The following is a 144,179-nucleotide window of genomic DNA, read 5'->3' as shown; positions in this document are numbered from 1 at the left end:
ATGTGACAGAGCAGAGATGCCAGTCTGTGAAGGGGATTTACCTCCCAGCCAGGTTCTGCTGATTACCAGGCTTCTGGGCCACCCTGCCTTCAGACACAAGAAAACAAAATCACAGTAGAAACTTCAAATCACACCAGCTCATTGGCAGAGATTGAGGGATCAAGTTTTCTTACTGCCCAAGTCCTGAGCTTTACTCCAGTTTCCCCCTTTGCACCAGTGCCTGGGGCTGTCCATCCCCTCAGGATGAAGGGCCTTACAATCCAAAATTAAGGTCATAATGTACCATTTAAAATTATGTTCTTTGTACAGACATATCCGCTGCCAATTCACCTGGGGGGAAGAGAGCATCTTTTCATTTGCTATTAAGTTCACTATTAAGTACTTTGAGACTACTAAACTAAAACTGAGTAAATTGATACAAGTTCTAAGAATCAAAAATAAAACTACCCTACTGATAAGTTGAGAATAAATTTTTATAAAGACCTCATAAAAATCATTCTTATGTCTGTTTTATAAACATTTTGAAGAAGCATTACGAAAACTCATCCAAGAATACTGTTTCAAAGCAAAGTAATATTTTAACTGTGAAAAAAGCCTTCCTTACCTAATTTGTGTGACCAGATGAACATCTAAAATGTCTATCACCAAGCTAGTCTTTATAGGCTTGGAAAAAAAACTGAAACAAAATTTAAAAAAAAAAAAAAAAGGCAAAAAACAAATTTTTAAAAGCAACACAGGTAAAAAACCAGAAGACATTACAGAAATGGTGACGGTTAGAGGAACACACCACTATACTGTTGAATGTAAATCTGGTCAAAACTCAGCTTACAGAAAACATTCTGATTCTCTCAGTCTGATCCTCTCTATGAAGGACAACATTCTCCAGCCCTACATATGAGTCCTTCTCCTCTTTCCAACTCTTCTGTCCAGCAGGCCTGGTGAAGGAGTTACTAAAGGATTTTTGGCACCCTTCTTGAAAGGGAACTATGAGAACAACGGAGGCCTGCAATTAATGTCATGGATGAACTAAAGCACAATTTGCTCTCATCCTACACCTCTGCCAAAGAAACCTTCCACCCCAACAAACATTTTGGCTCAGTCAGATAATGTTCCTCCTGAATTATCCCATGCTGGTTTTACAGCAACAGAGGAAGCTGAGGTGTGACATTGCTCATAGAGACACAGAGAGGCTTGGGGTGGGAGAGACCTTTAATGCAACCCCCTGCAATGAGCAGGGACATCTGCAGCAAGGTCAGCTTGGTCAGAGACAAGTGACCCATCCCCAGCTGAAGTCACAGATTCTGACATTTCACCCCTATCACACTGGTAAAGATTTGCGAGGGAGATTTGTGCTGTTCCTCTAAGCAGACCTAGAGAAATCTAAATCTACCCCTCCAGCTGCCTGATGAATCCATGTGGCAGGTCACAACATTTAAATAAAGGCTTGGTGGTTTAATCTGGGCTTTACAGTGAACTTATAGAGATGCAGTAACCAAGGGATAACCCCAAGCATTCACAAACCCTTGGATAGTTTACCATTCTACTTAAATTAAATATTCATTTATTCAAGTCTTAAGCTTTAGGAAAGTTCTTATTAACAAGAACAAACAGTGCAAGTACAAAATTGTACTAAGTACTGATAAGATGGGGGCATTTACAGCTCTGTATCCCATTTAAATATGACCATTTCATGACCAAACTCCGTGGTTTAGCTCTGTCTTGGAAAACAGGTTCAGTATTACACCTAGGTAAGGCAAATGTCTGCCAATAAAAAAATGTGAGTTTTCAGGAATACATTCATTTTACTGATGTGTATGGAATTACAGCTCTGTAAGAATGCTTGAATTCCAGACTGATATAATTACAGGATGGGAGGGAATATCTTATAAATACTGTAAAAACTATATATTGTTTATTTAAAAGTTTTACTAATTCAGAAAATATGGACAATATTGTACACCTCAATTGATCAGACACACCACATCCTACAGCAAAAGACAAATGAGGAATTGCTGAGGGCTTTAATACCTTGCAGTGGCACACAGAGCCTGGCTCAGTTCCTGCAATACAACAGACCTCTGACAGGTTACTGAATCCCACAGCAGGAGAGTAATTGGGGAATTGGCTAGCTAGAAAACAATTCCATTGCAGGGGAGGCAGGTGGAATAGTGATAATTTAGCCTTTCTTTTGCTCTGTCAAGACAGAACTGGGTTCATTGCAAAAATTGTGCAAAGGCCAGAATGACACACCCATGTGCCCCTCAATAGCCCAAGGCTTTGGCACATGGGCTCGTGTGGAAGATGGAAGTTTAAGTAATGTCTGATTTGAGCCTTGAAACTTGAGCTTGTGTCACATCTTAATTACTGAATTCTGGCTTCTTCTGGCTCCCCCTTTCCCAACCTGGATAGTGAGACAGATTTGTTTCAACAAAGCAATGAGAAAACACCAAGAGAAACCTTCTGTGATCAGTCACTGAGCCTTTGCCTGGTTTGTACTCTCAGATGCCACAAGAGTACAAACAGAAAAAGATGCTCAACTTCTTAGTAGCACTATAAAATTTTAATTCTAAAGAACACTGTAAATATAGACACAGTAGTTGTAATTAGGATGAGCCTATGTAGGATTTTCCAACTGAACAAGTCAAATCCTTTAGTTCTTTTACAAAATACATACAATTTAATGACAGCTATGCTGGGCCACATTAATTACCAGAAAGTACAAAACATGATACAAGAAGGTTTGCTACATAATTTTTAAGCGACAACATCTGAGACTTCTCAAAAACATAAGGCCTCCCATTGAGTTCTTTTACAACTGTTTATTCAACAGCAACAGTCTTTTGGGATTCAAAAACTGGTTTCAGGACTGGGTTTTAAATTTTTGCCCCTTTACAAGATTGTTTCCCACAATGTCACTTCATCTCTGAGAACCATAGTGCTCAGTGAGGAAATCAAAATTTAACTCAGAATCTTTCTCTAATTCTTTGTCAAATACTGGTTAAAGTATTCTTGATCCTCATACTTCTCACATTTAGGATTATGCTGCTCTTACCCATAAATAGACAGAGGTTGACCAAATCATGCTTCCTAAAGCTCCCCAGACCTCTTCAGGGAGAAACCCTGATACAAAACAGGCCAGTCACAAATGGTAGGAGGGACATTGGCTTTAAAACTCAGTGTGTCCTGAGGGAATATAGAGACTCCTAAATGCCCAGACCTTCAATTAGTGGCTACCCAACATCACATACAGTTATTGTAAGCAGTGGATAAGCAGCATAAAATACAGTAATCAAATATATCTTATGCCCCAATACAATTTCAAGGTCAAGCCTAGCAAAGGACATACAAATGTGACATGTAAAAGTTCTTCCTTGGAAAGTAATGTCCTGGAAGAAAAACTGCACAGAAAGCTATTGTGTGGCTTATTTGGGGGCTAGTTTAGGGTTTGGAGGTTTAAGTTCTCTTAGAAAATTTCTAAGGCATGCTGTATTGAGCATGCTGGAAAGTGCACCTTACAGGGAAATTTTCTCCTTTTTCTTGATAAAGAAAAATAGAAAGCTGGTTCATCCTTTTGAGGAAGCCTCATATCTTGGCAAGTAATGAATTTATGCTTGGAGAAACCCAAACAATTTCCCAGAAAACAAAAGCCAAATGTGCACATGCGACACTGGCTCATCTCTTCTAATATTTTCTTTATTTCCATAATTACACACCATTTTCCAAACAGCACAACATGCTATGAGACTTTCTATATCCTTAGATAAGAGCATAGTGTCTACTGCTGGGTACTGTGCTGCTTATTCCAGACAAACAGAATTCATTAGAGCTGTTTGAACAAAAAGAACATGGAGATCAGTTTTCACCTACACAAAACAAAAAGAATGAAAATTTGCAGCCTTTTGTCACCTACCTAATTTTGAAGCCAAGTTAACTGCATTTTAAATGAAGGTAGCTCTGCTGCTAGCTGAAAAAAACTCACTCTGTGATTCTTAATTAAATTATTAAAATAAATAGCTTAAAGAAAAATCATATCATACAAAGAATTTAACTTATTAAAAATATGCTGGACTATTATAATGTAAATGATATAAAAATACAGGATTTGGAAAAAGATTACAAGATGTCGCATCTTAATTTCTATAAAAATAATATAATGTTATTTTTAATAACATTAAAAATAATTGTTTAATTTTGCCTAGTCTAGTCTTAGTGTTTATTAGTGGAATATGCAACTTGAAATTTTCACGGCAAGCGAAATTAGTGGAATTTTCTTTTTGTCCATTTGAGGCCAAGCCTGACACCTGTGCACTGGAAGGCTTTTGGGAAGCAGGCAATGGCCCAGGACTGCAGTGCCAAGGACATGGTAGGGAGAATTCAGACAGAACAGAGAGGCTGTGCCCATCAGGGATGCTTGGCAGGGCTGCCCACAGTTCCATGATCATCATGTTCTGCAGCAGCCCCCCAGCACCTTTAGCCTGCAGCCCTGGTTGTTAAACAAAGGCCCTGAAGCAAATGCTAACCGTGATTCTTAACATTTCCCCGTTCCAGGAGCACTCAACTGAGGCATTCAAGAGCCTCAATACAAGCACAAGCCATTTCACCTCAGCACCCCTGGGCTTCTGCAAGGCCTGGTGCTTCTCTCCCTTTCTTCCTCCCCTTGTTTCCTTCTAATGCTCCACAGCCACTGCTCCTCATTCCCACCACAACATTCAATGGCCCCCTTTCCCCAGCTCTTTTGTTTTTGTTCTCATAACCCTGACAAAGACCAGAGCCTTCAGGGGCATCTGCCTCCCACTCTAAAGGACAGGACAGAAGGAAATACATTATACATAATAAAACGCTCACATTTACTTTTCATAACTGCCCCTTTGTTAGTCTTGTTTCAATCCATTTGCAATTGATATATGTGAAATATTTACATCAAGATGTTTATGGAAACAAATACAAAAGCAAGATCCTTCCATAACAAAAATCAGTGTGACAATAATTTCTGCAAATAAACTTAGCATGTGGCCTCCTCACATTACAACATGTGGAAAAAAAACCCCTCTTTTCTAAGCTCTTTCTGAATTCCTGATCATTATTAAATATGTCCCTTCCTCCCACCATGCCCCTCTTGCCAGTCCTTAAAGATTCTATTTGCTAAACTTTCCTTTTCTATGGTCTGACAAACATTAGTCAAGGTGGATTATAGATTACTTTATTCCCTTCTTTTTTAAGTGACTTTTCTGCTGGCACTTGACTGATGTAATAATGTTGTTAGTCTTAAAGCTTTAAGCCTCTGGAAAATACTGTAAAAAGAAACATCAACTTTCAAAAAGTTGTATTAAATAAAAAATAAAAAAAAGTAAAGAAAGGACTATCTGAAGGGCTAAAGTGAATGCTGAGATACAACCCGTCCTCTGAGAAGCTACAAAGCTGGTGTCAATCAAACAAGAAAAGGCAGAATGGGAAAAAATCCATCTAGAATGTTAATGAAAACACATCTACTGCAATGAGAAAATATGGCAACCACAATTATGGTCCAGCTCTGGCAGGAACAAGTTTTCTCATGCTCACACTCCTGAGGATTAAGGTGCTGATGGGCCTATCTGTGAAGTGCAGTCACTGCTGTGCCCTGCTAAAGTGGCAGTGCCTTTCTGCTGGATTTGCAGTTATTAGCACTTAGCAGTAAATGGCCCAGGTGCTTAATCTTTGCTTTCATTATGGTCTGTGTGATGTGACAAGAAGGAATGTTATCATAATTTAAAGACAACAAGGATTATGTGAATGATAGGGTCTTTGAAGGGCCTTGGGAAATCTCTTGATAATGAAAAAACTTCCAAAGGCTCCTAAAATCTGCCCCACCTGCAGAGCCATCACTCAAGATGCTAAGATATGGCATCCTGGACTTATAAGTAACAGAAAAAAAATACATTGATTATCCTTCAGTTTATATGTTATGAAGGATGATTTTGTGTGTCAGTCCAAGAAATTCAGCCAGCTGTAAGAAACAGTGAAATCCAAATATTTAGTTCTCACTCTTTATAGCTTTAAACTCTTATTAAAAATAGACACATAGAGATTAGAAATTAACTCAAATTTCTTCAAACCACCCATTGTTGTGTGCTAGTCAATTGAATTAGGCTCAGTTTTGAGTTCACTTTTGCTATTTTACCCTGGAACAATATTATTGCCAATGGGGTTGGTTCTGGTCTGCAGGTTGGGAAACCAGTCACTTACAGAAGCACACACTGGGATGACTTGCAAAAGTATTCTTGGCTTCTGAATTGGTGATGTCCCTCATTTTCACTGAGAGCCCTCAAAAGTACAGATCCAAATTGGCAAAAAGTAACTCAGTGTTCTTAACTCTACCAAATCAGGCAATTTCCCCCACTGAAGAAAAACATAATAGCAGTAATGCTTTTGACTTCTAGTGGCTAAGTCTGGCAATTTTTGAAACATGAGTAATTCCAGAGAACAAGGAAGAAAACAGGAGAGGAAGAAAAGCAACCAAAAAAGTTTTGGAAGGCAAACAAATGGAACATGAACAAATAAAAATTTGATGCAGGCTAACATGATCCCTTAGCAAAATAATGGAAAACCTTTTAACAGATACATATTAAAAATAAATGAAGATTAATAATGACCGCCAACACAGCTTTATAGCCTCCTTTCTTGGTCAGACCTACCTTTTCTTCATGAGAACACAACATGAACATTAATTTAACTATATATAAAAGCATTGTAGCTACCCTAAAGTGCTTCATAACTTTCAGATAAAATTGGTGGGACATGTAATGGTAATTTCTACTAAACTTCCAATAAAATCAAATTCACTTCTTTCTGAGAGCATGTTGGGGATTAGGGGGAGGTGAACCTAATAAAGATAACACAACTAATTGCTAATACACCATCCCATAAGAGCATTCAGTCAGTTAGTTAAATCTGAGTCCTTCACTAATACATTGTTCACTAATCTGAACAATGCCCCCACTATTGTACATTCAGTACTTGACTCATTTCTTTCCTTTCCCAAGGAAAATTTGTCAAAAATTTGTCAAAATTTGTCAACTTGGTCTTATTACTGGGAGGCCTTTCAGTAGTGTCTGAGAGTCCTTTTTCATTTTTTACTTTAGCAACTTTCTTTTCACATTTTATCATGCTGAGATTGATCTATGACTGATGAAAAATAAAGTCTTTTGAAATTTCAGTGATTTTTTCTTTATTCTATTTAAAAGGCATCACCCCACATCAAGTATGTGTGTAACATAGTATTCCAAAGTCTCCCATATGGTTTTATAATTAGCCTACTCTACCAGAATGAGCAAAATATATTGCAGGTTTTCAGTTGCTTAAGAATCTGCTGTCATCAGAAGTTAGGCTAAACTCTGATTATCTCCTCTTTGCTGGCCAATAGTGCTTATAAATTAAAATTGAAGCTGCATTTAAGATTGGATGAGACTTCTGACTATTTGGTTCTTCCACTGAGAGTTTTATTTTCTAAATTTTCTTTACTCTTTTTAGCACATCATTCAGGGATTAATCAAAGAAATTTGGTTGGCAGGGTGGAAGAAAAAGATGGGGATCAAATTAACTGGTCAAAATATTTCTTGCTGTAGAGTCCTGAAAATATTTTTCGGGTAATTGCAGTTATGTAAGTCATGACAAAACAGCATTTTTTAGCAGTTCTCAAAGTTCAGCACAGATGTATCTTCTGCACTTAAGACTAACAAACATTAAACAGCACCAGGTCCAACACCATTGGGTTCTGACATTTCTGACATGCAGATGTGTGTGACTGTGGCTCAAATCCTGCACCAAGAACCTGCTAGACCACCACAACGCTAACAGGACAAATATGGAAATAACAACCCAAATATTTGAAGATGTGGGAAAAACAAATCTAAGCTCATTGGTAGAATAAATGTTTGTCTTTATAGAGATATGCAGCAGAACACCCTTATCATTAAACCTGTTATTCTATCACATAACAAGTTTACCCTAATTGAGAACTCCTTTGATACCAGGAATTGTTCTATATGGAAGCAATTAAGCTACTAGCTGGAGTAATTTAATACAATCCTGAGACTAATCTCAGCAGCATCAAGGACTACAAGACTGTTCTTGCTCAAAAGTACATTAAGGTCTATTTGACATATTTGCAAGTTTAGCCCACAAATGACTTTTATATGCACCAACAATCTCCAAGAAGAAAAGAGTTGATTATTTTCGCCCAGGTCACTATACTGATAACTGTGTTTTATTAGTAGTAATAGACCACAATCATTTGTGATCTGTCCAAACAGCTTTTTAACTCAGAGGAGGAATGTTAGATGGGACACAAGGCTGCTCTATTGGCTTCTGAATCTTTGCTTTCCTCTTACAGCTTCCAGCATCTATAGAAATGCACGGAATGAACTGGCGAAAAGACCATTGTAATGACTACCATATTTAATTTTTTTCCCCCAGTTCTTAAACAGATAAATTATGAGAGTTCTCACAGACAAGAAGGTATTTTACCCATAAAAGCATCAAAATTCCTCATATTTTATCTCAAAAACAGACAGCTCAGCATGAGTTAAAATATAATTTGGAATTAGTTGAGCCTTTTACTAACTTTGAAAACTGCCTAAATAATTAGATACCATCTAGTAAGTAAATAATGGATTAAAAGTACTGCTTGTTTCCAGCTTTTATGAAAGCACAATTGTGATGGATCCACTTCTATCAGCTTTCTCACTCTCACCTCTAACACTCAAATATTTATTATGCCAGCTCACGTTTCCAGCAGCACAGCTCCCTTCAGGCTGTCTCTAATGCTCAGCCTCAAGCTCATGGTCTCAGAGAAGGCAGGAATGAGCAACTCAGAACTGAGAATTGCAGTGCAGTTAATTCTCACACCAGCCTCTCTGTGTTTGTGCTTCAAGGGTCGGATGAACTCCTGGGCCTGTAAATGCTTTGGCATCTCCAGATACGACTGAACTTTGGTCCAAAAATAACATCCTTCCCAAGCATTTGGACACTAATCTGTGAAGTCAAGTTGCCATCTCCTAAATAAATACTTTGGCAATCCAAAGCTACCAAGAGAAAGAAGAGAAGAAACAGCATTTCAGTCTTGAGGAGGGAGCTGGGCTTTAATTGCCACCCAGCTATTAAGTGATCTTGGTGCCAGATCATATGGTATCCATATGTTTTCCCACAGTCAATACAGTAATGCCAAACTTCTTTCCAAAAAGGGCTTTGAGAACTACTGATGAAAAAGGCGATATAAAAGCAAAATGTTTATTATTATTATTACAATTATATGAAAGTAAATATGGTCCCTTAAGACATATTTGTTTCCTGTTCAGGAATTGTAAATTCTTACTGTCTACTGCCAAATCTGTGCCACCTGGGTTTTGCTTTGTTTGTTACGGAAGACTAGATATAAGATACACAATAAATGACAGGCACAGTATAGTGCCCAATTTATAAAGACCTAAATTTCTGACACTTCCAGGTAACATTAAGGAGGCTTGGCACAAGAAGGAACTATTTTTAACAAAGAGAAACTATTGCTCAGAAGAGTGTTTGCTTTCATTGCTGGAAGTCACGCTCACAGCTCTCCTTCCACTGAAGTCCTATTGCAGCAGAACACACTCCCCCAAAACACCAACACCCCACTGGAGGGCTGGGAACTCCTCCCAGTGGCTCCAAAGAGGCAGCCAGCAATCACTTGTATGAGTTAAGCAGTGAGTGTTTTTAATGGGAAGATTAGCCCCCTTGTACCAATTATTAGCACCATCTCACACAAGAACCCATTTACAAACCCTTCTGCCTCTCCCAGAGAGCTGCCAAAAACAGCCACTGAGTCTGGGGGCCTAAATCAAGATGGGGGGCCTGGTACACAAATGTGTTCAAAGCTTCCAAAACAAAGATTATTTGACAGTTTCTCTTTAGAGATTTTGATAATGTGTGAACATTTCTGCAATAAAAAGAGCTGTTTTAAATATATGCCACCAGTCATGTTCTTTTTCTTCACCATTCTGCTGTGGCTTAACACAAGTTGATTTGGAAGTCGAGTTCCAATCACCTTTGCTTTAGAGAAATCTAGAAAAAATACTAATTTTTCAAAGTCAAGAGTGCTATACAGATTTGAAATTACTAAGACAAGAATCCAGACAGTTTGTTTATTTCTATCAGATCAAAGAGGATGAAGTGAACACAATTCCAGTATGGAAATACAGAGAAAGTCTGAAAGGAAATAAAGAAACAGCAACAAAACTGATGATTCCAAACTTCAGGAAGTAAGATTTAAGGAAGGACTGAAAACAATCTAAAAGCTGAAGTGAAGAAAACCAACAGCTCTGTTCAACAATACTTTGCAAAATAACCAGAGAATTTAACACAGCTGGATTGTTTAGACAGCAAATCTATTGTTCAGTGCTAAAGTCAGGGTAATTTAATTCCCAAACTAAACATGACTCTATTGTGGCAGCTGATGCATTTCAATTAACTCATTCATTTTTCTCCCTGAACAATAGTTTACAGGAAAGTGAAGATGTTGTATCCTCCCAGCTCACCTCTGCTTCATGCAGTAAAAAATGTGGCTGAATTATTCATAGACGATCCTCAAATCTCATGTCTAGAAAACCTCTTTATTCTCTAAGTTATGATTTCTTAGAATATATCAAAAGCATAGCCACTAATTCTAGATCTTCTTAAACCATAGAAGCATATAAGGTGATGAACATGAAAATTTTAATTTAATCATCTCAGCAGGAAAATAATCTTAATTCCAAATGAGATTCCAAAAAGTCTTTCATTCATTTTCACAAGTGTTTTCCTGTTAAGGGAAGAAACTGTGTTCCTGGAGAATTTTCATCTAAATGCCCCCCCTCCTACCTTCTCCTCACAGATTAGTAATTATTAAAAGGAACAAAAAATTGGGGCATTTAGTAAAACAGCAGCTAATGCTGCCCAGACAAAGCAAAGTCATATAAAACTTAACAGAATGGGGATGGAGATACTGCCCCAAGACAATAAAATGACTGTTCCACTCTGAGGCAAATCTTAAGGTTCCCATTACGCAAGGAAACTTTGTCCAAACAAGAACGTGTGTGGCCCCATGAACACAGAAGGCTGTGAGTCTGCTCTGCCCAATTCTTGGCAAGGTCTCTGTGCACAGGACTGAGTGATTGAGCTACTCTGGCTGTCCCACATGCAGGGACAGTCCCCTACCAACCAGCTGTAAAGTATGAGTCAGTGTCTCCTACAAAACTCAGTCAAAGGGAACTAAGCTGAAATGGAAATATCTCCATAAGATTTCCTCTGCTGTAAGAACCTTGATTGGATCTTAGTTCTTTACACAGAACACAAGGAAATTTCTGTAGTTTTTACATCCAAAAAAAAAAAAAGACAAACCCATGTTAAGATGGCAGCACACTCAAAACGGTCCACAAGTTTATGGACTCCCTTGGGATTGGTAAAACATTAATGCTTTGAACAGGAAGAACACACAGGGTGTGATGTCCTCAGGGATCAGTGCTTGCTTATACCGTGCTAACAGGAAACATCTTGCTTACGCACAAGGACTGTAGTGGTGAATTAAGGAGTTTATTTTTTACTTAATTTAAAGGAAAGTCTTCAGAGCTGTGCCTCAACCAAGACTCACATGTGTTTCTGTCTTGTTAGGAGGAGGGAGAACAAGAAAAGAAGCAAGCAAGCACTGAGATGACAGTCAGGCAACAAAAGATAAAGCCTGCATTTTTGTACTGATGCCATTTTTTCAAGGGTTAATCTCAGCAGCTCACAGGATAACTGTCTCATTTTTGTGGTCTGAACAACCCTCTAGCTACCACAACAATGACATTCAATCCCTTATGAAAGCAAAAACATTGGATCAGAAACTGCATTTGTAAAATGGATTATCACAGACAATTGTAGGGGAAAATGCCAAATAAAGGCCCTTATAATTGTTGCAGGCAACTACTTTTCATTCTTTGTACCATTATGTGAATCCCTTATCTCTGTAAAGACACTGACTACCTATGGCTGTTGCATCTCCAACTTTCTTAAAAAGACACCCCAAACCTTTCAAAATCAGTTCAAAAGGAATGAGATTCTGGACACACCTAGTGATCCAGGTCAAGGTGATATAAAAGTGAGGAGTCTCCACATTCTGTAATGTGAGCTTTCTTAGCGGGTGATTCTTTCAAGTGCTGTTAAGACTTCAGAGTTACCAGAAGAACCTGGGCTGAAGAACTGGCTGCAGGTTCACCTTCCTGCCACAGTGCCCTGTGAAGAGGGCACAGCACACTAAGTGAACTTTCCTTTATAATCCTGCCACACAAAATGCTTAAAAGACATCTCATCCCTTTGACAGGAAGGCCTTCCATAAGAGTGCACAAGCATACACAAAATTGTGGCTGAAGGAATAATACCTAAATTCCTACTGCTTCTCACCTTCTCTAACAGAAGTCCTAAGCTGATATTCCCTAGGCAAAGCTATGGATAACCCATATGACCTTTGGACCTTGGCACAAGACCTTACAGCAGTGAAACTGGCTGTTTCACAGTCCCACTTCCAGTACAGAGATAGGTGACACATCTCATAGGTGGTACTTTGTCCCACACACTCATCCCTCCATCATTCCTCTCATGCCTGAGGCAGAACTACAGCTCTCCTACACAGGGCTCATGTATGTGTCCCATCTTTTCAGAACACTTTTGTTTCCATTAAACTTCAAGGAACTTAGCAAGTCTTTGAACTCCTCCCACTGCTTTTCCACCCCTTCAGCAGAGCAGAAGAAACACCCTGTGTTCCACAAGTTATAAACAGATTCATAACAGAACTCTTGACTTGATGTGGTAGAAGTGCTCAGGCTTAGTAACATTTTTTTCTTGCAGAAGAAACACACCCTTTGCTAAGCTACCTCAGTGAGACTCTGCCTAATGTACAATCATTTTTCAGGAAAAAAAAAAATGTGTTGTCATTTAAAATGTTACCTTATGGTTCTTAGCAGCTCACTTAACTTCTGAATTGCAAAAACATGACTTCTTTCACAGGAGAAGTTTCTCTGAGCTGTTTTGTCATGACTTTTGTGAGCAATCAGCAGCACAACATGCTGCTGTAAATCCAGGGCTAGAGCTTTGAGTTCATCTAAAATAACAAATAAAACAGAACTAGAGGATACAGCAATAACAAAATCCAGAGATATGATTACTCTATGTTACCAGTTTGCAGGACAGAAGATACAGAACTCAGCACAAGCACAGCTATGGCTGTTTCTATCCCATAGCTGAGCTCTCTTCCCATGCTAAAGCTTTACTCATATCCACACAGAAATTAAAAAAAATAAGTCTGTGTCTCCACATCTAAGGATTTAACCTAGCTATGGCACAATCTACTACTGCATTTCAGCTGAGGACAAACAATGCTGTCATTGAGGTAGAAATAACACCTCAGTCCTACAACCTGAAAATGTGCATTCCAAAGCTGCTATTGCACTCCAAGAGATGGGGAGGGGAGCAGATATAACAGTGGAAATGAGCACATTCATGAAGCTTCTGCTGCTTTCCCTAGGAAAAGCTGGAATTCCAGCCACAGTAGTTGAGCAATTTTCTCCTACCGAAAGGACTTGTTTTGTTGTTGTGGAGTTTGGGTTGAATGGGTCATTTTCAGTTTGGGGTCTTGGGATTTTTTATTTCAGAAAGCAATATTGTCGTGGTTGTTTCATATTCTGTTTTCTGAGTAATAATCTCATAAAAACATACTGGATATCTGGTTAAAACAGTGCACTCAGCCATTTGCAAACACAAATTCATTACTGAAAAAGTCCAAGTGACAATACTATTGATGGCACAAAGATTCATCAGAGTTCCCATTTCTCCAATGATTAGAGGCAGATCTTGACTGTGGATGTGGAGGGTTTTGATCTCTGAATACAAATACAGAGGTTTTTTCTAAACAACACAGAATGAAATGAAAACTAAGGAGATGAAGGGCTGAAATCTACAGAGCAGTAATTCTAGCTTTAGTCACTGACTTGTGACTTGCAATCACAGCAGTTATTGGGAATAAAACCATATTTTTGGATTCAAATGTTTTCCAATCCTGCTATAGCTACATTGACCTCTGTAGAAAGGGATGTGTAAGCACAGGGGAAAGAGGAGTCCCAATTTCTGAGACAGCTGCCTTATAAATCAGAATGACTTTTGAAGTGCTGTATGAATGCACATAAAACTGACAGTCATGTGAAAACAAGGGCACATTGTTATTAGAGAGGAAACACTAGCACAGAGAAAAAGACAAAATCACAGGAAAAAAACACAACTACTTTTTTCATTAGCCTAAGACTTTAATTGAGGGGCTAGTAAATTGCAATTAACTTTTTTGCCATAATCTTTTTTTTGCTTTTGGTACCTGTTTCTTTTCTAAGTTCTAAATAGGAACAGAAGACCTAAAATAGCAGAGTATTCCCACCCCATTTAAGAGCAGTTCCATCCACTTCTGGAAAACGAAGCAATTTGAAGTTACAGAAAGGGTGACTAATGCTAAACACCTAAGAGCTCAGTGCCTCAGGGAGCTGTCCATCTCTAATTGCTACCAAAACACATTCCTCCATGGGTAAGGCCATGAGAAACAGCCACAATTCCCTTTAAGTATTATACAACCAGAAAATAGCTGTATTTTTTAAATAGTTACATTTTATTAAAATGCATGTTCTTACTTTATTTTATAGGGCTTAGATTGTAAAAAGGGTTGCTCAGAAATAAATCCTGTGGCTTGCATTTATAGAATCTCTAAACAAGCAGAATCTCTAAAGCAGAATTATAGTCTTTTTTTTTTTTAATAACTAAGAACCAGGTTTCAGAGACCTTATGGGTAGATCCTAATGCCTAATGACAGCAATTGATGTCTTGAAGGGGTATCTAACTTAAGTGAGATATCCACAGTCAGGAGTGTGAAACACTGTACTATTATAAAGCCTGTTTCTCAGCTTTTTTTTCAGGTAACTACATATTTTGAAAATCTGTCCCCAAATTACTGAAACTCCAGGTCCATTTAGAAACAAATGGAGTGTGATTCTTAGGAAGATAAGCAGGCTTTTCATTCAATTGTTAAACCAAGGCCTGAACCATTATTCCTGCTCTTCCAATCCTGTGGGCATTCATGCACTATTTCTTCATGGGTCTGCTTCCACAGTACAAGCATTTTGAAGTGCAAGCATTCTTTCATATCTAAAATCTCATGCAGGACTAAATAACTGAAAATCTGCATTTAAACACAGTAAGTGAAGTGTTTCTTTTAAGCTCAAAAACCTAAATATCTTTCAGTAAGTGTTGTTTAGTCCCTTTAACTGGAGGGTCAAGTATAAACCTGGAACAATTCACTGGTATAGACTAATTTTGCATCTACTGTGTCATAGCATACTTTGCTGGCTAAATTGTAGTAATAAATTGCAATAAACCAATAAACTGTTCCTTTCTGATACTGACAATCCTAAACATGAGTTAGCTGAAATCTTACTACACATGTACATTCACCTTCCACAGTTTAGTTTTTTAAAATGTATGATAAGCAGAAAAATATAAGTTATGTTTCACATCATTCAAAATGCAGGAGGGAGGGAAGGAAAGAAGAAAACACATTATTTATTCTACCTTTGGATAATTACTTTGAAAACACTGAAATCCTAAATGTGAAATACCTCTCCTGATACTCAGTTTGGTCACTAGGAGGAGAGTGAAGGGGCACCACACCTTCCCCAGTAAATTCCCTATATCACTGGACTCTCAGCTAGCTCATCCCTAGGAAAGGTAGTTCTTGGCTGTGCTGCTGCCACGAGGCTACACATCATTGTGTTAAGCTCTTTAATACAATTTCTGGCAACAGGACTCAAGGAGATCAATAGTGCTGCTTCCTAGCCTCTAAATCTGCTTTTAGTGATTTACTGCATCATCAATGGCCAATAAACCAAAATGCTGACGTGTCATCTCTTCCACACGAGATTTGTCTCTATGTTTTCCTTTCACCCTATTGAGGAAAAATTTTTATGAATGGAAAACATGGATTGTAAGTAATTCAACCTGTTAATCTCAAAGCAGGTAAGGAACAAAAAGGACGATCATTCCATATGAAATGTATGCCCCTTACATTAAGGACTTTAAAACTAAACAGGCATGGGTGTAACTCAGCACTCCACTGCCCATCCCATCAGTACCACCTTCTGACCCAATGGTGCTCATGGGCCATATTATTATTATGAGAAATAAAACAAAAAAAATTAATAATACAAAAAATACATACACTACACTGCCTTAGAATTTATTCTCACTTTAGCATTTGTACCATAGCATAAATATTTTTTTTTAGATATTAATTTTAGGAAGCACAAAACATTACATGATGTAATTTGTAAAAAACTAAAGTTTTCTATGTAGTCATATATTTCTGGACTATTTTAACAGAATTTTGTTGAGAGAATATAAAGCCTATGTGACATCAAAATACTTTTGGAACATAAAGTTCCCTGCAGAATTTAAGCTAATCAACTATCCATGCAAGAATCTCACAAACAGGTCTGATTTTAAAAAGCAATGATGGGAAATGTGGAAAAAAGGGTCATTTTCTACCATTCTTGTTTAACCTACAGTGCTATTCTGCAGAGAGGGGAGTGACAAGTCTGATGACACTTGACATGACAGCACTTAAACCCAGTGAAGACTTCAGAACCCTTGTATGACCTGTTTGTTCTTCACATTTATCCAATAATAGGTGAGTAGCTTTTAACAGTGTGGTAATAACACATCCACTTCTTCTAATAAGGAGGCACTTGGTTCTGACAAGGGGAACTGTAAAGCTTGTTTTGGGGCCTGTGGCAGCTGCCAGGTATTAACTATCTTTCAGCATGTCTTATTTTGATTATTACAAAATCACTTCGGAAAAGGTTTATATATAACAAAAACAAACAAAAAAAAAGTTCTGGCAGAAAAATAAGTATCACTACAGAAACATGAGTGGGTATAATGGAATCACTCCATGAACACAAGGTAGATGAGGTCTGCATTTCTTGTATTTTTTTTTCATAAGGCTGGAGTTTTGCTTCGATAAATGACACAGGAAGGGAAGAGAAACAGAATATCACACTGAAAGATAATAAAAGTAACCCAAATGTCCTGACTGTACCTGCAGCTGCTGGAGGATTTCACTCAGAGAAGCTGAGATTATGTGTTGTACCTTGGACAAGCCTGCACCAGTTGGCTTTGTGTCTACTAAAAAAGATTTTTCATTCCTACAGCATATTTCTGCCTTTCCTTTCTGTCTTTGCAGGCTCTTCTGCAGAGACTGCAAGAAATAATGAATGCTCCCCCCCATTTTTCTGGAAATGAGGAAGTTACTTATCCCTACTTACAGAATAAGTTAAACACTTTCCCTTAATCTTAAACAAAAACTAAGGATTGAATTTTTCCACAATAGTAAACTCCGACTTTATTCTGCTCCCACTGGAGAAGTCTATTTTCATTGTATTTACACAAGGCTCAGTATAAATAAATACCTTTCAAATCCAGCCCCCTGATTAGGATAGACATGAAAAGAAATGTGGGAAATGGAAGTAATCTACGGAAGCAATACATGTGAATCAATAATGCCAACCAGTATTTATGGATCTCATTATCTCAACAGGTGCTTTTTAGGATCATTTTAAATTACTATTAAAAATAGCCATAGGTACATTTAAAATTAATATTTTAGCGTTCAAATGGTCTGCATTTGCCAGGGCAGATATGCATTTGTTCCGCAGCTCTATTAACTAAAGGAACAAAAGGTATTGCAGAATATAATAGCGTTCTGCGGAAGAAGAGATTTCTACAGGAAAATGATTCAATTATTCTAAATCAATTATTACAGGAACAGCTACATAGCTCTATATCAATCTCCTTATGTGTTTCTAATTCTTTTGTCTGCTACCTGTGGATATTTAATTGGAATTAATGTAGAAAAATATATCCCACTAGGAACAAGAATCAGATCGTTTGGATCATTTATCTTGCTCTAACTTCTCTTTGTGAGACACATGAGGGACAAGTCAAAGCCATCATTTTGTGCAAGCAGCAGCAGTCAGCAACAAGTTTTAAACATAGCTCCAGGCTCCTCTGTGTGGGACAGCTGGATTGGCCACAGATACCACCCTCTGGAAGAAACCTGCACTAAGCACAGCAGCAGAGCTCTGTGCCCAACAAATTTGACAGCCATTATTTGATCAAGAGTCTTCAAAAAAATAACAAAGCCCTTTCCAAAAGGAAAGCAGACTGTTCAACCCTGTCAGCATGAGAAGTAAGGGCATTTTTCTTCAGCAGAAAAGATGCAGACCATATGATTAAGAGGCATAAGGGACACCCCAGACATTAGAGTATTTCTGCCTCTGAAGCCAGCTTTGCAGGTTCCTGTCAGCCTCACCAGCCACAGGGACATAACATGTCAATACAAAGTCTGTACTGAGAGAAATGAGAGCCTACTGTATCCGATAAGCATCTGCTAACAGAGCACAAGAAGAGCACAACAGTAAGCACTTCCTCTTTCTTTTATCAGAAGAGATTGTCTCCATGCCTCTCCCTGACCCTCCACTTCTCTGGAAGCATCAAAGGAGTTATGAAACTAATTACAGAGACAGCTGCTTCTTGGCTAAGAACATACCAAGGTTCTGCTCTTCCTACCAGCCACATACAGCATGTGGGATGGGGAAAAGAAAAAGAAGGGAAAAAAACTTCATAGAGCAACAGCTCATCCACTTCCATTTCTCTAAAGAGATCAAATTTTATTCCTGTGGGTCCTTTTGTCAGTCTCAAGGAGTGAAAAAGATGTCTAATATATGTCCAGCAGGCCTCATGATGAAAAGGCTCTGTGAAATCCCTCTCAGATTTAGGGCATTCCCAGAGGGCTGTGCAGCAGAAGTTACAAGGGCTCAAGAAAGGAAGCAGGGAAACAAAGAGGAAAAGGGAGACTAGGAAAAGGAAGCACTAAGGAGATAAACAAACAGTTGAAACAAAGAATCTTATTCATTTGCATGCCATGCTTGAAAATCTCAATCTTACTCTGATGTCCTGAGGTAAGAACAAAAAAAAACCAAAAAAAGGAAGGTCTTAGGTTGCATCGTTAACATAACTGGTAACACTGAAAAAAGCTTGTGAGGAGGGAGAGAACTACACGTCAATATGTCTCAGTCAAGCTGTGTCAACGCAAAAAATATTAGATAGGACTAGTTATCCATAACAGAGTATTTCTAGTGGTCTCATTTGCCTTCTAAAGGGGCAGCTGACACTTCCAAACTAGCATCACCAATGGAATCAACAGGGTTGCAATGAAAGAGACAGGTTTTGGATGGAGATTATGATAAAAGGAGAGCCTGGCTCTCCTTCTGATACCAACAGAGCCTTGATATTTTCCAGCCTGTAGCCCCCAGTGCCCTGGTGAGCTTAACACTGAGCCATTGCCACATGTTTGCTGGCACTGATGGCTACATCCAGTACACACTTCCAGTCTATTTATTTTAATTTATGCTACAACACTTATTCTCAGAAGAACAAACTTAACAACTTCATACGCACCACACTGAAGCAAACTTCCGTGAAACTAAAAAATACCATGCTGCTGTTCATATTAATGAAGTTATGAAATATTTCATTAGCACATCCTGGAGTATGAATAATTTCTCACCGAATTTCACTTGGCAGCCTCATCCTCTCATGCGGCCCACCAAGATAGTGCTTTATCTTTTAGCTTCTAGAAAATGGGACTTGCAAAGGATGATTGAAATGCCAGAGCTGTTTATTCTAGAGAGGGTGAAGGGGCTGTGTGATGATAACCTCCAAGTGTGCAAAGGGCTGGTGAACAGACGGGAATGTGCTGCTTCCCATGTGGTTTGTGTATGAAACAGTAAGGAAAAGGATTAGACAGAAGGCAAAGATTTCTAAACACAAGGACAGAACACCACACTGCTTCAGAAGTTTCTGTAGTCTCCACCATGGGTAGTCTTTAAAGATGGCTTAGACAAACAACTGAAACAGTACACAGTTCAGTGGGAGTCTCCTTGGACTGCATTGTTTCCTAAGTTATCTTTTTATCAATATTCCTGTAGAATTCATACTAGTTCGTTATCTATGGCAAAAAGGAGCACTAATGGATTTATAGATAATGATTACACACCATGAAGAAGTTGGATATGCAAAAAGCAGAGAAATGCAGTCTTGTAAAGATACAGAACCCCTCTGTCCCAGCAAGATCAGGGACTGCATTTCTGGGTACACACACACACTCTTCAAAGTGTATGATTGCAGTGTTGTTCTCCCCTTCTAGGCCATCACTAAAACAGGAATTGCAGTCACTTCTCTTTCAGACCAGTGGGTTAACATGTCTGGTATTTAGTCGGGGCAGAGAAAACGCCACAAAGGCTGCCTCTGAGAGAGGCATGAAGTGTAGGGGGGACGCAGCATTCACCCACAGCCCATGAGAAGAAGGTATTCATGGCTGGAGCATTTGGATGCTGAAAAGCTGTGATCTGGTGAGAGGTTTGAAGAGACAGAAAGAGAACCCCAACTTTCAGAGATAGTGGAAGATAACCCTTGCTTTTATACTAGAACAGCTCACCCTTAAAAACAAAACCCCATGAACTAATGGCACACAAAAAAACAGTTGTGGGAAAACTGCTTTGCCCGTGGGAGGGACTTGAACATTGCAGCAGGTTCTGGGCAGATTGCTGCTTGTGAGAATTAGAACCACATTGGAAAAGTGAACAGAAAACTGTCTCCCATGGAAGAGACTCCATGACATAGCAAAAGAGACTCTTTTACGTCAGTGAACTGGAAAAAGATTCTTAGAATGGCAAACCGCCTAAAAACCCCATGTTTTGTCCCCCTAGGTTGTGAGTGGGAAGGAAAGAAGGGCTGAGGGGAGGAGAAGGAAGGTGTTCTAAAGGCTTATTTTAGTTCTCATTATTCTTTTTTTAACTCTGTTAACAAAGTTTTCTTTATACCTTTTAAGTTTTGAGCCTGTTTTGCCCTTAATGTGTTTCTTTCCAATCCTTACCTCAACTCATGAATCCCAATAAAATATTTTCTTTCCCCCTCCTCTGGTTAACTACAGCAGAAGAGAATGAGTGAATGATTTTTGTGAGTGCACTGGCATTTTCCCAGCATCAACCCTCTGACAACTTCCCATGAATATCACACATCCACCATCAGCTTCTCCTCTGGCTTATCATGGCCTGATTCAGGCAGTGGACGAAAACCCTTTAGTGTTACTCTACTGATACCCAAAACATAGTACCGCACAGGAGGTGATAGTATGGCTCATTTTTCTTCAAAGTATCTGTTATTGCAGAGTTACAAAACTCTTTGGTATGCGTGCATAACCACAGTCCTTATTTCCCTTTGAACCAATCAAGGTTTGCATTCATTCTCCAAAAAAACTTTATTTGACAAGAGGTGGGGGGAGGAAAGTTTGTATGCAAATTAAAATATTTTTAAGTCTTTCTTCTCTTCAGCACAACAGTGAGTGGAAAATCCAGTCAGTTTCAGTCCACATCTTTATTGGATCCTACCATCTTGTTTAACCTGAGTTACTGGAAAGAAATCAAAATTGGCGCATAAAGGCTAACCAGGGATGTGTTCATGATCTCACAACTAAACTGTCCAAATAACTGAAACTGGTACCACATTTCTTACCCATTAGAAGCAGAAAAATTATCTTCATACTCTTTGGAGTCCACAATAAAGCAAAATACCAGAAGCCAGCAACATCCAATGGGACAGACAGGCATCGTCCTGCTGTGTCCTTTTTTTCTCTCCTCTGGCTACAAAGTTTTAATGTGTAACCTCAATTTAATTATCACCTTTGTCTCCTCTCTATAAGGCAATCTCAAGAACAGCTTTTAATGCTGGGAGTTTACTTCCCCCTTGATAAGCTCTCAGTCAAGAGGCAAAGCAACAATCAGAGTTTGACTTCCCCTCTTCACCCCAGACTAATAGTACAATAACTACAGCTAGGTCCAACCCTCTGTTAAAATTAAATCTGCCCCTGTGCCCAATAAGTGCCTCCAGCAGGACAAAATAAATCTAGCTAACTATGAGTAATGAAATCATGCTGCAAGAAAATTGAAAATACCTGTCAGTCCTCAAGATCAAGTGGTCTCTCTTTTGAACTAAATTCATACATAATCTATAGCCACAAGGATTTTTTTGGCTCCCCTTCAAACCTACCTCAGCAGCAAAACAGACTACAGTATTTCTGCACCCACAAAAGCATTTTAAATTCTTCTTTTAACCTTCAAACCACAGTTCAGAGATGTGTCTGACCTAACTCATTTCCTACAGCTTGGCAAGTCTGAGATGCCCCTTTCACTGAGCCCAACCAACACTCAGAGCTGCTGTGGCACCCATCCATGCACCCTCCCTGCTGTCAGAAGCAGCACCCCCTTGTATGGGCAGGGGAGAATCCTGACCACATCCACCCTGCTCTCACTGATTGCTGGTTACCAGTCAGGAATATCTCAGCTGCACAGGGAAACCGCTACAAGTGAGAGGAAAAACACTGAGCTTTCTAACATCACCCAACAGCTCCTGAATCAAACAAAATCTTTTCCACTGCTACAAAAGAGTTGATGTGAAATGGCTCAAATGCCTCCCATAATTGCAGAGTTTATTCTAACTAGAAAATTCACTATAAAGCCACTCATGATGTATAGGATATTTTATGTTGTGTCATTGCAATAATTTCTGCTATGCTGTTCATATAAATATATATGGAGAGAAAGTTCAACTCATTTTTTTACTTTTAAAATATGCCGTACTAGTAAGTTTCCACCCCAAGATGTGGAATGTTTATTTTCCTGGAAAACATGAGGTTAATCCAGCTCTAGAACAGAACACAAAAAGAGGAGAAAACAGAAGAGGAAAACAGCCCTCTGTGACATGCAACTACATGATGTGAATAAGTGAGATCTGGGTTACTTAAAACAGCACAGCACTGCCACTTTGACGCATTCACAAATCACGAGCCAGATCCCCAGGAATTCCAAACACGGCTTAAGAACCATGAATTTTACAAAATTAAAATAGTGTGGATTTCCTGTTATTTCCCTCTGTGTACTTAAGCCATCATGATCACATTTCAAGCTACATTTCCCTTATGGCACTCTTGGCTAAAAAAAAAGATTTCTCCTTTTTTTTACTTTCACACTGAACGTGAGATGTTTCTGCACTCATCCTAAGGGCTGGCACCATGGCACAGGTGTGTTTGAGAAGTGGAGGCTTGGGAGAAGACACCTCTTAGGCCTGGACCATGTGACTCACCTCTGCTGTTTGCAAAAAACCCAAAATAATGAATGAAACAAGACAGGAGTGTTGAAGGAGTAAATCCTTACAAGAATAATCAAGGGTTTTGTTCCTCTGTCAGTCATTGTGTTCGAGCATAAGTTTTAATTGTGTGAAATCACTGCAGTATTAAGATAGAAACTGGTGAAATAAATAACTGTGCCAGAGATACCAGCTGAGGTTTTTTGGAGTCCTCAGATGACTAGTACCAGCTATAAAACTCACTCTATCTTGCATCATAATAGGTTTCCTGGGAAAGATGTTACAAAGATCCCCAGAGGAAATATGTGTGCATCTGCTCTGCTGATACCGCTTTGTTCCATGCACTCACACACAAGTAGTTTAATGGCAAAGAAGAGGTTAAAAAACAGCATAACTAAACCCCAAAAATTCTTTCCATGAAACTCAATTTTTCTTAGTTAGCAAGAAAATAAACTCTTAATCAAAATCAGCATGCCTGTGCTTTTAATTACATCCCCTAACTGTGAGAAGAGCAATTTAGCATCATGCAATACAATATTAGACTGACCTTCAGAATCAAAATTATATTAAAACATTATCAATTTTCAAAGACTAATTAAGGAGCACCAAGAAGGTGCTCCTTGGTGTGTAAATAAATCTTCTTGTCTCTCAAAGCAGGCCAGTGACTCCCAAGGTGCACAGGCTTCATCCCCTCACTCACCTCTGAGTCTCGGCATTTGTCCCCTGCCCTTGCCTTGGCCCTGCCTGCTCCACTGCCACTGATGGGCCCCAGTCTGAGCTCAGCAGGTGCCTTTGCTCACCATGCCCAGCAGCAGCTCCAGAGAAACCCACACAGGACAAGGCAGCCAGCCCTTCTCCTCCTGCCCCAGAGCAGCGGACACAGAACATCCACAGAAGATCCCCTGTGAGCCACCAGACCCCGTGTGCTCCTGTCACTTTCTATCAATCCATGTCACAGCACAAAGCTGATGGGAATTGAACAGCCAGTTCACAGCAGCTCTGTGGTCCCTTAGGGACAGGGAACTGTGTCACCCTACCTGTTCCATTTAGGCCAGTGCGCATTGTAATACTTAGGAATCATGAGCATGGGACAGAGCGCCTTATTGCCACAAAGGAAGGAAGGGGTATTGTAGCTTTATTATACAGGAAAAACCAATGTATAAGAGCTAAACCTGAGAACCTACACGTTTCATGTACCTAAATCCAAAAGCCTATGCATTTCATGTACCTAAAGCTCACCAGTAACTCAAAGTTGCACAAGAACCAGCCTGAATCAGGATTGGGGCTGATACTTGCATTAAGAGCCCAAACCCACTTCTGAATCTGTTTTTAACATCTCCCAAATAATGACATCAGCTGTGTGGGACATCACACTTGGCTCAACATCTTGAAATCTCATTTCTATAATGAAACATCAAGAAATGACATATTTACTGAGATAGTGCCTTCTTCATCAGCAAAGTGCTGACTAGAATTTTTAAGTGATTAAATACTTGCAGTTGACTACCATACTTCCATCCAGCCTTCAGACATGATTCTTGGTTAAATCAGATATACTCTACATGCTTTCAAAATACCACCAGGTGTAACGTGTTCCCTGACATCTCAAAAGAAACAAATGCAGTTACTAAGTAATGGCTAGAACAGACAGGTAGCTAAAATATTTTGTGATTGAGAAAATGGTTGGATTTCTCCAGGGCAGTTCCATCCCCTGAAGTCATTATCACATATGGACATTCTTGTTACATTGAGTGCCTGCTGTTTTCATATTCTGTGAGCACTTTATTCAACTGGCAACTACAAAAATAAACTATATCATCACCAACCTGGACCCATGGCTTTGAATTCTCTGTCCTTTTCCCAGACCTGTTACAAGAGACTCTGAATGAGTTATCAACAGGCATGATGAGATGGCACAGCTTGCAAAAAGTACCTCTTGAAGAGGTGATGGCATTTCTGCTGTCCCAGACCATACCAAATTAAACCCATCATCCCTTCAAAGCTGTACCCCAAGGCACCTTGCAACTCCAGCAGATGGGCCAGGACTGCACACAGCCTAGAGACATTGTTATGTGCTTTAAATGTTTGTTGAGGGCAAGGCTCCCAACCTGGGATAATGAATTAGCTATAAAGGGCTCTCTGTCCAAATCCAAAATATCTTTTGCATGATATGGGCCTGTAACAGCTGAGCTTCTAAAAACCAAACCTCATATAGGAAGCTAGGGTCAAACACTGATGGCCTGACTTTGTACCCAGACAACAGCAACTGCTTTAACCCATGTAAACTGCTCCACAAACCAAGCAAGTCAGACATTTCCCCATTTCTCATCTTTTTTTTTCCCCTCTCTCTCTCTCTCGGGAAGACTTCAGGTGTTTGTTTTCCTCTTCCTTGACTTTCCATTTGTTTAATTCCTCTAATTCTTTCACTTTGATTATAGAAACTGTACTATATTAAGAGAGCCCAAGTACAAGGCTCAAAAGACCATTCCTCTTGTATGGACTTGATGTCTGCACACCTGAATCCTCTCCAGCTACTGAATTGTTCAAAGGATTTGTGACAGTAGATATGGTTCTGCATGTGCCTACAACCATTAGGAAAAACCAAATATATTATCTACAGACAAAGCATCCATGTTTTTCCTCAGAACTATAAGGATTCTTCTAATGGAAGTGCTGAGGTTGACTAAGGTAGCACAATCAAATGGGAGTGTCACAAACATGAAAGCTCTCCAGGCACTGTATTTAGGCTCAACATGTATCAGACTGCAAAAAGTCACCAAACCCCATCACAGTGGAAACATTGAGTGTACCCCATTCCAGATGTTATTAATGTTTCTGTTGCCAGTCAAGCCAAAGATGTTCTCTGCAGAGGCTCAATCAGCTGACATGATATGGCTGCAGATGTTCCAAAACATCTGTTGTTTTCAAAAAAAAAGTAAATTTGAGGAAACTACAGATGTTTTTCACCTTACTTTTAAACAGCTTGGCTGCAGAGTCCACTGTGTGTTCTTGTGGTCAGTGACCAGTTATGCTGCATGGGAAATTAATCCAATAATAATTGCAGGATTTGCAGCAAATAAAACAGATAGTCACAAATCTACCTATCCAGCCTATTCCATTCCTAGATATAATAGCAAAAGGGGTGGCCAAGGAACCAGAAAATACATTTGCTGAATCTTTGGAACTCCCAAAGGCCAGAAAAGGAGAGCCAAGGCAGCTTTCTTTACTGCACGATTACTGACTGAAATCTGTGCTCAGACTTCAGTGCTCCCTTTTACAAAAAAAACTTGTAGCTTTCATCTGGCAGGGCTGAAATCCCTTGTTTGGACTCAACATGCTGACCTGCTTAGCATGGTCTCCAAAGTCTCCAATGCCTTAGGGTTTGCCCTGAGAACTTCAGGAGTAGACTTTCCAACCAGGATCTGCAGTCTGACAGAAACTCTGTTCAGACTGTCCTGACTTCCCCATATCACTTGATAGGAAGAAATCATGGAACAACCACATATGGAACAGATTACTTGGATTATTAAAAAAAAAAAAAAACCAACACAGCAGAGTTGCATCTTTGGCTGGTAGAAACAAATGTAATTCCATTAACTGGATATTTTACCCTCCAGGAGATCTATAACTGTAAAAACTTTCACCAAATAATATCTCACCACAGACAGTGACGTTGTTCACAGATGTGTCACTGTCTTTTAATAAGAAGGCAGTAAAAGGAGAAAAGCTGACAATGCTGAGGGTCTGAATCTGAAGGAAACAGAATGGGTTTTTTCTTTAAACAATGAAAAATATTGAGCTCTTACTTCAAAAAAATCTTTTTATTGAAAAAGTTGGAAGATAGAATGTAGGCTGAATTTTATCCCTATCCTAGAACTATATGGGATAGTGGTATTTGCCTGGGTGCTTTCAGGTATGTGATTTAAGAATCCAGCTTAGGCACCCTGCTTCACTTCAGTCAAGGGGGAAAGGCAGGTGCTCCTGGAGACCAAGTCAGAACACTGAATTGTAATCTCTGAAGGGACAGGGGCTCCCCCTTCCTTTGCATTCTGAGAGCACAACTTCCACAGGTAAGGAGCAAAACCACCCATCATCCTCTCCCTCTTATTCCAGGACTCCTGAAGGAAGAAACCCAACTGACTGGCTGTGCCAAGCACCCTGTCACTTGTAAGCACTCTAAGGAGCCTCTCAAGGGGAACTGACACTGGGATATTGAAAAATGACTCACTGCAATTGGCAAAGGCATAAGTATCTCTACCTATCTCTACGGCAGCTTTTGCCAAGCCTCATCTCTATGGTGCTTCCCCATCGTTTGGAGATGTGCTTTGATATCAACAGCAGAGAGATAAAACACAAAATGTTATCACTAATCACTATTAATTATTTCTTCTAGGCAGTAATTTGAGAAAAGCTGCTAACATGCAATTATTACATGCAGTTTTTAGACTTGAATACAGAATTGTAGTTCAGCCTAGGAGTTTAATTCATGAAAGATAACAGGATCCAGGAAGGAAGAACTTAGAGAACAAGTGATTGTGTACAGGTGGAAGAAAAAGTATCAAAATACCCTCTCACTTCAGGCAAAACAGACAGACAGACTTCCTCACCACTTTGGCAGAGCACAATGGAAGAACAGAGGCATAAAATGAATTGGAGTTTCTTTGTAAGGTTAAAAGTACAAGAATTCACAAACATAGAATTTTAACTGTGATGGTAAAACAGGGTTTGGTTGAAAGTCTACCAATAATTAAGACTGTTGGCCACCCATCTATACCCATTTTCGGCTTAGTACACTCTTCCCAATCCTTTTGGTCACATTGGTCAGGCAGTACATGTTTGAACACCGGCAATATTTTCCTCTCAATGAAGCCATGAAGACACAGCAGAATTCATGTTGGACATGAGCCAGAGAAATTATCAGGATGAGGTACTAGTGTTTTGTGAAATGAAGACAAGAGGTATCTTATTTCCCTCCAAGATTATTGCATATCAGTCTAAAAACTTCTAGAATTAGGGCTTAGCAGTAGAGCAATCCAAATGAAACACATGATGCAGCTGGCTTTGTGATTTCAGTTCTTGGCCAGAAGCTTTTTTATTTTTTTTTTTGCAAAATCAGCCATTTCTTGATAATTAAAAACCTTTAGCCAGTCATAGCAACAGATTACATAATCCAGGTGCTTGACATTCCTACAGGACTTCTTCTAAATCTTAGCAAAAGACAATAAACATTTTTTTTCTACCAGAACCCATTGTAGATCTGTCTTCCAAAAGGAACTTACTGTTACTAGAGCTTAAGTTTGTCAGCAGCTGCATATTAAAAAATGCCTGTGTTAGAGACAAAATGTTTTTCATTTCTTATTCCCATCTGCACTAAGAGAGGAGGCTGTGCCAGTGGAGCAGAAGTCAGTGATTGGATATGGTCTCCTCAGTCTTTGTGGCTAGACCAGGGGAATGCACAAGCTGTTCTGACAAGTTCCATACTAAAAGAAGGATTTAGCTTGTATATATTAAGTATTTTATTTGTAGATGGAGGTGATGGGTAACAAGCTGCACTCTTTTTCCAGTACTTTTCTGATTTAAGCTTTTTGTGTGAAGGAACCAACATATGCATTGTACACATTCCCTATATTTTTACACAGCAGGTAGAAAGATATGCTGTGAACCAAAAGGAGTTTTCTTGAAAAATAAAGAAGCATTTCCTAGGAACTTGCAGGTTACATACTTTTATCTATATCTCTCTTTTTTTCTTCCTTTCTCCTCTAGCCCACTCCCCCTCTTTTTCCCCCCCATCCTGTTTACCTTTGTGTTGGCATGAGCAAGTTTAAGAAGGAGGAGTTCACTTGCACCCTTAGAGCAAACCAGCCATAATCAGACACTGTTGCAAGAGCAACAGAAATCCTCAGAAGCCAGAACCGGCCCAGCTCAGCCCCCAGAGCGCCCACCACAGCCAGGAGTGACTGACAGTCTGTGCCAGCTGCAGCACCGGGCAGGCAGCAGAGCTGGGCTGGAAGGAGCCCACACATTCCCACAAGAAAAGGTGACCAAAAGGCTGCCACGCTCACTCTGGTGACACCAGCCCCTGCCAGTCTTGCACCCTGCCCACCCACATCCTCAGATCGCTCCCAAAAGTACTTCTGCCAAAACACTGCCGAGTACATACACTCTGCACCTCCTTCTGTCACAAATCTGGGCTTCAAAATTAAACAGATTTAGTCCTGCTCCAAGAATTAAAACCCTCCCAGGGGGGTTCTCCCAATTTTGTTTGACTTTACACTACCACGCACACTTCCGAATTGTCTGCAATGTAACAAGGGGAAATTAATGCTAGACTGCCAAGTTCTCACGTCTTTAACAGAAAATATGTATTGCTTAAAGCAAAAGAGTGGGGGGGCAAGGGTGGGAGCACAGACTGACATACCTACTCTGAAAAATCCTTTGTCTCCTTTTGCTTACCTGCCAGAGCTGAACTGTTGGGGCTCTGTGTTTCCTGTTGTGTTTGATGACTTCCCTAACACCAAAAACATTCAGAGGAATGCAACTCAGGGCTGTTTCAGGTGTTATTTACGCCACCAGCTATTTAAAGGAAATCAGAGGAACATGAGGCCCTGAACTCAGGTCTTGCAAGGTAACAAATTTTCAGTTCTCTCTTAAGTAACAGTAACCTCAAAGGACTTAGAACTCGTATTATTCAACTCAGTGCGAGTTTCAACATTGAATTTTTTGCAAACATGCCAAGGTCCTAGGAAGTAGTTAATTAACATCTCCCCAGGAAATCCGAAAATTTCCTCTCATGAATTTCAGCAGAAGTTTCTTGAACAATTCTCAGATTTCATGACTGCATATCCAGTCTTTGGCAACACTAGATCTCCATTGCCATTGCTTTTCATTTTTGGCCAGACATCTCTCTTTGTAAGCCTGGGAAAACTGTATTTAGGGACTAAATATTGTGAGACCAGCAAATTCTCTGAAGATAAAGCTTCATTGAATAACTAGAAACAGCATTTTGTGCTGTAGCCTTGTTTTCATAAATTAAGAATTAGGGTTTGGAAACCTGAATCAGAAATGTTTAAACTTGTATTTTCCCACCTCTCCTTCAGTCCCAGGCAATATTCTTGCTTGGTTTGTGTTTTCTTTGGGTAAAATACCGGCCCCACTGAACTCAGTGGGAACACTACCATTTATTTCAGCAAGGCCAGCACTTCCTTTCCAGGCTCTTGGAAGCTTCTGTGGGGTACGTGCAAGCTTGCCTCAAACAACAATTATCTGTACTTCTCTCTGTAAATCATTGTGACTTCCCAGCAGTATTGAAACTGAAAATGTTTCTGCTTTGTGTCTCTCCTTAAGCTGTATTAATTAATTACCAACTGATAGAAGGTTGCAGGAAACTCTCGTGAACTTCTGATGATATAGAAGGTATTCCTTTAAACAGCACTAAACAAAACACTGAGACCTTCCAACAGCCATGACAACTTACAAACCTCCTTTTTTCCAGACCACATGAGAAACTGAGAAGATTCCTTCCCACCCATGGTCAGCTGCTGTCTCTCACAGCAGCAAAGGTTTATCAAAGGGAGCACCTGGGTCAGAGGCTCCAAGGTCACAGAGTGCAAGCAGCCACACCAAACCTCCTCACTTTGGGAGGGAGGCTCCACTCACACAAACCCATGGAACCAGCCCCCACTTCCAGGGAAATAAAAGCCTGTTTTGCTGATCAAACCCAGAAAATAGAACAGCTTGAGACTGAAATGGATTAAAGTCGAGAACACGGCCGGCTCAGTACAGCTAACTAGGCACAAAGTTGATGCTGTTACAATCCACCACAAAGGTGACTCACAGTGGAAAATAATTGTTCTATCCAAGTATCCAAAGCATTGGGATAGCTGTGTCACATCTCACTTATTTCAGTAGCAGGGGGAAAAAAAAAAAGCCTACAGTCACTGTTTTGAGTTCTGGTATCTACTGTGCCATCACCAAAAAACACTTATCAGAAGTCATCCTTCAATTCAAAACCAGGGTAAGCGCTGAGCCTCCAGTTTTCTTAGTCTCATCCTCAACCACAGTGACCATCTATTCTCACTTCCAAATTACAGTATTTTTGTAGCAAGTGCTTTCTCCCCACTGAAAAGGGGGATACACAGCTCCTTATTTTTAAAAGCAATTACCTTATTCAGTGGCATTTTCATAGGGCTCAGTGCAATTAAATTCACAATCCAGGGTGATCTCTGAACTGTCAGGTTTAGTTTAGTTCCTGCTTTTTGACTAGGTACACAAGATGCAAGAGGATGTTAAAACTTCTCAGAACTTCTCCTCTCCCCTCTGCAAAATATTTTACCTGCTTAAATTATTTCTACACTAAGAAGACAGGCTTGAAGTCTGAAACTCAGTCACAAAGTTGAAAAATCAGACATCATTGTGAAAAAATAAAAAGAATACATACATATCGGGCAAAAAAAAAAAAAATTGCAGGTCGTCTTTTATGGCAGAGGAACAATATTTTCTATGTGAACAAAGCTCCTGGTCTTTGTACCAAAAGCAAAATCAGTGAATTGGACACTATCAAGTTCAGAACCATCAATGACAGAAAATGTTAAATCCAAGTTACAATTTAGGCATAAAAACCTGCAGAGATTGATGGGATTCAAACAAAATTACAGGTGCAATTCCTCTGAAATTTTATTCCTACTCCAAAGAAGTAGCTTTCATAAAACATCCACTTCTCCTGTACCACAGGCACTTCTACCACCCAGGCAAAGGCTGCAAAAGATAACCAGAGCTCTCTCCCCCATCCACACATATCTTCTATGAGTTTCTAGTTCTTAAGTTTACAATATATTGCAAAGAAAAAAAAGGTGAGATGCTTACAAGTTCAAATTCTGAAATACAGACTTTTAAATACTCTAGGAAAAATATCATTTTAGTGTTCATAGACTCCAAAGCCCTCATTCCCAAATATCATTTAAATTCCAAGCAACAGTAGTGGCTGTGAGAGAAGTTGTTCAGTACTGGAAAGCAGTTATTTTTTCTGAAAAGCCATGGGAAATGACACATCCATATGATACATACATGTGTGATGTGAATACATGCTTTTTCACAGGTTTGAAGCAGTATGCACTGAAATGTCACAGAGTGTAACATTCCCTAGCAGTGACTGTGAATATCATATAACAGCTTTTCAAAATCTGTCTGGACAAAACTCTGGAGGATTAACTGCACAAAACAATCCTGCTTTGGCACATGTGTTCAAATGAGCCTTCACAGTCCCTTTCCATCTGTAATTTCTAGGATTTTGCAACTGTTTAGGGATTCTAGATTCATAAATTCCTTGGCCAAATTGGCAACAGGCTGCAACAATTTCCCACCCTTAAATCAACTGCAGACCACAGACCCCTCTGGGAGAGGTACAGGGGAATTAGTGTACCTGAGAACTAACCCTATAAGAGGACAAGGTGCAGAGTCCTGGTCTTCAGACACCTCCCATATCCCTCCAGTGATGCCAGCATAGGAACTTGGGTGTGACAGCAAGGCTTGGGTTCAGCATGTCTGTCAGTGCTGCAACACAAATGTTTTGACTTTCCAAGAACAAAAGCATTTTACAAAGAAGGAAAATGGTGTTTCTGCAATATAAACTCACAGTTATTGTGCTGCACTGATACATTAATTGACCATTATTAATGAAATACTTATCTAACATAACTGAAGGATCCAATTTGTTTTATGACAACTTTTATGCCAATAAAAGCTGTGCTTTCAGAGGTGCAAAGGAAATTAGAACATTCAACAGAAGTCATTACAGAATTATGATCATCCTTAAGGTTAACTCTTGACTATGCAGACTTCTGCTCATCCTTAAGGTTAACTCTTTGCTGTGCAGACTTCTGCTCAACTGACAAAAGGGACATTAGAAAGGAAAACTCAGCACCTTTATGCAGAAGGTTTTCCCCAGCCCTAATGCCCAAGGAGGGGTAGTTAGACATTGCTTACAGGTTATAGGGGATTGTTAACATCCTTATTTTGCCCCATTCTCTCTCTAAAATCCTCACAACAGGTCCCACATTAACACATGCTGTATGTCAGGGACAAAGAGCACTTCTGTGGGGTTCACATTTGCAGCAGCCTCTCCCCAAATCCTCTCCTGGGGTTCTGTGCCTAACTCCACTCACATTAATATCATTTCATGAGCAGAAACTTCACCCCAAAGCACTTCACTCAATCTCCTCAGGGCTTCATTACTTCAGGGTGCAGAGCACATTTCATCAGTTATATTGGAGTAAGCAAGCACCAACCACAACTTTTAAGTAACTTCTCTTCACAGCTGCTTGCACAATGGCCTCTGGAACCAGAGTAAGCAAAGCCTGTACCAGGTTTTAGAGGGCCTTTCAACTAGGAAGCAGAAGAACTATCAGAACTATCAGTTTCATTAATCAACAGTAGTAAGTTTGGTTCATTTTGGCTTAAATACATCTCATACATTCCCTCTTCAGTCTAGCTACATAATAAAGAAATGTAAGACTATAGAGACTGATAGATCAATACCAAACACAGTAGATGCCCACAAAACAGTACAGAAAAAGGGAAAACATGCATTGAAATATCCTCTAACACTCACAGAAAATTGTGCAGTAAGGACTCTCCAGTCTGAGGCATTTCCTTTGCATTTGGTTTTTCCTTCATGAATGATGTCAAACTCCTTTTTAGAGTATAAGTTTTTTCATAGTCACTTAATCTTTCCATAGGGAAGGCCACAGTTTAACATCACATTATGGGAATAACTCACACTGTTTGCTTTGAACTTCTCACTTCAGTTACATAAGTTCCTGTTAGTATCAGCTACTCAATTTAAGTCATAGCACAGAAACTAATCTATTCAGGCATACTGAAGTTATAGAAAAGTGACTTCTGTTCCTTAGAGAAAAAAACCAAAACAAAACCATACATACAAATCGGGTGCCTACACAAAATCAAACAGGCAGGAGGCACTTGTGATATGGAAAATCACAGTATGGAAATAAAATTAAATTATATCACACAGTACAGTACATGTCCTTGGCACATGGGAGTAGGCAGTAAAACACTAAAGTGTAAAGGTGCAGACAAGTTATTTCCTTTCCCTACTACATTTTGATGCCATAAAATAAAATTAAAGGTACTTTTCCATTGCTATAAATACCAAGAAGAGAAACAAAGAGTAAGATTAGTATAAGAACCATCTTCATAACTAATGTATCACTTAAATACAGCTGTAATATTGTGTACGCCAAACATTAAGAGGGAACAGAACTTGAATCAAAATTAAATCCATTCAGATGACAAAAAACACTGCCTCTAGAGAGCCCACAGTTTGTTGCTTAGAATGGGGACATAAAGGTGTCCTACACATTTGTCCATCAGAACTTAGTGTTTTTTCTGGAACTTAAATAAAAAAGTTGAGACAGTGAACAAAATTAGAACACAACCAGAAAAACATGTAAATGCAGGATCTCTTAGCTAGCCCACCATGCAATGCAGCCCACCTCATAAATTTCAGCTTAATAATACTTTTGTATATGATGATATGGGTTATTGGTCATGGGGTATTAACACAATGATGCCTGCAAATGGGAATTTTACGATCTCTTAAAATGCACTTGTCACTTCACTTGGTCCAATTCATTGTTCCTTGCTGTTATGGATAATTATGGGTGCTGACTTATATTAGCAAATTTACAATTTATGTGAGCAGGGATTTTGATCAAAATGAGCCCTGTTCTGTTGTTCTGTTTTATTTCATATAAATTGGTGATAGACTTATTTAAAAGGAAAAAGTAGCCCAAGCAACAAACAAACCCAAAACCTAAACACCTGTTCCCATTCCTGGTCCCAAAGAATTCACATCAGCAGCAATGCTTTCAGTCACTGTCAGTGAATTCTGGGTTCAGCCCTGCACTTGCTAGTGAGCAATGCTAACAGACAAAAGCAAAGGAGCCAGTTTTTCTATTCAAGGATGTTCTCCTGAAATCTGAGGTCACTGCTTACTTAAGATATCTATTGGGATGAAGCCATTACACAAATACTGTGAGATCGCAGTACTCTGCATCAGCCTGAGTTTGAGCCTAGGTATTCTAATACTTCCTGTTCAGTGTGGAAAACTCTGCTTGAGCCCAATTTGCCACTTTGCCAATTTGGCTTTGGAGCTGAGAGCACATGTCCCCCACCATCCCACCCCCTTTGTAACCCAAGCAGCCTGTGTTGGAGGTAACACATGCTCTGCATGTGGCTCAAGCTGCTAGCCAGCAGGAGGATAAATGTATTTACTTACACTCCCTCAAAAGTTATCTTCTAGAATCTGGTTTTTATGTGGCTTGGTAGTCTTCCAAGTGCAAAGGATTAAATCACCAGGAAGTGCTATCTTCCCATTTTCAATTCCTTTTTAAAACATGTTTTTTTGAGATGCCATCGGATATCAGTAGTGATGCTTGGCAACATTACATATTGCTGTTTAATTGCCTTAAAAACTATTTCCCTGGTAGCATCATTAATAATACTAAGTCTAAATTGGATTAAGCACTACACTGCTATAAAGTTAATTCACTGTGATACTAATGAAATGTCATGTGAGGCTTCCTGTAAATCCAGCTAAACAGTCACTGCCAAGGGTCATTAAATCAATGGCACATTCAGCTATTCTGCTTAGAAAGTATTGTTTTAATTGCTAGCAGGTGATTTTCATTAATGCAAGCATCTTCCATTTTACTGACTTTTTAGGTCTGATGGTAATAGAGCCTTTTGTAGTTCAATAATGACAATACTTTTCCACTTCTAGGAAAGAAATCAAGTTCACTCAAGAAAGTGGTTGAGCAGGAATGGCAAAATTCAATCAGACTATTCTACTACATATTTATAAAACACCCAAGTAAAAGACCTGCTCTGCTGCTCAAGCAGGTCAGCAGGTTTTGGCATGAACATCATTAGAAGCAATGTGAAATGTTACAGATCTGCAGCTCCCACGGGAGATTTCCCATCGGGCAGCCAAGTTTGAAAACTCTCAACACCAGCTTACTCAGGTAGAAAACAGTAATAACACTTCCCTGCCTTTGTGAAATATTTCTAATTCACTGGGGGAAGGAGTGCAACTGACGCTGGAAGTGCTGGACTCAAACACTGCTAAAAATGTTTGCCAAGTGGTTAAAAGTATGCCATGATCTTCACCTGCATATACAGGTTTTTATACAGCTGTTTTCAGCTTATGTTTTATATTCTGAGAGGGGACTGTCTTTAAATTCAGTTTTGTCTGTGATTCCCATTGGGGTTTTGCTGCTTTCTTATTTTTCCAAAATTATAAGCATGTGAAAAACAGCCTTTCCAGAGTATCCTCTGGCTCTGAGCTTTGTTCATAGCAACAATTCAGAATCTGAAGATCTTGGCTCCAATCTTGAACAGATTCTCAGATTGCTGAGAGATTTCAGATTGCTCAGATTTCCTTCTCACCCCTGCCCCAAACTATTGGGGCAGGGGTGAGAAGGAAAACTGCTTACTTAAACAGAGAGAAGAGGTAAACAGGAATGCCCAGAGAAACTCAAGGCACACACACACCTACACAGCAGCCGTTACACTTCTCAGATACATAAGAGATGATACAGGACAATTTCCTGCACAGAAGATAAGTGAGGAAAGGTAGGTTTAAACACAAAGGTGAGCTGATTTCACCCATTTCTGAGACTGCTGGACATTACACAACTCCCACTACTAAAGCTATCTCTCAGCAGCTTCCAATTACCTTAATAGCAGGCACAGGATGATGTAGTTAAAGGGCAAGGGTACTCTTGACAGAGTAACCTTGCATCTGTCCTGAGGAGATTGCGCACACCTGTAAATCAGCATTGGTTGGTCCAGAAGCTGGTGAGACTCTGGTAGCCTACAGTTCCAGCAGTCTCTTTTGAATGTCCAGGAATGGAGCATTTCCCAGAATCTCAGCGCTGCTTACTCCTGTGCTAGTTAGAACTACAAGACCTGCTCTCTCTCTCTGCACAGTAGTCTGGTCAAGGCAAAACAGCTTTTGGAACACAGTCAGGCTCTGCTCTGCAGCATGTGCATGAACTTGGGCAGGTCTGAGGTTTATAGAGCCCCTCTTTCCAACCAGCTATAACAGAAACAGCCAAGGCTTGCTGTGGTACAAGGAAAACCATTGCCCACTTACTGCACACAAAAATCTGAGTTCTGATCTGTGTTCACCACATACACCTTCAGATCTAAGGGAAGCAATAAATAATGGAGTAGAATTTAAGAATGTACTCATCACTGCTGCAGCACATGTGGCAGTTGAGAGGGCCACAACACACAGAGTATCACCACACAATTTCAGAAAGCTCCAACCCATACATAGTAACACCTTACCTCTTCAGAAGGCTTGAGGTGTCTGCCCATACAGAGTAACATCATGGCACTTCAGAAGGCTGCAAGTAACTGCCCTTCTTGTTCTTTAGCCCAGCCTTTTATCCCCTGCTGTTGATGCACTGCACCTGTGTGCCCCTCACTGTTAATGCACTGCACCTGTGTGTCCCTCATGGTTCATGCCCTGCCCCTGTGTGCCCTCTGCTCCCTGTGGTGGTTGGTCAGTGCCCCCGGGCACCCCATGGCTCCTTACCTCCAATGCTGCTCACCTGCTGCTCACAGCTGTAGCTCAGTGGGGATGAGGCTTGGCCACAGCCCCACTCCCAATTACCACAACCTGTGTGCCTACACATCACCACTTACTTTTTTTGATCCATGTATTCTATATTTTTGGTTCTACATTAGATAAAAGGATGAGTCTGAGTAGCTTATGAGGATTGGTAGAAGAAAGCAGAATTTCACCCCATTTCAGTGAAACTACAAAATCCACATTTCTATCAGGGAGGCCAACAGGGCAGAAGTCCTACTACCACTAAATTTCAGCTGTAAATGCTCCTTTCTTCTTAACAGCTCTTCTGTATAATAATTTTCATCCAACTCAAGGCAAGAATACAATCTCATTTCAAAGAAACTCAATTCAGGGTCATTTTCAGTAATAACATCACTTTAAATCTTGCTAATCTGACACATAAAATCATGGCTAAAAATCTCCCTTTTGTCTCCAAGATATTCTTCAGCAATACTTATTCCACCTGGCAGCATTCTTTCTCTTCTCTATGACCCTGCCTGCCCAAAGTACAAGTAATGCAAACAAGCTGTAAATCAGAAATATTTACCAGTCAGATCTCATTCTACCTCTCTCTGGTTTGTAGACAGATTTCCCAGTGGGAGATCAGAACCACTGGGCAATTCTTAGGACCAGGTAAAATATCCTAGAACCACCTGTGGAGGATTTACAATTAAGAACCAATATCTTCTCCAGTGAAAATCTAACTCTTCTATTAAGCAACAGGACACAGACCTCACTTCCTAGCCTCACATCCGTCAGCTTTCAGGGATATTTCAATTTTATGCAGAATACTTGATTTTTAATATTTTTAGGGATTTCCCTACAAAGATGTGAATTAGCCCAGAACACCATAGTCTGAAATCCTCTCCTACCTTTTTTTTTTTATAATAGAAGTCCTTCTGTTTAAACACCTGCCCTCTAATTTTATAAACCAACTGATGGAGGTCACAGGTTTCCTACAGCTGAAGTCCAGTTTTTGTCAAGTACAGCAAAAGTGTCTCAGGGGCTGCTGTGGCTGTTTTTACAATTACTGCAAGCTCTCTGCTGGCCTGTGGATGTTTAGCTTGTCTCCTGAGCAGTCAGCACAGCCTCTTGTTATAAAGAGGGCAAACTGAATGACAAGGAAGTCAAGGACACTATAAAGGAGACTGAAAACAAGCTGCTTGGCACTGATTTTGACACCAATACTCCTGGAAGCAGAGGGTGGCTGTAGTGCAAATGTAACATCTTTGCCTTGGCTTTCACTTTATGGAGCTGTTAGGTTTAGCTCATGTTTATAGAGGACAATGCACAAACTGATTCTCTTTATTGATTTGTATACACATATATATGCCTGCTCACACTAGAAAAGTTAATTCATAAGATTCTAACCACTCAATTTCAGCACGGTGCTTTAATCTAAAAATCCAGATGAGCTGAGCTTCCTTCTGATGAAACCTATACAATGTCAGTGATGTTCCCATTCTCTCATTCTTTTCACAATGTACATTTAGACCAGACTTTAAAAGCAGTTATAGCACTCAGAATAAACACATCTATTTGTGTCCTGTGCTGCCTCTTCTTCATTTCTCTATAGTAGTTATTCTTTTATCATGAATGGCTTATCAAACATCAACTCCACATCTCTCCAGAAAATTAAAGGCTGTATATCATATAATAAACTACTCCACTGTCATCATAAACTACAAGGAGGCAGTTGTTCAGGATGTCATCCAGCCTCTGACCAGAGGCAAGAAGAAAGCTGAACTCTGACCTGAAGGAGTGATTGAGAATATACTGTTTGTCACTGTCCAAGGAAAACGTGAAACGCCTCCACTGGCATCCAGACTTGCTAAATTTAGTTCCATGCTGAAGTCCTGAGATTAGTGAAACCTTTCAAAGAGGAGATGAGAGTGCTTTGTGTTTTATCCAAGGACAAACCTTAATCATGTTCCTCCCTAGGGGACCTTACAGCACATTTCTAAAATAATAAAATTCTGGCTGTGTAAATTTGGACAGGAGACAGTCATTTAGATTTTTTGCTCATATAAATGGGATCAGCAGCCTAAGTGTGTCAGTTCAGGAATTCAGCCTGCTAAAACACTCCATCACAATATCTGGCAGTTTACCTTCAGATAATTATGGTGCTCTCTGTATGTGTTTTCAAACACTGACCTTCCACACATTTCACACATTTCTTATGACGCAGGAGGAGTTGAAGTTATGAAAACATTTGAGTCAGAACTGAAAGGTGCTGCTGCTGCAAATGACTGGCAATACCTGTCAGCCCATGCTGGGCTTGGACATAATTTCCAAATGCTCTACCAAGAAAATGAAAATGCAGCACCTCCTCTAAAACAGCAATCTTGGCAGTCTCTTCCCTGACCTTCTTCATTTTCCCTCCCCAGCACAGCTAGGAACGAGGCAGTGTGGTGCTCTCCACCCCAGATTTCATTCCCATTTCAGAGAGGAGCCTGCAATCACTCCACACCAAAGCTTGTCCTCTTAGCACCTGCCTCTGATCTGTTTCTTGCACCTCCATCTCTGAAATGACTGGTGTCAACTTTTAGCTTGGGATCCACTGCTGTAAAATGTGAAGTTCAAGTCAGAGATGAAAGATTAATCTATTTGTTGTTTTTCCTCCCACACAGACAAGGTCTAAGTCAACGGTGAAACAGCAAGACTTAGGGATTCAGGAGCGTGATATTTATTCATCTGCCCCATCCCAGCTTGGATATGGGGCTTCAGCCCTCATCACTGAATGTAAAGAGAAGCCTGAACTCTCTTCAAAAATCCTGGACACACAGCTTTAGAGGGCATCTTCTCTGTGGGGCAGTCTATGTGAAGCTTCTCAAAGAGAAATTTCATTTACTTTTTTTCTTCCTAATAGAGCCCAGTGTTTTCAGCTCAACCCAGAAACTAGGAAACATGTATATTTAAAAAAAAAAATAAATCTAAACTATGTAGATTAGGGCATTAAGCCCATTATAACTGAGTATTAATCTTTTCTCCCCCTTCTCTCTCACTGCCTGCTTATTTGAGTGCATACTGCTGACACTGCAATGTCAGCATGGGCAGCACTGACTCACAGCAGCGTCACAGTAAGAAACCCTACAAAATACAAAAAACCCTTCTGCACATTCATGGCACAAGGACTAACACTGTGTGGCCCTGTGACACTGCAGGGGTCAGTCAATAAGCATGAACTTGAAGGACTAGATATCTCCAAATAACTAATGTTATGAACCAAACAAATGGCCCAAGGACAGAGACAAAGTCACTTCACTGTGAAATGGAGGTTAAAGAGTACTGACGAAATTCTTTGAGCTGACCACCCAACCATGCTTCATTTCACATTCTTCTCAGGAGTCATTATATATTTCTTCAAGAGCAGCATAAAATTTGCTGCATTCAGTGCCTAGTTTTATTCTCAGACCATATTTATCAAGTCTGTAAATCAAGTTTCATTAGCACTCCCCTCTCCCACAAAAGAAACAAAAAAAAGGAAAGGATATCTTTTTCACCATAAGATATTAAGTACTTATATACATTACTAATTTAAAACAGATTTTTTTTCATTAACCAATAAAAGACGATTGCCAGATTTGTGTTTGGAACTCCAAAATCAGTTTGGTGAACTCTTTAAAGATATTTCTGATAGAAAAAGCCATTGCAGTGGTATCACACTGTATGTAGGAAACTACTTCATACCCTAGCAATTCCCAGCTGCTTCACCATTAAGGTTTTAAATGTCATTTCTCTCTGTTTGACAAGCTCAGCAAAATCCACAAGCAACAAAACTGAGTCAGTTCAAAGTGACTTACACTGTGAAATGTTTCTAGCTTTCCACATATCTGCAGAATTACAATATTTTTCTTTCTCTCCTTGCAGTTTTAATTACAACACTACACTATTTTTTAAAAAAAAGAATGACAACAAATAAACAAAAAATTTAGATTATGAAATTCACAGTTTATTGTAATGCAATTGCGCCTAGATGGCAGGAGTTGATATTCCCTCTGGCATTAGTTTAACCATAACAGGGAAAGAATGAGTGCATATTTACTTTAATAATTTGGAGGCTACTGACTAAATCAGAGCCTCAGTATTGACCAGGTGCTATGTGCTAATTCCAGGTTTCAGCAGTGAGACCCCAACCCTGGACATCACAGAGCTGACTGCTCTAAAAGGCAACAGAGTCTAAGTTGCTGGGGTACCAAACCTCACAGATCACAGCACACACCTCCAGTGCAAGCCTAAAAGACCAATACCTTCCCATCTCCCTGTTTTCACCCTGATGTGCTATTCCTCATACCAACACCATTCTATTATTTCATGGCACAGCTTGTATCCAGTGCAAATTCCATATCCACCACTCTTCACTTCCCCATGTGGCTCAAAAGAGCAGTAGATGTTGCATAAAGCCACAAAGGAAAAGAAAAATATTAATATAGTCAGAGTTTGGAATCCAAGTTGCTGTTTCTCATCAATAAAGTAACACCATTAGCAGTCCATTTTAGTTTCCTCCTTTTTGCCCTCTGCGTGGGGTGACAGGGCTGTACCAGAACAGAATGTGCAGATGGATAAATAAAGGAATGAGAAGAATTTCATCTTATGAAGAGAGGTGCTCAGAGCTAACTGTCTGAAACTGAGGGATGACTTCCTGATGAAAGATACAACCCCCCAGTTCAAGCAGTATCTTTATTTATAAATGTGCACTAAGTGTCCATAAAAATTCATTAATGGGAGCTACTCGATCAAGAAAATAAGGTTAGAGCAGGGCAAATATTTGCAGTGATCAATTTATCTGGCATTGTTAGCTACTTCTATGTAAGCAGTCTCCCATTTTAAAGACAGACTGACCCAATTCATGTTAAAACAGCATTTTAGTTTTTTGAGCTCTCACGCATGGGTTGCTGTGTTACCACATGTACTACTTTTTTGTACATGACATGCAACTGGTTAGATAATTTGTTATCTGGATCCGTATGACATTTGGGCATAGGACCAAAAAAAAAAAATCATCCAAGGAAAGAAGTGATCCTCATGCAAGCACATATTCACAAATACATCCCTGAAGAAAAAACATCAAAAAGCAGGATGCACCTTCCAATAAGGAATCATCTTCCTCTTACATGCCCATGTCAGAGGAAAACACTGTTCTGCAGCCACAGCCCAACACCACAGAAGCTCTACAGCTGCAGTGACAGTGACTGAAAGTCCATGGAGTAGCACCCAAATCAAATCCATGATATTTACAAGCAGCCCACAAAACTTATACAGTAGTCCAAAAGGCAATATTGCTCTGAAATCAGTCTTTACCATGCCAGACAGGAAGCAAGAGGAAGGAGTTTTGAGCAAGAGATCTCAAACTCCTGAAATCCCTTAAAACGAACAATTAGAATGTTTTTGTCACCTTCAAGTTTCCATTCCCTTTAAAAAGTTAACTAACCCAAACAAATGGAGACCAAGGCTATACTGGCATCATGCATTCAATTGGAAAATAAGTATTTTTAATTAAGAGGAAATTGCTTTCAGACAAAATTAAGGGGGAATGACAAATGCAGAGAAGGAGAAAGAAGAGGCATGAGGAAAGATGCCCTAATAGCTCTCCTGTATTGGGAACATATATCCTCACAAAAGGATTTCCTGCTCTTCAAGAAAGAGCTCTTTTGATTCATTTAATTAGTTACAAAGCATGAACATGACCAAAATATTTTTACTCCTACATGTCCCTGCCATAATTACAAACCCACCAGGTTTACTGACCTTAGCAAGAAGGATATTGAAAGGATGCGACAAAAGCCTTCACATTTTATTGCTTTCACCCTAGCACATTATAGTAAATTACAGCAAGGTACTATTTGTAAAAACTTCACAGCGGAAACCAAGAATATCAGTTGATGCCTCAGTTTATCTTTACAGCCATGAAATAATTTCTATTTAGGATGTCGCTACAAAGTCCAACAATTGTTTGTCCTAGGCGTCATATCACATCACTTACAGGTCTGGTACCAAGCTCCTGACCCTTCTGTGCTAACTCCAACTGTGCTGCTAACCATACAAATCTCTAATGTTTAGCTGTACTATTCACAACTTTTAAAGAAATTATTGACTTCGGGGAAATAGGACAGCAAACAAAAGTTTGGTCTTACCAGTAGAGAAAATAAGAAAGTCTAATAAAAAAGCACTGGGGCTCCCCATTAGCTGTGCAATATGCAAGGTACCAAACTGCATCCCATTTATCTTGTAACTCATCTGTTTTTGTGGGCTTTGCCCACAGAAAGACTCATGGCTGGTCTACAAAGTGTATTTGAGCCCTGAGGGTCTGAGCTACTCCTGACCTTTCATAGCTGACATAAGAAAGCAGAGTTGTCTCTCCTCTCTTAGTCACACACAAACTCTCCTACAGAAGCATACACATATATTATACTTCTTTTCTCAGCATGAAAGCATTCCTAAAAAGAATTATTTTCTTACTCTGGTAGGTAAGCATTCCATATTTTGCTAGCAAAACCAGGATCACCAAAATTTTATAGAGACAGAGCTCTCCTGTGGAAGTGGAAAAGACCTGCCATACTTCTGTATCCTTTACTACAGCTTTTTATGCTGTAACCAGACTTAGACCATTCCTATATCTTCTGTCACCAGAAACAGAGACTATGCATAAATGCCCTGTCCTAGCCTTCAGCCTATTGACAAAGAGCTAGAAAACCACTCCAAGTAACCCAAAACACCTTCCAGAAAGCTTCATGCCACGTCTGGAAAACAGAAAAATACCATTCAACAGTATTAAAAAAGAAACAGCTGACATTTCTTTTGCTTCTGGTTTGAGTCATCCCAGACTGTGCCCTAGAGTAGCAGGTCACAATAAGAGGTTCATTCATTGGTATTCAAAAGCCACCTAGGAAGACCCTTTTTTCCCTAGCCTTTATTAACACACAACAGGAAGGGAAAGAGAGATCAATGCTGGGAACCTGCTTACCAGCAGGGGCGAAACAGACTTATTCTACTATTTTCTTTACCTTTGTTCCAGAGGTATCACAGCAGCTCCAACACTGCTCTTGAAATTCCCCCCTCTTGGTGTTCCCCTGGTATCCTGTGGCTAACAGAAAGAAGGGACCATTAATGGGTGGGGCAGGGTGGGTGAGAACAATCTCATTAAATGCAAAGCCAGCAGTTAGAGATAATAAGGCACCAAACAGTAGTAATTAGCAATAATAGCAAGCACCTTGTTTCTACCCTTGCTGTTTCTTTAGCCACAACCACCTCCTGTGGGGAGAATTGAGGACAAGCAGCTGAGGGGCTGGGATTGAGGATTTAACAGTAAGGCCAGTAAAGCAAATGCTTTAAGTCTTATGGTCCTCTTCCCTCACACTTGTAGGAAGCAACCAAAGGATCTATTTATTGATAAATCAGACCAGGATGTGGGAAGACCCCTGGCAGCCAGAAACCCACTGCTTGCTTTTGCAGAGATTCCAGGGTCACCTCTCAACCCCGCTAAGATCTAAATTTTGTTTCAGCTGGTTCCTTAAGGCCAGGTCCTCAGCACACATAAATCATTCCAAGCTCCACTGAATTCCTTGTAAAACCACTATCAACAGAGAAACTTGGCCTCTTTTACCTCTCCTTGCAATCCCAAGTGTTTGTTTCCCTTTCATCCAGCAGTTGTGCTGCTGAATGCTAATGAGACGAGAGGTGATTCATTCCCAATCAACCATCACCAGAATAATTAGCGTGAGCATCTAACCTTCACTCCCCCTGCTTTTTCAGGTACTACACATCCTCTGCTATCCACAGATACTGGGATACTGTGTGGAGTATTTCAGCTGTGTCCCAGCTGTAATTATTTCCTCAAGTATTCAAGGCATTTTGAAGAATCACAACCACCCCTAAGTGTTCTGATGGAAATGAAGTTGTTATTTTTCTATGTAATTATTTCATCATATTTATTACTTAAACCATCTCTAAGAACAAAAGCTACACAGCAGAAGCAAAGCTTCATTTCACCAGGTGCTCTCCTGACAGTTTGAGGAAAGCTATTTAGGGAAAAAAAAAAAAAGGACAGAAAAAAAACCCTTTTCTTTTAACATCACTGCTCTGACAACCACAAAGGCTGCCTGACATTCTTGATAGCTCTATTTATGATGTTACATTATCCTGCAACTGTGAGGAATGCTGTTTCTACTAACCAGGCTTAGGTCTAAATAGAGCTGTGAGACAAACTCTCTTTCCAGCCATGCAGCCTCCTGGAGAGTGAACAAAAACAGCATCAGAAACTACTGAATGCTGGCAAAGATGGAAAGAGTTAGTGTCCCCCTTGGTCCCCCACCTGGGGCCCAGTGTGTCTCAGGGAGCCTCAGACTGAGGGGTTTCCCTGGTGGGGAAACAGCAAATCTATCACCCAGCTGTGAGCAGCTGCAACATGCACCACATGAGGAAAGCCATTTCAGCAGCTTGGATCCTTTCTTTTATATTACCTCAAGTAGAGGAGACATCCTTGGACATCCATGATGGATTGTGGCCTCTTGGAACTTTAAGACAGAAAAAGTAAGGCAGTAGATTCCAGAACAAGAGAATCAGAGCCTGTAAAACCCCAGGTGGCTCGCTATCTGCAGTTACCAGATTTGCTCTCTCTTTCAGGCTTTTTTACACCCTCACACCCCTATCAAATCACAAAATCATGCACAGAAACTTTAGAAGGAGGTTCATATTTTCTCGGTGCCCACAATGTTTCTTAACTTCTCAAAAAATACAGATAAGGCTGGATGGAGTTTCATCCAACAAACAGTACAATAATATTTAGTGTTTATTAAGGACTTGTCATAAATAAAATACTTACCAACAACATCACAACTATTTTCACCATTTTACAAATGGAAAAAATGAGCTAAGGGACTTCATAGCAGGGGGAGCTGTAACCAGATATTTACCATGTTCCTGCTTGATCATGTTGCCAAATGAATCCCAGCAGAAATAACTTTTTGTTAGTCTCTGGGGTATAAGAAGTTCTGTTAGGAAATAGGATGGATAAATAGAGCAAGTGAAAAGGATTATTATTTTAAATTCTCTAACTTTTTTTGGCCACATTTTTGTGAATTGATTTTTTTGGTCACATTTTTTAACTGGTTTAAATCAATTTGCTAGGGTTTTAGCCCAATTTCTTAATAGAAAATGTACAGGATAGAACTGGTGTGATTGTGCTCTCTCTTGCCTAAAATATGCTTTGAGTTTGCTAGTTAGTTTAATCCAAATAGAAAACGTGTGGAAGTTTCAAAGGTAACTATATTCCCATAGATCTTAAGACTGGTCCCAGACAGGGCAGAGCTGGAACCAGATTAGTCCTGTCACTCAAAGACCCTAAAATATGACAGCAGGCAGAAACCAGAAATTACAGAAGAAAGATGACAAAACCATTTTAAAATCTATTTTTGTTGTTCATTTGTTAATTTATTGTCAATTTCTTGTTGTCACTGTATGCATGAGTTTACATTTCAGAGCACTGGACAATTTGACCACTGAGAGCCTGTCTAAAAGCACAGCAGGTTCTCAGTTCAGAGCTATGTTTCCAAGCACATTAAAATCCATGTAGATGTGTAGCAGTAAAAATAACAGCTTTTAACAGCTATTAACTGAGTTTCTGGATGATGATGATGATGATAATTATTAAACAACTAGTTCATCAAATTAAAATAATTAATTTATCAGGTCGGAAATTTCCAAATAAGAGAACTTTTAAAACCTTTACTGTTTGGTAGTTACAAGACAACTTACTGCCAAATTTTCACAATTTTTATTCCATTACATTCAGAACTTCAGTAACTAAACCTGCAGTGTATTATAAAAACCTTCCCTGTGAGGGTGCTGAAGCCCTGCCACAGGGTGCCCAGAGAAGCGGTGGCTGCCCCATCCCTGGAAGTGTCCAAGGCCAGGTTGGATGGGGCTTTGAACAACCTGGGACAGTGGAAGATGACACTGTACATGAAAAGGGGGTTGGAACAAAATAATCTTTAAGGGCCCTTCCAACCCAAACCATTTTACAGATGGTTTCTGTCATTTCTGTGGAAATCTTGTGAAGCAGTAAATTTTTCAGTTCCAAAAGCTGAAGAAACTCAGTCTAATACCATCATCTGAGGATGAGGTTGTGCTCTGGTATATTTTGCAGTACTGGTACAGGTAAGCTATTTGCTGTTTAGACAGTTGAGATCTCTCAGCAGTTCTGTAACAAGGTGAAAAGTGGAATACAAATGCAATGGTGTGTTCACACACTGAGAGGTAAAAACATGGTTTGTAGAAAGCACATTTGGCTGGTTTTTCTTCTGGAGGGAAGTCACAGACACTCTCTTTGTCTGGTGACTACTAATTCCAGAGGAAGTGCCAGAAAATGAGTTGTTCAGCTAAATATGCCAGCTAAACAGCTTGAAAATTCACTCCAGGAATTGATCTTCTATTGACAAGGGAATTAACTGTATTACATAATGGGGTAGATTCTGCTCACTCTGACTTTGGATTAACACCAGTGTTGCTGAGATAAAAATGTGACCCCAAGAGCCATTTCCAGCTCTCCTTCTCATGATCCATTTTCTTACAACAGAGCCACAAGGTTATGAATACAGGTTATGACATATCTGAAAGAGGAGCTCCTAGAGACAATGAGGAAAGTTTTTATTCAAACACATGGGTCTTCATTAGAAACAGACAAGGAGAAATTACTGTCAAGCTATTTGCTTTATAATGTGCTCCATTGTCTCTCAGAAATAAAGACTCCACTTTTCCACACTTGCATGTGCAATTTAGCCATTATCATATTGTACTTGTTGGAATGTCAATTTAAGAATCTAAAATTCTTATTTTTCAATTTTATTTTTTTAATCACGGAGAAACAAATTTTCTCTCTCTTGTTCAGTTTCTATTTCCTTTTTATTTCCAATTGTTCAATTTCACCCTAACTCCAGTTTTTTTGTCTCAGTCCCTGGAAATTCCTTGTTCCTGAAGATTATCTTGTCCTGCCATCTAGCGAGCCCTGAGCAGGATAACACTCCTCACTGAGCCTAGAGACAGTTGAAAAGCCAAAACACAGGGTGGGGGGCTTGAAAATCTTTTTCTCCTATATACATTTGTTCTTTCACTAAATCTACAGATATAAGTTGTAGATTGATCTATCTTTTCCCTACACAGCAGAACCTATTATTGTAATTGAATGTTTGATTTTGAAGAGGTTTAACAGGTTCCATCTCATGACAGGCAGTAGTTTAAGTGTTACCCACCAATGTAATATAGGAGATGTTTTGTTGCAGGCACAAGTGCCCCCTTTCAATAGAAATGTTCCTGGGATGAGGACTTGGGGAGAAGGACTCTGTTGTGCCACTGTAATGAAACTGCCAGGATGATGTTTTGGTAGGTACCAGGCTGCATCAATAATAACAAGAAAAGCTTTTGCTGTTTGAAGATAAAAAATTTTTCTTGCAACCAGCTGAGTTTCTCTTTGGTTAATAAAACAGATTTCAGTCTCATTTGGACTGGGTGTCCACTGGTTTTACTGCATTAGATGACTGTGCTATACACACAATCCACCAATAACTATTTCTTAATATGCCTAGTGTAGATCCAAAGCCCATTGCAGTCAATGAAAAGACTTATGATGGCTTCAAACTGGCTTTAGTCCAAATCCTTATTCACTAAGGAATTCTTAATTGAAAATTAAAAGGTGCAAGTAAAAAAAAAAGAAATGAAGGCTGAAAAGGGGAGAGCATTTTTCACCCAAAGTGCTACTCAGGTATGTGTTAGGATTAGATTGGAATTATAACCCTATGAATAAGATTGTCACTCACAGGAAGCAGGGTCAGCACACAGCTTAAAACAAATACTAACAGGGTAAAATACCCAGTTAGTGCTACTATTGTAGAAATCTTCTTTAAACAACACAAAGTACCTAAGAAAACACCACAGGGAAAAAAAAATAAAAACCAGCAAACTCATCACTCCAATCTTTCATTATTACCATTTGTTTGGATGAAAATTGAAAAACAAAAAATACTCTCAAATCAAAAGATGTGGTCATTTCAGAGTTGCATTGCCAAGTTAGCATAATGCCTTTGGGGTCTGCCATAAAAAATTTGTTCACTTTGAAGTATTTTCTGCCTTGAAAAAGATTTTATAAGCAAAATCTGATTTTCACTTACTACAAATGGCATAAAGGTTTTTATCCACAGGGATATATATTTTCCTGAGTCCTAAGAGACATGATGTAAAAATGTATACTTGAAATGTACTTCTAAGCTACTCCCATAAATGTAATATCCTTAAAGTGCCTGACACAGTTCAGTGCAGTGTAAAACATAAAGCAGAAGTAAACATCCATTTACATGGCAGAAAAGTGTCTTATATTACACCTATTGCAAGCCATTCAAAAAAGTTTAATCTCAAATCACCTTCCATGTAATCATGCTCTTTGTAATACTGCAACATACAGCCAGGAATGAAAATTATTCTGTGGAAATGACAGCTACAGCTAGTAATAAATGGGGCTCTTTTCTTTCTTCAGTTTGAGTTTATAAATTTCAACATCATGTTCTTTCATAATGACATCCAAGACAGACGCCAGTGAAAATTTTCCTGCATTGAGAAGCTCTGGTTCATGATGCTCTAAAATACCTGAGCTTCCTGTGATCATGATATAGATATAGATATAGATATAGATATAGACATAGACATAGACATAGATATAGATATAGATATAGATATAGATTTACCCTAGCTTCCTATGATCATATTCTACCTGTCTCTCCACTAGGAAGTGCTGAACTTATTGCTTAGTTTACAATTTGACAAAAAGGTTGGAATCCAAATGATGTTCATTTCTTAAAATTACACCAAACACAGCTGGAATGAGGAGAGAGAGAGGTTCAGCATTCTGGAGAAAAAGACTGCAAAAAGAATCTCAGCCTGCTATTAGATATCAGCTACTCCAGCCCAGGCAGGGTGTAATCCTGCCATGCAAGTCATAAATCTCAAGAAAATCAAGTCTCATCAGCTCAGCTGTTGACATGAATTGTTTTGCCTGCATTCCTGTTGGTTGTGTTAACAAGTCTGCCACACTTTGGACATGCCAGCTTATTCCATGGCAACACTTGGGTGCAGCTGCCTGCAGCACAGGCACTGGGGCAGGCTCAGCACCTGGGATGTGTGGGCAAAGCCCAGCCAAGATCTGAATCAAGCACTAACTACTGCTATTACCACTGCTGCTACTGCTTCAGGAGCAATTACTTGTAGTAGATTGCACATCTATCCACAGAAATTCTCTGAGCCCCATCAGCCAACAGCTGTGCTTTAAGACATTGCATCTGACTCTGGGGAGTAGATGGAGCACAGTGGGAACAGCTGCAGGAAGGATCTTTCCAGAAACAAATTTCTGCTTGCTCCAAGTGGAAAGTATTAAGCCCAAAACTTTGCAGAAAAACTAAACCAAGACTTTCCTGAACTTCCAAAACACAAGGATTTTTTCTCAAAGTTTATTAACTGCTACAGAGGTTGGACATGGGTGTCAAAGAGATCACCTCAAACACAGACAGACAGATAGTGCTTTGCCTATCAAGATTCATCTTAAATGTGGTATTGCATCATTTAAATAATAATTTTAGTATTCAGGTATTTATTAATGTACTGGAGATTTGCTTTGTTTCCATGCATTTGCTGAAGTCTCAGATCTAGTCAGAGAGATGTATATTTTCAAGCTGTTTAATTTCTAGGATTTAGCCATTTATTTCTTCAAGAGAAATCCCAGTTTTACTGAATTTCCTGAGGAAACGGAATACTCATACTTCATCATACTTCATACATCCTCATACTTCAAACTATCAAATAAACAAAAAAGAGAAGTGTCCTGATAGGAAAAATAAATCTGGCTGAAAAAGATTTTGCATATAGGCAAATTTCCAAGCATATTTTATATATAGGAAATCAATAAATGTGAAAAAGTCTATTTTGGAAAAGAATTCCCCCATCAGGTAGAAATAAAGATGTATTTATTTTACCACTCTGCCTTCACTTTCTTGCAGAGGGCAAGAGAGAAACACTTGTCTCCTGTCTCCTTTGAAGTTTAACATCATGTAATGTCAGGACCATGCCAAGGTGAAATTTGGCATAAATAGTGCAACATATCAATCATTTTCTCAAAATCACATTACATTTTCTCTGGTTTTTTCTCTATTGCAGTATTAATTTCAAGAATTCTAAATACATGGAGGCTATGCTTAAGAGCACTATTACAAATTACATAAATTCTGTTGCAAACAAATTTTTATTGATTTTATACTTCCTTTTATGTGTGTATGTATATATATATATACATGTATATTCTTTCAATTAAGCTAGAAAATATTCAGTAATTCTGTAGCTGAGACCAGAACAGCATGATTACATAGGCTTAAAAATTCTGTTGCAACTTCTGAGTTTGTTTTCTACATTGTCAACATTATCAACAACAGCAAAAGACCTTCTGAAACTGCCTGGTCCACACTCACCTCTTCATACCTGTCTGCTGACAAGTGGCACAGGGCATATAAAACTCAGCCAGGGATTCTTGGCAGGTTAAGTCCTATGAGAAGCATCCCAGATCGATTTCAGGACAGCATGACAGAAATCAAGGCATGTACAGAGGTATCAGAAATGACTGTGTCTGGCATACCTGGTGAATAAAGAAAAATCAGTGTAAATCACGATATTTCTAGGAGGGAGGAACAGGAAAAACAAAACCATCTGAATTTTAATCAAGCACAAATGCTGGGGTTTATTTCTTCCCACATGCAGAACACAAGACTGGTCAGAGGTGATACCAGAGAGCAAAGAAGGAATCTTCTTCCTCACAAGCCCTGCAGCAGGGGGGCACAGCTCCAGCCCTGGTATCCTTCTGGAAGAGCTGCCAGAAATCCTGCCCTGACCCAGCTGATCCACGCTGAGTGTGGCTGTGCTCTTCAGATGAGCACCAGACTTGTGCTGAACAACATTTTAGCCTGAGGATTGCATTGTGCATTCACAATCTGCCCCAAAGATGAGAGGACACTTCTAAGAGATGTTTGGATGTTTTGCTGCCAGATTGTTCAGATAAAAGAGCTCCTTTGTGCAGTGCTGGAGCTGCTGTGGGTATTAACATTTTCTGAACATACTGTTGTAATAATTCCAACTTGCTGGTACCAGGAACTTGTGCCTTGTAGAGATCAAGGCACTGCTGACTGGTGATGCCATGTCTTTAAAGACAACCCACTTCACTGAGCTCAGAATCAAGTCTTCACTGTCCAGGCAGTCCCAGTTCTACGCTTCAGATACGGGATACTCCGTACCCTGCATCTGGCAAATTATTGAAACTTTTGGATTTTTTGCCAAAAGGTTAAAACACCTCAAAACAAAACAAAATCAACAATGAAAAAAGCACACAACATTAAAAAAATCCCTGTATATTTCAATCCAGTAAGTGGCTGAAAAACCCTGCATCACCTGACAAAAGCACAAGACAGAGTGTGGAATGCATGCTCAAAGCAGAAAGAGCTGCTGACACAGCACATGAAGTCATTGCTGCCTGAAGAGATCCTGGCCAGACTCCCACTGAGAAGCTGGGAGAGCTCCAGTTTCATTCTGATTGCTCATAGCAGGAATATAATCAGGGTGGTTCAAGAAAGGTAAATGGAGTCACCTGTATATCAGACCAACATAGAGATCACACTCAACACTTGCTCTCCTGTATTCAGCCAGTGCTGTGAAACACTCCACAATATTGTGCTCTCAGGTCTCCTGGCTGCACTTCCTCCCAGGCAGGCAATTTGGCAGTACAAAAGTGTGAACTTTACCTAGGAACTGGAATTTAAATAAGATACAACCATACTGTAAGTAAGTCCAGTGAAGAATCATGATGGACCTGAGCCTGTAGCTCTCCTAGGATTACATTAGGTCAGTGTATTTGCAGGTGTTTCAATGCACAATCAAAGCAGGGAAAGGAGTGCAGTGAATTGTAAAATAATTTTTTACAAGTCAACATAGTGATACCTCAAATCAGTCCCATGCAGTAACAGATTTCACCCAACCAGCTGCACATATCAGGAAACATAAACACTGAGCACTTATCCTTTCTATTCCACAACATACTACAGCTCCTGTGCCATTACTCTGCATTCCTGAAAATGCAGTCTAATCCTGAGCAGCCTGTAACAGATTCCTAACCTCACTGCCTGGAAGCTGGACAGCAGCACAAGGGAGGAGATTCTTCCCTTTCTCTCTGCCCTCATGAGACCTTGCCCTGCAGCATCAGTTCTGGTGTCCTCAGCACAGGAAATACATGGACCTGTTGGAGCAGGTCAGAGGAGGCCACAAATGTGATCAGAGGGCTGGAGCACCTCTCCTGTGAGAACAGGCTGAGAGTGTTGGGGCTGTTCAGCCTCCAGAAGAGAAGGCTCGGGAGAGACCTCCTTGCAGATTTCAGGGGGCTTATAAGAAAGATGAGGGAACCGCTTTTAGTAGTGTCTGTTGCAACAGGACAAATAAAAGAGGAGGATTCAGACTAAGTATAAGGAAATTTTTTACAATGAGGATGGAACATTGGAACACACAGAGAAGTGCCAGATGCCCCATTCTGGAAACATTCAAGGCCAGGCTGAATGAAGCTCTGAGCCATCTGACCTGGCTGAAGATGTCCCTGCTCATTGCAGGACCACTGGACTAAATAGCCTTTAAAGAACCCTTCCAATCCAAACCATTCTATGATTCTAGTTTAGGATTCTATTAGGCTTTTCATGTTTCATGTGTTCTTGATTATGCTCTAACATATAATCTGCAAAACCAGTTTGAACGCTGGCAAGCAGGCACAAAAATGTTCCTTGGGTAGAGACAGAGAAGGTCTAAGGGGGCAGAAGGGAACAGCAGGAGTGTTCCTACAATTTTCACTCAGAACATGTCATAACAGATGGTTGTCAAGATGTTTCTTGATAAACAAAACAAACATCTTCATCAGACTGGCCTGACATGTGATTTCACATAGGTTTTCACATTTCTTTCCTTTTACTTTTTCTCAACAGTAAAGCTTAACAAGAGAACAAAATCCCTTTGACTTCACAACAAAGTGAAGTCCACCAGAGCTTGAAGTGGGGAACCAGACTAGTGTATACTGCAACTGAACAAAATAGCTGAGTATTACACTAAAATGCAAACTACAATGTCTCTGCTGCCCCATAAAGCACTGAAATGACTTCTGAACCATGTCCATGTTCAAATGTGTTTTCAAAAATGTGAGTTTGCAACTCCTACTTCAGGAAGTTGCCTCCTAAAGCCACAGTCAAGAGCTCTGAGTCAGCAGTTTGATCAGCAGCCTGCAAGAACAATGAGCAGAGAGAGAGCCCTGCACAGCCATGACTCTCATACAGGGAAATCGATGGGGTTTAGGCTGAACCAAACAGCTGGCAGCTTCTCCACTAAACAGTTTGGCTTCAGGGAAAACAATCAAAACCAGAGTCCCAAAAGAAAACAGAACTGTGCAAGTTCTGCTTTACTGTGTTATTTTAGAAGCCAACATTATAATTTTAATAGTTTTGTTGAGGAAAGAAGGTAAGAAATCTTGAAGCTATAAAATATCGTATTTCTCATATTTGTTGCAGTGCAACACCTGCTCAAATGGGACACTGTTGGTAAGGTTTTTAAAAAGATTGGGACATCAGGCCCTCCTGAGCTCATCAGTTACAAGCCACTATGTACACTACACATTCTCCACTGGTTGTATCTTTAGCTCTGTTTTGTTTGAAATTCTTATGTTACCACATTATCTATAGCCTTAGACAGCTTCTTGGCCCAGGCTCTGAGACTTTTGGAGGGTCAGGGCAGAGCAGTAGAGCTCTCTATGATTTCATGACAGACCACAATAAACACTGCATGGCTCCCTGCTGGTTCTGTTTACACACTCTTTTAAAAATGCATAACAGCTCCCGTCTGCTCTGCTGCCTGTGCTGCCAAAGGTGTGGCTGGTGTCATCCCACAGAGGCCAGGAATCCCAGCTGGGACCTCTGAAGTTCTCTTTCCCATGCTGGCAGAGACGGTCACAACTGGAACTGCAGCAGAACAATATAGGATTACAAAATACGTGTTTTGTGGTTGATTATGCTAATATAATTCCAAATTAAAAACAGGGTGAAAGCCTGGATCCATTGAGATGATTGCTAAAGGTTTTTTGTCAGACTCTAAGGGCCAGGCTTTCACAGACAGCATTACTTTAATTCACCAATGCAAAAAGATACCTATTATTATAAAGGGAATCAATACCATGGAAGATTTAAGACAGCAGTAGATTTGAAAATTCAGTATAGCAGGGTCTCATGTCCTTCCCGCTCTGAAAACATGTTGCTGGTTGGTTATTGGATTGCAGCATGGATGAGAAAGTGTAGCAATTGTCATTCAGAGTCATTCAGATGAGCAACAGGAATGAGAAATAAGTCACACCTGAGAGTGCTCAGGAGCTGCGCTGCTATAGCAACTCTGCTGACAGGAACTGGGAGGGAAGCAGCTGCTCCCTGCTCCTCTGCTGATGGATGGGCAGCTCCACTGACAGACATTCCCAAAAGGAGCGTGGTGTCCATTGTCCCCACCCTACACACTCAGCAAGGCTTTCCACTAAGGCACTTCTGGCAGAGGATTGTGCTGGTCTGGACAATTGTCCAGCAGGGAGCAGAGTGAGGAGGATCAATCAGCATGGAGAAAGGAAGAATCAGGGCAAAGATTAATAAAAATTAGCTGCTGAAAGAGAGAGCTGCAGCCAGATAAAACTAGACCAAAGGCACACATTGCTGAAAAAGCACAAGGAGGCTTGGCTGTGCCAGAAAGGGCTCTGTGTGGGAACAGCCAGGACACCACACTGTGCCAGGGGCGAGGGAACCACCATGGAACAAGATATTTCAGTTGTAACACTAAATAACCACTTGCCATGAAACGTTTATTTGATAGTTCATAGACACAGAGTGCAGCTCAGCTAATATCACACAGGTTTGCAGTTCTTGCACTGCCACAGCTGTTAAAGGCAGAACTAATCAAAATATGAAAAAAGACATTCTTGTGACAGGTTTTGGTTCTTTAAATTTTTGTGAAGTTCACTTGTGACCAGAAAAAAGAAAAGCCCATTTAAACATGAAAACTTGGCTGTTTGATTCAGAAAACATGAAGATGTAGCATGCATGTCTTACTGCAAGAATGAAATCAGAAAGACAACAGAATTCAATGACACCTGGGATAATAGCAATTTTTATGGAAGATCAGACCTTAATAACCTGCAGATGGTGACTTGAGGAGGGGGAAATCAATGCAACTGGGATGCTATTGTAGGGATGAAAGACATCTAGAGATCCCCAAAGTGATGGGCACCCATTCTGCTGCATCAATGTACCAACAAATGCAAACCCCAGGTGAAAGAGACCCAGCTCAGGTTGGCTGGAGCAGTGCGGGGGGGGGAAGAAAATTTAAAGCCCAAAGTAATGGCAAGAAAATGGGATTTGCTTGAGGTTGTAGGATTAAGCAAAATTCCTATTCTCTTTTCCACACACATGCTTGCAGGAAGCTGGTTGAATATACCTAGAATCAACTCCTGGTAAAAACAAAAATAATAATAAAAATTATACTTTTTCACCTTTGAGCCTTCAAAGGGATACAAAACCAGGCAACATGTTAAGTATTCTCAGATATTGTTATATTACCTCTCTGCCCTTTGGAACAACATACTAAAATATTTCACAATTTTTAATGTCATGCAAGGTGCTCAAATTCTAACAGCTTTCTCTGAGAGACCATATTAATGACTGAAAAGCATGGAAGATTTACTACTTACTGCCTTTCTTTACGTTCTAAGAATTAATTGGGTGGGGGTGTCTTGCCCATTTTCAAATGCTCCTTTTCTGATTTATGCTATTTGCCTCCCTTGTTTCTGGAGATCTTTTGAATATGGGATCTCATCAACTTTGTGTGCTCAAAGCTGTAATTCTAATTTAACTTTTGTAAAGGTAGATGTTAACTTTTACACTGGCTATAAACCAGAACATGAGAAAAAATACATTTCAAAAAAAAAAACTATAAGGAGAAAGAGTACCTCAAGCATTTCTGGAGGATGTGGCCATTCCCACACCTTGCTTCTCTTCATTTGACACCTTTCTTCATGCAGTAAGAGCAACTGTTGATTCCAGTCAGTTCTCCTTTGTGCAGTTTCATGGAACAAGGCTACCCAGCATCAGATGTCTCTTCCGTTTTATCTGGGTTTTTTTCTACAAACTTGGAGCTGATTTCTGGGCGGGCTTTTTGGTTTTGTTTTGTTGGGGGTTTTTTTTGGGGTTGGATTGGTTTTGGGTTTTTTTGTTCTTTTGTGGCTGACAGCTCAGAATTCAAAGCAGAGCCATTCCTGAGTGGTAAAGGGTAAAGTGGAACTCACACTTGAAAGGAAGAATCACCAAAAGATTACAACCTGGTCAAGCAGTGGAGCTATCAGAAATCTTCTGTAGACTTGAAAGATGCTTACAGGCCACAGACAGCTCCTGTTTAGAAACAAACAAACAAAAAACCAAACAGCATTTTCTGCAAAACAGAATAAAAGGTAAAGAACACAGGAAGGGGTTTCCTTAGCCACTGGGTCTCCTGAAGCAATACTGTCATCTGTGGGTCTGGTAACTTCACTGATGAAAATTAATCACTCTTTAGCTTTCAGACTTCTTTCTTTGTTTTGTTGTGGGGTTATTTGTTTGGAGTGGGGGTGTTTTCGTTAGCAGAAATTATGTCAATACTTACAGTTAGGGCCTCCAACCCTTATTTGGTTTGGAGTGGGGGTGTTTTCGTTAGCAGAAATTATGTCAATACTTACAGTTAGGGCCTCCAACCACTTCACATACTTCAATTTCATTTTCACATCAGTCTATGAACCTCACTGAGGAATATTTTCTGCTCTTGTTCTGACACATTTACTTTGTTTAAAGTATCCAGATTGAGTTCAGTGCTTACTGCATCATTTAGAAACTCCTCCCTGGATGCTGACAGACAACACTGACTTGCTTTTGCACTCCTCTCATCCAGTGGCTTCATATCTAGGACCTGTGAATCTTGTCAGTTTATCCCCAAAGCTTGAAAAAGATGGGAAGAAAAGAAACTCAAACTCATTTATGGAAGAGTCTTACTTCTTTTTCAGAGCTTATTTAAAGTACAATAGTTACACACATCACTCTCAAGCCTCACTCTAGAATCAAAGTATATTTTTTCATCTCCTTTCTTTCCAACAAGATATTCACATCAACATATTATGATGCTACTTTTAAATGTGAGATCCAACAAAAAAGCAGAAATTGCCATCAGAAACATTCCTCAGGAACATTTCTTTTCTGGGTACTTTCACCAAATGTGTATTTCTTCACATAAGCCTCACAAAGGAATTCCATTAAATATTGTCTACAGATGTATGGGAAACTCCCAAAAATGCTGCATGAATGGACCATAGATCCCCTGCATGAATCACAGATGGAATTTGTCTGAAAGGCCAAATTTTTACTCTTACAATTCAGTCTCACAATGCTGCAGAAACCCCAACATAATTTCCCTGTCTGAATCAAGCTCATTGTGACTGGTACTTGTTAAGCTTCTGTAAAACTGAGTTACAAACAACCAGATGAGCCAACTGGTCTATGAGTAATGTCCAGTTTTTCAACCCACCTGAGCAAACTGAGGCACTCAGAGAAGCCTTCACTAACCAAAGACCCCTGCTCTTGTGTCACCCAACAGCTGAAAGACATGACAATGGAGTCATAAAGGAAAATAAAAAATAAAAAAAAAGGTTGGAAAAATCCTTGAAAGGAAATAAAACATCAACATCCTTCATTTCTTTGGTTGTTGTATTTCACTTGAAAGCATGCCTGCATGGAGTCCACCTCCTCAGTACACAAGGAACAGCAGGCCTGAGGTTAAAAAGAGGAAAATAATTGATTCTACTGCATACTGGGGTAGCACTTCCACTTAGGATGATAGTAAGTCATCTGCTCTCTAGATGACTGTGCATATCCTGTTGTGTTGAAAACTTTAATCAGAATACTTTATTTTTTAATATTATTTGCATTTATTTTCAGCAATATTTCCTCTTCTTTTGTGCACTTCTGTGGGCCCTAAAGAAAGTGTTACTAGGCATGATATACCCTTGAGATTTGTGTTTAGATATGACCAGCCACCTTTTTCATGGCCAAGGGACTGCAGAAAGGCCACTTGGGGAATTGAGGTGCATTAGACAGACTTGCAGCATCTGCAGTCACCAACTTCCAGGTCAGCCTCCAGCAGACAGTGTTGAGCCAGCAGGGAGCAGAGCCAGAATAACCAGACCATGCTCCCCACAGAAATCTCCAGGTGCCTCTAATTCCTATGGTACTACATCTGGATTTCCAAGCTCTTTCCTCCTCAGAGTAGGAAAGAAAGAAGATATTCTTGTCCAGTAACCTGCCCATTTGCAGGGGTAGGAGAGGTGAGAACAGCCCAACTTTCACAACTGATATTCAGGTGCAGTCAAGCACTGGTAGGAACAGCTACAGAATCCTGAAAACACTCTATTAAATGGGAACAACACAGAGAGAAACAAGGAAATAGAAGTTTTTAAACATTATTTGCTTTCCCAAGGACCACAGAGGTTTGTAATAAGGCAGATCTACCAGTTCTCTTGAAACATGCTACCCCAGAGGCAGGTTACAACTCAAAGTATCAATCTTGACAGGGTGACTAAAACTCACTTGTGTTTAGAGGCTACTTTGGCAAGGAAAAAAAATGTCAACTTAGTCTCCTAAACCCTGCAAGAAAGGTCTCAGATGTAAACAATATTTTTTCCTGAGGGAGGCCTGGAAAAACATTGCTCTTATAGTAGAAAGTTTTTCCATTTCAGCTTCAGAATGGTTCTTGGGTTCATAATTTTTCTAAATTCCTTCCAGGGATGGACATTTACAGAGCAGAAGGATTGGATGTAATTAGTGCTGATGCAACACCTTGGTTATTAAAGGATTCAGCAGTTGACTGTGCTGCTATTTCTTGACAAGTATGGATTAACTCCAGCACACAGCATTTTGTCCCCTATGTCACATATGAATTTTAGACTCCCACAAGTTATGTCTGAAGCTGTAGAAAAATCCATCATGAAACTCATCCATCAGATACAAATTGTTGCTCATCTCCAGTAAAATAAATTTGCTTTAAAACAAGCATTTTCTTTTTTGCCTGCATCAGTCTTTGTGCAGAAAAGACAATGTGAGAGTAATTGCAAGCCTTGGAAGATCAAACAAATCTATTTTACACTAACTTCCAGAACATATAACTTTGATGGAATGAAGAATCAGCCTAGGCCCTGTCTAAAAGCACAAGCCCAGTCATTATTGTCCCCCGGTGTACTCCTGAAGTCAGGTTTATTAGCTGAAGTTTGGAATTTTAAAGGCTGCATGAGAAGTCCCTCACAGTGACCCTCCAGAAGACAGATGCACTGAGGCTTTTGAACATCCTACTGGTACTCTGGTGTGAAGGCATTTTTAAGATGCTTCTTCTGACGGACAGTACAAGTGGGCCAGCTCAAAAGTCCATTGTCCACTAGGGGAAAACTCTTTGAGTTTACTTCAGTAGAATTAAGAAACCTAGCTTGGTTTTTGGATTTTTTCCTTTTCTTTTTAAATATCCACACAGACAACTATGAGTTGTTTCACTATTTACAGGAATGTGCATGTAAACTGAAGAAATCTGTTCACCAAAACTCTCAGTAGCCCCTCAGAAAGCCAGATCCCCCTCGGAAAATCAGTTTTCATCAGGGGAGAGCAATGACCAAAAAAAAAATCACCACCTGAAAACTTTCCACACTTTAGAAAATACTCTTTAAGAAATAATCTTCTTCCTTCTGCAATTTTCTCAACAGGCATCCAATTGTTTTTTAAGAAATTACTGTGCTCTGTGACACAGCAGGCAGGACTTTCAGATGAGTTCCAATCCTCCTTGTTTTTAATGACTCTCTAGCAATCTGCATTCCTCCACATCAGCTTGTCCCTGTGGCCACTAAGGCAAAATGTAAATGTTAAGGTCGGTCATATTTACATGTCACCACTTATGCTAATCACGACCTCACTCTTTAAAGGATGTTATCAATCATCTTGAATATGATTAAGCAATAAAATGAGCAAGCAGCTCACAAGGTGATCTCCCCTACTCCTCAGTCAATTAATGCGGCCTTGTACTCCATCTGTTTGGAGAAATGCTTCCTATTGAGTATTCCATGCCTCCCCTCAGCACACACAGAAGTAAACATGAATAGCACCATTTTATCATTATTCTCCATACACAGACATGCACCTCCAGCAAGCTGCAGTTCCCTGAGTGTGTGTATTTTCCCAGATGCAGTCCAGATGCCTCCTCAATGCATATGGCAGGAAATTCTTAGCAATCTTTTCTGTTTCCCGTATATTATTGGTTTATAATTGCTGCTATCCATCATAATTTTTTTTTTAGCTACTGACTACTGCCCTGCTCTGCAGGTGTGTAGAAGAAACACAGGTCTAGCACATGAGCTACTTTTAAGTCTGTCTTGGTGGGGAGCAGAATAGCCAATCTTTAATGTTAGTTTAAAGGAAGCCTTTTTGGCAAAATCTAAGATAAGCAAGATTAACAAAATATTGCACAGAGACCAGAAGAGAATTCCAGAGTACCTAACAGACAGTTGGGCTGTTTTCTTGACAGCTGAGTTTATTTGACTGTTGTTTGTCTGGAGTTGTGCTATCCAAAGCTCATACCCAGGGCCTGACAGGGAATAGCTGCACAGACACACATCCCAGCTCCACGAGAGCACACTTGTCTGTGGTACAACACACAGATTTCATTTCTGCTCCCAGCAGCAGGCTGGCTGTGTCAGCATGGTGCTGGGCTCTAACCAGACTGGCTCTAGGGCTGGCCCAAGGATTCTCAGCTGATACTGGAGATTGATATCTGTCCCCAGAGAACAAGGCTGGGTTGTTCTTATGGCTGCAAGGGGCAGGGGGGAAGAGAGGAAGGACAGAAGTACTGTACAGTTACATACCCTGAATGTAGAGTCCTGGAGAGCAAGGCTGGGCAGCACTGGAATTGGGAAACAGAGGCAGAGTTTACTGATAAACCCACCACAGCTTGTGAAAAAGGAGGTTTGTGTGCTGAGCTGGATGTTCCCAGCAGAGTACACTGAATCTTGTCCTGGTTTACCTTGGCCCATTTGCTTTTAAGTGACTGTTCTGAGCCTGTAGTTTCCAATATTGCTTTGTCTTGCAGCACACAATGCAGACACACCCTTCAAGTTATAACACATGCCATGATCAGCCTTAAGCCACTGGAGTCCTCAGGTTATTCTATGAGCTGCAAAGTTTCCCATGATTTCTGCTGAGCTTTGCCCTGAATTGGTAAAATCAGTACATTTCTGGTGCTTGGAACCTGAAAAACATCTCAGAAAACAATTTTACTGTTTCACTAAATACCTCACCAATCACTAAAATTTGCAACTGTGGATTAAGGGGCAGTTCTTCCAGTTTTAAGTGATCCCAAAAGGCATGGAAGTCTCACCAGGTCATTCTAAAATTCTCAGTAACTGATACTGCTAAGCACAAATTGCCAGCCCCACTAAAACATGACAGAGAAATAGTCAGAAAAAACAGTGAGACATCCACTTCTCTCTGACTTTGTATTTTGTATAAAATCCTAAACTGGCTCCAGCAGATAGTTCTGGCTTACTATCTCTGAGGAAAAACATAGATCATAAGGGTTTGGAGTGTTGAAGTTCATACTCATTTTCCCCATCACTTAACTCTAAAACTTAGCGCCCTATTGACTTGTAATTGTGTCTGTCCCCCTTATGAATCCTTCTCAGGCAACAGGTTGGATAAAAACTGAGTGAGGACATGGGACCATTATCAACCTAGCCAGGACCTTTAACCTGGCATGAGCACAAAGCTTTGGATGACTAGTGGAGATGTACAGATTATTCATCAGTGCCTCTAACATCTTCCATCCCCACCATCAGATCAGCAAGGACAACCACTCTGCACTAATTTTTTTCTAATCTATTTCAGCTACTTACAGACACTTCAGAAAGTCACAGTAGGTATGACAATGCATTTTTTAAGTTGGAAAGAAATCTTCGAGTTTATTAAAATAAAATTCCTATCCTTTCTACTTAGAAGTTATTAAGGACTGCACCAAAACAAATCACCTCCACTACCATATCTCAAGTGTGACCTCTACAGCACTTCCATAATCCAAGCCATGCATCTCCCTGGAGCACAACTTTCCTCACTGCACTTATTCAGAGCCAAGATCAGTCATCTGTTGGTCACCAGCTCCTGGATGAAATGATTAAATCCTACTTTATATCCTGACTATGCAAAGTTCAGTAAAATAGCATGGAGTTCTTTTTCACATGGATTATTTTGAAGACTATTAATGCAGTAAAATTAAAAGAGACTAAAAACAATCATCTCACTCCATAGAAAATCAAGCCCTGAAATCTTCACAGAGTCCTCAACAGAAACATTGACCCTCTTAGTCTGTCTCTGAGTAGTGCAGTTGGGGATGTCTGTACTCATGCACAGGGTGGAGAGGAAGCAGTTCTGTTTCATAAAGCTCTTGGCAGAACACAGATAGTAAATTCATGTAGTAGATTAATGGAATTTTTAGGAATATGCATCAAAAATAATTTTCTTGAAAGAGAATTCTTATAGTTTGCATTTATTTGCACACTGCAGTTTGCTTTAAAAATGCAGCAACCTCTACAGCTCTGCTGCCTACCAGAACAATGTCTGCAGAAAATAGCCCTTTATGAATGACCACTGTCATACTTTATGTTTTTAGTGATATTGATTGGTTTCAGCAATTAGATAGGATGGCTTCAGTACTCAAAGAAGATCATTTACTCTGGCAAAATAATGCTCATGAATTATAAAGAGAAATAAATTGATTGACTGCAAGCCTTTATGTATTGTGGATGTGTTTGTTACAATGAGTTTGCTCCATATTGAGTTAACATAGGAACATTCTCCCTTTGGGGATCAGAGAGTAAGAATGACTTAAATCCTGCTCCTACATGCCTAAAAGATAATGAAGCCAGCCAGTAGTCCCTCACCAGCTCACATCCCTTGCCCTTGCTGGTTTATACTGTCACATAGGACCTGCTGCATGACAGCAGTCCAAGAAAGCTCCACCCTCCTCTTTTGCCCCATGGTGAACTCTGTTACATCAGTTTGAAAAAAAAAAAAATTAAAAATCACTATAAGTAAGAAGCATCTTTGTCTATATATTCACACACTCTTTTAAGGTAGCACTGCCCTAACAAAAAGCAGATTTACTCGACAGCTGCCTCTTTCTGTCCCTAACAACCTCATTTCTCATCCCAGCAAAAGCATTTGTGCAGCACCATGGCAAAACAGATTATGTAGCAGATGGAGAATAAAATCTGACCAGTCAAAAATAGCACTTAATTTTAATTCAGACTAGTTTCCAGTAGTAAATTCCAGCTAAGACTCCATAAGAAGTGACAGCCACAGTCTTCCAGCCAAAACATACAATGACAACATAGACAGTTCTTACCAGCATTTCCCATGAGTTAAGGCTTTCTAAGGGAAAGAAGTAGACAAGGAATAGGGAAAAAACTATGCTGATTCTCACTGTTCAATAGAGTAGTCCCAGTCCCCTGTACTGAAATCTAAGTAATCTCCCTAAAGCTGTACTGAAGAGATCACTTCCATCTCCATGCTCTGAGGATGCTGCACCTCATGACCTGGGATGTTTACAGTGTCTAATCTAAGGGAACTGATTTCAGTGCCAGATTAGGAGCTTACATCTCTCAAGCTGTTCCTTAGACTTCCAAGGTTATTTCAGGAAACACAAATATGAGTATACCACAAGCTCTGGAGGTCAGCAACCAATTGCCATAGGTGGGCTCTCAACCCAGGCTATGCTTGCACATCCATCCAGGTTAACATCCACAGAACAGAGACAATACATGGCCTCAAAAACCTCTCTGAACAACCCCAGAAGAAAAGCCAGCTTCTTCAGAGGCCATTTCAAAGCACTACTAGATTTGCCCTGCCACACTGGTGTCACTTAGAAGTTTCCCTGAAGCCTTTCTCTGCTGTCTTTCTCCTTTCCTTAATTGCTCAGCAATGTTCTCCTGGTCATGCCTTTCTAATGTTTGCCAGCCTGGCTGTGAATGCCCTTATCTTTTGAGTCCTTTATTAAATCTTGCTATCCCCTCAGCCTCTTTTCCTCTTTACAGCTCCTTGGAACATTTCTTTATAACCTAAAATGCATTTGGTTCTGTCTGCCTGCCTGATCTCCCATCTATCAGCTCACACATTCTTTAATTCAGCTGCACATTCCCTCATCATTCATCAGTCCATTTACACATTCTTCTATCTGTCCTCACGTTCTCCCTCTCTCTTCTTCTCACTCGCTCTTCTGTCACCTCTCTCATTTTTACAGAGCTCTCCTGCCTGTCTCCTGTGGGCCCTGCAGGCCTGGCTCTCCCAGAGTAGCAAACAGTGTGTTATTGTATACCATCCTGCGCTCAAACTGCCATCAGACTTCTCACAGCTCATCAGACCTGCACGCCCAAGCATGTTTTATACATTCAGTGCTCCTGATTCTGATTTCATTCACTTTCCAGTAAATAAAGTCAATGCTGGTGGGAATATACAGGTGTAAAATTAGTTTAAGTAAGATGAAAAATAACTCTCATTTTCTACTAATAGCATAACTATTAAAGAGCTAAAAAGGAAGTTAGATAAGTCAAAATCCAGCAACTGATCTTTTGAGGAGGCTGAAAGACCATGGAAGATTGGAGAACTGTTGTTTTCTTAGCAGAAGTGTGACAAAGAAACACCCCCTGAGCTCATGGTATTTCATCCCAGAGATTGTAATACAATGGAACATATCTTTCTGAGCACAAAAGGCATGAGAAAGAAACACTAAAACAGGTACAAAATCCAGTACAAGTACAATTGGCTCCACAGAGGCCCCTCTCGAGGTTCACATGCTAGCACTCCAAGTAATGGACCTAACAGGCAGAAACAGAGCTTGTAGCAATCAGGAAAATCCATGGAAGCAAGTGAAAAACAAAAGCAGCATGTACAATTTCAGCTGTCTGCAGACAGCTGTGTCTCTGTTAACAGACAAGCCATGGAACTGTGCGCAGATTCTCCCAACACTCACAGATCAGAGCTCCTGCAATGCAGCTGACATCCACAAGATATGAGAGAAAAGATTAAGATTTAATTTGGTCCTAAGGAATCAGATCTGAAATGGGCCCGTCTAATGGTGTTCAACAAAGAGATATTCACTGAATTCCATTATAACCAATAAAATTAATCAGGGACAAGAATATTCACTGGAAAGGTGCAAAGAAAAGAGAGGTTCTGTGTGCCACCCTCAGACAGAAGGAGGAAGAAAGACCTTTTGAGGAAGATGCTAGAGGTGTGGCTGGAGAGAAAAAGGGGCAATCATCAGACAAGGGGGACTGCTGACAAATGAAAATCCAAGGAGGATGAGAATGCAGTGCCAACATCCAGAGAATAACAAAACACAGAAGAAGAAATGAGAGATGAAAAATCAGAACATAGTCTAAGAATGATCAAGGAATAATATGAGAGAAAGGCATTGAGAACACATTCAGTTCTATCTCCCAAGTGTAGAAAAGAAAAAAAAAACCTTAAACCAGCAAGAAACAAAAAACTGCTCATTAAAAAACACAGAAAATGCCACATGATCACAGAAAAAAAATAGATAGGCCTAGAGCAAACACTACACAATCACTTATGATCAGGTTAAGAAAAGGTACATGAAAGGACATTACAGATAAAACTTCAAACACTGACCATAAAATTATGCAGAAATTCTCCCATTTTACTGATCTCAACAGTTTCACTGAATGGAGCAGTTTGGTGAGACAAAAGAATGAAATTCAAGTGGTTCTTTCATAAAGAATAGAGAAAGGAAAGCCATCAATACCAGCAACACTGAATGGGAAAATCAAGATCTGACAGAAAACACTCAAGAAGGCAGCCATTATCAAAAAAGAAGAAATACCATGATTTTGCTTTCCCAAATAGCTACCATATCTTGGAGAGCTTGAAATGCAGCTAAGTGGAACCCAGTGGAGGCCTCAGAGAGGAAGAGAGGGCAGTGGAGGTTATTTGAACCCAGGAATATGCATCTTAACTGACATAGAATCATGTTCAGCAAATGTTTTAGAGGTAATGGAATGCAGATTTAAAGATTATAGAAGAATTAAGGGGCAAATGAGTTCAAAGAGACCTCATTGACCCTGCCATTCATTCCTAACCTCTGAAATACTTCCAGCATATGATGAAAGCAGCAACATAGGGCTTGCCATAGCCTTGTTTATTAACTAATTATTTAAGGCCACAATCATAATGAGAACTACACAAACAGCATTGAGAACATATTGTCATTCACCAGATTAAGTTACAGTCACAGAAAACTATTTTTGTGGCTTATTTCCCCCCATCCAAACTCCTATATGTATTATGATGATGTGTTAATGGCTTAAAAGTACCTTTAGCAAGTTGGTACAAGGCTCAGCTTTCTCTGATAATCAGCAGCCTGAATGAGCCCATAATGATGCTTTTGATTCAGTTCTGGGCCTTTCCCCTCTCCAGAGCATTCATATGGTTTTCATCTCATTGCCTTCTCCAGAGGAGACTTCCCACAGTGTGCAGAGATGGGCAAGATGGGGAAGAAGGGCTTTAAGATGTAATTTGCATTTCCAGGTGGGACTTTTCTGGACCTGCATTTGTCCAGCATTAGTTTCCTAAGCCTGCACTTGTCTAATGTAGTTCAACATTTGAATAACAGAAATGGATGGGTTTTGAAGTAACTGCAACCACTTGGAAGTAAAAAAGTCCCAAACAAATCCAATCAACCCCAAAACTCTATATATCAATTCATACCTTTGTTCAATGTGCATGAGTGTTTAACAAAGCAAATCTGAGGCTGGCTGAGAGACACTCAGCAAGCACAAAGCAAGGCCAGAAATAAACCTCCCACAGATTTAATTAGGGGCTGGTGTTTAAACTCTCATTTCCCTATTGTCTTCCTGACCAATGGACAAAAACAGCCTGAAACTGGCTTCAGGTGATAATTAACAAACTCTCACTCTGCCATCTCTCTGCATGGCTAAGGAGGCATTTCAGCAACATAAACCTATCCAGCTCTCTGGCTCTGTTTATCACAACTTCTTTAGTGCAACTCAAATCACCTCAGGAAGAAGGCATATTAAAAAAATAAAAATAAAGTATAGGTATTTTCTGAGACCTTTATCTTTTGTGCATGATGAAAAGAATTTGGTCTCCTACAAGTAGTCAGTGCAGCAGTTTAAAATAAATATTTGTGTTATTAAATTCCTATATGAGGCAAAAACTTCTGGACTGGAATTCTAAATTTTATGAAGTGGTACACTACTATTTACTGTATTTCTGACATCTCATTTTCAGTGGTTGTTAGCAAACTCAGTGTTTGTTCTCCCTAAAAGTCAGAACTCTCAAGTGCCAGAACATCTTGGCTAGCCAAAGTCCTCTCTGCACGCTACATCCAAGAACTCTAGATCCAAGAATCAAGTACATCAGTACTAGATTTCACATTTCTACTTGCACAGGCCAGTTCTTACATGACTATCAGCATGACAAATAAGCCAAGGAATAATTTAACAATCCTCTGAAAAGAAGCAAAACTTTCCTAAGTTTTTGCTCACACTTCTGGTAGAAACTTAGTGGAATAGCTAAAATTTTTTCACCAAAACAGAAGGTCCTTCAGGAGAATCAGTAAAAATATGGACTCTTTGAGACAGACAAGCAGCTTCTCACTGCATTGATTCACTCCCTTAACTGACTTCCAGAATTTCTCTCATACTGACTGTTCTTGTAGGCTACCAAAATGGGCATCTCTATCATGGAAAAGAGCACTGTGCACCCTGGGCTGCCATGATCACCCATCAAACTTCCACATCTGTACACTTGTGCTACAACACTGAATCCCTACCACACCACCCAAGAATACAGAGCCAAAATTATACAAAAATATTAAGCATGCAGACAGTGACAGAGAGCAGTAACAATGTGAGTGTAATACAACACCAGTCAGTCTCTGTGAGCATTTTTTTCATTTATTCTATTGCAAAGTTTGTATTTTTGTCATAGACTTGGGGATGGCATGCCAGTTGTACTGAATTTCCAGCTGCCACAGCCCAAACCAGGGCTGTTGCATGTCAGAGTTTGGAATTAAACATGCAGAATGCTGAGAACAGTCACAATACCTCCTTTATGATGCTAATGAAAACATAAAAAATGAAATTAAAAAGCCCCCATCTAAAGTAAAAATAGCAGTCACTGCCATAGAGACTGTATGAGGCAAAATGAGAACTACATTTCAGCAAAACTGCACATGCTCTTGTAGTCAGACAAGAAAAACCTTCTCTTTTGCTCAGTGGGATACTAAACTTTATAGCTGTATTTCTTATTTTAGATAGTTCTTTGAATGCATAGTTTCTGACTTCCCTAATTTCTTTTGTATGCAGTAAGTTTGGATATTTTTTTAATTTTTTTTAAAACCTGCACTGTCATAAATCAGTCCAGCCTTTGGAGGTCTTAAAAAATATAACAGTTATGACTGGTATTCATAAATGCTTTTATTATCCCTTCTAGGCTTTGTGGAATGCCTTGCCATGCCCATCTCTGACTGGGCACAGTGTACACCATGTCTGCACACACACACACTCACTCTCACACACATACACACGCACTCACACACACTCTCACACTCACACACACTCAGGGTCTCTCACTGCGGGCTGTTCAGCCCAGGAGAGCCCCTGAGCACACTCCTGGGTGTGCAGCAGGTGCCAGCAGTGCTGCGGCGTGACACAAAGCAGGACAGGAATGCCGGGCTCATTTCCCACTGGAAGAACCAAAGCTGCTAAAGATGGATTCTGTGTCGCTGTGACCCCTCCTACAACTGCACACAAAGTCCCAGCAGGCGCTAATGAGCCTCGGGCAGAGAGAGAGAGAGAGAGACATCATCACACTCCCATCACTGTGAGGATCTTCCAGCTCCACCAGCCCAGGGAATGAACCTGAGCCCCAGTGCAGGGGCTGTGATCCACAGCCAAGGAGTCAAGCAGGGGGCTGAGGGAATGACCTCTTGGCTTAAGATGTGGAGTAATTGCTGGGTCTGTTTGTAGCTGTAAAAGGATCTGAACCACTGCAATACACAGGATTTGCAAGTGGTACTCAGGATACTGGAATTAGGTCCCTGTAGGAAATTTCAGGGAGCACAGTCAAGCATTGGCTTTCCTCAAATGTCATCTTTTCCACTGGACACATGCAAGCACAGGAATGTGTGTGATACCACTGCCAGGTGAGTCTCTCAGCCACACATTCTATTAAATGTTAAGCCTCAGACATAAAACAGGCTCATGCCACAAAACCACATCTAGCTCTAATCCTTTTACTGCTACTAAACTAGATATTTCCCCAGTTTTCAATCAAGTTCAGTTGGTTCTAATGAATGCTTTGCAGCTGTGGAAAGCATCTGAAAGAATTAGCTGTTGTTTTTAGGAATCTCAGATGAAACATTCCACATGTGGTCCTTTGGGACTGCCACACAGCAAAGGCTGGGAAAGCCAAAACACAGAAGGAAAGTCCATGGGGGGCTGTGTACATGCTCACACGGGATGCAAGGTGTGTTGGCTGCTCCCTGGAAAGCTCAGGGAGGGCAAGGATCAGGTCTAGCAAACACAGCTAAAAGCAGCTGGAGAAAACCCAAACACCACATACAGCATTTGGAGAAGCAGCTGAACCCCAGCTGCCAAGGACACAATGCACAAATTGAACACCACACACACTACCATCAGCTACCCCCTTAAACCCAAAGAGCTGAGGACCTGAGCCTGGATTTGATTGCCACCACAATTCATGGACTAGTCAGGACTAGTGCTTTGGCTCAGGTCTAATATTACCAATTTAAGTTACTTCCATGACATCTGAGCACCAGAGAACAGAAGTCTTGAAATTATTTATTCATATGAAGTGATTCAATGGAGTAGAGACTACTTCCTCGAACTTATGTGTATTCTCCCAAAATTAACATTTACCACAGCAAAACATTAACTGCAAATTCTGCTGAGGAGGCATGAGACTCTTCTAATTATATTGAGAATGCTTTTGCAATATAATATTGATTATATTGAGCCTCCTATGCAAACAGTGTTGGTACATATAAGACTATCTGTAGAAGAATTACATAGAATCAGGGGAAAAAAGTATGAGATTAGGGTTCTCAGACTTTGCTGTATTTGCAATTCATGCTGACTGTGTTCACTGTCAAGCTGTCATTTTACATTAGGAGTTAATTTTCCTGCTATTGATCCTCCCTCTGCTTATTCTTTTTGTCCTTCTTCAGCTGCCAGGGTTTTGGAAAATAATAACAACCAGAACTATAACAAAGAACCTGAAGTCCCAAACAAATTTTGCACACATTCATTCCATTACCATCTGCCAGCCTGACTTCTACAGCCCCATGCAAATTTCCATTAAAGTTGCCATGCATTTGAATAATGAATCATTTTAGAGAGAAAAGAGGGAAAGAGGCACAGTGCATTCATGTTGAAGAGGATCTAGAATCAAATAAAAGTACTTCACAGCATTGGTGTTTATAACATTATAGTTGCTGTAAATAAATGAAACTTGTTTCTGAAAACAAAATCTAACAAGGACAGAAATATGGCCCACAAATCAGGTGTTGCCTTTTGGCAAGGAATGAATTAAATACCCCATATAAGACAGACAGTTACAGAAACAGAAAAGGAGAAAGAATTGTGATAGGTACGATTCCCCCAGGACACTTGAATTATATTCTATGCTCAACAGCAGGATTTGTCAATAGCAATAAACCTGAAAGTGAAAGAGACATATGTAGAATCTTTCCATCAATTTTTTCTAATGCAGTATTCTTTCTAATCTTTTTTTATTTACCTTCTTTGCATTTTTCCAAGCTGGTTTTGGCTGAAGGACACAGCACAGGAAAAAGCAGAGCAAAGTGTAAGAGCAAAGTGTAAGCCTAAGTGCAAGATCTTTCTGGCATGCAGTGATGGGACACCCTCTCCTGGAGAAAGAGACACACTTCCTCTGCTCCAGCAGTGAAAGAATAGGAAATTAGTGATATTCTGTGTTCTGGAGACAAACTACCACAACAAATCTTGGTATCATGACAATAAGTAGGAATGCTTCCCCTTGATATACAAAGATTCTTCTCTGGACTGACAAAGACACTGTTAGATACAGCACCCTTCAGAAAAATCACTCATTCACAGTTAATTATTAACAACTATATTAGAATCATAAAGAGAGGAACCTCTAGATGAAATAAGTCAGGACTTTTTACTCAAATCCAGGTCCTCCACAAGGGGGATCCCATTGGTGGACTGACTCCCTGCATCACAAAATACAACACTTTGAGCCAGGCAGAATATCACCACTCAGGTGGTTACCTCCTACAGGTAAAAATTCAAATAGCTCAGAAACAAAGGGTCATCTTGCTTGGCTAAAAGTCCAAGTTCTACACATTTCCTTCACTCACTCCTTTAAGATGTAATTGTTTCACATCATTATAGATTATGGCAGTTCTCACTAATCCACTCATTTTTGCTTATGATGTCATTTGCAAAATTTATAAAAGAACCTATGAAACTTCTCAAAGGAATGCCTCCAAGAGGCAAAATATTAATCCACATGCTCCTGCCTGTGGATGAATGAGAAAGCAGGGAATAGAACAGGGATGTGTGGCGCCAGTGACCAGGCTACAGGTGACAGTGTGGTAAGGTCCTGACTGCCTGTAGCCTTTAGGAATGAAAGACCTTTCCAGGTACAGGGCTCCCAAATGAGCACCTGGATTCCAGCATGGCATATTCACACTGTGTGAGGCAGCAATGCCTCACACACCAGAGTGGAACAAACACCTGGGGAATCCATTTTCACCCTGAGGTGGCTGTGTGCAGAAAGCAGGACAGCTTCTGAGCTGGACACTGCTGACTTGTATCTTAATTAGATGCAAAAGAGAATGCAAGGAGAGAGAAAAGCACAGGTCAGTGTGGTCACTGATGTGAATTTTGAACTTCATTTGACTTTGCTAACATTGCTCTCATTTGCAGAGCTTCTAACCACGGTCTCCTGTGCTATGGCAAGTTTGTAATAAATTACAAATGATCAAACTGCAGGTACCTCTCTCAGTTTGCAGCCCAATTTAGAAAACATCAGTGGAAGAACAGCAGCAGCACATGGCTCAGGCTATGCCTGATCAAAGGGGAATTATTCCTCACAGCTCCAGGAGCATTCAGGCACTGTTTACCTCAAGGCAGGGATGAACAGCAGGGATAAGGCACTGAAGCCCCTAGGAAGTCCTCACAGCCTGAAAAAGTCTGCAGAGAAAATTTCTAAGATGCATTAAGCACAAAGGTTCTGAATGCCCAAGGCAAACTGGAAAATATTCCTTCCTTCAAGTTACTTAACATTAAATCATCACCTGCAGGCTCAGGCTGCCATTTCACACTGAGTCACATCTCACAGTGTCAGGAGCTCTCCCCAAATCATTTACTCTCCACCTCCCCACCCCAACACACACAGTGGCTTGAATTACTTGAATATTAATTACTTCTAGGAAGGAGTGAGACTTATATATAACATACATTAAAGCCCTGATTAAATTCAGCCACAGCCTTCCAGTCACTTCAAACAGTTCTACATTCAATTATAGTTTGGAATTTATAAAGAAAAAGAAAATTCTCAGCATTTCCTGGTGTTGTATGTATACACTGATCTAGTGCATTTATGTTTTAAGTTTTGGCAAAACCCACAAGTGAGCATAACAATTTTGCACCCCCAAAAAGTTAAATAATCATCCAAGTTCATAAAAATCTCTTCAAATAGTATCTCATTTCTGCTGTGCATTTTTTCCAGAGGAATCTTGAACAGACTTTGAAATATGCAACAAAGCACAGTATAAATTATATAAATTATATTATCATTTCCCTCTCAGATGAGCTCTAGCACCTGTTTGACACTGAGCAGCATCACTGCACAGCAGGCTGCAGCTGGAAGCAGAGCAGTTTTTATATAGAACTGCAGGTGGCGTTCAGAGTCAATATAATTACAGAGTCTGGAATTTCATCAGAATCCTAAGGATGACATTCCTTTCACTGCTTCTTGTGTGTCTGCAAATTAAAAGGTTTTCCTCCAGCTATTCTTATTTTGGATTGACATTTCTTCACTTAACTCTCAGTTTCAGTGATCAGTAAAATCACAAAGGAATTGTGCTCTGGCAGAGCTTCCCAACAGGTATTGCATGTTGGAATGAGATGAGGATTTTCAATGAGGGTGCAGGGCAGCCTTTGCAAAGTTTGGTTCACATCTGTGAAGGGGCCGTGCTCATTACTAATAACACCCACCAGGGAGATGCATGTATCATTTCTTAATGCAAATAACATGCTAACATTCCCAGCAGATTGATCTGAAATTGCTTCTTCTCTTGACATCAAGAAAGCAGAGTGCCATGGCAAAAAAATAATTTAGAACTTACCTTCCCGCTCTCCTTACAGAAACCTCTCTCTTCAGGCCAGCACTGTGGGAGTACAAGCAGAACCTGGAAATGGTGCTTTACCTGCACAACAGTTATGGACAAGCATCTATTGATGGAAAACAACAAAGAAAAAAGTAGGCCCAGGATTTTAGAAGCCTGCTGTCTGTGCATTTTTATCTTACCTCTGATCAACTTCAGTGTCTTCAGAACAGTCTTCAACTTCCCCTAGAGAATCTCTCTCCTCTCCTGGTCATATATATTCACAAAATCTGTAGAGCTTGGTGATTTCTACATTCCTGACAAATGTTGAAATCCAGCCAGGTTCAAAATTTACGAAGGGGAAACCTCCCCCAAACCAGTGCCAGGTGTGATTACAAAAACCCTTCTCTCCTGTGCTAAGGTGCTCCCAGCAGACCAGACTCAGTGGAGTACCAGAATAAAGAACCAAAGCTTTGTGCTCTTTTCTCCCACACATCCAACAGATCAGTGATTTACAGAGCTGGCCCCCAGGGTAACAGCAGATACTGGCATTCTGTCAGCCTGAGAAAACTCTTCCATAGAGGAGACCTCTGCTGAGAGTGTTTGTTAAGGACACTTCACTCTCTTCCAGTGGCAAAGTCATTTTCAGAAGGAGTCAACAACCAAAGTCTTTGCCTATCTCTGTCCAGATGAACTAGACAAATCCCAGAAGTTTTGAAAGAAACTGGATTGATATATGCTGTAACACACTTTAAATTTTAGATCAATATTTAACAGGACTGTAATCTCCTCTAGCAGGAAAGTTCTCATTAAAAATACTCCGTTTTGTACAGGGAACATTGCTGGAAAATCACATAAAGAAATTTTGAAAATTCACATTTAGGACGGCCTGAGGAAAGAGAACAGTGCACACAGAGCAGAGTGTTCTATTCAATCCCAATTCTGACTTGACAGATTTGACATCTGAGTGTAAATAAGAAACAGTGAAAAAGCTTTATGAGAAACCCCTATAAGATATTGTATTTATATGCAGGCACACAGACAAATGCACATGAACTCATAGACACTCTTTGGACTCTGGAAAAGTCAAACTTTGCGACAAGATTAAATAAGAAGTTAAAATTCATAATTTTATAACATTTCTAAACAGAGTGGATCAGAGATGCACTAAGCAATTCTGTGTCTGGAAAAGAACCCCCCTATACCTCTCAATATTTTGGAGTTGCCTGAGTGGCCACTGATTCAAGAGAAAAATACATCAGCTTCTTTAGAAAGAGAAAACTGTGAGGGGAGGGGATGGGAATGAAGGAAGTAATGAAAGGGAACAGATTAAGATGATACAGATTTTTCCCTGAGGAGGTTCTTGGCAGGAAGCCAGCAATGAAATCTACATTTGCACACTCCTGTGGGAACTCAGAGAAACCTCAGCCCTGCCAAACTATGTGGCTTCATTTGGATGGAGGAAAAGGCTTTAGATAACTTGCCATACATTGGGAGAAATGCACAGCTTCCAAACACCCAAATCCATGAGCTGTTTGCCAGGAGACTGCCACTGTACATGCCAGAAGTAGTGGACATTGGGGAAGTATTTCCATACAAACAAGGAAAAATAAAGGATGAGAGAGACTTGGAAGTCACCTCTTCATCTCCTCGTTACAAAACAAACCAAATGCTCAGAGAGGTGTTCATAGCTCCTGTTCCTAAAGACACTGAAGGTCTGTGATTTCAAACCTCTCCCACCAGTTCATCCCACCATTCTGCCAGGCTTGCTCCACAATTTCTTTCTTAAATGCCCAACTTGAGTATTTTTAACTACAATTACTTCTAGCCCTAACCACAAGGAAGAAGAGAGCCAAATCCTTTTTTTTTTTTTTTTTTTTATGGTAACCATATTTGCATTTGATTGAACCCTTCTCCCCTTCCTGATTTCTCTCTGTAATCTCCCTCCAGTTTTGAGCTTTCTCACTGTTCTGGATGCTCAGAAGAGGGCCTGGCACTTGAGGCAGGTCCTTCACCAGCTGTGAGGAGAGGGAGGATGGCTCCATGCATTCCCTGGGCCACAGCACTGCCTTAGTGCAGCATCCTTTCCCCCCTTGGATGTCCCCCTGCAGTCCCCAGGCAGCAGCATCCCTTGGCTCTGGATCTCTCTCACAGAACCCTCAGGAACACAGAGCCCCATCCAGGCTCTGAGAAAGACCCCTCCTTCCTCCCCTGTCAATGTTGTAGCTAAATAGTTGTATTTTGTCTTAATTAGTACAGTCTGCAGGGCACTTATTCTTTGAGTTATCCTGAGAGCTATTTCTAATAAATATAGATGAGAGGAACCTTCAAAGGTTGCACCAGGTGTTTTAACACCATTTCCTACTGGTGAAATAATATGTTTCAACATGCTCGAGAGCTCCAAGAGGCCAAAGAATTGTGACTGCTTCTGTGATAAATTGAAAGCTTAAGAGAATGAGGATGAAACATGTTTCATACTCAACCCATATTCATTATTTAAAAGCACACAGGATTGAGAAAACATGACCTGGATTCTGTACTGATGAAATTATGCCATTTAAAAAGGAAACTAAAGCAAATACTACATTTCCTATCCCATAGCAATAAGTAAATTGCTCATAGTGTGTTTAGAGTTAGAAGTGTGCACAATGAACCATTTACTAATCTATCATCTTTCCATCCACAAATTAACCACACAGAATTACAGAACAGTCTGGGCTGAAGGATCATCAATCCAGCTTCATATTCTCTGTGCCACATCCAGAAATATTCAAAGGGATTTCATACCATATTTCAGTTTTGAGCTTGCATGCAAAATGTTCCCTGCACCTGCTGTTACCAGTGGCTAATATTTGACATTCTGTATTTTTCTTATTTCATTCACATACTTCCAATATTTATGTTCTTTGATCAGACAGGTTCCAAGCCCAACATATAACTACCACAATATCTTCACAACATCCAAAGGTGGATGAAATCTATACCATATTTAGAGGGAAATAAACATTTGTGCAACAAGTATGACTGTCGAGTATGCCAGTGCTGATTTACTCCCTCTATAGATACATGAGAGCATAAATACAGGAAATGTAATAAGCGTTTGAAGCTGGGGTCCAACATCAGCACAGGGCTTGAACTGAACCTGCACCCAAATTTTCTGGATGAAGCAGGAGGCTGCTTAGGGTGGCATTCCAGTTATTTGGAGGAAATACTTTGTGGGGATTTGCTGGAGGGAGAGGAGATCCTGTCCCCAGGGAAAGCCCAGGCTTGCACATTCCATGGGGCTGTGCTGCTGCCCAGAGCTGCTCACACACACACACAGACACACACAGGGCTGCGGGGAGCGGAATGTGAGCCTCAGCCTCGCCCCACCATCCCTCAGCTGCCACCACTTACACCCGAGCACTTCGGAATGTGCCCTTTGGAGCCATTCCCGCACCTCAAATCCCCGCCCGGGTGAGCGCAGTTTCGCTGCTGGTCCCGTTTTTGGGGAGCCGTGCGGATTCCGCAGCGCGGCCTGTCCCGGGCCCGTCTCCAGGACACGCTCCCCCGGAGAGGCAGGCCCGGCCCGGGGGTGTCTCGGTGCGGCTTCACTCCGTCCTGATTACACAGCACGTTCCCCGCTTCGGGTGCCGCATCCCGGCAATGTGTACCCGAACCGAGCCGCAGGAGCGGGCAGGACACGGTCCCGGTCCCCCCTCCGGCATCCCGGGGCTGCTCCGGCTCACGGAGCATCCTCAGCATCCTCCTCCCACTCAGCTCCGTGCGGCCCGGCCGGCACCTGCAGCCGCGTGTGCTCCCCACAGCCCCGTGTGCCCCTCACAGCCCCCTCACAGCCCCGTGTGCCCCCCACAGCCCCGTGTGCCCCCCACAGCCCCGTGTGCCCCCACAGCCCTGTGTGCCCCCCCCACAGCCCCCTCACAGCCCCGTGTGCCCCCCACAGCCTCGTGTGCCCCCCACAGTCCCCCCACAGCCCCGTGTGCCCCCCACAGCCCTCTCAGAGCCCCCTCAGAGCCCTGGGTATGAGAGAACCTTGCAGGTGGAATTGCAGGATTGAGAATCTGGACCCCTCTTAGAAAATTCGACTTCTTGCATCCGATGAAGGAGTTGGAAGACAGTAAAGGGGTCTATTTCCCTGACAAAAAACGAGGTGTACCATTTGTGTTGTGATCTGATGTTGAGGAAGTAACACCACGACCTCTAATTAAAATTGAAACTATCGATGACGGCCAAGGTCAGCAAACCGCTATTAAAAACGTGTGAGCACTGAGTGACTGGCAAAGCCCCAGGCAGCATTTTTCAGTGTTGCTCCACAAACATCAGAGGATGGCAGCAGTGAATAGGGCAACAGCTCCAGAGCAGGAGCAAACCTGCAGGATCCAATCTGCAGCAGGGAGGGGATGGGGCAGCAGGGAAGGCGCAGGGCCGGAGCCACAGGCACAGCAGCACCCCACAGCAACTCCAGCCAAGGGCCCAAGGAGCACCCCAGGAGCTATGGAGGACACAGAAAGGCTGCTTTCCCTCCTGCCATTGGCTTCCAGCATTTGCAGGAAGTTTCCTCCTGGCAAAGCAGGCAAAGTGAAGGTCTGCACCCCAGCAAAGTGCTTTACGAAAATTACGGATGGCAAGCAGTCAGTCCTTTGTGAGAAGGGGAGATTCAGTCAAATCCAGTGGTTTCACAGGGACACATGGGTCCTGCTGTGACAATTACCTTCCATTCTCTGCCAGTCAGAACAAGCACTGCCAGAAGCAGCCCAGATTCACAGCAAGCCCTCACAGCTAATGAGCCCCTGTCTGGCTGTGTTTAAGCTGGCTGCCTCCTCCTTATAAACACCACTTCAGAGCAGCACGGCCTGCTTCCAGTCTCCTCTGAAAAGCAAAAGTATTTTTATCACTCTTCTACAAGATACAGTGCTCTTTCTTACCAAAACTCCAATTACCAGATTGCGGTCCCAAGTTAAATATTAACAGGTAAAACTCTCCCTAAACCTACTTACCTCTGGGTTCACAGCTAAAGGGTTACGAACACATCTGAGAGTACACTAATTGCTGACAAATGTCATCTTACACCAGTCCTATTACATAGTCATGGACATCATTTAATCCTTCTTGGCAGAGGTTTAAGCAAAAAGACATCTCTCTGGTGCTTGAGATAGGACTCAAGCCATTATTGTTGTCCACTTGACAGCTAAAAATGACAGTAGCTATTAATCATCCTTCAAGATATGCCTGATTTATGCATGTATGAGCAAAGCAGAAAAGCACTGCAGCCTGTTACTTATAAAGGTTTGGTTGTTGAAGGTTTTTTTTTAAAGGCACTGAATTGGTCAAAAGCCTGTTATAACTGGCATTGCTAGAGAAGAACATTCAGTATGCAATCAGTTCAAAAAGAAAAATGAAATTAGCAACCAGCAGATCAATACTGATTCATCAGGAACCAGACTTGATTCCATCTCTGTTACTCACCACTTTTGGGGACAGACAGACTTTTAAAAAGATGAAACAGTATTACAATTATCCCTCTCATCATCTAAATCTGCAGAATCCCTTCTTAGGTCACTCTGCTTCTGATGACAAAACTGTTTGGGCCTATCCAGTAGCTGCAGCTGTGCCTACACAGGTCCAAGCAGGAGTAGGACAGCAGTGTGTCCAGTAGCTGACCCTGGACCTTTAACCTTCCAGTTACTTCAGCCACTGCTGCCTACACCCCAGCAGTCACACACACACCCTGCATCTGCCCCTAGACTTTCCTTCTGTCCTGTAGCTGGCCATTGGTCCTCAGTCTCCTGGTGAGGAACAGCTTCAAACCACTGCCTCTGTACCTGCTCCAAGAAAGGTGGCTGCAAGAAGCCACATTGTCTATTTGCTATTTTCTATTTTTCATCTTTTATCCTACATATCCTGTTTTGCAAGGACCTACAGGAACAACTTCTGCTCAAACTTTCCCCTCCCACATCTTCCCATGACCATTCTACAATGGCATCTGTAAGGCTGTGTCCTGGGGTGATGCTATGACACTGTATCACCTACCATGGGCTTTATCCCCACACGTGGGTCCTGTAACTTAAGGCTGGGAGGGGAAGCCGGGGAAATTCCTCAGCGAGCAGTTTGTGTTCAGTTCTCACAGATCCCCGTCTCTCTCTGCTGTGCAGCCAGGAGAGCTGTGTCTCTGCTTTTAGCTAGCTCCTTTGTTAGCTGAGGCACGGAGTTCTCCTGGGGCTGTGGCTGGTTCTTCAGGAACTGTTCAGCTGTGCTGCGGTCCAAAATCCAGGCCAGCCCCGGGAGCCCCAGCCCGCGGCCCGGCGGGAGCGGCTGCAGGGACATCCCGGCTCCGGACCCCGGCAGAAGCCGAGCAGACTCTAAGGTACCAGCTTTCTGCACAATGAGGAAGTTTATTACCTAACGTTATTCATTCTTTTCTTTTTTTCCGTGCCTGCACTCTCCCCATTAAATAACAAGAGGTTTTTTTTCACTTTGCTCCAAGAAATTCCTTTCAAACCTGTGGGGAGGGGCTGCCCAAACCTACCTTTCATTAGAGAATACGTTCATTTTAGGATGTTTCCTCCTAATTTGTCTCAAACTGAGACAGACTACCAAACAGATTATTTTTTTTACCCTGCCAAAAAGACTTTTTAGAATGCAAACTGGACTGCTTTACATTTCAAACGCCATCACTTTTTTTTCACCCTACATTTTTACTTTCAACAGAAGAAAAGAATAACTAGCATTTTGGTCAGGGGATCCTAAAGGAATAGCTGAAGTGTAATTCCAAATCACTTTTGAAAATGGCTCTCCAGTACGTTTGGAAATAACAAGCTTAATGCTGTTTGATTTCAGTTTGAAGGAAATTTACGAAGTTCAGACTCTGTCACATCTCAACTGCTTGAATAAGGTCATAGTACTCACATACAGCATAGCTTCTTCCATGTGAACAAGGGGGAAGGAACAAAACTGCAAGGCAAGCAAACTGAGACCAAACCAGAAAAGTACAGGAAAAAATAATACTGTGTTTTATCCTTCCATATAGAATAGGCTTTACAAATTTCAAAAATAATTCTGCTGAAAATTGTAGGGCTGATTTTAGTACACAGGCGAGCAAAGCTGTAGAATACCTGCAGAATACACCTGTGCTCAACAACACGAATGACTCGCTTCAAAATTACCAGCACAGCTGTCGTAACTCCTTCTTCACCCCACAAGGGTTTGAGCCTCTCACATAGACACCTATTCACTTAAACCGCGGGGCTGGAGGCCTCTTTCTGAGACTGCAGGATGAAATCCACCCACAGGTCACCTGGTTTAACTCTCCCAGAGCCTTTCCCGGTGTGATTCCCGCAGCCCGCGCTGCAGCGCACGGAGCCGCCACGCGAGGGCGCCGCAGCCCCGCCGCGCTCCCGCTCCCATCTCCGGGGTTATCCCGCTCCCGGCGGCTCCGGGAATTCGCCTTGGGAGCCCTTCCCTCCCCTTTTCATGCACTGACAACAATACACGGCAGCTCAGGCCAAGCCATTTGGCACTCGCAGCGTGCAAGGAGCGTTTGGAGCTAAAGCTGTTACGGCTTCCTAGAAATGGAACAAACGGAGGGGAGGAGCGGGCAGGGAGAGACGGGACATCAGCACGGCGCTGGAAAATGAGCTGGATCGGGTGAGGAAGCACTGCATGGATTTCATTCACAGTACAAGTACTCAACATGTTTAAACATCAGTTTCTGAATACCGTGTTTAGCACACAACAAAACAGCCCACTCCTACATCGGTTTCAAGCCGAGAGCAAGATCTCAAGCAGCATTCCTTAAAGCAGCAACACTTGATTAAACAGTGCAACTGCTCAAGCCAGTGTTTCTCAGTTAGAACACCTAATTCATCAGTGCACCCCTACAGAAAGGCTATTTATCAATTCCAGGATAAATAACTCCCACCAATTCATCTTTTCATTGTTCAGGTAGTTACATTTGTTACCTTAATCCAAATATAAATCCACTTGAAATTACAAATTGAATAATAAATTAAGTCAAACTTCAGAACGCCACGATTAATCAACTTCAGTAATGCAGTTTGCTTATCACTTTATGTCCACAGCCAGGTCCAAGGTTTGTGAGAGTGATCTCAGCCCTGCAGCTCTTTCCTTTAGCTCTTCTGGTGGCACTGGAGATGGATCAAGTCTTTCATTGCTGCAGATGCTCTGTGTGTATGGCTTACAGGAGATCTTAATGAACTGTGCATACACAGAAGAATAATTAGCTTTTGCCCTTTTTAAAAAAATAATTTTTACATTAAAGATTTGGTTCTGCCCATCCAGTGACCCTCAAACATACAGGTGAGCAGATACTGACAACCTGAAGCTGTAACTGAAATTTAGTTGCAGATTTCCTTAAATTCCCCAGTCCAGGTTTCTTGCCACTGCCCTGACCACAGTGGAGGCTGTTTTGGCTGAACCCGCTATCAATGCTCTTTTTCACTCCAGGACAAGAGAGATGGAGCTGCTGGAGAGTCCCCACTGACAGCCAAGGTGATTTGGAGCACCTGGCATGAGGGTAGAGCTGGGTCTGCTTAGCCCAGAGAAGAGAAGGCTCAAGAAAATCTGAAGGGAACTATAAGAGACATCTTCACAGCGTTGGCCAGTAACAGCAGAAGAGGCAGTGAGGGCACAATCACAGGAGGTCCCACCTCAACATAAAGGAAAAGTTATGGGGTCTCTGCCTTTGCTACTTATATTGGGCAAAAGGTCCCCTTCACATTATTTCTACAGTCAGCTCAACTTTCAGATTCTCTCTTCTGTCTGCCCTCCAGCACACAAGCAGATCCAGTCTCTTAGACAGAAATGTTACCACTCCAGTGTGGTACAAAAGCCCCAAGTCTTCTGTCAGGATTTCTAGTTCAGTGTTCATGAAATGTTTACTTGCTCCTGCCCAGACTGGGGCCCAGGACAGATTAAATGCAGAAATCAGAAATGCAACAAGCAGCTTAACAATATCCACCTTGTTCCTGCAAGCAGCTAAGGAAGTCACAACGAACATAACACAAAAACACAAAGAGACCCCAGAATTTTATTTAAAGAAACATGTTCAAATGCAGCATTGAAAACAGAGAGAGTGGAATGCCAAGAGTCAGAGAACTTATGCTGAGTTATGTTTTCTTTGACAAACTAGCACCATTGAATCACAACTCACAGACTAATTTATTTCTAGAAGTTACCAAACCTCCATCATTATAAAATTTCTAGGAATTCTATTAAAAATTGGTTCTCAATTTACTACTCCTACAGAGATGAAAGCAGTCTGAAGTTTTCATATCTACTCATTGTTCAAATTACCCATAAGAGACAGTTTATTCTTAAGTCTAAACATCCTGATCAAGGGAAAAAAATGTCTAAAAAGTGACCTCCACAAGTCTTTACAAACTAAACAAGTAAGAAAGATCTACTGTGTTATAAATATACACAGTACAATATGTACAAGTCTGGTCTTACAAAATAAGAGCTTCCTAGTCCATAAAAATACTAACTCAACTACAAAGTTTTCTCAGTATTTAGTCAAGCTGTCTGAAGCAGTCACCATAGCAAATTCCTAAAATACTGATTTGTACCATAGCACAACAGCTTGAACGTGTTCACAATGGGAAAGAGCCCAACACTTCACCATAAAACTCATTTCTAATTTCCCACTCAGGTTTAGTGGTACTGTTAGTGTTTGCTACCTCTTTTAATGTCACAAGGCCTTCACATGTTTCTAGACTGTGTTTGAACTATTCAAAGTGCTGAAAGTGCAATCAGAGAGTAGAGTTTTGTATCCCTTCTCCAGTACACCCTTCTCTGGCACTGGCAACAACAGCCAAGGGTTTCTAGGTCTGTGAGGTGCAGAAGGCACACACTCATTTGTACATGCCCAGGAAGTATTCACACACACACATGCACTTTGCTTTAAGGACCATAACATTCTAATATTATGGCTTCCTCTGAGTAAAGAAATTCAAAAATTCCTTTAAAATGCCTTAATGCAGACACCTGGAATTCATAATGACCCTGACATGAAGTGCTTAAAATGACTGTGAGATGGTGTTACAAAAAAAATGGAGTTTTGGCTTTAAACTCAGGCTATCCAAATATTGCTCTGGAACAGAGAAACACAAAGTCTATGCTCTCTCACTCTATCAAGCAAGGGCCAGGTCACATTCACCACATGGTTTATCACAACATTTAACAGCATTTGTGAGTACACACACACACATAACCCTTGGCATTTGTTCTTCTACTAAAGGCCATCTGCAGCCTGAATGAAAATAAAACTATTTGAAAAATGTTTCAAGCATTACCCTTCTGTACTTACACATGAAAATACAAGAAGTAAGAAAACTGAACTGTACCTCTGCCAGAAAACAAATCACTGACATAAACTAACACTGCCTCCTTTCCTCCTCCCTTCTCTACAGTGCTCTCCTATGACATGCATCATAGTAGCTTGTACTGTTAAAAATTAAGAACATATCCCTCTTGACAAAGTTGACAAGTTTTTCTAGTGGGCACATTGGCTTGCTGGAACGTTTATAATGATCCCTGCAAAAGGAGGTCTGGAATGTGACATCAGCACCATTGTACAGGATGCGGATAAAGTGTTCTTTGGGCCTCTTCCCATCCTGCCACAGCTCAAAAACTAATCTGGCAGCAAATCTGGGAAATCTGGCCTCTGTAATGCCCAAGGCACTAAGAACAGGTGACAAGGTGACATCATGTGCAGAGTAGAGGACAAACACTTCCTCCTTCTTGCCCTCTGCAATACGCTGCAGCCTATTGACAGTCTGGTTGAGGAGAGGATGAGTAGCCAACAGTGCATACAAGAAGTAAAGTTTCTTTTCCTGTCTTTCTCTCTCGTCCTCCAACTGGTGTCTCTTGATTACTTTGAAGTGTTCCATACCAATGCAGCCAGCTTTGGTACATGGAAATGAGACATTATGACAGAAATAGCACAAGAGAGAATCTATGGGGTTAGAAGCTCTCAGCTGCCTGGTGGGAATGCCCACAATCTTTGCCATATCCACGTAGATCTTCTCCAAATTGCTGTTTTTCACCCGTAAGCTGTACTGCCTGCGCTGCTCCTCCTCCAGGTAGTGGTTTCTCATGGGACAGTCACAGCTTCCTGAGCAGAAAATGGTGCTCCACTGGTGCCTCATGTTAATTTTCTTCCAGTCAAAATCTGGCAGGAAGGTGTAGAGCAGGGCCAGCGCGCTCTGCAGGGTCCGGCTCTTCCCCGTGGTCTCCAGGTAGAGCTGCTTGGCTGTCCAGTCACTGGGGAGCAGTTTGTGTTTGTTGATGTAAATCTCTCTGAGCAGCTGTCCATTTCGCAGGTGTTGTACAACCCCTGCATTGTGACAGAAATTACAACACGTGATTAGAATCTTTGCAGTTATGCAAAAAAAAAAAAATAGCTAGCAGCCTTACTGATAAACTTACAAAACTGAACTGCACTTATGATGACTGTAAAGAAAAATGTCTGAAACATGAGAAACTTGCTATTCTTCAGTATCTCTCATATTCTGGGAACTAGCCTGATATACAGAAAAGCAGTTGGTTCCATAAAGTTTGTTTATAACCTCAGTAGTTCAATATTAATTCTTTGGACTAAGACACAGACTGAAGGGGTCTAACATGACTAAAATAGTAAGGTGTTTTCGAAGACTGCACCTCAGTCAGGTTTTCAGGCCTGCAGAGAATGCTGCGCCCCTGAAAATTTATGGCAGCCAATAAAATCACCAGCAGTCAGGACACAAATACATAAAATGTAAATTAGTGTGCAAACTCACAAATCAATCATGAGGTGTAGCAATTGCATCCAGCTTCCTTGTCCATCTTCCTTCAGGGAGTATTTAAATTGCTTGATAATTTATGCTAAAGCTCTGCCTTTATCCAGCTGGAGAGTGTATCCTTTTCATGTGCCTAAACCTCTACTCCAGAATCCATGTTTCTTGCACAGCAGCAAAGCAATAGGCCTGAAGCCTTTATGCACTAGAACACCTCTGTACACCTTGCTGCAAGCCACAGGAGACCCCAGATGCCAGCTCAGTGACACAATCCATGTGTTTGTACAATTTCAGTGGTGTCCTGCCTTGCTTTCTCCTGATATCACTTTGCAAGACTTGACAGTGGCCAAGGATTCCTTCCAAAGGGATCCCAGAACACACAAGGATTTGACAGGCACCAGATGTATAAAGCATATCCATAACACCAGGTTTGGCTGCTACATCAGCATCTCTTGTAGGGGACACAGGGCCCCTTTGAATCCCAGCCCTGTCAGTAACAGAGCACCAGATCTTCCTCAGGAGGGACTGAGCAGTGCTGTTTGTCACAAGGGTAACAGAGGAGCTCTATGGTGTGAAGCAACATGAAAAAAAGGTGCTCTGACTTGCTACAAAGGAATTTAAATGGGATGCCAAGATTGACCAGTGTGTAACAGGATTGTCAAGCTATAGGACAAAGCATGGTTTCTACAACTGCTGCCACTTTCACAGTCGAGTTACACATCCCAGCATAGCTGAGGATATGACCAACATGGTAAGATGCCATAAAAAAGCATTTATGAATCAGTAGGTCCCTTCTCAAGCAGACTGTGTTTAACAGAGCAAAGGATGAGACAGAGCTGCTGGGGAACTCACCTGTCTGTGTAAGCTCTCCCATTTCACACAGGGAATGACTGGGGAAGTGAGGCAGGCTGCTCAGAGAACCATCCATTTGGGCTGCAGACCCTTTGGACATATGCTTAATGAAGGCTTCAAGCTGAGGATGAGAAGGTTTCCTAGAGAGATAAAAAACCAAAATGTGAAACCTCCAAAAGCATATGGGAAAGCAGCTCGAGAGCATCAAGTATTCCAAGTATGTCAGATCAGAAATTTCATGATGTGAAGTTATTTCCCACTGGGACAACATCTGCTCTTACTCAGGACTTTTGCAAGTATGGAAAAGAAACCTAACTACTTACTATCTGCTAAAGAACTATTGTCTTGTCACGTTAAAATTATGATACCTTTCATGAAGTATTTTAGAGCAATTTCTGGGGGTTGCTTTGAATTCAGTCACTAATACTGTTATGAATTCAAATGGAAAAAAAAAAATATTTAAAAATCCTTAAAAAAACCCTCCAAACCTCTCTCGTTTCTGAAGTACCAACACCCTTTAACAGCACAGCCAAAGCCAGTTACACTCTAAAGGGGTTCAATGCAGTACTTTAGGCAGATGATTTTGAAGGAATTCTCAGATATTTTAATGTGCAATGCTGACCACAATCTCAGCTTTTATTTCTACTTCCTTCAGCCTCAAATCAAATAGCACATGTAGCCTTGATTACGTGGAACTGGAAAGCAGTATCCAGTGTCCCCATTAAAACTGGAATCATTGTTTAGGATATTGCACTTTTATCCAGGAAGAAAGAGGCCAACACTCCTGGACACACACACACAAGTAAGATACTCTGCCGTGGAAGTAATGAATGCAGCTGGAAGAGATATTCACTAAAATATCCTAGTTAACTCACTGAAACAGAGTTCAAGTCAGTGAAAGAAAGCTTAAATCTCCCCCATTGCACTGGAAATTTCAAATACACCATGGATTCAGCTCACTGTGGTACTGCTGCACAGAAAGCTACAGGTACAAAAAATCCCACAATGTAACCCAAAGGTAACCTGAACCTTTAAAAAATAAATCTGTGATCACATGTGATCACATTCCTTCAGCAGAAATGCATTACACAAGTGGGGACTTCCTCGTTAAATGTCAGCAATCACCAAAGGTTACACAGCCACCTCTCTAATTTTGTGCAGAACTGCATCAGAAACTGTTTGGCAACCCAACTCTGCTCCAGATGGTTCTTGTCTTAATAGGATGTTCAGTTTGAACACAGTTATTTTGACGTTGCTTAAAAATATATATATAAAATACATTTTGTCAGGGATCTCTTAAATAACTGGGATTTGTGTTTACTGTTCATATTTACATTTGTTAGAAGGATAAACTATTTTGAATATAAAAACCTCAGGTCTCAAAAAGAAACCTGACTTGCATGACACACCAGAGGGAGCAGTAGCACCACTAAAGCAGGAGTGAGAGTCTGGAATAGAAGTTTGCTGGGACAAAGACATCCATGCTCACTTGGAAGAGCCAACTGAGAAACTCTCACACATGAGAGGACTTCTTGCAGAGCTCTGCTCACAACCTGCACATACAGGAGAGCTCATAAGAATCAGTGCTGTCAACAGAAAAGCAGCTCATATTTTAAAAAACTTGAATTTTCCAGGATTTAATTTCTTTTCAGGAAAAAAAAATCCTGGCAGAAAAATGTTACTATTATGCCACAACTGCCGGTAAAAAAAAATGCAAAACGAGACAAAAAGCATATTTAGATTAAAAATCAGAATAATTTTTTCATTTGACTTCAAATTAAAGGAAAACCAGCCAATTAATGATATTCTAAATCCACAGCTTCTTCTGTATATTGTAACTTTAACAGGGCAACTGAAGATCAGCATTTGCAAAGCAGAGAAAGAACAAAGCCTGATTTTTGTTTCTCAAGCAGTGGAAGCTTCCTGTGTTACAATCATACATTAGAAGCTTACTCCAGCTCCAGATGAACATTTCCAACAGAACATTTTGTACATTGCACTATTTTCACAGCCCAGCAGTGAAATCTAAAAATGGAAGAATTAAGTTGAGAAAATTAAATTACACCCATTAGCAATTGGCTTTTTAAGCTTATTACAGAGGTAGCAGGTTGAACCACCAATTTTCTAAATTTTCAACTTTGTGAAACTCTACACATTAATAAATTGACAATCAAAATTTTCCTTAAACTCTGTTCATTTAATTAATAAGTTCTGCAAATACATGTGAAAGAAAACTAACAGAACTGCTTTATCTATTCTTCTTCTTTTGCTGCTTTGCTTACAAAAGCCTGAAAGAATTCTAATGGAATCAAATCTGTGCTGATAAAACTGCGAGCAATCACTTGTGGGAAGAAAGCAAGGGAAGAAGAAAGTAAAGTATTTATCTGTACTTTGCAAAAGGATTTTTCTGAAAAAGTGGCAGGCAAAATAAATTAACTTTTAAGATAAAATTACAAAAGGGATGATAATTGATGATTTTATATTCCAGTGTATTAATAGGGTGTATTAATAATATTAGATATGGAGATGCAAGTTACTTAACTTTGGATTACACTGGATTTAAAGTGAGCACAAGATAAGCCCAAGCCTGCAGAATTGCATTATGAAATATATGAAATATGACTTTTGGACATCTTTCTGAATAGAAATTCAAAGCTTACTCCTTGTTAAACAGATATCCCTGTACATCTGGGCAAACAAACATCTATTTTTCTCAGCAGCAAGACTTGCAGCAGCACTCAGGCTCCCAGCTGACAAAGCATTCCCTTTCCCACCCCAAGACTTGGCTTTTATTTAGAATATGAATCCTCCTGTTGAATTGGCCAATTTACAGATGCTGCAGGAGATGGAGTATCCAGGCAACACGGCTGAGGCTGCTGGGGCTGCTGGAGCAGGAAGCAAAGGAAATGGCTCCGTTGTACAGCTGAAAAGACTGAATTATCCTCAAAATTTTATTTCCATAAGAGTAATCAGAAAATAAAAATGAACTAAAGAGATATCCTTCTGTAATTTTCCTGGCCTTACAATGGCAAGCTACCACATTTGCAAAAGGTAGGAGTATAAAAAAATATTTCAAATTTTGTCAGAAAATGGAACAGCTTTTCATTTAAACCCACTAACAACAGCCACACTTCTCAATTTTAGCATTTTGTTCCTTTATTTAAAATCTGTTAATTTGCCTTTTAATGATTTTATTTGTGTACAATAGAATAAATTTTATCTGTAACAAAACTGAGGATGCTTCTTTTCCCTCAAATAATTAATTCAGTTGATCCTTTTGTTATTTACAACCTACGCACTGGGATAATAGTTCCCAGATAGAATACTCTGGTTTTCAAGCACTAGCATTAAAATGGACCAACATTTAAATCCTTAATCAACACTTAAATATCATATTTGCAAAGCTCTTAAAAGGCTTTAATATCACCTTTTATTGCTACACTGTAACCAGTGTACATGGGAAGAAATATTGCACAACTCTTTGAACTATATTATGCATTTCTGCTAGGAACAGAGCTGGCATCCTTCAATAAAATTTCTTTTTTTCTTGAGGAGTTAATACAAAAATGCATGGCAAAAGCTGAGAGGAGCAAGCTTCTCACAAGGTGTTGCAGAGCCCTCAGTGCATCACTCTGTGAGTAAACATGACCCCACCAGGCTTCAGACGCACAAACATGACTTTTCTGTAATCATACAACACAAGATTCTGCCTGCAAACTATCCCAAGAGTGAGTTCCTTTCTCTTTACTTAAAATGCAAAAAAATAATTTTAGAACTTCAAGCAAAAATAACATGTCTTTTCTGTGAAGTTCAAGTAGGCAAAAGAAGTGTGAGATCAAAGGGCTACTACAGTGTGTGCTTTTCACAAAACAAATGAATGGGGAAAGCCACTACACCCAACAATAGATCAGTGTAGTACACAGAAGAGATCCTAAGGCAGCAGAAGTACAGTTGGGGATTATTTATTCATAAAGGTCTCACAGCTTGTACACTTTTATACCAACTCCTCAGCGCTCCCCTGTCAGAGGGAGTGAGAGGATCTGTGAGGTCCCTTCCAGCCCAAACCATTCCATGGCTCTGGAATCCCAACTCCTCCACTGCTGTCTGACTCTTTAAAGCCAGCAGAGGCCTCAGGAGACTTTTCTTCCCCTGACTCTGGTCTGGATCCTACTCTGACCTCACTCCAAGTCAGATCCTCACTCCCTTCACCTCACAGGATGATACTTGTCTCATCTCCCAGCTCCCAGCTTGTTTCTGTGGCAGCTTCAAAACAAGTGCATATTGAACCTAAAATTTCAGTATTTGTTACTAAGCTTCTTATGATTACCATCAACACCTCTCAAAATGTCTTCAAGTATATGCTAATTAACCCAGCTTACTATCAAATTACAGCAGTCTTCTGAAATCATTTTAGCATCTTCCAAAAAGCGTTTCTTCTCTCTCACATACAAACTCAGCGAAGAAACACTGCATATTTTTTACTTCTGACACTATAAATGTGAGCTACATAAGGAAAAAAATGTGTGGGATTAATTTCTTTCCCCCATAAGCAAATACTACAATGAACAGATTTTCATAATATCATTCAAGTAGTTTTCTTGAGGAAAAAAAAAGGCATTATTTGGTTCCCTTTGGAAATTTGCATCCAGAACAATAAAAATTAGAACAATAATATTAATTGAAGTTTTAGATGGAAGAAATCTCCAAAGCATTTAATCCATTTGCTTATATTCATCCCACACTTATATGTCACAATCCATAATTCACAAAACCCAAGCGTGACCTCAAGGCTATTTTGCATATCCATTAGAAGTCCAGGGGGCTGTGGCATAATCTGCTTAATTAATGAATTCCATCAGCCAAATGCTAAGTCAAATAAAGAGCAGCCTGCATATGAGCAGCTTGCTTATCTGATATTGTAAGTCCAGAAAGCTTAAACAAGCCAGACTTTCCATCAGACATCTCAGCTCAACTGTACAGCAGCAAGAAAGCCTCAGCTCAAAGGCAGTGATTACAGACCCTGTCACACTCCCCATATAAACACATTTACAATCAAGCTCCAAATTTACATCACAAAGGAATATAAGCTGACAGGCAAACACAGCAAATAACTTCCTGATGCTGAAGTAATGAATGTTCCACTCAAAACAAAGGCTTCATTCCAGCTTTATTCAGTGAGGTCAGCTTTAACACATCTGGACAGAATGGTGCAGAGCCAACTCCTTTCATCTTTCTGCTGCCCTAAATTAGGAGAGGAGATGCTCTTTTATATAAATTTTGTTCTTGAGGAGACAAGGTCTTGGAGTGGCTGTGAGGGGTAGGGGATGTGTCATTTACACAGTGATGCTCTAATGCTCACAAATCAGTGAGAGCCACGGGTGTTCCCCTCTGGCCTCCCCAGAGCCTGGCTGTGCCCTCTCCACTGCTCCACTTGGTCATTCTGTGTCAAAGCCACACTGATCCTTCTCTGACTCCAGGGCCTTCATGTTGTACTCCTTGCCTGAAACTGAATTGGAAACAGCTATAAAAGCTTTTCTGGCAAATACAAAACTGAGGTCTCATGTGGCACACTAATATTGAGAAACACAGCTACTCATCTAACACTGTCACTTGCTGTTAACATCTTTTCAATAAAGCTTTCTCACATACATTCTAACATGACAGATATTAAGAAAGATCAGAAGATCAGAGCCTTTAGGAATCTGGATCATATTTCTCTACTTAGTATTTCATGCTGAAAATAATCTCACCCCTTACAGGCAGGTCATCAAAAATGTTATCATAGCTATTAGCAAACAATTCATTTTCCATCTTCTTAGAAAAATTAATTTTTTATTAAAACAACTCCCACTCCACTCTATGGTTGAGATAACTGAAGTTTGGTCTCCTCTCTGCAGTCTCAGGAATGCACATCTCATTTCAGGAAGCTACTCAGTTTGCAGTAGGCACTGTGAGCTTCTGGGGTTAGGGACCTCTCAAGAACATCCAACTTCTCCTGAAGGATGTTGGACTAGACCCCTGGATGACACCTCTTGACAAAACAGGCATTTTGGTGGAAGCTGAAGTGTGAACACAGAACAGCAGCAGCCAATGTCTGCCCTCTTGGGCTGCCAGTGCACACTGCTGGCTCCTGCCCAGTTTTTCATCCACCCCCAGCTCCTCTGCAGGGTTCTTCCAGAGACCCCTCCCAGTCTGTACCCATGTCTGGGATTGCCCTGAGCCAGGTGAACCTCTTGAACTTCTTGACTCTGTTGAGTTTCTCATGGATCCGCTTCTCAAGCTGGACACAAATTTCTTGTCACTGCAAACTGGCTGAGTGTGCACTCAATTCCACTGCCCACGTTGGTAACGAAGGGATTGAAGGGCACAGGTCCCAGAGCCCTGAGGGACACCACTCACCCACCAAGGGCCTCCATGGACACAGAGATACTGAGCACCTCAGCATCCATTCAGTCACTGAGCAGTCCACCCTTCCAACCCACATCTCTCCAGCTGGAGTTCAGGATGCCATGAGGGACCACCCTGAAAGCCTTGCAGGACTCCAGGCAGATGACACTGGTCACTCTTCCCTTGACCACTGTCCCAGTCACCCCATCACACAAGGCCACCAGACTTACTCAGGCACATTTGCCCTGAGTAAAGCTGTGCTGGCTGTCCTGGATCATTGCTTTGTCTTGCACTTGCCTAAAAATTCCTTCCATGAAGATCTGCTCTGTGATCTCCCAGGCATCTCCCAAGGTGAAATGTACTTTCAGTGTGGCATTAACACCTCCAGCACAACAGAGTAAAGCCATTTGGGAGTCAAGAAATCATGTTCTTGCTTTTCTGGTGTGGAATTAAAGACAGAGGAGATTCCATGCCATTCTCAAAAGGTATTTATGGTCCATCTACACTGCTTTGTGTACTTACTGTGCCTCTTTTCCTGAGTAATGGATGCAGGGACACAACACACAGCCCTCAGCCACTGAAATCTCCACAACTGACACTGCTGAGGGGACAGCAGCATGAAGGGGTAGATTTGCCCAGAGGTTTTGCTAACATATCTTGGTATTTTTCTTTTAATTTTAAGTATTGAGTAGGTTCACTGGTAAGTCCTCTGCTGAAAAATCACCATCATCATCCTACTTAAAAGTACTTACATGTAATCAAACAAGCCATGGCAAAGGTTGGGAAATTACATCATCACTGGGCTTTTCTACTGCTGTACACTATAATTCACCTATATCAGTGAGTAGAATCTAAACAAAAAAGGAAGGTTCTCCCACAAAAAGCAATTCAGATCAGATCTGCAGCTCAAAGTGATTCAGGTGTGAAAACAGTTTTCAGCAACCTACAAAGACATAATGTTAGACAAAAGCAGTATACTGAAACAGAAAGGAAAATTATGTTTTAGTGGCAGTTAGACACAAATAACTAACTTGTGACAGATCTAAACAGAGAGAGGTAACTACAGGAAAGGGGGAGTTGTCAAGCAGCAAACAGCAGCACTTTCTGTTAACTTGTATTTTAATAGTTAAATGTACAACTCTCATTTTTTCCTGAATTCTGACACAAATCATTAAGGGAAAGTTCTGAGAGTCTGTATTTCTGAAGAGTAAAAGAAAAAAAATACAAATATGGATAAATAAATACAAATATCTTATGGTAGTGCTGAACTGCCTGAGAGCTTTTTGTATTCAGATGCAGAGAAGCGTGAAGGGAAGTGATCATCTCAAACAATGCACTTACATTTTGAAAATGTAGAAACTTATCTAAAAGGAATAGCAACTTAAATATCCAACTAAATAGCTTTTGCTTTTTAAAGAAATATGAAGAACTTACTCTGGTCAGAACTGGTAACATGCAATAGCTTCTGTTTCAAAGAAAAAACTGTGTACCACTGATCCAAGGGTTGGTTTTTTAAACCATGGCAATACACAATGGTCAGAAGTCACAATGTACTTCAGGCTGCACATATTGTTTCCTGAAGAGGAAAAAAATTATTCTCAAGCAAAAAAAGAGCTTAGTAAAGACAAGCTCCAAGAATTTTACCTGCTGGGCACCAACATGCAGTCGATGTCAGGTCTCTTTGTCTTGGGAATGGCATACAGAGGGTACCTATCACCGTGTCGAATCAGCACTTGAACTGACACCAGCTTAAAATAATGAGGGGCATGACCTGCAGTGAAGAAAGGGAAAACAAGAAAAAGAAAACTACCTCTATCCACTTTCTTTAATATAAAAATGTAGATATAATGAGCTTGATAGCTTTGGTATTGCAATGAAAGAAAACATCCCTAGGAAATTACAATTTACCAACCTAAGAAATATTTTACTTCAGATTGCAAGACAAGTTATACAAGACTGAGGCTCCTAGCATATCTCCACAGTACATCTGAAGTCCACCAACCACACAAAACACTACTCAAGCACAGAACTCGGTCAACACAATAAGGTTATTCCACCTTCATAATGCCTCTCTTCAGGTCCCCATCATAATGATGGATTTTGCAGCATGTCTAATCTGGATCTTTCTGACATACTGGTTTGTGATTTATTTGATAACCATTAGTAGGATATGCTAATGAAGGGCTTCATTCAAACTTGCTGCAGCTGCTGTGGAGTAAAGAATGCAAATATGCCTTCTAGCTGACCATGTCTAATGGCTTGTAATTCCAAAATTAATTACTTCTGTGGGGTTTTTCTTCCTGAATTCCAAGTCAACTGTTTGAAATGCAGCTGATGTGTAACAAGAATTACAATTCCAATATTAAATATCTGTACCCCTCCAAATCCTTTCAGTTTTAGACCTAGAGCTGACTAGTGGCTGGACAGAACAATTTCCAAAAATCAAGATGGAAGAGGAAGGGGAAGGGGAAGGGGAGCAGCAGGTTTTGGATGACTTAATGTAACTCAGTGACCAGCTGGCATTTGCTCCACCTTCTCCAAGCAGCAATGAACTGACAGTGCACAGAGCTCTCATTTCCAATACCAGCACAAAGGAGCAAGCAGCTGAGCTGAGGTGTGCCCTGCCCAGCCCAGCTCACCTTCCATGCTGCGCTCGGCGATGCTGGGAACGTTGCAGTACACCTGAGCTTCATACACGGGGTCTATGGCAGGGGGCTCCGTCAGCAGATCAGGCATTATTCTCTTCCTGCTCTTGGGATTCAACCCATCCTCCCTCACAGGGTTTACTGGGATTAAATGCACTGAAAGATACAAAACATACACCATACATCTTCAAGAGACTTTAGGGACATAGAGGATTATGACTTTTTTATCACTGTTTTTAAGTAATTATGCACAAAGATTATGGTTTCATGAAAGGATGTCTCTCAACAGTATGCAACAAGTTCACTATGATTTTTTTTTTTCCCTGATTTCCATAGCCCAGAAAAGCTCTTTGTCTAAGTCAATGCTTGGCTAAAACTTCAGGAGCAGACCCAGTGGTAGAACAACTCTGGGTTTTGCACTCTCCTTGACGCTGCTTTTGCTCTCAGTCTCTCAGCATGAATCACAGAAAAAGTGCCACAATAGGTCTGGCTGTCTTTCATCATTCTTATTTAAAAACTGACATTGAAGGACATCAGCAAAAGACACAGCACAGTTATGATGAGGGCAGTACAAACCACTGGGAAAACAAAGTAGTCAAGATTGAAGGACTGGATTATTCATCATTTTCCTCACTAATCCCTGTCCTTACATTGCCACCTTGTCAACCTTAAACGGTCTGGCTTATTTTAAAAAAATAAAATAAATTTTAAAAAACCATAGAAAATATATTTCTTGGAATGAAACTGAGTCTATCCAAACAAACATGAAACACAAAGAAATGCAGTAAACACATACAGAGGAGAAGCTAACAGAAATACCACCACTAAGTCTTCTGACATGTAGATGAAAGTTGAAGCATATCTAAATGTAAGGCCAGAGTTGTAATGACCCTGCCTTAATGTAAGAGCATCAGTGAGTCTTAATTAATGAGTCTTCCCAGAGTACACTTGCAATAACAAATGCCTCTATTCTATTCAATTCTATTCCATTCCATTCCATTCCATTCTCTGGAATTTTAATCAGAAGCTTTAGAGGTAGAAAAGAGGAGGAAAAATGTTCATATTTACAGCCCCTTAGTCTTTTACCTTGAGAGGAAAAAAAAAAAAAAGAAAAAAAAGATGAGACAACAAATTTCAAAGCAAAACTTTACTAATTTTTCTGTGTCAGTTCCTCAGTTCCATCTTGACTCCCAGTTCCAATTTCAGACGTGAATGTGTTCCACAATAAATAGTTGTACAGACCAGGAAAACCAATGAAGACAGCAAACCAAAGCAAAACACACACGGATTTTTATGAACACATAGCCAGTAATAAACACAGGCTCTTCACTCTTACACTACAATACATTACACTTCAAATATTTTATGTGGTCACTCTTTGTCTGCCAAACCAAAACCCAAGCATTTTCCATAGTCTTGCTAGAGCTGAGCTGTTGACAAGGCCAATACCTGCCAAGTGCAGTGGCTTGAAACTTTTCATTAAACTGTTCAGATTTTGCTTTCAGCTGTGTTGGTGAGAATATTAAACTGTAATTTTCACTTTGGACACTTTAATTGTGGAGCTCAGCTGCCATTTCTGCCTTTATCTACCAGATTCAATTTTTAACTCCTTACTTAGACTCACATGGTTGTGAGACATTGCGAACCCCTGCCTAAGACACCGGCAGTAACACAGAGCCTTGGCAATACCTGCCAGAGGTTGGGAACTCTGGGCTTTGCAGTACATTTGCACTTGGGGTATAAATCTCAAACCCAAGAATGTCATACAACAGTGACTGGACTCTGCAAATAAACAGCACTACAGGCAGCAGCTGTCCACAGCACAAATTACAGGAACATTCTATTGGCCAAGGTTCCAAGCCAGAAAAGGTTACAGCAACAACTCCCAGCTTTCTGCAGCAGTTCTCTCTAGAGCAACCCACAAACAACACAGCTACTGCTCCCTCATGTCACACACTCAGAGCTGGCCGAAGCACCTCAAGTCAGCTTAGACACAGGAGTGCTGCAGCACACAGGCGAAACCATAATCCAACAGCAAAAACTCCAAGTTAACTCTGATCCTAAATTTAAAAGCAAAATAAAGAGCCTAATTTTTTCATCTAAAGCAGTTTTAACCACAAAAACCCTGAACATATCCCATTTTCGTACTGAGACTATTAGGGACTATTAAGGAAGCCAACAGAAGCATACAACAGTTTTAAAACCAAGTGCCTATGATTCCTGAGGCCAAACACCTTGTCTGCAGAAAGCAAGTCTCAGAAAGAATAAGTCTCTGATTTATTTTAATCAAACTGATTGAATAAATACCATAACACTGCCAGACAAATTCAAGAATAAGGAAAAGCACTAAATATTAAAGTGAAGCATCTACTGTCTTTAAAATATTAAAAATAAAACTGAAGATTACGAATAACACTGAACACTAAGAATAACATTGAACACTAAGAATAACATTGAACACTAAGAATAACACCTGCAGGACTGCCAGAATACATGTTTTCCACTTAAAAAGCAACTGAAAGAACATTTTCAAAGGTGACTCGAGTCAGTACAGCAGCTATGGGTACGACTCAAGAACATTTTGTGGACTGGAAATGGACTCAGAGATAGAAATATCAATAGTTCATGTCATAGTTGGTAAAACTTGTCCTCATTGTACAGTGAATATGCTTGGCTTATACAAGGGAGAAGCAAAGATCTATGATAAGCAGTATTTGCTTTTAACACACTGGAAATAACATATATTGGATGAAAATAGTGGCAATCAGTCAAATTACCTACTTAAACACATGGATCATCTATTTAATGTAGCTAAATAGAAAAAGGAATTACATGAACTGAGCACCAGTCTCTGCAGTCTCCTAAAAATCTCCACCGGGTGCCTATACAAGAAAATAACAAGGATTTCAGAGTTGGGGGAATGGGGATAGGAGGGATGAGGAGGACAACAGGGAAGAATGACAACACAGGACCAAGGAGAGATGAATCCCAGCTGGAGCTGCCTTCCCATAGCTGAGCACAGTCACCCCGAAGATCCCACCCAGCCGCACTGGTGCTCCTCAGCCCTTGTCAAAGCTCCTCAGAAGCTGGAACTTTGCTGCAGCTTCAGAGCTTTGGGATGAGAATCCCAACTAACACATCCTCCCTTTGTATTTCTGGCTACTGAAACAACAGAGTACATTGAATATTAATATTCAATTTTATTCTTAGTTGCTTCTCAATTATTTCCTCATCTCCTACCATTCCCTGGACATTGTTAGTGCCTCTTGTATTTATGATGTTCTCTCCTTTCTCCCTCCCTTCTCATTTCAAGTACTCGGCCTTCATGCTCCCTTGCTGTGCTCATTTATCCCACTTCTCCAGTCCTGCTTCCCACTCTCATCCTCTCCCTTTGCACAGAAGGCTCCATTTGCTCCTTCATTTTTGTACTCCCTGTCCCACACAGAGCAGTTCTCTAAAGCTGTTTGAAGAAGAGCTGACAGTCTCTCTGTATCCAAGTATTTCCCTGCTGAAATCCTCCCCTGCAGTGGCAATGCCACCTCTGTCTCCCCCATGGGTTTTCTGGTCCATTTGTAAGAGACAAAAGTAGAAACAGTATTGAACTGATACAGCTCAGAGAGGAAAAGGAAAAAAAAATAAAAGTAAACTTTAAAAAGCCCCTCGCATGAAGCTGAAATTTGTTCTTTTTTTCCATACGCAGTTCTGCTCTTCCAGCTGTAAATCATTACAAGGTCAGAACACTGCTACACAGTTTTCACATTGTTTTTTACAGCTCAGCAATATTTTATGTGAATTTCTCTATTAGTTCACAGTAACATGCACTTGCCCAAAACAGAAGTCTGCCAGTGTGCACACAGTCACACTTAAATCTATGACTAAGGGAGGTTTTGAGCAGGATTTTTCCACTGCTGCGCCTTTCAAAGCTCATGTTTCACTACGACAGGAATACAACAATGTAAACCAGAAATGTAACACCTGATTTTGATGTGCATTTAGCCCAACCAGAGCAGTTAATAAAATAGATCTGAAGCATATTTCATCATCTAACTGGAACCCTTGCTAACATTGAAACTATAAAGAATATGGACTTGTTATTATAGAAGTAGCTTGACAACAGAGAGGGAAAGAGAAAACATTTTTATTTACCAATATGCATAAACTTATTTTTGTAACTAAAGAAGCTACATAAAAACTACTTTGAGACAATAATTTTGAAAAAGTTATAGTGAGGAGAAAAAGTAGTAAGTTACAGAAACAATAAAAGTAAAGAGCTCAGTGCAACTCTTCCCAGGGTCCCATCAGGCTAAAACTGCTTGAAACACAAAGTAAAACTGAATTCATGGGCTGCTATCAGGCAGAAGCAAGACCTGATGGAACAGTCAAACAGCAGCTGCTGCCTTGTAAGACAGAGAGGCTCTGGTCACACAAGATTACACCTAAACACTGCTGAAAAATAACTCCTTCAAGAATTCTTGCAGCTCCAAACTCAGATTTTTTTTTTTTTAACTCAACACAATTAAAAAGAAATAAAATCCAAATTCTGATACTAAGTTTAATTAGAGAAAAAACCTCCAGGAACCTTTATTTTAAATCACACCACAGAACCTGAAGAGCACATTCTAAAATGAACTCAACAGCTTGACTAAGAAATGTGTTTAAGAACAAACCCAGTGGCATCTCAAACACTGTCAGTATGATTTTATTTCCAGTGTACAGTAATTAGGACCAATTTAAAGAGCAAAAACGAATTGTATGACTTCCATACTCCCTTCCCCCCACCAAGTTCCTGAATGCCCAAATATATAAACCCCCAAATATCAGACAAGTAGCTTCCAAACAAGAGGGACTCAGAAGTGCTTTCAGTGGAATGATAACAATTCCTACACAGCAACTAATCCCCTCTGGAAAAATGGCAACTTTACCAAATCAGCTATTGTGCTCAGAAGCCCAAGCAGGAGCTAGATACCCATTAGGGCTACAAAACTGACATGAATTTGACAGAATTCAGTGCAGCAGAAAACCAAATACACAAAATGCAATTCGGGTAGAAAGAACACCAAATTCAACACTAAATCACTTCATTATCAATTTCTCTCCCTCCTACCATCCTACTTTCAGCTTGAGAGACAAAAGGTAACAACACTGTTTACCAAGAAGAAACATTTATCCATGAAAAAGAATCAAGAATATTTACCTAAAATCAGAAAGACAGGCAATAAAACCAGTTTCCATTGCTGTTTTCCCTTGTAGCTCCAAACAGCCTGAGAAGCAGCAGCACAAGTAGCCATGTTAGTCTCAATTTTCTGACTTAACAGAGCTGAAGTTTTCATCTTTTATAACACAGAAGGTCCTTTCAGGCCCATGCAAACATACTATTTAAAACAGTCAAACAGCAATGCAGCCACACAGCAGAGATGAAGAACAGCAAGCCCACTGTAAGGAACCTTCTGCTGACGGGTAAAGAAAAGCAAACGCACACGTTGGAGAGCACAAAAAGTTATTTATCCACTTCCACCTTTCCCCCCACCCCTTTCTGCTTCACCAGGGCACTAACAAGGCTGCCTAGCACAGAGCAGAACACTCAGGCTTCTCAAGGTCTGGTGGTGAATGTGGACTCCACAGATTCATAGACTCATTAAGGCTGAAAAAGCTTCTGAGATCACTGAATCCAATTGTTAACCCAGCACTGCTGTCTTCACCACTAAAACCTGGCCCCAAATGCCACATCCACACACTTTCCCTCGTATCAGTCTGCAGTTCCCCGGCACAACTTCAGGCAATTTCCTCTTGTCCTGTTGCTTGATGGGACTGGGAGAAGAGACTGATTGGCACCTGGTTATAAACTCCTTTCAGGAGGCTGTAGACAGAGAGAAGGTCCCTCTGAGCCTCCTTTTGTCCAAGTTAAACACCCCAGCTCCCAGCTCTTCCTCTAGCGGCTCTCTCCCTGAAAAAATGGAAGATAGAACAGGAGTATTGTACAGAAGAACAACCCAAAAGAGGCAGGAATTCTTGAAAATAACAGAGGTAGGGGGGAAAAGGTGAAGAAACAATCTGAAAAAAATGTGAAAAACAATCTGGAAAAAGCAGCTAAGGCACACATGGGCTGAAGAGCACATCCTGCAACACTGAAGGTACACAGCCAGTGGAGAAATGAAGCAACCTGAGCACAGAGCTCTGACATCCTGTGACCTTGGGTATTACCCTGCAAGTCCCAGTGTGATCCCTGCAAACCCCCAGGTGTGGTCCCAGAAAACCCCACCCTCACTCCCCAGGATCAGTTTTAGAGCTCTGCCTTGGACTGCAAATGCACATTTGGGTATTAATGAAGTTCAAACATGCCTGTGTGACACACAACCCACCTTCCTCATTTTCTGCTTTTGCATTGCTAAATAAAGGCTCTGAGTGGCTCAGAGGTAAGATCTGTATTAACAGCAAGGGCCTTCATCCATAATGCATAAGGGCACAATCACTAATGTGCTGCATGTGAATGGTGAGTAATCACACAAACAAAAAGAGGCTTATTAACCTCACACTGGTCAAACTATCAAGTATTATTCAAAAAAATAACCATAAAGGTCTTTTGAAAGGCTTTCTAAGCCTGTGAACACAAGTTTCTAACTTTAGATTTAGTATTTATATAAAATATAAATGGAGCTGCTAAACTTTTACAGTCCTAAATTTTCACTGGCTTTTAGTTTATTAGAATGTGTAGCTTAATTAACAAAAAATCCCAGTAATTTTTAATTTGAATCAAACCTCTTGCCCTACAGAACTTGAAGAGGAATTTATTTTTAATGTTAGATCTATGCACATTGAACCTACAAAGTGACAATCCTCAGTGTCTTCAGTCTCAATCCCTTAACTACTTTTTTCACCATACCTCTGCTTCCCCAAGCATTTGCCCTTCCATTTTCTCCACTCTTGCTGGGTGTCCTGCCTGTTGAGCAGCAGGGGGAAAGGGGTCCCTCAAGCACAGAGGTGCTCATGGGCAGCCACAGCCCCCTCTGCACTACAGAGCAGGCTCTGAGCTTCAAGGCTTTCTTCCCACAGTGCTGCTAAATTCTCTGAGCACAATCACAAAGGAAATTTTAAAAGAGGGAACGGAGCTATGGGGGAGGTGGGTAACAGGGAGAAAAAACAGTGGGGAATGGAGGAGGGCACACACTTAAATTTAACCTGGAATAGCAACAATGCAATGCTCTGCTTTAACAAACCTGAGAAGACAAAGAAAGCTCCTTGGAGTGCAATTTCTCCCCAATATTTCAACCTCACAGCTGTGTGCATTCCAAGGTGACACAGGTACAACCCTGAGTGCAGCTGTGGCAGGGCAGCAGAGGGGAGCCCTTCCCTCCTTACACACCTGAAATGTTACCTGCCCAAACTCTGACAATGGGTGACCCAACACAGATCCATCAGCCTCAGCAGGGAACAGGGCAGGAACTCCCAAACTCACAGGATTGACTAAGCAGCCAAATGGGAGCAAGCAGAGACTCAGATCCCCCCTGAGTTTCCAACAGTTTGCAAACACTCAGCACCAGCGGTGAGTTATGGGCTGACATGTGCCCAGACACGTACACCTATTTAACCCACTCAATTTTGGGACTGCTGCTGCTGTTTTTCCCTCTGTAAAAGAAATCATAGTAATTGAGAGACTTTTCAAGCAGTCTTACAGCACAGTTCTATTGCCAGCAGCCTACATGTCACACTCTAGGACAAATTTTAAAAAAAGAGTATTTAGTGTAGCAAGCAAGTAGCAGATATCATTGAATAAATATTCTTTTCATGGCAGTGTTTTTAATCAAAAGTGCTGAAAAATGCTTGCCACAGCAGCCTTGAACACCTGCACTTGATACTGCAGAGGCACACTTCTGCCATGGCCTTGAGCACAGCATATTTTGACACCAGAAATTAAAATCCACTGGAACAGTTCTATTGATCCTATCAAAATGGGCATCTCCCTTCCTACAGCAAAAAAACCAATTACTTTGGAAGACCATGAGGAATGCTGCAGCAGACTTGTGAAACAGAGCATCATATTTCAAATTCTTACAGAGAAATTTTAACCCGTCATGAGAAATTGATTAAATTCTCACAGTTGGGTGGATGAGGAGGGTGTATGTCCATTTCAGTGCACTCATCTTTGTTGGGTAAATTTCTGCATACTTGAGTCAATATCAGAAAAACTGTTTTTAAAATTCTGTTAAGTGCTATGTTTATATTTCCTCTTGTAGTTCCTCAAACATCTTCAGTTTCATTGTGGTAACATAGAAGTAAGTCCCATTTCCTCCCCCAATTACTTCTTGTGATTTAATCAAGAAAAGAGGTGGATTTCCCTTTTCTTTTAGCCTTGCAGACCCAGTGACCACAGAGCCTGAAGCATCAGGTCCCTTCCTGCCCTTCTCCTGGAGAATTCAGCTTCAGCCACTCTCCATCCAAAACCTGCTGGAGATGGGAGCAGGGCAGCCAACACGAGGAACCACTGTCCTCCAACTGCAAAAATACCCAGGGGAAATTTGAAATAAAAACACTGTTACTCTGTTCAAAGTGCAGGAAATGTAAGTTTTCTGAAGCATCCTGTATATCCTAGGTTCACTGACAGAAAATGGGAACTCGGGGAATTAAGGAGGCTGCAGATGGAGCTCAGTTAACCCAGTGGAAGTCAGATCTGATGAAGGGGGAAGGAGTGTGAGCTCTAGAGTATTTAGATCTTTAATGTTTTGAAGAGAATAACAGACATTAGGACATAAGGAAAAAAAATTTCAAGACTTAACACTGCTCTCCTGCCACACACAAACAAAATGGAAGCCTACACACACACCCCAGCATGAGTTTTCTCACCACAGTCCCTGCTTTCTCTCCAAAATAACAATACAATTGCAGCTACAACTTGCAAGTGCATCTTAATTTTTCTAATCAATCCTGGTGTTATTTTCTTACATGAAATACAACCAAAAGCTTATTCTTCGGTCCAATGCCACCTGAGTCTTCAGCCTTCTTAGTTTTCAGATCCCTAAAGTTTTCCACTGGAGATGCAAATGTTCCTATGGACAGCTGAGAGCTACTATAAATAGGCTGCTCTCCTCAGCTGCTTTTCACAGAGCTGGACAGAAATAGCCAACCCTCCTACCCCTTCCCAGAGTGGGGCAAAGCCTACTTGCCTGCCTATTTTCAGCCTCACAAGCTGTGAACTTTCCTTAAGTTTTTCCTCATTTCGGGGCATTTGCCCAAAGCAGCCCTTGCCCATGGAGCCACAGCTCGCAGGGACTGACCCAGGGCCTTATTCCACATCAGAGTCAGGGCAAAAAAACAGATTTCAGTACTTGTGTGTTCATGTTCAAAGGTAAAATAGAACAACTACACACAACCACCATGCCTGGTAGCTTTTTAGTTTTAAACACCAGTACTGCAGGGAACTGGTTTCTTATTTCCAGCTGCATTAGCTGCATGGCTAGCAGATTTTTTTACAAGGTCACAATCCAACTTAAATGAGGAAAATAAATATGTTAAGAAAATCCTTTTTGCACCAAACACAACATGGCAGGCCTTGTACTCTTGTGTTTGAGACCTAATTTAAGCAGATACATTAAATTACACAATGTGTGCTTGCATTTATTAAGTCCAGATGTGACTTTGAAAAGAGCTTTATCGTTTCAGGGGCTTCCCCCCGCCCCCCATTGTTTTTCACTGGACAATTCAGAAGGGCATATGGCACTGCTTAAACAGCTTCCAGGATTTTCAGCCTGACAGCAATAACACAGCAATGCTAACTGCAAATCTGAGCCTTTTCAAGCTCTAGAGATGACAATCCTTTTCCACTTCTCCTCCCAAAGTGAAAAATTACTTGCTCTATTTTATCATATTTTCCTACTACGCTGAAACTCTACATGCAATGTTCACCACCAAATAGATTTACATTTTCATCAATTTAATATACTAATCTCTTTAAAATAAATACACATGCATGCTGAAGCTTTTCTTCCCTAGCATGTCACTAATTATCCCATTGCTTGGCTCTGCACTGGGTCTGGGGGGAGTGGGGGAGGCTCCTGTGAGACACCCAGACAAGCAGATGGATTTGCTGCTCTATAAACACATTGCTCAAGTCACATCTTGCTCCTTCTCCATGTTGTTCAGTGACAAGATGCAAAAGGAGCCCAGCAGTGCTTGCAGTGACACAGTTATGTCAGTCCTGGGCCACCACAGCCCCACTGGGACTCCCAATGAGAGGGGCAATAAACCACCAGGCTCTGGTGACGTCCCTCCTATTGCTGAGAGCTGCCACATCTCATCATGCTGCGGGAAGACTTCATCTGTGCCAAATCAGTGTCCTGAGGCCACCAAACAAGGCTTAAATACACAAAGACTAAACAGGGGGGAACTGTGGCCTGAGCACGGTTTTTATAAATACAGAAGATCCAGCCACTGCTGCTTATCCAACAGGATTCATGAGTACTGCAGAAAGATTTTAAAGCACTGTCCTGCTTCTGTCTACAGAACTGAGCACCAGCTAAATGAACTAATCCAACTGAATTGTCCTGGAACAGATTTTCCAAACAGCTTTTATCAGTTGTGTTCAGAAACAGTTGGCAAATCTTCCCATTTCCATAGTATTATCCCAAAATAAAGATCAACTGCTCTACACTGATGTACACAACACTGAGGGCCTCTGCCATCCTTTTCCAGGGGGTGGGGACCTTTGCCTTTAGTTTGGGGTTTGATTGGTTTTTTCTTTCCTTTTGTCCTGTATGAGTCCCACAAATACTGGAGTGGGAAGCTGCGCAGCAGCAATTGCAACAGGACTGAAAAAAGGATGCTTGGCAGATTTCACACATGAACTGAACACCAACACAGCAGCCAAGAAGATTCAGCACAGCAGAAGAACACACAGCAAAAAGTATTTTCTCAGGAACACGGGCTACAAATCCTTCAGGCTTCAGTGATTCTCTCATCTACAGCAGCTGGGTACGATACAAAAATACACCCCATAAAGCAGAGTTCAAGATAGCTCAAGAGTTGCTGCTGTTCTGTTAGCCAGCAATCTGCTGCTGACATGAGCTCTCCACAGCTGAAGCCCTGTGAAAGCTCCCTGCACACAGGACAGCATGCACTTCTCCTTTCCATCATCCTAGGTGCCTCTTTTCCTTAGGGCTCTCCCCAAACTCAGAATGGGGAAACTCAGTCTCCTCAGACTCACCCCAAAATGTCTTTTGACATTCAAGTCAAGTGTCATTAGGATGTGTACTGGAACATCCAGAATCCCAAAATACACAGGGAAAACAAAGAAATAAAGAGACTTAAAATCACACCTTAGCTCTGCCCACCACATCTTGACAAATATTGCTCCCCTGGTGTTAAAACACCAAGGCAGCAGCTTCTGAGCTGCAACAAACTACACCAGCTCACTGGTAAGGGCCTCTCCTGAGCTGTCCCTGCCCTCTCTGCAGCATCCCTGCCTCACACCTGGCTGGAGGCAGAGCTCAAAGCTCTAGCAGCCCAAGGCACAGGGCACCAAGTGCCTCATATGTTAATGGCATCAGACAGACACAACCCACAGACATCTGGCACTTCTCTACAGCACTGTCCTTCCAAGATAAAAAGCCTTACAAATTCAAATCAATATTTTCACTACTGCATTAAATTAGCACTTCTCTGTTTCGCATCTATTCCCAACTGCTTTCTGTCCACAAAGTGACCTGCTCAGGGAAGTGATCTCAACACCATATGCCACTGCTTACCCAAGCCAAGCCAGCTCTCTTGTTTGTCCTTGTCAACACCAGGCCAAGGTACAGAAAGCTGCCATGGATTTGCCAGCAGCAAACCTCAAAACATATTTAATACAGTAGAACCTGGCGGATTTCTGTGCTGGGGAAACCTTCCTTGACAATGAATCTCAGGAATTCAGAACAGTGCTCTCTGGATCAGAGAATTATTGGTATCTTTGGGACTCCTGCCATAAAACAGCTCAGGGGAAGACAGTGAATCTTATTTTTTGTCTTCATTCAGCATTAATGTGCACAGTTGGTAAACCCAAAATTACACCACATATGTTTCCAGCACTTTTAATCCAGCCATCTCACAGAAGTAATGAAGAGAGATCACTTCCATTTTACAAGACTTCATATTTCACTGCAGCAAGTCCACAAAAGCCCCAGTCTTTTAAATACAAACTACTTAGACCCTGCCTCATTTAAAAGAAACCATAATGAAATTTAGTATGTACAAGCACTGCTTTTCTCTCATAGAGTGAGCTTTGAAAGGCCAGAAGGGAACTAATTTTGAGAACACAGATTAGTCTTGTTAGAAAAAACAAAAGGCAATAAAAAACTGCCTCTAGGCATTAAAATCTTCAAAATCAGTGCAGTTTGAGACACTTTATTAATCACAGAAACTCCACATGCCCAATAACACACAATAATTTTTTCAAAAATCTTTACAGTCAAGTGACAAGACACTTTGGATTAAGTCAGTCTCTGTATCATTTCAGCAATGATATTCCTGCAAAAGCACAGATAAAAGAACAAAATTGCCTGAAAGACAACTCACAAGAGAAAAATTAAAAGGACTAAGGAGAAACATGAACAACTGTATGAAGCATATTAAGCACCTCTCTTTCAGATACACACAGTGGAACCAGCACATCCATAAACCCCAATGGTTTTCATTTGCAGCAGCACAGTGGGGATTAAGGCAAGAACAAAGGACAGCTCAGAGAAACAAACCTATCATCAAACATGAAGTTTAAGTAGCCCTCCATGCTTTTCAGAAGACTGCACATGGCCTAGAAAGAGGGAAAGCACAACTGCGTTATACCCAGTGACATTAGGGTCCTGCTCCTGTCCTGTTGAAACCCTGCCCACTGAACAAGGAGAGAAGGGAAATTTGGGTCAGAACATTCTCTGATGAAGATGCAGAACCCAAATCTCAAACAAAGGACAGCAAATTATTAAAGTATGATGAACTCACTTGCAATTAATGGATAACATTGTCCTAAAAGCTTTGGTAAAAGTAAAGTAAGAGAGATAAAGCTAAGAAAATGTGAATTATTGTGAATTCTCAGAATGCAAACCCCACAAAGAGGGGTCATGCTCCTGGGAGAACTGAGGCTTGACACTGTGCAGATTTCACCTGTGTGAGCTAACCCTGACTCACCATTTATACAGAATAAAACAGCTGCACATTAGGAACAATATTCTCTTTCTGCTATTTCTACAAACAAAATAGGGTGAATATCCAAATTTAAAACAATGTTTCAGTTGTTAAAACATAGTTTAGCCCAGTATACAATTAACATATGGAAAAATCCTAGGAATAATTTTGTTTGACTTAAGACAAACATGCCATTCCAAACATGCCTGCAGTGACCTGTAAGGCAGCCAGACTCTGCTTTCAAGAGCTGTGAAAAAGGAAAGGCAGAGAACTGGTTTAATGACAAAACAGAATTTGCTAATATATAAATAAATCAATCACCTGACCTACCACTACAGAATCAACTGTACAGCAGCCTTCAAACATGTGCCTTAACACTTCATAATAATTCTGCTAAAATGCAGTCCAACTAACCACCATGGGTGAAGTCAGAATATGTAGTTAAATAAGAATTATGAAGTTCTGTAGCCTGACAAGTCACTTCTGTTGGTCAAGTCCTGTCTCAAGTGATTTAAACTGACCTATATTTAAAGCAACTACTTTGAAATGATTGCTCTATTTTTGTAGGAGAAAGTAAGACTGCCTCACAGTATCATTCTCAAGCATTCATCATGTCTCCTTTCCCTTCAGGGGTTCATTTTGGGGACTGATGCATTATAGCATCACTTTTGAAAAATCACAAAACAGTTATTTAAAACTCCAGTTACAAACATAAAAAGGATCTTTAACAAAAATCTCTGTATTTACAGTTAGCTCTCTTTATTTGTTGCTAAAATACTCAGAGCTTTGGATTTATTATTTGTGGGTCGTTTTTCCCTTTAATCTTAAATTCAGATTAAATTAGCACTTCTGAAGAGCAAAACCCAGAGAGACTTCTCATGAGTGGAAAATTTGCCATGCTTATGAGCTCGAAGGCAAAATTCATGAAGGGAGATATCTGTTCTCCTTTTAATTTCATATGCTGGTAACACATGACAAAAACAAGTTCTCTACATGAAGAATTCTAAAGATGTGGGGTTTTAAATATAGTTACTTGTATACAACAGCAAAATGCAATCCCCACCTGAGCAGCCACTGCCCCAGGGCTCTGGCTCCCAGCAGGGGCTGCAGGAAGCCTTGGTGAGATCGCCGGCTAAACCCCAAACACCTCAGTGCTGCACATGATGCCCACACTGTCCTCATATCAAGTAAGAGCTGCTGGCAAAACCCAAGCCAATGAAATAAAACTCTTCTGCTTTTCTGTGTGGAAAATCCCAATTCCTGCTTCCTGTGACTCATCTTTAAAACCAAAACCTCCAGTGTGAAACCAAATGACAGAAAGTAGAGGTAAATTATTACTGGAACAGCAAAATGTCACTTCCAGACATGCTGATACACCAACACCCAAGCATGACCCATCGAGGCAGAGAAAGTATTTTTTTAAAACCCCCAAAAACCCATAAAACAGCTCTCCACACTTTACATGGGAACCAGCACCCTGCTGGGGCAGTGGCCAACATCCTAAAAAGCAGTGGGAGTCACCAAAATCCTTTTTATCAAAAGGCAAGCCTAAGCCACTGATCAAAGTATCCAAGAATGTAGAAAAACAAACTCTAAACCAGAAGAGAAACTCCATGGGCAAGAGCTGCCTGAGAGCCAGAGCCCTCAGAAGGTCAGTCTGGAATGGATGTCAGTCACACAGTTATAAAAAACAATCCTGTAAAAAGGGATGCTTTCCCACTATCATTTTAGTTCTCTTCTCTTGACTGTTACTTTTTTCCTTAGGCCTTCAGTAAATAAGAAAAAAAAATAAAAACAAAAGTATTTACTTCATGGAAAAATTAATTTACATGCCTTTGATTACAGAGTAAAAAAACCATTGTCAAGCAAAATTTACAGAATGTACACATGGCATTCTAACAAACAGCTTTTAATTTGCCTTTCCATTTGGTTCAGCCAAGGTTTATTCAAGGAGTCCCACCTTGAGGCTTCTGCTGCCAGTCACAGATGTTTCTAATGAATGCAATGAAAGGCCAGTGTTTGCCCAGTAATTGGCTTCTCAGGTACCAATCTTTGGAGCAAAAAGAAAGCTGCTCTTCAGATCTCCTTGTAAACTCCTGTTCCTGACTGACCTAAGGGCTCCCCAATGCAATTAACATTGACAGGGTCCTAAATTCTGTCTCACCTCCTCAGTTGGAGGCTGCAGGCCCACAGCTGGATTCTGACACATCCTTTGCATGCAGGTGCACTGCCATCCTCTGTCCCTGAGCTGCAAGAGCTGCCCCCAGCCACTGCATTTCCCTTCCCCTTGCACTGCTCCAGGCAGTCACACAGCTCAGAGCAGGAACAAAGACCTCAGCCACTGCAACCTCTTCTTCTGGCAAAAAAAGAATGAAGTATCCCTACATATATTCTGCGTTTGTACAGAAGGAAACTGCCCAGTTTTAGTCAACAGCATTATAGATAATATTTACAGAGACAAAATACACAGTATAGAACATGCTCATCTTTCCATTCTGCAGTTTTTCTGACAAAGTGAAACGCTGAAAAGTCCAGATAAAAACAACATAATTACATTTTAGAACAGCCTTAACTGACAAGTCTATCAAAACCAGCTCTCCTTTTGTCTTTAATGCTGAAGTTTTAAATTGTTTTACAACCATGCACATTTACATAAACAAGGAGGAGAAAAATAAAAACACATGTGGACTAATAAACACTATAAGAAAAATACTTCTCCACTCTTTTCTGTAGATCTGGCCTCAAACATAAAACAGGAGGGAAACAATGACAATTCCTAATAAAACTTTAATCTGCCAGTCATATTTGGTTTGGAAGTCAACCAGTTTCCCAATCCAATGGGCTTCCCAAACAAAAATGTTCCATTGATATAATTATCCATTAGAGACAGAGTATTTTTCTAGCCAGCACTGGAACATTTCTTTCATGTTAACTTTTAACACTGTCATTTTCATACACTATTTAAAAATTCTAACATTTACAAAATCCAGTTTAATGGCATTTGCCATTAAAGAGATGTTCCCTCTACTGCTGATTGTTCCAGGTTTAACTCTGTACAATGCATTAATAGCAAAACTGAATTTGAGGGCACATCTGGCCCAAGCCTTTTGTTTTGAAGTCCAGCCTACACAATTATATTAAAGATGTCTAGAACTGTTAAGGCTTGTACCTTTTCAGCAAGTATAAACTCTTTGTTAAAAGCCTTCTATGTGCCTACTACAAATGGTAACAAAATCTGACAAAACTATGAACAGGTATTAAAATCTCCTAGTAAATTTTCAGATGTGTCTCAAATGCATTTCTCCCATCATTCACCAGGAATGTTCAGGGAAAAAAAATGTGGCATTATTTATCTCAATAGATACACAGATCTTGAAAACAGTAGGACTTCCTGAAGCCAGTTCCCCTGCCCTTCTGCTCCTTGTGAAATTGCCAGGAAAGCAGCGAGCCCCATGGGCAGCCAAAGCTCAACACAGCCCCTGGGCCTTTTGCTCCTCTTCAAGGACATCAACAGCAGAACCAAGTGCCCCAGTGCCCAAAATGCACAGGACAGAGGATCCTGGCAGGAAGGAGAGTGTCTCACAGGACCCACAGCACCACATCACCTTGAAGAATGACTGTTAGAGTTTAAAAGGAGTCTCCAGCTGTGCAGCAATCTGCTTACACCTCTCCTTCTAGCCAGGATGAGGAGATGAAGGAGATGCAACTGGCATTTGATGCAGGCAGCCAAGCCAGCACACACATGTGACAAACACAAAGCAGCTGCTCCAAGAGCTCTCTGCCCCACTCTGGGACAGTGCTGAGGGCAGCTCCTGACCCAGGTCCTGGCCAGCTGCCCCATGTCCATCCTCTGAGGCTGCTGGTGGGAGAGAACACCTCCAGCTCTCAGAGCTGCTGAGAGAGCCTTTGGGGAAAGCTTTCTCCATTGTCTACCCTGTGAGTTGAGCTGTTAGTATCCACAGAAAGCACCAGCCTTGTGGTGAAAACAGCACAGGAAAGCAGAATACAGAACTCAAACCACAAGAGAAGAGAAAGGGACCAAGAACAAGCAAACATCACAACAGGGGACAGAGTTTTTTATCAATCCTGGATTCACCCCCAGCTACCAACACTGAAGATTCTGAGGTCCTACCCTGGGGTTGTTTTCCCCAGGACTTTTCTCCTTGTGTCTGAACTCGAGATGTGACAACCATTAGCTCTGAAACAAGTGCCTCGGGAGTTTGTCTTACAAGCAAGGACAGACTGACTGGGACTGCTCACATGACCAGCCACCACCTCCACCTCATGGTGGCTGCAGAAACCACTGCTCACAAAGCAGTCCCAGGTCCTTCCCAGCACAGCACATTAAAGTCAACCAGCATCCTTTTCTGTTTGACTGGGTGGCAAACTGCTGCAAGCAATTCCTGAACCCTCATAGCTGAAGCAGGAGCCAGACTGTGACCTTGTCAGCCAGCCTAGTGTGGGTTGTTTGTAATATTGAGTCAGAACCTACAGAAAAACAGCTGAGCTTGCCCTTTACTACTCCCTTTGCTTCAGTCAGCTAAAATTCACAAGTCTGGCTTCAAATGCCACAGTTCCACATGTGGATAAGAGGGATAAAATATCAAGCACTTACAAGAGTTATGCTCTGCTCTAAAGAAGTTTGAAAATAGAAGATATGTACCACTTGCATAAGTATACATTTAGTGTTACTGTTTTGCTTTTACAAACAAATTTATCACAGAAAAGAACAGACATTTTCAACATTTCATGCTTAGAAAAGCAGTAGCATATTTTAAAATTACCAGCCCTCCTCCACAAAGCTGTGCACTGCTTGCTAACAGAGATTCACAAGCTCACAACAGCATAAAACATTCATTTCCACTCCAAATGCTTCAGGAGGTACCTCCCTTCTAACAAAACAAAATAAATCAGTGGCTTGGGCATTTTCCTGAGTCTAAATGTATAAACACTCATTCTCATTCCATGAACATAAGCCATATCATCAATCATTTAGGCTGGAAAAGACCTCTAAGATGAACACCAACCACTGACCCAGCACCACCAAACCATGACCCCAAGTGCCACATCTACATGTCTTTGAGATGCCTCCAGGGATGGTAGTTCCACCACTGGCCCGAGCAGTCTGTTCAATGCCAAACCACCCTTTTGGTGAAGACTTTTTTCCTAATACTCAATATAAACCTCCCCTGGCACAACTTGAGACTATTTCCTCTTGTCCTGGGAGAAGAAACTGATCCCCACCTTGTACAACCTCCTTTTGGGTAACTGTAGAGAGTGATAAAACCCCCTGAGCCCCCTTTTCTCCAGGCTAAACACTCCCAGCTCCCTCAGCCACTGCTCATCAGACTTGTGCTCCAGACCCTGTACCAGCTCCACTGTGGAAATGCTCCAGATCTCAGTGTCTGCCTTGTCATGAGGGGCCTGCAGCAGAATGCTCTGCCTAAGTGGGGTAAAACAGCTCCAATTTTACCCTCTTTGCAAAGAAGTTGTAAGTGCTGGATGGAGAACGAGGGATTCATGCTAATTTTGGTGCTGAAGAAAGCTGAGACCAGCCAGACCCACCAATCCCAAAGTTCAATAGTTATTCTGAGGATGTGAAAAATCAGTGTTTCCTGACAGAAACAGGCACTGATGAGGCTGTGACAAAGTTCCTGATAAAACAACAAGTGCTAGCACTGTAACTCACCTGAAGCTGCAGGGTGCCCAGCTGGCACAGCTCACCTGGAAGCACAAGGGGATCCAAGAGGGTTTTGGTTTTGCTGTGGAGATGGGCTTTGCTCCAAGTTTGGACTAATTGCTCTACATCCTGAAGCAAGCAGAAGTTAAAGTATCAGGCTACCTGGATGTCTTGGCTCCCAGCAGACTGTACTGCAGCTCTCTTGGAGTAAAGGTCTCTGTGTCAGTGTTGGTATTGGCACTGAGCTCCACCTTGGCTGCCTCCAGCAGCTTACATGCTTTTTAAAGCACTTCTCCAACATCCTTATTTCTAGCAGAAATGTTATGTTCTAATTAAGCAGAAAATCATTTTATCTTTAGATGAAATGTGATTCACTCTCCTAAATGCCTACCTCCTCATCTCTAAATAAAACTCATTTAGTTAACAATTCAGTTTCATGTTTCAGCTGCAGCTCCTCCAGGACCTTCCCCCTATGCACAATTCAGAGCCAACCCTAGAGCATCAAGGGCAGAGCTATAAGGAGCCTAAAGGGCCAAACCAGCTGCAATCAGACCCCTGGCTGGTGCCCAGAGGAGCCTGAAAAAGCAATTCAGAGCCACAGGTCCCTTTATGACGTGCAGATGAGTTTAAGCATACTAAAATAACAACAGACAACCACAAAGTTTCTTTCATCTTCTCTCCCTCCCTTTTTTAAAGTTCTCTGTCATGTTCAAAAGACACATTCTAATTCTAATGTAACCTTTTGGGTTTGGGGGATTTTACATTGTGCAGAAAAAAGCACAGCCCAGAAGGACAGTGCTCAGTAAAACACAATGAAAGATGGCAAGAACAACAAAGAATGTTATCCTATCCTATGGGCTGTACTTTTACTTGCCTTCTAACAGAACTCACTGCATTGCTGTGCATTAACTGGTACAGACCACTTTAACACAAAACATGGCTTTACCTATAAATGTTCTCTCTGCTGCAGCAGGTGACAATCAGGCACAGGGCACAGTGCCCATCTGTCACCTGCACTGCCCCTCTGAAGCACAACACAATTTATCTGCTCCTGAACAAACCACCCACTTCTGACGAACCAGTCCAACTGCCTGAAGTTCCCTGATGGGAGGGTACAAATCAGGAGAAGTTCCAGCACTCAAACCTCTCACAGCAGTTTCCTAAATCCCATCTGGTCTGATGCAATGTAAAATAAGAATTGCAGCAGTTTTCACTCCAATGCCGTTTGCCTACTTTCATGGAAGGATTCAATCACACTCAATTACTCAACTGCACTACAAAATGCAGATTTTTTTTTTAATACAGTAGCCTGATTTGAACTCTCTAGATTGTATAGATTCCTGCACACAAAACTGTTTATTACTTTTTTGGAAAACAAGCAAACAAAAATTCTTACAAACAAACAAAAAAAAAAAACCAAAATAAACCCCAAGTATTTCAATAAAGAAAGAATGCTTAAACAACATGTAATCATGGCTATTTTTAAACACACCTATAGAGCACCATATGTGGGAAACAAACATGAGGACACTTACAGAACTGCAGACTGAGGCTCAGAAAGGCTAACAGGGCTGCCAAGGCCAGCAAGAACAGAAAGCGGTTTCGGAAAAGCATTATTATTCACTCTGCTCACTCCTCATGGTTTCATCTCCAGATATCTCTGGTTCCTGCAAACAAGAAAAATAGAGGCAAATTATATTTCAGATGTGGAAGAATCAGTTATTCTATAAAGGCAAGCACACAAAGTAATTTAAATTGGCAACAACAGAATGGAGAAGTTGCCTTCACCCCAAAAATAGGATTAACTGTATTTCCACAACAAAACTTTCAGGTAAATAAAAAATATTTCTATTTTCCATAAAATTAAGCCAGCTCCTGCTAACATGGGGTTAATACTCACATTCACAATTCTTAAAATAATAAAGAGTATTAAAGCTGTCAGTCCCACTACACAGTAAACAAAATTTAATAAAGCCTCAACAGTTGTTACTCATTGCAAAAATAAAAATACAAAAAAAAAAAACAAAAACAAGCCCTCTCCTGAAAACACCCAAACACACTTTTCCTTGCAAAATGACATTCTGAAGAGTACAGAATTTGCTCAAGTGCCCTGTTTTCACAGATGTACACTGTCCTGTGGAAAACTGCTCTAAATAAGGATGAGAGGGGTTGCTCTCCCCCCTTACATGCCTTTTTTTTTCTTTAAAAAAAAAAAACAGCTGCTCTTATGTGCAAGAGATGCCTCCTCCTAGCACTGACAGTGTGCTGCAGGAAATTGGTTAGTCTTGAAAGAAATCTTCTGAGATTCCCAGATCCTTTGAACTGAGTTCTGTTTATGACTGAACATTCAAACCTGTTGACAGAAAGTAACTTTTTTTCCCCTCCACCGTTTCTTTTAGCCCCAGAACTTATTTCCTCACAGAAAGAGACCTCTCTTTATTTCTCCTGCTTTTGAAAGTGACAAGTCTTACATACACATGTAATTAATACATATTTGCTTATCAAAACTCTTCTGGACTCCAAAAATGAACCATCTTAGATTTTAATCTCTGAGTGCTGATAAAACCACAACTTCAAAATTCTGATTTTTTTCTACACCATTCCCTTCCCCTCCAATTAATTTTCTCACTGATATTTAAAAAGGTCTCAGGAATCACTGAACTTATTTTATCCAGTGGGGCTGGTATTGAAAAGAGTTGTGTGATTGCAGTAAGTGAAATCCATTAAACACACATTTTGCAGGACTGAGGTCTTTCCAACTCATTTTACTTGGACAACTACCTTTACAGCTTTTGGAAACTGCGGAAAAAAGGAAGATCTGGAGATTCTGAGAAGCAAGAAACCAGAGTCATTACAGTATTTTTCCCAAAGGCTAACAGCACCACAAATGGAATGTGCAAGCAGTAATAAAAATAAAGTAAAAAGAAAGGGAGGGGGAAAGTTGGAAGGAAAATTTTTAACAGTTCTCAATTTCAAAAAAATCATAGCTCATCCTGGAACATCCTAGTGAAGGGCAGGCAGAAGCAAAATTGAACTACACACTGCAATTCAACAAAACTGTGAAGGATAGAAAGTAAAAGGATTAGTATATGCCAAACACCAGGAGAGAATAAAGCAGTTCAACCAAACAGATGGGACAACAGAAGGAACCACAGGAAAAAGCAAAAAATAGACTTAGCAGGAAGGAGAAGGTAAAATCTTTTAAAAAGCTCTCAGGAACAAGAGGTCTTGTGTACAGTCTACACAGATTAATACTGTTGTTGCACAAAATAAAGCTGCCACAAAAAAGAAAAATTAAAGACTGAAAAATAGGAGATCTTACACACTTCATATTAGCAAAATGTTTTCCTGAGTAAGCTTAATGAGCTTTAAGCCTTAATTGCAAGATCAGAAGCTTTAAAACATGGAGTGTGAGAGGCATCATTCAATAAATTACAAAGTGGAAAGATTTTTCTTTTGAATACACTTTGGCTTGCTAACAAATTAAAAGTTGCTCTGTTGTGACTTATGAGGCACAGGAACAGCTCCTGCTGAGAAGCTGTTAATTAAAAGCCTGTCAACACAATTTGCCATCAGCTCCTCCTCGGCAAGAAGCTGCAGGGAAGCAGGTGAAGGGATGTGAGACAATCCTGGAGCCTCTGCTCCTCCAGGCTGGCACACGAGGAGCACAATAACCATTGTGGGCACTCACTGAAGGGAGCATTGCTAAGCTAAAAATGATAAAATTAGGCCTGGAGAGGGAAGAAATAAAAGCAAACCAACACAAAACTATTCTTACATGCAGATGAAACAAAACAAACCACAGAGCAGAACACAGCTGGGTGTGCAGGACAGACCATCAAAGAGCAGGAGCAGGGCAGAGCATCCCCTCCCTGCTAAGCTGACATTCAGGCACTGCTGATCCTCATCTGTTTACCCAGACAGAGTGGTGCAGGTCCTGCCCAGCCCCAACATCTCCACACCATGAAGGGATGGTTCCATCCACAGCACGGGCAACCCCACAGCAGCACCTGCCTGGCTGCAGAAATGTGGTTCAGAGCCAGGGAAGCACCCACTGCTTTTGGAGGGCACACAGCACCACTGCGATGTGGCCCTCAGTGCCAGGAGCAGCAGCTCCAGCCCAAAATGCAGTGATTGATGCATCTCTGAGACAGAGAGGTTCAGATTGGATATTAGGGAAAATTTCTTCAGAAGCTGCCCAGGGCAGGGGTGGAGGCACCGTCCCTGGAGGGATTTAACAGACCTGTGGATGTGGTGCTCAGGGACAGGGTTTGCTGGTGGCTTTGGCACTGCTGGGGAATGGTTGGGCTTGACCTTTTCCAACCTCAACAATTCCACAATTCTGTTTCCATGAATGCAGTACTTGATAAAGATGACTTTTACAGCTCCAAACATTTCAGTCAGACTAATTTTAAATGTGGCCTACTTAAACAGTTTAGAAAATCATAAGGATAGTCATTAATAAAGCATCCCACACTGAAATGCAGGGAAGCAAAAGGCTGCTTCTCAGTCACCTTTTGCAGCATACCTACCTACATACCTATCCACAGAATGGAACCTTTCCTTTTAAACACAATCCAAAATCTCAACTCATCAAAACATGCCAGAATGACTCACAGCACTCAGAGCACCCTCAGTATTTACCTAATCTCACACAAGTGCTGGTGGAAGGTGTTATTGCATGCTCACACCAAGGTAAAAACAGCCTTACGGTTGAAATGCTGGGAGAGAGGCAGGCAGCCTGCAGCCCAGGCAGGGCAGAGCAGCTGGCAGCACTAACCTCCATCCTGCTCAGCACTGGAGGGGCACTGCCAGCCAGGGCATCACACAGAGCCTCCCCTGGCAGCACCAGCAACTCAGCACACCAGAGACAAGGCATTTCCTGACTGGCCACACTTCTTTTTTTTAAGTCAGTCCCTGAAAATAACTTTACATCAATGCTTTCAAAGCGCTTGTGAGATTATATGAGACAGTAAACCAGCACTGCCAAACTCCTGTGCCAACTGACTGATACTGTTACATCCTCTAAATCACCAGCATCATCTATAATACAAACCTACTCTCCAGCATAAAGCACAAGCACAGAATTATATTGACTCACCATGACAGCTTAAATGAGTTTACTTGATTAAAACAGCATGTCTCCATAAATAATCAATAGTACTCCTCAAAGTCTGCCTCAATAAAATTACTGTATTTATCTGATGTGCTGCATCAAAATGACATTGTCTACTGAAACATAAGAGAGCAAAAGTGGTCACAATGAAGAAAACAGCAAAGACAAATGGAGACTTTGCCCTAAAAGGAAGGCAGTGCTCAGTCTGTACATAACTGTGTGCCAAAGACAGAGCAAAGTGTATTTTGGAGCAAGCTCATAGAGTGTAGGAGGGAGAACAAAAAGCCCACAGACAATATAAAGTTGATTTGGAGTAACATTCACAGGTAGTTTCAGAAAAGAATAACAGAGGGACCCACCCATTAGTCTGATACCTCTACACTGCATAAGAGATTTTAACTATCATTTCTTTGTGATGTATCCTTTGCCTTTCATTTGCATCTGTAGGCTTACTTCTTGACAAAGCCTGTTTTGAAGGCATCTGGAATGAAGGTGGCAGCTCCTGATACAGTTATAATGGAAAGTTCTGCCTTGACTTTCACTTTCACTCGTGATGCTGCACCAACCACTCCCCAGCCACTGGGCAGCAGCCTACCAGGCACATTTTTCATCTACTCCCAAGTCCAGCCCCCAGACAACTTCAGACAGTGAGCTCATACTCTTGAATTAGCAACTACAGAAAATAGTTGTGTCAGCAAATGGCACAAGCCAAACCCTTTCTCTGGCACTTGGCAAGTGATTTGCTTTTTTTTCCTGCAGGAATGCAAAGCAGTGGCTGGGATTTTTCTGGTCATGACCAAATGGACCAGAGCTGTAAAGACCCGTGGCAAGAACCAGAACAGAGTGAAATGGGAACATGCAGCAGAACCAACTCCCTGGTCAGCATGACCTGCTTGGTTACTGATGCTTGTAATTGTCACAGTGAGGAAACCCTCACAAAACCCCTGCAGTCACTGTAGCAGCAGCAATTTAAATTGAACATATGATCCCTGCAACACTGAGGGTGCATTTTGCACAGCATCACAAAGTAACACAGCATCTGGGATACTGTTTAGCACAATGCTCCATTTCCCCACTGGAAAAAAACCAGAAACACTCTTTTTTTTTAAAAAAAGCATTTAAGCAAAATAGGTCACAACACTTGGTGCAAATAAATGCATTTCTAAAAAGAGTAAAACTGGCTCATCATTGAAAATATGAAATAAATGCTGCTCAGTAGTGTTATTCGTGTTAGCCCTCCCACCCCATGAATTAAACTGGAAGTCAGTAACCACGGGACAGACAAAACTCAACTGAAAGTACAAACAGGTCAGCAGCCTCATGAAACAAAAACAAACAAAAAACCACACACACAAAAAAAACCCCCAACACCTAAGTGAAGATAAAGTAAGCCCTGATAAAAAAGGCAATTTGTACCACTCCACAAGTAAAGTACGGGAACAGCACGAAGCAGTGCCTGTCCAATAGAGCATGGCTACATGTTAATATGTAAAAACTAATGGTTACTTATAAGATAATTTTATTTTTTAATTACTTAACATTTTACCAACAAGTATCTGATTTAAAAAGAAAAACAGCTAAGATACTGAAGTTTAATATATTTTAGCACATGAAAACATCCACATCCAAATTTTTCTTGTCTTTGCAAGTTTCCTCCTTACCTAGGCATTTCTAAGATCCCCACAGTGGCACAGCTGGCCCTGCACAGTGCAGAGCTATTGCATGGCCCAGCAGTACTGCCCAGCCTTTCAAGTGAGCAGCATGAGCTCCCACTTCACACAAGGCAAGGGATCAGAGATCTTACTTGAACAATTCTGCCCCTCTGTACAGCACTCACCTTCCCTGTGCAGCAGATTTGCCCCTGAATTCAGTAAGCCTGATGAGTGCTGAGCACACAGAAGTGATGGAGGGACCCCCAGCCAGGCTGAACACTGACACACCTCAAAGATAATCCACTGCTCTCAAAATACAGGGTTCCCTTGACTCCAAAATCTGAGCTTTTAAACATCAAGGGGCACAAGCAGACAAACTGGTGAACACTTTAAACACCTCTTCCTCCTAAGCAGCTTTCAAGTTTGAGCAGGACTCTCGTAAAGTTCAACACTGGAAATGCTGGAAAAGCCACCTTCAGTTTCCATCCCTCAGAGGGCTTTCCCTCTTCTCATTTCTGTCCTACTCAGTCACCATCAGGAGCTGCCTTCTCTAAGATGCCAGAGCAGAACAAGCGTTTGCACAGTTTGGGTTTGCATTTGATTTTGCCAGTCTAAGTCCTTTAGAATGTATTTGTTTTACTGAACTTAGAACCCACCAGTCTATCAATCTCCTGAAATAGAGTCACAGAGACATGTATGTTCAAGTTTTGTGCATTAATGTTATAGTTAATGCAGTGTAACCTTAGAACACTGCAACTATTCTTTATGAGTTTCACAGCATTGGAAGTTGACTTATTCTGCAGACAGAAATCTCTCAGTTTCTGGAAATTCAATTCATCAATTTTTGATGAAATGATGCCCACGTTATCTTGAACAAACATAAGTGAGTAAAAAAAAAAAGGCATGAGAACTGTTAAAAAAGCATGCAAATATCTTAAAGGGTTGGATTTTAATTGGTTTTTTCACCCTTGCATAGCAAACCATTTAAGTGTGTCATCTTACCTCCCTGTACTCTGACCACCGATCGTCTTGCAAAGAAACACTTCTAAAACAAAATGCTTCTGAAAATTCAAACAAGTACTTTTGGAAGAAACACCATAATTTTTAGTTGCAAATACCCTTATAAACACTTGAATACCAACACAGGGGTGTTGTTTTAGACCAAGCACAATAATTTCTGACATGAAGTCACTAAACGGGATCAGCACTGCAGTTTCTACATAATCTAGGTTCCTAGAACTATTAACAAGAAAAATATAAGTAAATACATGAATTAATTTAGAGATGAAAACCATAGTTTCAAAATACAAGGTACTATAAATATCTGATTCTTTGGGGATGAAGTAATTGCCCTAGAACACTTTTTTCCTTCTCCATGCTCTCTGCTATTCCTAGAATTATCAGTGTATGTGAGAGAAGTTCTCAACAGTTGCAATTCAAATACTATTTCCACATCCTGTACATCCTTTCATTAAAAATAAATAAATAAACCCACTATAAATTCAGTCTCCTTTTCTCCAGAACACTTTTCCTTTAGAGACCCAGCCTGGAGCCAGCTTGCTGCCTTTGTGCCCAGGCTCTGGCAGCACCCTGACAGCAAAGGCATTTTTGCTTCTACCAGCTTCACTGGGCTGTTTACACAGAATATCCAGTGTTCCCATCAGCCAGGACACAGGGATGACATGCCCCTGCCTGGAGGAACCTAACAAAAGTCTAAATTAGCTCTGACAGTAAACAAAGGGAAAAGGCAGGGCTGCACATAGAAACAATTATGGAATGTTTATTCCAAGCTGTCTGCAGACCTCTTTATGTTCTGCTTTCTCACAGATTTAGACATCTGTTTAGACCAGAGGACAAAATAGTGGTCAGCAGCAAAATTCACACTTGCCAGCTCACACATCATCTCCCTTTTGGTTCATACTTTTGTCACTGATGCTGTGCATCACTTCACTCTGGGGGCTCAGAGCCTCCATGGGAACCTCCAAGCCTGAGCTCTGCTCCCCAGCATGGAAAACACCCAGGAAAGCTGCACACAGCACCCAGAGGAACCTCTGAACTCCTCCCCAGAGACGTCTGCTTGGCACAGGCAATGCTGCCCTAAGGGCTCCGAGGGCAGCACAATCCCTGAAGATGGATGTGGGTTTGAATCTGAAGCTGCATTCTGGACAGAACAAGATACAGCATGAACTGCTTCCCTCAGACCACAGAGAAGCTTCTCTGGTGTGTTCCAGTCTACCAATAAAATCCAAACTATAATAAAATATGTCAAATTACAAAGCCTTCAACAGAGTTCAAATAACAATGGATCACAAGCCATTCCCCTGTTTAAAGAGTCAGACTTCATGGCATACCCAAATCTTAACTATTGAAGAGACCACTGCAGTTCCTTTGCTAGCTTAAAACCCCTTCTCTTAGTTTCATATTCCTTTTATGAATTGTTGAAAGTCCCCATGCTTTGGCCTTTGGTTTTCCAGCTATGACTTTATAGGTTTCACATGGTTTACTCACTTGAACAGCAAATGGAGCTCATTAAATACTTCCAGGAGTAGGTGTCCTTAACTTTGGTTTCTTTTGGCCCACATAAACCCTTAGCTCAAGAGATTCCCCAGTTCAGACAAACTTTTCAGTGTTTTGACCTGGCTTTGATTATCTCCTTTTGTTTGGAAATAAGATCAGTGTCCTACAGTACTGTGTAGGTATTAAAAACCTGAAGTCAATACCAACCCATCAGTCCAGCACAGCACTTTGGAGGCTCTGCTTGAACCAAATTTTAATACCCAGGAAATTCTGTCAGAACTCTGTGTTGCGCACTTCAGGAATGTCCCCATATTCCTATTCCCTTTCCTATGTAATACTAGGTCATACAAGCCTCTGAACTGCAGAGAAAGTAAAAACAAAAGCAAAGGAAGTTATTTCACTTCCTTAAAGGAAATTGAGCAACTCTATTTTAACATTATTATGAAACTTGAAGGAAACCTTATGATTTTGATGGCTCCAGGCCAGAACTGAATATTAACTGGCAGCATAACCATTCTAGAACATAGAGATAATTAAATAATTCTTAAAAAACAGCACCAGAATGTAATTATTTTAAACTTACCATTTTAAAACCATATACCATATGCTCATAACTATAAGCATAGATCCTAATCACCCCCAGATCAGCCAGTGGCTGATCAGATAACATCACAGCTCAAAAAAAGCACACAAAGGCAAAGCAGTTAACATGCTTAAATCATTAAATGATTTTTGGGGTTTGTTTTTAAGTTAAGGTTTTACTTTTTACAGTTTTAATTGTTTGAACAACTCCATCTCCTGCTATAACAATCCCCTGTGCATGTTTCCTGAGCCTCCCTCTGCCCCAGTGTCAGGGGCTGTGTCCTGAGGCAAATAACTTCTTCTGGCACTAACTTTGGAAGTAAACATTGCAGGGATGCACTCAAAGCTAGTTGTGAACAACCAGGGAAGACAAGTTGAATAAACAGATCAGTAAAGAAAGCTCATAAACACAGAAAAATGCTTATTTTCCCATACTGAGTCAAATTTATCCCATGTAATGTTCAAGATGATGTTACCATTAAGGACAGTATTTTTCACTGCTTGTCAGCTCTTCCACTCAGGTTAGATTTGATTTCAGAATGTGATCTGAGTTCCCAAATCTGTACTACTTTTAATTCCAAATGACCTTATACTGGGTCAGTTTATACCCTAGCTCACACAGACACATCCTGCTGGTGGAAGTTACACACCCACAGTCCTCAGGGGCCCACACAGGTTGATTTGCTCACAGTATCCAAACTGAATGGATTTGGGGACACTTTCTCTCTTCAGCCCACTCTCCATCCTGCTTTGTGTCCCATCTTCACCTGGTCCTTCACACTCACCCTCTGGAGAACTGCCAGAATCTGAACCCAGTGTCCCAGCCATTCCCCCCCAGCTGTCAGGGGGAAACGCACCACTCACCACTCTCACCCTAAAATTCACCATTTTACATCTGCTGGCCACCACTGAGAGCTTTCCAGGCAGTAAAACACCATTCTACTAAATTAGCTTAATTACAGATGTGGAAAATGGCAGTGCAACAACCTGGTAAGTGTTGCAAGAGGGATGGAAAGGATGACATTAATTTTTACCCATCACATTTCTACTCTATCCTGTCCTTGTGTTCAAGCTATATTTTGACCCTCATCCCAAAAGATTTTTCTTCTGCCTATAGCCCTGCATGAGATCTGTTCCATCCTGGTTTTATATGTCAGGTCACCCAAGACTTCCATATTCAACCACTTCCATAAAATCTCAAGGATTCCAAATTACAGGGCAGATACACACTTGTGTTCCAAATGGAAAACTTGTGCTTCTCCACACATTCTACTATTACCCACTGCAACTCATACTGGAGAGAGAAAAATAAAAGATTAAACATACTTTCTTCAGCAGTTTTGTCATCTTCCTGCAATCTAACCCCAGAATGGTGATTACACAGATGCATTAGCACACAGTCAGCATTTTCTGCTGCCCTTTCCTCCCCACAGCACTCTGCACAGCTGCCAACTCGCCTGGCTGCTTGAGAGATGAATGGGGAATAACACAGGCAGCAAACTGGGAAAAGTGCCATGCTGCTGGCAAAAGGGCATGCCTGGCTCTTCCCTGGATCCTCATGGCAGCAGCACAAGCTGACCACTAGGAACACATCATCTCACAGAGAGAAACAGCTGAACACACAGGTGCAGACAGGAGAGTTACTGCTTCAAGAGGAAAAATAAAAATAGGTTTAGGTAAACAGCGCTGGCATTAAACATCATGTCCCAGCATTTCCTTGGAAAGGCCCTTTGGCTACAATTCTGTTGCTTTATTTGCTTAGCTGTTTTACATTTTATCAGCCCCCAGAAGCTCCTCATGAAGGTACCCAAAGATCTTCAGAGAAAAACAAGGCTGTGTTCAGACTCAGGAGCCATCAACAAACCAACACCACAACCACAGAGAATAAAGCATGAGAAATGCAGGGCAAAGTGCAAGAATCACTCTGTGCCTTTAACAGTGATGAAGCACTGAGGGTGCCAGCTGTGTGTCTGCAGGGTCCCCATCAGCACTGCCAGCATCACAAGGCACAGCACAGCACCCTCCACCCCCCAGGGAACGGGGACATTGATCCGTGCACACCCTGACACACAGCTGGGCTGTCTGTGGTTCTGTTTTCACAAGGGAAACAAACCATCAATGTGACAATTTCAGGGGAAACTGACTTCATTCTTGCTTCATGCTGAAGTTTTGGGTGTCTGTAGAAGCTATGAATGGATCAGCTCAAAAACAGCCCCTGATGAGCATTTCCAGACAGCCATTCTGAAAGTGCTCACCATGTGGCACAAACAAATAAGCCTAATTATTCCAGCTTCCAAAAATCAGTTAAGAAATATGCCAGCTGTCTAGCTTTTCAAAACCCAGTTTACTTCTCTAATCAATATGAAATAGCCTGTCAATCTTGCTCTGAATCCTCTGCCTGTCATCACAACCACTTGGAGCCTAATCACACACTTACCATCTACCTTTGTAGCCCTCCTGGCAAATGTTTCTATTATCAGCTTGCACAATGCAAAAAAAAAAAAAAAAGCTCTTTCTTGCTGCTCAGGATGAACCATTACATTGATGATTCAGGCATTATCTGTTTTTTCAAACAGAATTGTAAATGCCATTTGTCACAGTACACCTTCCCACTCTTGTATTTCTTCACTGAACAAGAAAATGCCTCACCCAGCTGTAATCAGAGAACATCTAATATTTTCAAGACAAACATGAACATGAATTTTGAATTCTAACCTAAACCTAATGGAACAAAACAAGCCATGTTCTCCTACATTGACTTAAGTCAAGACTCATGTATCCTCCGCTACAAATTTTAGACAATAAAATTTCCCAAATTCTTCTGCCCTAAATAGTGTGCAAAGCTACATGCTTGCTTCAGGGGACTCGCTTTGGGATTCACCAAAGCCTGATTTTAACAGAATATGAAGCATGTCACAGTCTGCACAGCATTCCCAGTATCATCCTGGAAAACTGCTACAGAAACCTTCAGCCATCATCACCCTTTGCACAGCTTTATGACCAACTGTTTCCAATTCTGTGTCTGTGTAACTTATGCCATACACCGGCCTACATTTCCATTCCTTGTCACAGAAAGCATTTTCAAAAGCATGTAAAGGAAAATAAGAAAACATGCATTTTGAAGCACAATATTTTATCAGTACTGCAATACTTTAATACAAGTCCATTAAAATTACCATGACACTCAAACCCATGCAAGTAAAAACCTTGCTTGAAATCTACATTTAAGTCTCCTCCCAAGCATTTGACATTTCTTCCCATTTTGCTCCAAAATTTAAGTTTTATTTTTTTTATATAATTTACCACCCAAGCCAGAGTTTTTTAAATACACCCTTCTGAATGTGAATCATTGCTCACTTACTGCCTCCCTCTCCCGGGGAATCAAGATCAACGGCTATATCCAAACGCTTCCTGAATGTGATGCACTGCTGGGACAGTTTTGACCGAAACTACATTCTTTGTCCAATATTTGGACCACTGAGGTTCTCTTTAAGAGCTCTTTTCTCGCCCTTGAGGCTGCTGTCTGGCAGCATTTGTGTGTGTGCTGCCCCAGTGCCACAATACCTTTCCCTGCACATTATTGGTAACTATCTACCAGTAACTCCCAAAACTTTCCTGCATTCCCTATAACATACTCCATCTTTAGTCTGCTCATACCTCCTTCACCAAATGATTCTCCAAACAGCCAAAGCAGTAGCTGAGTATTTTGTGCACACTCCCAAGCTCCTTGAGAGAGCACCTTCATCCCTTTGGTAGAGGCAGGCTTGAAGACTCCACCCTCTTGAACAATTAAAGTACCACCAGCTCCTCTGTGGCATCCATCATAAACCAAAAATCTAAATCATAAAGCATATGTTAGTAGGTGGATTAACATTTAATTCCTATGCTCATGTGATGTGTGCTTGTGAGCAACACATATCTCACAGTGGTTTTCCACCCAATTAATTGCCAACATGTTATTGTTGGCCAAAAGATAAAATTGTGGGGAGATGAGGAGAATATGCAACTAGAACTGACCATAAATCCAGATAAAAGCCACACTTAGAACCACATGAATCCACCATTCATTCTTTAGGCAATAACATGCAGACACACTTAAGATACAAAGCCTTTGTATGTAAAAGAATCTTTTCTTTTCTTTTTAATATTTGCAGCTTCATCAGAAAAAGCATCCAAAAGTCGAGTTTCAAAGGTCTCCTATAAGATTGTGAAAATAAAAAAAGACATACCTAAGAAACCTCACAGGACACTTTAGGTTTTGTTTGTCTAAGGAGGTTATGGCAAGTGTGTAAAAATACACACCCCCTTGTAAAACCACTGGAGGAAGCACACTGCATGGGGACAGTGATTTTGCACACCATGAAGCATTGCTTTTTGTGTTTCTTCACTCCAAGATGCCCACCTCTAAAACTAGACCAAAAAAAAAAAAAAAAGAACAGAAGAAAAAAGAAAGCTGTTAGAGAAAATGAAGCTCCCAATCATGAAAATTCAACTATTTAAACAAGTTTTTTACAAGTTAAACAAGTTTTTAACAAATCAAAGCCTGCAGACTTACCCGAGGCATACTTCTACACAGGCACAGACAGCCTCAGTTACACCAAAGCCATTTTACACATCTGTTGTTGTCAGACCTTCCTATGACACCTCTGTCCCTCAATGCTTCCTTTGCCCCAGAACAGGGAGCTTGTTCAGCATGGACTCAATTTTATAAAAAGTAGTATTTCAGCACTGCTGAGTTTACATAACACAATCAAGATACTACAATTAAAAGCCAGTAGAGAGGAGCATATGTGTTTTAACCATGTGCACTACTTGTAGTTACCTTTTTGAGAAGATTAAAATTAAGCAGCTTTTGCTTTTCATCTCACTCACACCCTCCCACTACAAGTTCTGTCTGAGCTAATCCTCCTTCTAGAGACGTCAAAACAGGGCATGAGTATTACAGCTACTTACTGCCAAAGTGTGCTGGTTTAATATCCCATTACTATTGTAATACTGGCACAATAACTTATTATATATGACAGCCTTTGCAGGTAGTCAAAGATAGAGCCACTTATTCAGCACTGACTTTTTCATCACATAAAAATATCGTTGTGAAATTTGTAGAAGAGAAAATTTAAGGTCTGTACTCAGACACTCATCTGAGACTATGATGCCAGACAAAATAAAAGGCTTTTAAAGTCATTACACATGCTTTTCCTACCCTGTAATTTCAAAGACTTTATGCAAAGTGATCAGTCCAGAAATTCAGGTTACAGTGTGTACAAATGTATTGTTTACTCCTTACTTCCCGGCTTTTTAAAACACACTTTCACACAGTTTTGTGTTTTTTTAAGGGCCACGCTCTGCACAAAGGCCAAGACAATGTCCACCTCAGAGCACACTTCCCATGAGAAGCCCACGCTTGTCAAAACGCTCAGGGTTATTATTCGGGAACCTGCAGCACAGAAATACAATAAGAAGTCTGTTCAAGGTCCGAGAAATATCTAGGTTAAGTACATGCGATGGAAAGGATGCTGTGGGACACGCTACAGACAAGAGGCATCAGGAAACAGGTGGATGCACGAAGTTACTCCACTCGGCCACAGCGTATCCGCCAACAATGGATGGCAAGGGCCGGAACCCGGAGCAGTCCCGGCACCCGGAGCAGTCCCGTGACCCGGAGCAGCCTCGGTACCCGGAGCAGCCTCGGTACCCGGAGCAGAGCCGGGACCCGGAGCAGAGCCGGGACCCGGAGCAGAGCCGCTCCGGCCCCGCTGCAGCTCGCTGCCAGCAGAGGCGGACACACGCGGGGACTCGCAAGGGAACGAGCCCTGCCAGCCCCTGCCCTGCACCGCTCACACGCACCGGCACCGGCTCGCACACACCGGCACCGGCTCGCACACACCGGCACCGGCTCGCACACACACCGGCACCGGCTCGCACACGGCTCGCTGCCCGCGGGTCTCGCCCAGCCCGGGTCCGGCCGCGCTCCCGTCCGGAGCAGGGCTGCCGGGCTGACCGGCCCCGAGGCCCCGCCGGCCGAGCCCTCACCCGTCAGGCCGGCCCGGCCGAGGCCCCGCGCCCGCAGCGCTCCCGCCGCCCCTCCCGGAACCGGGAACGGGCCGCACCCTCGCTGTCCCCAGGCGTCGGCAGCGACCGCCCGCCCGCTCCGCCGAGCCCCTACCGGGGCAGCGGCGTCCCGGGACAGCAGGCACAGCGCTCCCCGGCGGCGCGCCCCAGGCGCTGTCCCACCGGCCCGAGGGGCCCAACCCCGCCCGCAGCCGCCCCTCACCTGCCTGGCCGCGCTCGGCGCCTCCTCCCGGGCCCGCAGCTGGAGCCGCCGGAGCCGCCACGCCACGGCCGCGGCTCCGCGCCCGCCGAGCGCCCGGCCCACCCTGGCACCGCCCCCCGGCCACGCCGCCCGCCCGCGCCCCCTGCCGGCCGCCGCCGCCCCGCCACCGCCCGGGCAGATCCGCGCGGCACGGACGGGACGGGACGGGCCGGTCCTACAGCCGACATGGGACGGGCCGCCCGCTGCCCCCCGCCGCATACGCGGCCCGCCCGCCGAGGAGCCGGCAAGGGTCAGCCCTCTGAAGCCGCCTTCTTTCACAGCCACGGCGGCGGAGAGCAGCGAGCTAACAGCGGGCACCCAGCCCGAGCTCCCCACGCCCCAGCCCTGGTTTTCAACTTCCCGCTGCTTTCAGCTGGCAGCTTTGCAGAGGATGGCTGTCGGTTCCCGGAGATGCAGCTGGGCGCGGTGGGTACTGCCGCTGACTCCGCTGGCGTGTTCTGATTTCTGACTCACCGGAGTACGGCTGGAAGCTGTCACGGCCCTTTGGAAGAAATGCCACAAATTTCAGTACAAAGATATAACAAACGGCTCTCCTGTGCAGCTGATAAAAGTGAATTCATTCCATAACTTGCACAGTAGTCAGCAGGATTTGCTCCAAACAAAGCAGTTCCCAGCTAACCAGCCTGTCCCCTCACAGGAGCCAATTCTACCCCACTAGCAGGAGTGCTTGTTCAATCCTGCAACCTTTCACATACACCAATTTTTCATGTATCCCTAAACCAGACCCTAAAATCAATTCTGCACATTTGGGGAATGCCCTAATTCCCTTTACACACCTACTCTGGCATGTGGATGCAGACCCTATGTGAATGCTAGGTGATCAAAAGTGATAGGAGAGATGTCTTTACAAACAATTCGATGGGTGAAGGTATGGGTGTAACGTCTTTGAAATGGGTCTTAATGTCTCTGCCAGCTTCAAAAAGCAGGTTCCTTACCGGGCTCAGACACCCTGACTCCTGGAATAGACAAGGGTCTGTGCAAGGGTAAAATGCCAGATTCAAGGGGGGAATATGGGGTAAGCGGTTTGGAAAGGCTGAACCTCCCTAGCAGCTCAGCCAATGGGGAAAGGAAGAGGGACACACTCAGCTGGGAGTTCAGGATAAAAGGGAGGCTGCACCCTTGAAAACATCGAGAAAGTGGACTCTCTCCCTTTCTTCAAATAAAGACTCCTCTGTATGAAAAGCACACTGCCTTTTCATAGAGTTATTTTCTATGCACTGTCACTAAAAATGTGGCACCAGCGTGTTTAGTTGCAGTAAGGAGACACCTTGAACAATGTCTGTGGTTCTCACACTCCCATGGTTCCACTTGCAGCCCTGGATACTCCTGCCAGCTTCCAGCTGTGCCGTCACTGCTCTGCCGGATCACAGACACACTTATCTCTGTGGCCTCTGCTCCTGGGTCACTGCGACTGGTGATCACAGCCCTGCCAACAGCAGCACGGAGCCAAGTTTTCTTTCTTTGATGTTGCACATCCACAGAGCCAACATATCCAGGAAAAAGATTGGGCATGGTTTCCTGGCTAAACTTGTACTTTTTGCATGACTGGTATGGTTTCACCTGGAAATGTGCTGAGGTTCTCCAACTTTCTCTTTGGGATAAGAAGTAGGAATTAATCTAGTTTTAACCAACAGACTGCAGAGCAGTGTGGGAAGGGGTTGCTCAGCTGCAGGTCAGAACAGAGCCTTTCCCCACTGCTGCTCTCCAAAAGCCATCCCCAGAGCTGCTCAGCAGCCTGCAAACAACTGCTGCACATCAAATGCAGGCACAGCTGTTCTTCCCTGCTACCAGCGTCACATCAGATTAGAGCTAATTAATCACAATAATTTATTATTTTATATAAAACCAGTGTCAACCATGTGAAAAAGAATGGCTGGTAGAGGAGTGGAAGACAAACTACGGATAGGATAGCAAAATGCCCAACCATAGCACAAAGAAAGCTGACCTTCCCCTACCCAGAAAGCAGAAGACACCTTACAGAACAATTATCTCTGTATGGAAACAGTGATTTGCCATGATGGCAAATGTTTGCCAGGGCAGTCGCATTTCCACATCCCTCCAGAAACTGCAGTTCTAAAAGGATGTAGGATTCAGAAACTGGCAATTGGAGATCCTTGGGAGAAGGATTAGTTAGGGGTTAGTTCACAACTCTCCTGCAGACAAGTTCTACCACACATAGTACACAATCAATTCGATTTCACAGCATAAAATAATTCATTTTTCTATTTAATCCCACAGTTAATACTTCTGCAAGAAAGGAGAATCAGGGAGTAAGCTCAAAGACTTTACCCAAAATACCAGCTAGATCCCATGGCCTGCTTGATAGACAGGTTTAAAGCCAGTTTTGTGCATAAAGAAAGGTTTGGGGCATTTCAAAGCTATTGTATCCTTGAAGTGTGCGAGAGTATTTTATATGAAGTAATATTTGCATGCACTTGTTTCACTTCTAGGTTTATTTCTTCACTAACAGTTTCAGACCCTCTAAGTCTGTGGGTGGGGTTTATTCTTCTTTTAGGAACAGAGGAGTTTCAGTGATCTGAAGCATTCTCTCAGTTCCATTGTTTGACTTGGGCTGGATTTCTCAGCTACACGCCTGGATGCTTCAGAGAGTCCTCACTCTCCATCGAGTAAAAGGTGCCATTCTTAGCAAGCACTATTTACATTTTGCTAATCACTGGCTGAGATGCTTTGTGTTTCGGTCCTACTGCTAGTAAGTATATTACAGAAACTGCCAGGTCTGGAAGAAAACCTCTTTGAAAACAGTTATTTATGCCTCTTTTCACCACCACATACCTGAAGTCCAATGTCACCTTTCAGCTGCTTGTGCATGTTCCTGTGTCGTTCCAGGTGTCATGTGCTGTATCTGTCCAATGCCTGACAAAGTTACCCCTGATTTTATAGCTTTGAGTGCCTTGGTGACTCATGTATATTTCAGAACTATATTCCTGTAACTTACTAGGATGAAAATATCATTACCCATTAAATTCCCAGACTCTAAGTCTCACTGGATCTTTTGGAATCTTTTAATAATGTTGTAACTGTTGATTTGGATATGGTGCCACAGCCACTCACAGAGATTTCTGTAACCCTTCTGTTGCATTAAAGGAGCTTCTGTTTTCCTTAGAGGCTGTCTATTATCTTATTCATCAGCATTTCTACATATATGGCTTTACAGCATTTAAATTATCTCTGCAGGGAGTCACTCAATCCAACCCTCAAAGATGCTATTTTGCAGAATATCATGATCATGTTAAATGTTATGTTTTCATCTCTTGCTATCAGGATTTAGTTCCTGATAATATCATCACACTCAGCCTCATCAGTTTCAGCAGTAATCAAGCAATCAGTAATTAAAGTACATACTAGGATTATTACCACATATCTCGTTATTTTCCTCTACTCTTTCATGGGTTGATTAAATCCCAAATAATAATTACAAATTCTACATTGTTTCTAGGTAAGGAAAGATCTGGCTGTACGTGCCAATATTGCCCTTTCTTTTGGATAGCATAATAGAAAACTCCATTTATTTTTCAGAGGGAACAGAAGAATGCTGTTTGCTCATGACTCTGTGTCCTGGAGGATATAATACCCCTTCATTTGGAAAATTACTGATTTATTTGCAGGACTTAAATTAGGACCTCTGAGCAAATGTAACTTGGACAGATAGTCTGGCCTATTACTTCCTTTTCTTTTTTTTTTTTCCCCACATCCCACTGCCTTGAAGGTGGATGCAGATCAATCACTGGATTAAAATAAAGGCCTCTGCTCCCAGCAGGTCCATGTTTTATCCCAGCAGGAGCCACAAGAGTACTCCAGTGCATGGCAGAATGGCAAAGACCAGTGAAGTCACCCAACAGCAGTGCAGTCAGCTACCTACAAAGTTAGTTTAGGACAGCAATCACCACGTGGCAATGTTGCCCATCACATTCCAGCTGTACTTTTTCTAAGTGTTCAGAGTGATCTATTTTGAAAAAAAGAGCTTGTTGTCACTTCTTTGTGGAGAAACTGCTGCAAGCAGCAGTAACCACAAATTTAATTTGAAGTTAACCACAAATTTAAGTCAAAGCTTTTGAAAGAGGAAATATGTGGGACCACACTTGGGGAGGAATGTATGCAGCAGAAATAGGCTTTGTAAGTACACTAATAAAACACTTATATAGTGCATTTCTTATTTCTCCCCAGCAGAAAATCAAGTGCCATTTCCCACTTTGCAGACATTCAGCAGTAATCTTCATAGCCCTATTTCTCCAGGATGGACTTGTTAGCATGAGACACAGTAGGGGAACCATAGTTCTCCTTTTGCTCAGAAAAAGCTTAAGTGGCTTCTTTATTTTGGCTTAGCACCTTCTGACACATCATACTTCAGTTCTGATCAAAGGGATCCTGTTCTTAACTCACACTTCAAAGCAGTTTTAAATGAGATCCTACACTCATTTAAGAGCATAAACAAGTGACTCAAAATTTAGCTTTTGCTACTATCTAAGATCTCTTTTAATGAGTATCTCTTGCATTGATAATCAGTAATTGTATTCACAGACTTTTCTCCAGGTGTTACTCTGAATGCCTATCTGGGTTTGAACAGCACATATAATGAAGTGTGACAGACAGCTTTTGGGACAGCCTCAGGCCAAAATTAAATGTTAAGGAACATTCCTCTTAGAAACCCTGCTTTGTCTCTCCAAATAGTAGAGCTATGGGATGGAAACCAGCTTGGAGAGAGCACCCTCCTTTGCCTCACTGATAGGTGCACCATTTGGCCAGCTTACTATTTCACCTATTTAAAGCTCCATTTAGTAATTTTCCACTAGAATTAGCTTCTGAAAAGAAACCCCACAAAGGGTTCAGCACAGTCCTCTGAAACAGAGGTCTCAGATTGCCTGAATATGTATCATTGCTTTTATTTGCATTTCAAACAATGCAGATAAAAGTACAAATGCCCAAAAAGGAGGCAGGTGCATAGAAAAAGCCTCAAAAACAACACTTAAAATAACTGCATGCATACACAGCTACTCTCCAGTGTCATTTATGAACCCAAACAGCTCCTTCTGTCTCCCTGGAATAAGGCAAGCCATTCTTCCAGCACTTAATTGGTTCTAGGGGTAACCAAGTCCAGCTGCTCTGTCTGGCAGAGCAGCACAGCTGCCTTCTCTCAGTCCAGAGGAGCCGGGGAGAGGGGGAAAAGGGAAAGTACCCCCCACTTCAAGAGCTCCATTCCCAGGGTCTCACATACCTGACTAGAATCCAGATCAGAATTTTAAACAGATCCTTTAGGAGCAGCAATCAGCTTCCTAGGCAACCAGAGTGGTCACATTGCTGGCTGCTAACACGAAGATAGGAGGAAGGGGAGAGGGTGTGAAAATACATATATATACACACACACATATATATCTGTATGTATATATATAAAAGATTGCCCTTGTACGCTCCAGGAGGGTTTCCTAGTTCATAAATATTCTTGCTGCAAGCTGTGATTTTAGTTAAATTCAGACTCAACTTGCCAAAGATGTAGGCAGTAAAGTTATTCAGAGTGACAGCTCTTAGCCCTTCTGTTGCTGGGTGAGTTAGGATCAGATGGTGAGATGCCAGCAAAACTGGCTTTAGTGTCTGAATGCTTCCTGCCTTCTAAGGAATTCCCAGGTATCTTGTTGGGGAAGAATTCTGACCCTTCTGGCAGAACAAAACTGAAGAGTTGTTAATTACGTTAGGAAAATTTTAAGCACATGATATTATTTCACTGTTATATTAAGTTCTCAAGGAAAATGCTAACTTAAAAAGTAAAACTGGGGAAACCTACCTGGAAAAATAGTCTTCAGCAAGGACAACATCACTTCAGCTTCCTTATGACCCCATTCTCTGATACATATCAAACCAGCTCATGAGGGACCCCAGCAAGACAGGAGAAGCGGTGGCTGTTTCCTCCTGAGTCATTCCTGATGGAGCATCAGGTCTGGATGCCAAATGAAGCTGCATCTGCTGGCTTTGATGCAAAGTTCTTCCATTAAAGTCAATATCGAGGCCTTTTTTATGTCCCACACTGCTGTCCAAAATGAAGTTGGGAAAAGCCTTGGAATACTTTACGGACACACACACACACAGAAGTTGGTGTTGACATACAGATATTTTTCATACTGTATTCTTTGTCACCAGAGAGTCAAAGAAGTCATATGGAACAGGAATGTCAGCCTCCTCAGGCTGCAGGCACTAACACTGCTTGGCATCAAAGCCAGCAGGTACAGCTCCATTTGGCATCCAGACCTGATGCTCCACCAGGAAACAAAGTGTACATCAACACAGATAACATGGGGTGGATGCAAAAGAAAAGACCTTCAAATAAGAATATAAAGTTATTGCCACTTGAAATATGAATAACACTGAATAATTTAGGTATCTGAGTATCTTAGCATCCTATTTCTGTGCACAAATCCATTGGCTGAGAATGCAAGGCAGATATAGTCTGGAGCCATGTCCTAGTTTAAGTAGAGATAAATAGCACTGCAAGATCCACCCTCCCAAAATTTTAATTCTTCCTGCTTATAATTAACACTGACTAACATATTGTGAATCAGCAGAAGACTTAAACACACGTACGTGCACATCCTGCTGTATCAGATGAACTTCCAATACGAACACATGTAACTGCTCCAAGGCAAGAATAGCAACATGCTAGGCAGTTATAAAGCCAGACACTTCAATATAATTTATTTCTAGCTGCATTTGATACTCATGTCAGAATACACCTCACTTTTAGGGTTCAATTCTTCTGCATTGACATACAGAAGGCACTACCCCAGTGCGTAGGAACAAATAAGGAAGTGTGTAGAATGTAGAGATGAATGAGTTGTGGAGTATTTTCTCAGTGTGTCAGAGGAAAAACAGTCTGGCTAAGCCAGGTTTCTGTTTTATACCCACATATGGTGAGGATTTCAAGAATTAATTCCCTCTTCACTGCTTTAAGGTCTGTCAAAGGAACAAATCCAGTAACCTTAAGAGTAGCCCCACTCTTAGCAGAACTTGCTTTCAGACAAGGAAGTGGAAAAGCCATATTTTAATACTTGATTCAGCCTGGAGGAACTTGCTGTGAACAGAAGCTACAAGCAGGCAACAGACAGTATTCCCAGAATATCTAAAAAACTGTAATTGTAGCACTGTCTGATTCCTTTTGGCTTCTTCTGTTCTTACAGATCTTTGCCAGTACATTCTGTGAAGAAAAGTCCCCCATTCTACTCCAAACCCTTAGGCAATCAATTCCTAAATTGTCTGGTGTCTTTGGGTGGGGGCAGCCAGTGAGGCAGGGCAGCATTGTTAGGGCTCCTTAGCACCCTTAGGGCCACTTATTTCTTCTCCATATGAGCAACATTTCTTGTTTACAGCGTTCACAGAGGCACCTTCCTCAGTGAATTGTGTGGTGTATTAATCAGCTCTTTTAATATTCTGCAAAGAGCATCCCTGGCTCTCAACAATCAGCTCTTACAAGATTTCCACTATCAGTGCAGATCCATGTGAAGCATGGCAAACACAAACAAGAGAGGCAAAGGCCAGGATGCTGAGCTGGGAAGTGATGCTGGGTCAGGAGAATGACACTTTCCCACAGCCTAAGGTCCAGCATGTGCAAGGGGTTGGCAGAAAAGTTTGCTTCAATGGGTCTGATGATGGCTTGCTATTCTTTGCAAAAATTTCTTCTTTAAAAGAGCAGTGTTGAAAAAAACCTTCCCTTACTATCTCAGCCTTTCCCCTCACCATTTCATTTTCTCTTTGCATTTTTTGCTCTTCTGATCCAGGTTACAGCTGAGACATTTTTTCAGCCAATAAACTAACACTGTACTTTTTCTGTACAGTGGTTACAAACCACTGTAATTTTTAGAGTGCTCTGTAAAATTACAGATGCTAAAAATCTACTTGGAGATTGCCCTTTATTTCATATATCATGAGGGGAAATGTAATTTTTTTATTTTTAGTATATTAAAGACAACGTAATTTTTTTAGGTTAAATGAGCAAATATCAGGCCAAATGACGTTCCTAGAGGTCACCTCTACCTTGCTGAATGCAGACTATCAGCATTCAGAGTTAATGAAGAGTGCCTGCCAGTGTAAATCATTTGTCATTGTCACTCTGAGGATTCAGAGTGACAATGAAAATTGTAACTTGTTTTTTCCCTTTTCAGAAAAACTGATGGTTTTGTCTTGTTAGTTTTTGCATGCAGCTAACTAGCATGTTTCAAGGGCAGGACAAGATCAAGCAAGGATGGGAGGGTACTGAGTCAGGAATGTAAGAGAGGCAAATAATGTGCAGTGTGTGATGACAAAAAGAGACCATTTGATCATTGCCACTGCAGAGAGGAGCTAAATAGCACTAGTCCTGTGATGGGCATCAGATTGCCCATAATGAAAAGAATTAGCAAAGCAAGGGCCCAAACACTCATTAGCTCAAGTACATGTCTGAAAACAAACATATCCATATGCATGGAGATGTCAGGAAGGATTAATCCCACATCTCAAGTGAAGAGTGACCCAGCTGCAGCAGATTAAAGAGCTTCATTTTCAGCTATTGGACAGACAGGGAGAATTTCACTACTACTACTACCCACAAAAAGCTGCAGGTCCTCTCAAAAATAAATTAGGGAACCCACCTGAGGGATCACAGCTCCTACCTAAGGATCAAGACCTGAGGGATCCACCAAAATACTTCCTTACACATAGCATGGTAAGGAAAACATGCCAGGGCCTTACCAAGCAGGCAGGCAGGGCATGAATACCCTCAGTCTGACACTTACAGCAAGGACTACAGACACGTCCCAGTGTGGAGCCTCCTGTCCACGTCTGTGCTGTGGGAGAACTGGGGATTGGATGTGCATCCCAACACCAAACATCTGCACACACTGTAAGCTGCAGCCCAAATGTGGAGAAAATAGAGCAACGTGCCTCTCTCTCACTGACTGCCATTAAAGTGAGCTCTGGCTGCTTGTGCAGCTGCAGGAAACCAGGGGCTTGTTTTCCTGACAGCCTTCAAGTGAAGAGAGTTTTCTATTTTGAGAATTTCATTACCCTTCCCCACTCCAGTAGCTTGGTGTTTCTTTTCAGAAGGTTGAAAGTAGTTATTACCACTGAAATTTGTCTATTTTTCCCCCTCAAAAACAGAAGCTGTAAAATTGAATTTGAACTTGAAACATTTAAGTGATTTTTTTTTCCCCGTGCAACAGCAGACTTAGTAGATTCTGAGAGTTTTTAAAGTAGTCTACATTGGTTGTGCTTATTTTGCAGGCTGATTTCACACACACAAAAAGAGCTCTGTCATTCCCCAGTGACCTCAATGGGGTTTTCTCAGGTTTACATCAGCATGAATAAGAGGAGGAGAATTAGCCCTTTTAAAAAGCAAGATAGCAATGCAAGCCTCTTGCCCAGAGTCAAGTGCAAGTTCTGAATGAAGAAAGCATTCTTACATTTAATACATATTTGAGTTCTACTGAATTCTGCAAATATTAGGTACATTTTTAAAGACTTTTCAAAAAAATCCTTTAAATGGGCTCAGATATAAATAAAGAGATATAATCTCATATTCTGCTCTCAGTGACACTGGTGTCAGATTTACTTCATCTCCAATCAAAACTTGACACACCAACTCTGCCAGGTAACTCCAGTACATGCTTTTAAGACTTTATGGCCCTTTAGAGGCACCATGTACAGTTGGGAAAAAGAACAACTAAAACCTGCACAGGATGTGCTGTGAAACTTTAGTATCTCTTTTTCTGGCTGCTTGTATTTAGAGAAGTAAAACCACTGTGTAACTGTTGGGTTTATGTGTTAAACCTTCTCTGAGAAAAATAAGATTGCAGTGTTTGTATGTGGGTTTTTTATTTGCTAACTTGCACACCAGGAGCAAATGCTTGTTCCTTAGCAGACTATAAAACGATCTGTGTTTATCTAAGGGTACTGTCTAATGTTCAGAGGCCCCTATTTACAGTGCATTTTAAGTATGTTTGGATTTTTCTACTCTGACAGATTAGAAACCCCCTGCAGCAGTGATACTTTTCATAAACTTTCTGATGTGGTTTAACCTATCCCAGCTGAAACCAGGGCACTTTCAAACTTTTACACTGAATAAACTGATATTTAACTGTAGCAGTCTTCAGTACATTAACAGCTTCCTCACTGAAATTACTAAATAAGAAGTAGAATTGGTCAAATACATTATTTTACAAAAGTCTAGCACTAACAGTCTTGGGTGTATTGTTTTTCATCTCAAGTGTACATAATTACTCACTCTTACAACAAACATGCAGTTCATAGTCCAGTCAGCATAGGGCTCACTACACTTTAGGCCCTTGTGATACCGAATCTCATAATTCAGGTCTTTAAGATCTAATTCATCTCAGCACTTGTCACAGCAGGCAAAACTGAGTTATGGCCTGTTTTGTCCTCAGCCAATAGATGGGTGGGGTATTAAACCACATTGAAAAGAGAAAGCCAATTTACCACCCTGTATGCTTAAACAAATAAGCTGATTAAAAGAGACAGTGATTTTGTGTGACTTTTCTACAGCTGCTAAACAAAAAAAAAAAAAGACAGTTTTCCTCTCTGGTTTGAAAGTGAAATATTTCAGTTCTGAACAAAGGAGGTGGGTAAACAAGTGGCTTTGAGGACAAGAGGAAAGCATTGCTATTCTTTGCAAAGAATGCCCTAAAGCATGAAAGCAGAGCAGGCTCATTGTATCCATGATACTGCTGTCTCTGAGGCACAATGGGATGGCAACCGGGCTCACACAACTTTGGCTCCAGCCAAGTAGGAGGGATCCCAGTGGAGTTCCCATGGAGCTTTCATCAGAAATGGAGATTCACAGTGTGTTTAGTCTCATCCCCCAAAGACTTTGCTCTGTGTCAGGCAGCAGCGGTGCATAAGGACTACAACTGCAGTCTGGCAAACTGGGTCTCAAGTTGCACAGTTTAGTGTAAATAAGCATATACACACATCCTGCTCCCCAAAAAAACCAGAAAATAACCAAAAACCCCAACATAAACTCAGGAGAAATTGAAGAATGATCACCCTTCAATTCACCAAATACTGAGTCTGAAGTACAATGCCTCTGCCCATCAAACATTGTTATTACAGGACAAACTCCTGTTGGAGTTGCAGCCTGTTTGTCACATGTGATTATGTCCAGTTCTTGCCCTCAATGTCAACAGAACAAAGGCATTCATTAGTGAGCTCCCTGGTAAAACACAGATGAAACTTCACACAGGAGTGGTATACTGAAGCATGTCTTGCCTGGAGAGAAAGAGACATTCATTGTCTGACTGCTTTAAAAACCTGAACATGATCAGGTCAGACAGATCTGCCCACAAGGTTACTGTTTTATCTTGTAAGATCCCAGGTAGTACCTCTGAAACAGCTGTTCTACAAATTTTCTCTTTAAAAGAGCAGTGTAAAAAAAATACTTCCCTTACTATCACAGCCTTGCCTCTAATTATTTCATTTTCTCTTTGTATTTTTTGCTCTTCTGATACAGGTTACAGCTGAGACATTGTTATGTTAACCCAGAATTTCACAGGGTCACCAAACTCCTCCTGTCTACGTCATCTTGCAGAATTTTACCTTCAGGTAATTTGTGAATGGATGCAGAAGAGAAATATTACTTAACATCAAGTATGGATTAGTTTGACTGCTTCCTGAAGTTGAAGAGTGTTGTAAGTAAAGAGCTTAATTCAGCCTTTATTCCTGTACATTTTAAACATCTTTTAACACATCACCCAATCTGGTGTCATACACACTTTTAACTTGAAGGGTTTTCAAATATAGCTGATGGCAAACATGTTTCAGCTCTATAATTGCTTTTTCTTCTTTGTCAAAACTAGTGACAGAACACAAGTCCCAGAGCTGATAATAT

The 144,179-nt window shown here is 41.2% G+C and overlaps 1 protein-coding gene across 3 annotated transcripts; it reads right to left on the bottom strand.

Moving 5' to 3' along the window:
• Positions 1-84,640: 84,640 nt before the first annotated feature.
• On the bottom strand, positions 84,641-132,297 carry PXYLP1 (2-phosphoxylose phosphatase 1). Of its 3 annotated transcripts, none has more exons than XM_054282662.1 (6): positions 132,239-132,297; positions 117,633-117,764; positions 97,266-97,427; positions 96,271-96,397; positions 88,240-88,379; positions 84,641-86,948 (listed from the first exon to the last, which is right to left on the bottom strand). In XM_054282662.1, exons 2-6 carry the CDS (start codon positions 117,709-117,711, stop codon positions 86,017-86,019), a joined length of 1,440 nt encoding a protein of 479 aa, XP_054138637.1. In that variant the 5' UTR covers positions 117,712-117,764; positions 132,239-132,297; the 3' UTR covers positions 84,641-86,016. The 3 variants fall into 3 exon arrangements, with proteins under 3 accessions (XP_054138637.1, XP_054138638.1, XP_054138636.1); XM_054282663.1 differs by lacking the exon at positions 132,239-132,297 and adding an exon at positions 129,622-129,684; XM_054282661.1 differs by lacking the exons at positions 117,633-117,764; positions 132,239-132,297 and adding an exon at positions 102,466-102,559.
• Positions 132,298-144,179: the final 11,882 nt, after the last annotated feature.

The sequence above is a fragment of the Melozone crissalis genome, unplaced genomic scaffold (assembly GCF_028551555.1).
Source record: "Melozone crissalis strain CALT ecotype California unplaced genomic scaffold, PUWL_Pcris_2 ptg000034l_1, whole genome shotgun sequence".
Classification (NCBI taxonomy): Eukaryota; Metazoa; Chordata; class Aves; order Passeriformes; family Passerellidae; genus Melozone; species Melozone crissalis.
This window is presented reverse-complemented; position numbering and strand designations above follow the sequence as displayed.

Excerpts from the sequence above, each read along its gene's own strand:
- PXYLP1 (XM_054282661.1), bottom strand. The coding sequence starts at position 102,559 with ATGGCTACTTGTGCTGCTGCTTCTCAGGCTGTTTGGAGCTACAAGGGA. Across the intron at positions 96,398-97,265 it reads CGCCGAGCGCAGCATGGAAG|GTCATGCCCCTCATTATTTT; the intron begins GTGAGCTGGGCT and ends TCTTCACTGCAG. Across the intron at positions 86,949-88,239 it reads GGGAGAGCTTACACAGACAG|GGGTTGTACAACACCTGCGA; the intron begins GTGAGTTCCCCA and ends GTCACAATGCAG.